The sequence below is a fragment of the Miscanthus floridulus genome, chromosome 14 (genome assembly GCF_019320115.1).
Source record: "Miscanthus floridulus cultivar M001 chromosome 14, ASM1932011v1, whole genome shotgun sequence".
NCBI lineage: Eukaryota > Viridiplantae > Streptophyta > Magnoliopsida > Poales > Poaceae > Miscanthus > Miscanthus floridulus.
Window position 1 is genome coordinate 52,211,869 of NC_089593.1, and position 128,493 is coordinate 52,340,361.

Sequence of the window (128,493 nt, forward strand, 5' to 3'; positions counted from 1 at the left end):
TCAATATTGACATGTTGGCACCCTCACTTGATGAAGATTGAAAGACACGGCATCAATTTAAAGAAGATCAACTCAAAAGGTTTAATTTCGTTTTTCTTTTGATCTTGAGTTAATAGGTATGCCGTACTATTAAGAGGGATGCAAGTTTAGGTGGTCTGAGGAAGATAGAGTGCTCAAGCATAATAATTAAATCAAAAGAGAGACACTCTAGCACTTCACGAGCACAAAGAATAATTTTCTATGACTGTCGGTGTCGGAAGTCCCGACGTAAGCCGGAACTCCCGACAGTCGGAAGTCATGACTCTTGCTGGAAGTGCTGACTCCTAGTCACTGCCTATGCGATGACTGTGGACGTCGGAAGTCCCGACGTGAGTCGGAACTCCTGACAGTCGGAAGTCCCGACCCAAGCTGGGAGTCCCGGCATCGATGGTTCTACTGACCTGCTGACTGTGCACGTCGGAAGTCCCGACGTTCGTCGGAAGTTCCGACCATCGAAAGTCCCGACGTTCGTCGGAAGTTCTGACGTTGGCTGTCTTGAGTGGACTTTGACCTCGCATGAACAGTGTTTTCTTCATACGTCGGAAGTCCCAAGATCTGCGTCGGAACTCCCGACGTAGATCTGAACGGTTAGATTTTGCCTTGGAGTATATATACCCCTCTCCTCCTTTCTAACCGTTGCCCACTCATTTCATTGCAACAAACACTCGGCCAAAACAGCCCCAAGCATTCTAGGCTCCCCTCTCTTCACTCCTTTGCTTCCAACTTTGATTCCCAAAGGGTTTGAGTGATTGGAGAGTGGATTGAGTGAGAAAAACACTTTGAGCAAGCTTGAGCACTTGATTTCTTCGTCAAGCCGGTTTGATTTGCATTTATTACTCTTGGGGATTTTCCCCTAGCCGGCTAGACGTCGCCTAAGAGCTTCCATCTTGTGGAAGAGCCTTGGGAAGTTTGTATTACCCTTGATTTCTAGTGAAGAAACTCAAGTGACCTTTGTGGTATCCTTGAGTGAGGCAAGGAGGTGGAAGAGACTCCGACCAAAGTGGTCACCTCAACAACGAGGACGTAGGAGCTCCTTTGTGGGGTTGCCGAACCTCGGGATAAATTCTTGTCTCCCGCGTGCTTGTTGTTGTTGTGATTTGCTCGAAATTACTTGTATTTGGTTGTCTCCCTCTCTCTAGCTATTTCTTAGGGTTTGGGCCTCAATCTACGGAGTGGTGGCTTATCAACGTCAAGAGAGTGACCCAACACCTTACCTTACCACTAGGAAGTGGGTTTGTAAGTTATCGGCATCACAAAGTTCATTTTAGCACTTGTAGTTCATTTCCCGTAGGGATCGGAAGTGCTGACAGTTTGCGTTGGAAGTTCTGACCCAAACTGTCAGGACTTCTGACACGTCGGAAGTTCTGACCCAAATGTCGGGACTTCTGACACGTCGGAAGTTCTGACCCAAACTGTCGGGACTTCCGACATTAACTAACTAGTGCATTTTGATTCAACTCTTTGGTTGCTGTTGTTTGGCTCCCTAGGTTTATCTAGTATCTTTTATATACTTTGTGGCTAACTTATGAGGGGTTGTATTACTTTGATTTAGAGTTTCCATTTTGAAAACTCCTATTACTAATCGTTTCCGCTTTTAAAGGTGTTGATTTTTCAGAAATGCCTATTCACCCCCCTCTAGGCGACATCCTAGATCCTTTTAATTGGTATCAGAGCGAGGTTCTCATCTAAAGCTTCACCGCCGTGAGAAAAGGATGTCGACGCCTATCGAGTTAGAGCCGATGCTTCTCCAAAATGATGGTTCAAACTTTCTACCTTGGTCAATTCATGTACTCAATGCTTTTAGAAAGATTAGCCCTCTTGTTGAGCATATTGTGTTTGCAAGCATACCTCTTCCTATAGTTGATTGGAGCAACTATAAGAATTTATCAAAAGAGGAAGAAATATGCGTGCAACTCAATGCTCAAGCTATTAATATCATTTTGAGTACATTGAGTGCAGAGGTTCAAGATGAGGCAATATTCAATGGACAACCACCTCCGGAGAGTGCTCATCTCATTTGGACCAAACTCATTGAGTTAAATGGAAAATCCAAATGCGATGATGCACTTGAGGTCGAGTCAATGGAAAATATGTCCATTATGTCTTCATGCAGCGAAGAAGCCTCACAAGATCTCAAGAGCGCCGAGCCAGAGCAAGAGGTGCAAGCCGAGGTGACTACGATGTCTGCAAGCGCATGCCGGACGTGTCCGGTATCCCTACCAGACACGTTCGGTATGGCCGAGGCAGTCAGACAGCAGACAGTCTGTGATGATGAGGCTTAAGCCCGGTGGCGGCCAAGTGATGAGTCAACCTCAGTATCTCATGATACTCATCACTTGTGTCTCATGGCCAAGAAAAGCAAGAAGAAGGCTAGCAAGAAAGATCAAGCCAAGGAGATAGCACGAGTAGATGATCAAGAAGAGAGTGATATTGAAATTGAAGATAGCTACACTCTTGATCATCTAAGCAACAAAGACAAGCTCATTCTCATGAAGCTAGTTGAGAAGAATGATGAGCTAGAGGAAGAGAATGAGAAACAAGAGCAATCTCTTCAAAATCAAGAAAAGTTTCTCATCTCCAAATTGCAAGAGCTAAAGGGCATAAATGAGAGGTATGAAAAATTATCAATTGAGCATGCTTTAGTTACTAACTCCTCTTCTAGTGTTTCACAACTAGAGAAGGAAAACTTTGAGCTCAAGGCAAAATTAGATGAACTCTCAAGCAAATATAATGTGCTACAAGCAAACTATGTTCATCTCAAGTGCTCTCATGAAGAATTAGTAGAATCAAGCATCATGCTTGAGGTGGCTCATGAGGTCATGATTACAACGGTAAAATCATCTCAACCTCCTACTCACACACTCACTTGTACACAATCTCAATTGAATATTTCTTGTGCTAATGAGTGTGCTTCTCAAGCAAGCCAATCTTCGATTGAGCAAAAATTTATAGAAAACATAAAGCTCAAAGAAGAGGTGAAAAGATTAAAGAAAGATGTGATTCGATTGAAGGGTAAGGAGAAAGCACAACCTTCTCAAGATAACCGTGATAACATTGTGAAGAAGCTTGAGAAGGGTTCAAACCTTGCTTCCTTCAAAACCCAATAAAGGAATCACATTTCAAGCAAGGCCAACACAACCAAGAGCAAGAAACATAGAAAAAATATGTGCTATGGTTGTGGATTGTATGGACATGAGTGGGCTATGTGTCCACATAAGAATTGGGCCGACAAGGTTGAAGCCGCCACTCAAAAGGCTTCAATCAAGGAGGTCAAGCAAGTGAAGAGTGATGGACAAAGCGCTTATCTCATGAGCAAGAAATTGGGGGCATCCTACCAAGAAGTGCCCAATATATCAAGAGTCAAGAAAGGAAGCCCAAGTTGCAACAAGAAGATGCTATGGATGCAATGAGATGGGCCACAAGGTTGATGGATGTCCATACAAACAAAACAAGTATAGAGCAAACAAAGGTCGCATATGCTATGCTTGTGGAAGAAAGGGGCATCTAAGCTATGATTGCCCAAATGGTAACATCCCTAAGCCGAACACATTTGTTTATGATAATATGCTTAGGAAGACCACAAATAGAATTAGCACTAGCAAGGTGATGTGTTCACCACAAACTAGTACTAAGGCCATTTGGGTGCCTAAGCACTTGTTGACTAACCCAAAAGGACCCAACAAGAGTTGGATACCAAAATGTGCTTAGGTTGATAATGTAGGTACTTGGTGGTGAGATGAAAGCTTCGGGGTGGTTGAGCAAGCAAATTGAAAATATTCACTCAATCTATCAATCAATTATTATCATAATCTCATATATGGTTGACCCGAAGATAAATCAATGACCATATTGTTTACTTCATCTCTACCATTGGTAACAAGTACCTAAAAACCTTATAGGATAGGCACTTTGTGTTTAGTGCTCAATGGCTCACAAATAAGCATATTTGTGAAATAATCGGAAGTGACTAATTAGTTTCATTTAATAATTATCATGTTTGCCATGTGATGCTTTTAATGGCTCTCTAGTAGAGCAATGCATTTGTTCAGATGCAGGCATACAAGAAGTACTAGAGCTAAAATGAAGAATTACAAGCAGCGCTTCAATTGTTTCTGTCCTGCACCTACCGGACATGTCCGGTATGGCCAGGGCAGAAAGGAAAAGTGTTTATGTTCTTCACATGCCGGACGTGTCCGGTATGTCTACCGGACGTGTCTGGTATGGCAGGAACTAGAGCACTAATTGGGATGCAATTGAGGTTTGATCCATATGATTTCATATATCCTTAATTTGCTCAGAAGCTTGTGATCTATCAAACCTAAGTGGGTTGTGAGTATGTCTCAATGAAATTTAAATATGGCAAATTACTTTGTGTGGGTCAAAATAGAAAATTGACTCCCAAATTCTTAAAAGAATAAAGTACTTGTTGAAAGTCATTCAAATTACTTGTGGTACTTATTTAGGGGGAGCTCAGTTTCTATTTTGCACCATTGTGGACTAACAAATTTATCTAGCATTACTTGTAGTCCTTTAGATGAAAATTGATTTCATATATGGTATGATTATTTGACAAGTAAGGTCAACATGATGTTGTAATACCATGTATTATCTCAGTGGTGATACTGTGGACTAACAAATTTATCTAGTATTATTTGTAGTCCTTTGGATGAAAATTGATTTCATATATGGTATGATTATTTGACAAGTGAGGTCAACATGATGTTGTCATGCCATGTATTATCTCAGTGGTGATATTGTGGGCTCAAGGCAAAGGTATGTATTTACATATATGCATTGTAAGTGCATCTAAGGCCCTTTATATGCTAGTGTGTGCATTAGTGTGATATATGATAGATGTTTTTCAAAATCCCTAACTAGCATGTGTAGGTGGTGTGTTTTTTGAAAATCATGTGGTTTTTGGGTCTTTGTGACCTAGTTATGTCATATTGTGATTATTGCTACCCTTGGTTGATTATTTGCCTAATCACATGTGACATGGTTCTCTCAAATCCATAAAAATCCCTATGTTCGTCTAAAATCTCTCTCAAGTTTTTGAAAATCATAAATTTGCCAAATATTCGAAAAAGAGAAAATCAATTCTTGGCTAATTCATGTCCCCTAAGTGAGAATCCTAAGCCTATTTCAATTGATGCAAATATTATGCCTAGGAAGGTTTGTTATTGTACCTTATTGGTTAGTATTGCAAAAATTCCGCTATTCATACTAAGGTTATGTCTAAGTATGTTGCATCTAACATGAGAGGACCCAAACTAGTTTGGGGTACCATCGAAAAGTAGATGATTGTTTGTAGGTACCATGGCATTGGAGACTTGATTTAATGGAATTATTATTGTTCATCTTATGTTGAGTCAAGTATTGAAGCCTAGTGCAATTCTATCCCAATGCCAAGTCAAAATTGAGTGAAGTCCATATGCTATCAACATACAAATGTCATATTCAAGTTGTGGAAATTTATTGATATATTTGAAGGCCTGCAAATAAGTGGAGTTGAAGCTTGCAAAGATGATCATAAGCTATCAAGGTATATCTCTTGTTGATCAAAGTTTATTTGGGTGCATATGAGTTAATTGAATTGGATATATATGCATATGTTGCTTGCTATGAGATGTTTGAATGGATTAAATGCTTAAGTAATCAAGTTTGAAGTTGGTTTGATTGGATATGTTCATAAGATTTCTTCTAGTAAGTGGTTTGAATGGACATATGTCTTGTGAGAGTATTCAAACAAGTTAATTTCAAGTTTGGTTCAATTTAAAGAAAAATAGCTCAATTATTGAAATCTGTCAAATATTGAAAATCTGAGCTAGCAGTGATCATAGACATGTTTGAGTAATCAAATCTATTTGTATTGGCTTGAAATTTGGACTGCATGCTCTACACTTATGGTATTAGTTGCTGTGCAAATTTTATGAGATTTGGATAAGTGATACTTCAGATTTGGAGTAGATCTTGTCAGCTATAGTGCAACAGTTTTCAGCATGTAGCGGTGTGGAAAGATGTAAAATCTGGTAGCAATATATAAGTCAAAAGAAGCTCAAATTTTTACAGCTACTATAAGACTTAGTGTGTCACATCTTCACCAAATTTCATGGTTTTTGGATATGTACTTTGGGAGATATGATTTATTCTTTGAAGAGTACAGAATCTGCCAGGAAAGTGACAATTATTGGATTGATCAAAAGTCACTTAGATTCAAAGGTCCTCAAATTAGAATCATATCTATAAGTGATTGAGGTACCTATGTTTTGGTTTTGGTTTGAGATAGAAGCATTACAAATGATGAGTACAAGACAATTTGTTTGAAGAGTGTATCTAGTACACATTTGGTACTCAAGCTAGAGATCAAGACCAAGATCAAGATTAAGATGGAGTTTAAGTTCTAGTGATAATTGGAGATCTTTTGATAGAAAGAAAAGGACTTAAACAAGTAGAAAGAAAAGGACTTAAAGAAGAATTCAAAGTTATTCATCAAATTAAGTCCAGCAATATGGATCAATCAAACAAAATCTTTCAAGTGGATCAAGTGATTTTCTTTTAAGTTATTTCAAGTAAGTATCAAGGATGGTTCTTTGGAGAGAAGTCACTTCGCCCTAGGCTTGGATGGCTAAAATGAAAGTGGTAATCTAAAGGGACATTTGAGGTACCTGGTTGAAGAAAATCAAGAGATTGGTCTAGAAAGCAAGCAACACCCAAAAGAGAACAAGTCATAAAATTTCAAGTGATATCATGAAATTTCAAGTGGTATTACAAGTGGTGCATCTTTTAGTACTCTCAAGCAAGCAATGATCAAAGAAGAAGCAAGCCAACCACAACAAGAAGAGTGCACTTGATCATTAGTGATTCTCAATTCATATGGGTGAAGAATAGGAATTCAAAGAATTGGTATCTATTGGTCTTCACCAAGCTTATAATTGGACTTCATGGTGCTATTGGAGAAATGAATTGAAATCTATATGACTATCTTCCTCTCCAATATAGCAAAGGTATCATTGTATTATGCATGATCATTTTTCATCCCTTACTAATATGCAGTTAGTGCATATAGTACATGCTTATAGGATCATGCATTACAAATGAAAATTTTTAGACTCATAGAATACCACTATTGCTTGAATGATTATATAATCTAGTGGTTAGTGTATGAGTTTGTTCATGAGCTAGTAAACCAATGTACTTGATCTATTTTGAATTGCAAACAAGTGACAAGTACAACCTCTTTAAGATGGCAAAGGGGGAGAGTTTAATACAAAGGGAGAGATTAGTACAAAGTTTGAACCTTAAGCACCCTTTGTGCTTTGTGTGATAGCTTGTAGCCCCTTTGTCCTTAGTATATCGTTGTTGGACCTTTGTGGTGATAGATGACAAAGGGGGAGAGAGACTGATTAAAGCTTCAGGATAGTTTCATTCGCTTATCTTTGTACCTGAAGATATGTACTGCAGGCTGTCGTTTCTTGTTGTTGAGCTTCATTGATGTATCTTGGATTTGAGATAGATTGTATCATGTGAGAGATGAGACTTACTTATGCTTTATCTATGTATCTCTTGAAGACATGATCTTTATTTATATTTTAGTGGCTTGTGGGCTTGAGAAAATGCATAATGAGTGCTATGTGTGAATTATATGTGTTATATTTATTTTCATAAGGACTATGCATGCTAGAATGAAAATATTTGATGTGATGCCTTTATATTTATTCTTTTGTGATATATCTTGTCATATGCATCATGGTTTCACTTTGTCACACACACATGCACCCCACGGATGCAATGATTTAGGGGGAGTCTCCTATATGTTTTAGTATGTGCAATTCATATTTAAGGTCATTTTGTGAATTCTAATCATAAGCACATATTAAGGGAGAGCCTCTCATAAATCATTGAACCCAAAAGTTTAAATGTTTATATCATTTTGTAAGCTTTATCAAGTTGTCATCAATCACCAAAAAGGGGGAAATTGAAAGTGCATCTAGCCCTTTAGTGGGTTTTGGATGATTGAATGACAACGTGATTAAAGAACTAACCCATTTGCTAAGTGTGGACAGGTAATAGGTTATCTCACAGGTACTTAATTAAAGCCAAAATGATGTGTTGTTGTATAAACAATCTAGTTCAAGCACAAGACAACAATGCAAATGGAATTCATGCAAATGCTTATTTATTGTGGGATTTCCATGTACTATGTGAAAGCAAGCTCGTGAGTATTAGTTAATGAGACATAAGGGATTGCATATGGAATAGTCTCATATTTGAAGCTTGCTAAATTGAAATGAAAAAGATAACAATACATATGAATGAATGATTCAACACAAGATGTGACTTAATGGCTTGAGATGGTGAAGATAGCAAGGAAAGGCTTCGAGGTACTAAGCAAGGGTGAAGGGCAAGCGACGGCTTGGCGGCCGAAGAACCTAGCTAGGGTGAAGAAGAAAGTACTTGCATTTAGTTGAGGTACTAATCAAGCTAAGATGGTCATATTGATGTGAAGGATCAAATCTATATTGGACAAGTTGATTAAAGTGACTTGATGCATTTGGAGTTATTCATATTTGATGAATGGAATCAAGTCACGTGCTCAAGATGGCTATGCTCAAGTGACAAGATCAATATTGACATGTTGGCACCCTCACTTGATGAAGATTGACAGACACGGCATCAATTTAAAGAAGATCAACTCAAAAGGTTTAATTTCGTTTTTCTTTTGATCTTGAGTTAATAGGTATGCCGTACTATTAAGAGGGATGCAAGTTTAGGTGGTCTGAGGAAGATAGAGTGCTCAAGCATAATAATTAAATCAAAAGAGAGACACTCTAGCACTTCACGAGCACAAAGAATAATTTTCTATAACTGTCGGTGTCGGAAGTCCCGACGTAAGCCGGAACTCCCGACAGTCGGAAGTCATGACTCTTGCCGGAAGTGCTGACTCCTAGTCACTGCCTGTGCGATGACTGTGGACGTCGGAAGTCCCGACGTGAGTCGGAACTCCTGACAGTCGGAAGTCCCGACCCAAGCCGGGAGTCCCAGCATCGATGGTTCTACTGACCTGCTGACTGTGCACGTCGGAAGTCCCGACATTCGTCGGAAGTTCTGACCGTCGGAAGTCCCGACGTTTGTCGGAAGTTCCGACGTTGGCTGTCTCGAGTGGACTTTGACCTCACATGAATAGTGTTTTCTTCATATGTCGGAAGTCCTGAGATCTATGTCGGAACTCCCGACGTAGATCTGAACGGTTAGATTTTGCCTTGGAGTATATATACCCCTCTCCTCCTTTCTAACCGTTGCCCACTCATTTCATTGCAACAAACACTCGGCCAAAATAGCCCCAAGCATTCTAGGCTCCCCTCTCTTCACTCCTTTGCTTCCAACTTTGATTCCCAAAGGGTTTGAGTGATTGTAGAGTGGATTGAGTAAGAAAAACACTTTGAGCAAGCTTGAGCACTTAATTTCTTCGTCAAGCCGGTTTGATTTGCATTTGTTACTCTTGGGGATTTTCCCCTAGCCGGCTAGACGTCGCCTAAGAGCTTCCATCTTGTGGAAGAGCCTTGGTAAGTTTGTATTACCCTTGATTTCTAGTGAAGAAACTCAAGTGACCTTTGTGGTATCCTTGAGTGAGGCAAGGAGGTGGAAGAGACTCCGACCAAAGTGGTCACCTCAACAACAAGGACGTAGGAGCTCCTTTGTGGGGCTGCCGAACCTTGGGATAAATTCTTGTCTCCCGCGTGCTTGTTGTTGTTGTGATTTGCTCGAAATTACTTGTATTTGGTTGTCTCCCTCTCTCTAGCTATTTCTTAGGATTTGGGCCTCGATCTACGGAGTGGTGGCTTATCAACGTCAAGAGAGTGACCCAACACCTTACCTTACCACTAGGAAGTGGGTTTGTAAGTTATCGGCATCACAAAGTTCATTTTAGCACTTGTAGTTCATTTCCCGTAGGGATCGGAAGTGCTGACAGTTTGCGTTGGAAGTTCTGACCCAAACTGTCAGGACTTCTGACACGTCAGAAGTTCTGACCCAAACGTCGGGACTTCTGACACGTCGGAAGTTCTGACCCAAACTGTCAGGACTTCCGACATTAACTAACTAGTGCATTTTAATTCAACTCTTTGGTTGCTATTGTTTGGCTCCCTAGGTTTATCTAGTATCTTTTATATACTTTGTGGCTAACTTGTGAGGGGTTGTATTACTTTGATTTGGAGTTTCCATTTTGGAAACTCCTATTACTAATCGTTTCCGCTTTTAAAGGTGTTGATTTTTTAGAAACGCCTATTCACCCCCCTCTAGGCGACATCCTAGATCCTTTCAGTACCACCATTTGCTCATGGGATATATGAGTATCTTCATTTTCTACTCTCCCATCTTTCTCACCATCTTGTGGCACACTTGATGAAGAAAGTTGATCAATGACTTGTACATCATCTTCATTATCTTTTGGCTTGATGTCTCCCACCGGAATATTTTTCATAGCCTCCCTCAATGGTTCATCACCTATATCATCAAGATTCTCATGTGCTCCTTAGGAGCCATTAGATTCATCAAATTCCACATCATATGTTTCTTCAACCAAGCCGATGGCATGATTAAATACTCTATATGCTTTAGACTTTGATGAGTAACCAACAAGAAAACCAATATCACAACATCTTTGGAACTTCCCTAGGTGTTGCCACTTCTTATAGATGTAACATTTTCAACCAAACATCCTAAAGAAGGAGACATCCGGCTTCTTTCCATTGAGCAACTCATAAGGTGTCTTACCAAGGAACTTTTGAAGGAATAGGCGGTTGGATGCATAGCATATGATGTTGATTGCTTCCGCCCATAGAGCTTTGAGGGTGTTGTACTCATCTAGCATTGTCCTTGCAATAGTGATCAAGGTCCGGTTCTTCCTCTCAACTACACCATTTTGTTGATGAGTATAAGTTGCGTAGACTTCATGCTTGATCCTAACTTTATCACAATAGGCTTCAATGTTTGTGTTGTCAAATTCTTTGCCATTGTCACTTCTTATCTTCTTGAGCTTCACTTCAAATTCATTTTGAGCTCTCTTAGCAAACTTCTTGAAGCAAGATGCAACTTTGAATTTGTCATGAATGAAGAATACTCATGTATACCTTGAATAGTCATTAATAATCACAAGACAATAGAGATTCCCTCCCAAACTCTTGTATGTTGTTGGTCCAAATAAATCCATGTATAGGAGTTCTAGCACTCTTGTGGTTGATATGAAAGCTTTGGTTGGATGAGTATTTGCAACTTGCTTGCCGGCTTGACATGCACTACAAAGCTTGTTCTTCTCAAACTTCATATCTTCAACTCTCTCACTAAATCATTCTTCATAAGTTTATTGAGTGAGCCCATCCCAACATGAGCAAGTCTTCTATGCCATAGCTACCCAAGTGTTGTTTTGGTGAATAGGCAAGTCTTCAAATTTACATCTTCGAAGGTGAAGTCCACTAGATATAAGTTGTTGTATCTAAATCCATTGAATATCACTTGATTGTCATCTACCTTGGATACAACAACCTCCTTCTCGATGAACAAGCATTGGAAGCCAAGATCACACAATTGTCCAACGGATAGCAAGTTGAAGCTCAATAAAGCAACATAGAGCACATTGGAGATGGAATGATCATTTGATATTGCCACTTTGCCCAATCCTTTAACCTTGTCCTTTGAGTTATCTCCAAATGTTATTTTCTCTTGTCCATCTACCTCTTCATCTAGTGAGGTGAACATACAAGGATCACCGATCATATGTTGAGTGCAACCACTATCAATAACCCAATGACTTCCACCGGTCTTGTTGTTCACCTACACACATGAGATTCAAACTTTAGGAATCCAAACTTGTTGAGGGTCTTTCACCTTCTCAACAAGTGACTTAGCCACCTAAATCTTCTTAGGCCTATTCTTATTAAGAGGACCTAAGAACATGACTTTCATCTTTCCACTAGAGTCCTTTCTAAGCATGTAGTGAACATTGAAGGCAAAGGGTCTAGCATGCTTGGGCAAGGGTTGTGGCGGTGGAGTTTGACATTCATGAGCAAAGTGGCCTTCTTGTCCACACTCAAAACATCTCTTTGGCTTTGGCTTTGGCTTTGGCTTTGATTGTTGTTGTTGAACTTGAGCCTTCTTCTTCTCTATACTTGCCACATATCCAATGCCACTTCTATCCATCTTCATGACGGTGTTCATGAGTAGCTCACTTTGGAGGTGCTTGCCTCTAGCAAACTTGCTCAATCCAATCTTGAGATGCTCTTTCTCCAACTTGAGCTTCTTATTTTCTTCCTTTAGAGCATCATCTTTCTTCTCTTCCTTGACCTTCTTGTTTTCTTCTTTGAGCTTCTCATTCTCAAGGATCGACTCTTTGTCATGATCAAGAGTTTCTAGCACAATGGTGTTGTGGCTTTTCATTTCTTCAAGATCTTTCATAAGCTTTTCATTTGTGTTCTTGAGCTTGACATATTCATCATAGTCATTGCACTCAACCACTTGCTTGCCTTTGCCACTAGATCCTTGCTCAATGCTCTCATCAATCAAATCATCACATGATGTAGCTATATCAATCTTAACAACATGGTTAGTAGCATCATGTGGCTCATTTGGTAAGAATTCTTGAGCAATAACAAGAGTATCATGATTGATCTTAAGAGTTGTATACTCATCTTTTAGCTTGTTGTGACTAGTGATGAGCTCATTGTGCACCCACTCAAGTTTATCATGTTTATCTTTAAGCTCTTTCTTAGAAGATTTGAGCTCCTTGAGTTTAGATGATATAGTATCATTAGTTTCTCTAAGCTCATCATTAGCCTTTTCCAATGTATCGCACTTAGCTAAGAGTGAATTATTTTTAGCATCAAGCTTTTCATTTGTAGCTCTACTCTTTCTAATGATCTTAGTGTATTTTCTTAATATTTTGACAAGATCATTATATGTAGGTGAATCATCATCATCGCTATCGCTATCATCATCACTAGCTTGCTCATCATCACTACTATCATCATTCTTAGTTACCTTGCGTTCATCCTTGGCCATAAGGCATAGGTGTGTAGAGGATGATGGCAATGGTGGCGGTGAGGATGCAAGATCAATAGCAATGGCGGCCACCTTCTCATTGTCACTATCATCATCGGATGATCCATTTGATGAATCAATGTCCGTGAGCCAATCACCGATAATGTAGGCCTTTCCACTCTTCTTCTTCTTCTTATAGAAGTCCCTCTTCTTGCCATCTCTCTTCTTGTATGGCTTGTTCTTTTTCTTCTCATCTTCATCTTTATTGCTTGAGTCATCTTTCTTACCCTTGTTCTTGTTCTTGAACTTGTCTTTTTTGGGCTTTGTGCATTGATGAGCTAGATGGCCAAGTTCACCACAATTGTAGCAATCCATCTCAGAGATTGGCTTTCTTCTTGAGCTAGTGAAGAATTTCTTCTTCTTACCGTCAAACTTGATACCACTCTTGTTTAGCTTCTTTAGCATCTTGGCGGTCTTCTTCACCATGAGAGCAAGACTTTCTTCATCATCTTCTTTATCACTTGAGCTCTCATACTCAAGTCTTGCTTTGTCCTTATCTTGGCTAGCTTTGAATGCTAAGTCCTTCTCTTTCTTCTTTGTAGAGGATGAGCCATCTTGTGGCGTGATGTGTATGTACATCTCATGAGCATTGATCTTTTCTAAGATTTATGTTGGTGTAGCGGCGGAAAGATCACCTTGATGTAGCACGGTCACAATGTGCCCATATTTGTCAATGGAGAGAACACTCAAGATCTTTCTCACAACGTCGGATGGTGACATTTAAGTAAGTCCAAGCCCATTGACTTTCTCTATAAGAACATTTAAACGAGAATACATCTCATTAGCACTTTCTTTGGAAAGCATCTCAAATGAATTTAGCTTTTTAATTACAAGATGATAGCGTTCCTCACGCTCACTCTTGGTTCTCTCATGTAGCGCACAAACATCCGACCATAGTGCATGGGTGTCTTTGTGGTTCCTTACACGGTTGAACACATCTTTGCAAAGACCTCTAAAGATGATGTTGCGAGCCTTTGCATTCTATTTTTCATAATTAACCTCATCGCCTTGTAGGTTAGTAGCATCCCGAGGTTTTGGGAAGCCTTGTGAGGCGACTCTAAGAATACCAACATCTAGAGCTTCTAAGTATGCCTCCATGCGAATTTTCCAATATAGAAAGTCATCTCCCTCAAAGATAGGAGGAGGTCCATCCCTGTGAGACATCTTGCTCTAAGCGGTTAAGCTTAAAAATGTGAGCACGAGGCTCTGATACCAATTGAAAGGATCAAGATGCCCAAGAGGGGGGTGAATTGGGCTAATTCTAAATTTTCTTGCAATAAACAAATTCTATGGTTAGCCCAATTAATTCCTTGTGCCTAGAAAAATATTTCTATTGATCTAACGCACAACAGACTTGCAACATATGTTCCAAACTTACTCTAGCATAGCAATTCTATGAATGTAAAGACAAGTATTGAATTGCTCAAAGTAAATGCTCAAAGTAAATAGAGAGAGAGGAACGCGGCGATGTTTTGCCGAGGTATCGAAGAGTCGCCACTCCCCACTAGTCCTTGTTGGAGCACCCGCGCAAGGGTGTAGCTCCCCCTTGATCTGCGTAAGGATCAAGTGCTCTCTATGGGTTGATTCTTCGATACTCCGTCGCGGTGAATCACCCAAAGCCGCTCACAACTTGAGTTGGGTCACCCACAAGCTCCGCCGGGTGATCACTAAGCTCCCAATCACCACTAAGCCGTCTAGGTGATGGCGATCACCAAGAGTAACAAGTACGAACTCTCACTTAACCACGCGAAGCCTAATGAGAAGATGGATGCACACTTGGCTACTCTTGATTCACTAATGAGGCTACTCTCTTGGATTCTCAAATCTCAATTGCCTCACTAGGACCTTGCTCTTTTTGGCACTCACAAACGTGTTTCTCAGCTGTTGGAATAAGCAAAAGTAACACCACACACGAGTGGAGCTTCTATTTATAAGACAGACTAAAAAACGAACCGTTATGAGCTTCTGTAGGGTGACCGGACGCTCCGGTCAGTTCAACCCGCGAACCAGTGAAAATGTGTTGACCGGACGCTGACAGGGTCCGGTCACCACTGACCGGATGCATCCGGTCGCATTAAACCCTTACTGGAACCTTAATGGACTCGACCGGACGCTGAACCCCCAGGGTCCGGTTAGTACTGACCGGACACGTCCGGTCGTAGATTCCCTTCTCTGGAACCTTACTGGAGTCGACTAGACGCTGCCTTTTAGCGTTTGGTCACTTAACCTCTCCAACGTCCGGTCGCACCGAACGCAGTCTGTTGATCAAATGAACTGACCGGACCCTACGGCCAGCGTCCGGTCGCACCGGGGCCAGTGTCCGGTCAGTATTTGACCCTCCATTCACTTCCAACTCTCAATCATATGTGAATGAAGTTTGCTCCAAAAGATCTTAGGCATTCATAGGAGCTATGTAGAGCTAGTTTTAACAAGTGTGCACCACACCTAACTCACTAGACTCACCTAGATCAAGCTACTCGTCCATACCCCCTTAATAGTACGGCCAAAGGGAAAACAAAGTTCTAAACTACTCTAAGTGTCACTCCAACTTCAATCGACACTTAGAACTAGTCATCCTTAACCTTGTCGTCCATCATTTGAAAACCGAAACGATTACCATCGTAGGGCCATGACAACCTTGATTGCCTAATTGATCTCCATTACCATAATCTAACTTAATTGCATCTGCAAAACACACGTTAGTCATAGTAATCTTATATTATCATTAATCACCGAAACCCAACTAGGGGCCTAGATGCTTTCACAAGCAACATGGGTGGGACGAGTCATTCAAGCGGCGCAGAATCCGATTGGGTGAGGCGTGCGGAACGGAGCAGGCAAAGGGCGTGGGGAGCGGCGTCCGACGCGAGACCCGGGCCTCGCGCTAGACGTTCTGGCGCTATTCATTCCGTTAAAAAAAAACTAAGGGATGGAAATATACCTTTAAAGTAAATGTACAAGTTGCCAACATTGCACTGCATATTGAGGTTTTTATTTATGTGCCATTATAAAAGTTGATAATTACATACAAGCCACTAAAAAAGTTGAGTTCTCATAGGTGTCACTGCTCTGAACTCTTTTGTCCTTTATACCACTTCCGTCATATTTAACCCTAACGATGTCAAATCGTGGGTGCAAAAAGTCAAAAATACCCTCAGATCTGAATACGCAATTAATTTTTTTGAGCATGTTAATGACCTCCAATGAAAAAACTCAAAACTAGAAAGTTGTAGATCTCGACAATATCTACAATTTTTATAAAAAAAATTATCTTTCATTTAATTCCATACAAAAAAAATTGATTTGATATGATTAATATGTCTTAGAAAAATCATAATTTTTATACTGAATTAAATAAAAATAATTTTTATATAAATATTGTAGATCTCGATGAGATTTATAACTTTCTAGTTTTGAGTTTTTTCATTTAAGATCGTTAAGATGCTAAAAAAATTAATTACGTATTCAAACTTAAGGGTATTTTTGACTTTTTATGTCCGCAGTTTGACACCGTTAGTGCTAAATCTGACGGAAGTGGCGTGTAGGATAAAAGAGTTCAGAGCAGTGGCAACTGTGAGAACTTAAATTTTTTAATGACTTATAAGTAATTATTAACTTTTATAATGGCATATGGGTAAACCTCCTGCCTATTGCAACACCAAATCCTTAAGCCCAAACTTCCATTTCTCCTATTCGTCCAAATTTGACGACGCTTGAGCGTCAGAAGTCACAAGCTTTGCTGTTCACTGTTAAGAGTCACAAGCCTAGCGAACCGACGACTCTCGAACCCGAACTCCAATTCGCTCCCTATCTTTGCATACCCGCATTGTGTCTACCCTGTTCCTCTCCTCACCGCGCGAGTACGCCGCCGCCGCTCACCTCACCGAACCCTAAACCCCAGCCACCGTGCCCCCCGAGGTCCGCCGCTCCGGGAGAGACCCTAGGCGTCGCCGGAGGCCCCCGCTTCCGGGGCGCGCGGCGGAGGAACCCGGAAAGCGACTCCCCCTCCCCTCCCCTCACCGGGGGAGGGAGAAACTAGCAGAGGAGTCGAATCAGGTCAGAGGGGGGCAAGATGAGGATCATGATCAAGGGAGGCGTGTGGAAGAACACGGAGGATGAGATCCTCAAGGCGGCCGTGATGAAGTACGGCAAGAACCAGTGGGCGCGCATCTCGTCGCTGCTCGTCCGCAAGTCCGCCAAGCAGTGCAAGGCCCGCTGGTACGAGTGGCTCGACCCCTCCATCAAGAAGGTAACTGATTACTCGCCTGTCTCACGGATCTGTCTCTCCTCTCTCGGTAGACTAGCCTCTCCGGCCGGTCGCCGTTCTATTACTGATTTTTGCCGGTGTTTGGAGTGTCATTCTGCAAAGGATCTAGTGGTACAATTTCCGCTGTGAGATGTGAACTGCTCATTTGTGTGAAGTGAGATGCCAATCTAACGATTTTGTGCTATCTGAAACCTTATCTTCTCTACTATATGCACTTATGCAGTGTTCTAAAAATCATTAGCTGGGATTTGTTGGGATTGGCTGGGTTACCCTTCTGACAGCAATTATGTGCGGTAATTAGGTAGCACACTTTCCTTTAAAATGGGTCTAGCAGCCACATTTAGAACACTGTCTTTATGTTTTTCTGAATCCTGCTGCATTGGCAAGGCCACAATTCACAATGAGAGGGCAACTGTCACTGGATGGTGCCTGGTTCACCCAAATCAGTAGAGATGCGATTATTAAGTATACTGGAGTGGTGTTGTGATGACACAGTTTAGTTGTTTTAAATTAAACTTTTCAGCAGCCCAGCATGTTGTCTGCCGAGAAAGTAGAAAGCACCGAAGTGAATAAGTGATTTCCTTTCCTCTGAAATCTTGCATGCTTAATACCTGACTTAGTTCTTCGCAATTTAGTGTCATGATGATCCAAAGTAGCCAGTGGACTCTTCCTTTTATCTTGCTTTTCCCATATGGCTGACCAGGTCCCTCCCAGCCATTGTAACAATGATTCCTGCATGCTAAAAGAAAAAAGAGATGATTTTTGTATGCATTTATGCAATGGAACAACAACATGATTTATGTTCTATGAACCTTGATTAGTATGCTGGTTATGGATTGTGACAATCTCTATGATTGGATGACTAAGTGTTATCCTTTTGCAAGCATCTGAACTGGCGAACTTTAGAATAAGATAAAAGAACATCTGCTTTCATCTTGAACATCTTGAGCTTCAAGTTGGCGGTAATACAAAACATTGGCACCCTTACTTTAGTAGGTTATTGATTCTAATGCCTTTTGGAGCCAGATAGCAAATTGTGATCTTTTGGTTTTGTCTTGGTAAGCATCCATGTTTACATGCTGTGGATTCAGCATCAGCTTATAACATCTATTATTTCTACCAGCTAGACAACATACATTTCAACATAGATATTAACTAAATGAAAAGTTTTAGTCAATTAGTCTAGTGGCCACTATATGTAACTGGACTAAGCACCTGGATCATTTTTTTTCTTGCCAAAAGAGAAATTTTGCACTGTTTTATGTAAAATTTGATATTTTGGTTGTGAGAAATGTCTATAGCAGATGTAAACTACTAAAAGAAGGTTTGGTCCATTGGGTAGATACTTTATTTTATCTGAAATTATGCTGAAGGACTGCTTCTTTGAATTGGATTTGGTTATTCAAAGTGGTCCACTGTGTTGCGATCAGTGGCATACCACTTCTACAGTTAGGTTCTCAGTGACCAAATAGCTTTATCAGCAGAAGTGGTTCCGTGCTGACTACCTATTGTAATCTGTCTAAAATTTTGTCATACTGTGAAAATGCACCTATATAGTTTATTAAGTTTGAATTAATAAGCTAAATGGGCTGATTCAATGCTTAATTGGTAAAGTGAGTTCTAATTTACTTTCTCTAATCTTAATGTATTTAATTGCAAGAACAGGGTGAAATATGAATATTAATTAATGGACCATTGACATACTGTAGTTAATAAAGAGTCTACTTATCTTGTTTTGGAACTGGTTAGCTTCTGGAAATTTTTAGTGTTCATATATTTCTAGTTGTTGCTGTGCAAATGATTGGTTATTACTGGCTGCTGGCTTGCAGCTATTTTGCAAATGTCAGTTTTTAATTGACAAGTGTTCCTTGGTAACATAGAGCTATTAAACCTTTTCATGCTTTAATATTTATAAGATGAATGTCTGTAAGTTTATCAGTCAATATTTTTTTCTGGTATATGAAATCAATACAACCTATGTTAGCATTTTCATAATCATTAGCGGAGCCATAAGCTTTTAGGAGCCCGGGCAATTCTTATTATGCAAAAATATTTAGCTAGAAAATTATAGGGTTGAAGGGCGGGCCTAGTGCAAGCGGTAGAGTCTTACCGCCTGTGATCGGAAGGTCCCGGGTTCGAGTTGCGGTCTCCTCGCATTGCACAGGCGAGGGTAAGGCTTGCCACTGACACCCTTCCCCAGACCCTGCACAGAGCGGGAGCTCTCTGCACTGGGTACGCCCTTTTTAGAAAATTACAGGGTTCTACTTTGATATAATTTGTTTTCTTTTGAACGTCGGCGACGAGCCCAGCTGGCTGCCTGGGGTGGCCGGGCGGTGGCTCTGCCACTGTTCATCATTGTATTGATAATTTGATATAACTTGGAATGCTACTAGCAACTATGCTTCATATTTATAAGTAGTGCATTAATGACGTTTATAAGAAGTACTGTCCCTATATTTTTATCTCTTCCTATGACTATTCATGTTTTGCTACTAAAAATAGAAGACAAAGCCTTTCAGTTTTCTCTTACGATATTCTGTTATGTGTCCAGAAGATTGCTATATTTGATGCAGCTTTTGTTTTCTTGCTGTGTTGAGTGTTAATACTTAATACCTTTTCCATGTAACATGCTTTTACACTGTTTAGTATCTTTTTTAATAAAGAAAACACATATTTGGGTCCACATGTGAAAGAACTTCATGAATGTTGAAGACTGCTATAGAGTTGAAACCATTCCAATATTTGAATTCTGCAGACCAGGACCTATATCATTACCAAGATAAACGCCTTGTCTTCATTTATTGAAATGTGGACCCATGTTGCTAAAAGTATAACACACCCATTAATGTCTTTTTCTTAATAATAGGCTCTAAATCTAAATGAATGCGTGGTACACTAGTATTTGTAATTTGTAAATACGGTGTTGGATTACAGTAATCTAATTTTTAACTTTACTGAAGTTCTTGGAGTTCACATTGTCTGCATCGTATTGAAGTGAATGATTTCAATAACCCATAACCTTCAGAATAGTTCTTTCATTGGTCATGTGCTGTATTATGGCATAGGTCTGTCTTGTTTACTGATGTCTGTCATGAAGATGATTCTTTTATCATTCGCTCACTGTGCTAACTCATCTATGTTAATTTCAGACTGAGTGGACAAGGGAAGAGGATGAGAAGCTACTTCATCTTGCTAAACTCATGCCTACTCAGTGGAGGACAATTGCACCTATTGTAGGTCGAACACCATCTCAGTGTCTTGAACGTTATGAAAAATTGCTTGATGCTGCATGTGCAAAGGATGAAAACTATGAGGCCAATGATGACCCTAGGAAGCTGCGGCCTGGTGAGATTGACCCAAACCCTGAGTCAAAGCCTGCACGTCCTGATCCTGTTGAAATGGATGAAGATGAAAAAGAAATGCTTTCTGAGGCTAGGGCTCGTTTAGCTAACACTAGGGGTAAAAAGGCAAAACGGAAGGCAAGAGAGAAACAACTTGAAGAGGCAAGACGGCTTGCATCACTACAGAAAAGGAGAGAATTGAAGGCGGCTGGTATTGATACACGCCACAGAAAAAGAAAGAGAAAGGGAATTGACTACAATGCTGAGATCCCATTTGAAAAGAGACCACCTCCAGGTTTTTATGACACTGTTGGTGAAGACAGGCCACTTGAACATGTACAGTTTCCAACAACCATTGAGGAGCTTGAAGGGAAGAGAAGAGCAGATATAGAGGCACAGTTAAGAAAACAAGATATCGCCAGGAACAAGATCCTGCAGCGACAGGATGCCCCTGCTGCTATAATGCAAGCGAATAAACTAAATGACCCAGAAGCTGTCACAAAGAGGTCAAAGCTAATGCTGCCGCCTCCCCAAATTTCTGACCATGAGTTAGAGGAGATAGCAAAGATGGGCAATGCTGGTGATCCTGCTTTAGCTGATGAGCTTGGTGAAGGAAGTACTGCCACAAGAACTTTGCTTGCCAGCTATTCTCAGACTCCAAGGCTTGGTATGACACCATTGCGAACTCCGCAACGAACTCCAGCTGGGAAGGGTGATGCAATTATGATGGAGGCAGAAAATCTTGCACGTCTTAGAGAATCACAAACACCTCTATTAGGAGGTGACAACCCAGAGCTTCATCCATCAGATTTCTCTGGTGTTACACCACGTAAGAAGGAGATACAGACACCGAATCCAATGGCAACACCTTTGGCAAGCCCTGGACCTGGTATTACTCCAAGGATTGGTATGACACCATCTAGAGAGGGGCACAGCTTTGGTTTAACACCAAGAGGAACTCCTTTTCGTGATGAACTGCGCATAAATGAAGAGGTGGAAATGCAGGACAGCACTAAACTTGAGCTTCGTAGGCAAGCTGAACTGAAAAAAAGCCTGCGATCTGGTTTTGCTTCTATTCCACAGCCAAGGAATGAGTACCAGATAGTCATGCCACCTATTACAGAGGATGAGACAGAAGAAGCTGAAGAGAAAATTGAAGAGGACATGTCAGACAGACTGGCACGAGAAAGGGCTGAGGAACAGGCTAGGCAGGACGCATTGCTCAGAAAGAGATCCAAAGTGTTGCAGAGGAGTCTGCCTAGGCCACCTGCTGCTTCAGTAGAAATTATCCGGCAGTCTCTTATTAGAATTGGAGAAAGCAGAAGCAGAAGCACCTTTGTGCCTCCTACATCACTTGAACAAGCTGATGAACTAATAAATGAGGAGCTCCTTAGGCTTCTTGAGCATGATAATGCAAAATATCCTCTTGATGAAAAAACTCAAAAAGAGAAAAAGAAAGGGAGCAAGCGTCAGCAAAATGGGGGAGCTCTTGTCCCTGAAATTGATGATTTTGATGAAGATGAACTAAAAGAGGTGCTATTCTTTTTCTCTGCCCTCCTATATTGGCATTTGACTATTCATGATGAACTCTTATCTCCTCTTTCCTTATAATTTTGCCATTATTTTTTAGACCCACAACATGTACAGTTTCACGGTGCTATCATATTAGGTGGACAAACAGTAACTTGAGAACCTATGTACATGTATCTCATTGACACCATAATGTTCGTTATTTGCATTACTTAATTACCAATCACATTGAGTTACTTGAACCGAGGTCAAGTAGCATGCACAATGAATTATGAAAACATGCTTTTTAAGTTCTCATTTTGATTTAATAGCAAATGCATAGATTTATGTGAGTAATATCCTGTAAGGCAGAGGACGTACTTAACATAAATTATAAGAAATTTCAGGTACACAAAATTTTAGCATATTCTTTAAGAGTTAAGATAAATTATAAGAAATTTCAGGTACACAATATTTGAGCATATTCTTTAAGAGTTACGACATTTATTTTACAATTAGAATCTTCTCTTCGAGTGCAGATGATTAGAATTGTCATATGCAAGTGATGTGTGAATTAGAACTGTCATTTTTATGGCATTCAACTTTGGACACTAGAATACTCTATATGCGCTGCAATATTGTCAGCTATAGCTTGAGCTTTGCATTCTAGTTTTCATGAAATTGATACAACATACATACTTGTATTTGTGTTGAAATTCATGCCAATAACACTAAATTGGACATTTCAATGGATAAAAGAATACAGAGATCACAATACTTAATCTACAAGCATGGTAGTTATCAAACCATTTATAGTGCATAAGTTTGTATGCTCCTTCATTTTGATTGTTCTCTTATTCTATGGGATGATGGAATAAGTTGTTTAAATGGGCTTAGTTTTATTTTTTAAATTGACAGGCTAGTTCTATGGTTGAAGAGGAGATTCAATATCTTCGAGTGGCCATGGGTCATGAAAATGAATCTTTTGAGGACTTTGTGAAAGCACATGATGCATGCCAAGAGGACCTTATGTTTTTTCCTACCAACAATAGCTATGGTTTAGCTAGTGTTGCTGGAAATGCTGATAAGATTTCTGCTTTGCAAAATGAGTTTGAAACTGTGAAGAAGCGAATGGATGATGAAGCTAAGAAGGCTTCTCGGCTTGAGCAGAAGATTAAGCTTCTGACACAAGGATATCAGGTAAACTTGGCATGTACATCTGCAATCAAGATCATCTATATTTAAGTAATATGTCATATAGCATGGCTTCTTTTGAGTTCTCTTTATTTGGTTTACTGGAAATTTTTAAGTGCTTTGCGTGCCGTACCATCCCAGACTGTGGAGCATATTTTAAGCAAGTGGTGCCACAAAATATTCAAATGATAACGAGTCTCAGACCATCAATATCTGCAGCTTATAGAAAGCTCAATACGACAGTACACAATACACTGAAATTTGCCATTTTTAGCAACTGTGTTGGATCCCTAATATTCGCTATTGCTTCCATAGACCCTAGGACATCACTTAAAACAATGAAATGACTGGATGCGGTAGTGCTTTGTTGCCCACTGGATTGGCGCCGTAGATAAGTGATACATGGCAGCTGTTGTGGGGGAGGACATGTGATAGGCCGGTATTCTAGTAGTACATAAATACACAAACTTCTACAGAGATAGGCTCCAATAGGCAACAGTAGGTTTGTGCCACCATGATGCCTTCCAAACAGTGCGAAAATAATCTTTTGCCTTAGACGTACCATAGCTAGAACATCGCAAATGATGTATGCAAGTTAGAATCAAGAGATATTAAATTTTAACCCCTGTTCACATCATAAGCATTTATCTCTTTAAAAAACCACTCAATCAGTCAAATCCACTATTGTTGGACATTAGCCATTTACCAAGGCAACATCAGGTGGCATTGCTGAAAGCACACTTTGTCCTTATACTGAAACAAAGAACAATGTTTACCTTCAAATACTGAACTAAGAACTTAATGCTTAGAAGCCTTAGATTTCTAGGATCAACAGATATAACTGCAGGTACATAGTCGTCGAACCCAACATAACATTTGGTGACTGTTTCTTACGAGTACGAACAGTGCATAATTCATAACACATATCAGCAGCTGCAGTAAATGAATAATCAAAATTTTTATGGTCGATGTATTTTTTTAGCTAGGTAGAGAAGGTGAGATGCAACCAGTTAATGCTTCCACCACCAGTAAACACGAATCATTTAAAATGCATATACCAGAATCAACCATCACAATGGATTTCTTTGGCACTTCCTCACATCAGCTTCCCCATACATGCTTCGGCGGATGTTTTCCACCTTCAACGGCCTCTTGAGCACAAGAATCTTCATATGGCTTTCCTTGAGCCTTCTCAGGCGACAAACGGACCTCTGCCACGCTCCTGTCTGAATCGGCCAAGTCAACTCCTGATGTGGAGAAAGGGAAGGGAAATTGGGAAGGAGTGTGAGAGAGATGGACAAGGTAAAAGGAAGCAAGATCAGTGGGCTCACCAAATCTTGCTTCTACCGCTGTGCTCGAGAAACCCAGCCCCGCTCGCCACCACCTGCGGAGAGCACGTATGGAGGCCAGATGCCCAGATCCAACAGCACAGACACCAGACTTGCCAGTGGCAGTCTCTCGGTGAACCAAGATCTCGGTGGCATGATGAAGAGCGCTGCCCCACTTCAAGTTGCTCGTGCTGCTGGTCATCATCACTTGCATAGTTGTGGTGCTCAAAGGGCTTGCGTCTTCAGCAAGCGGTGACATAGCTGCAGCGTACTGCACTGGTGATGGTATCAGGGCTGCAGCGGCACGGCTGTGTGAGCGGATGGCTGAGCCTCCCCTGAGCTTCGCGCGACCTGCGAACCGTAGATCTGGAATGACGCCCGCGCTCGAGCGAAGGCAGCACCGGGAGACGCGTGAAGCAAGGGGCGGCGGCGGGGAGAACCGGAGAAGAGAAGGATTGCTGGATTGGAGAGATGAACAGCGAATGTGGGGAGCGAGGGTTGCCTAGGGGGTCCTCTACAAAATGGCCAGCAGGGATTTTATGCAAAATTAATGGAGATCATGAATTTTCTCTTCTTCATGTAGAAATAAAATTTAGTTCAAGGGGTTAACTGAAAAACATATGAACATGTACACTATGGGTTGGCTGGATAGGACCGCGGGTTGAATTAATAAAATATGGAGGGCTTTTGTGCAAAACAGCTGAAGCCATGCGTCTGTACGCGAAGCCCGTGAAACGCTCTCGTGGAGGCAAACCAGAGTAGGTTTTAAGGAACCTGATGTATTCTTCTCTTTCATCTGCCCCATTTTTTTGAATTGTAATCAAATACTGGACCCTGTTGAAGCCAGCCTGAATAATTGAATATGATAGATACTGGACTGCTACAAACTAGTATTATTAGGTCTTGCTTTTTGCCTGACTAAATTTACTCCCTTATTCATTGAAACAAAATTGTTGACCATACAGATTACATCTTGTCTCACTGCATATCCTATTCAAGTGCATGTTTTGCTAACATGCTGTTTGCTTTTTATTAGGTACGGGCTGGAAAACTGTGGTCACAGGTCCAAGATACATTCAAGCAGATGGACACTGCTGCAACAGAACTCGAATGCTTCCAAGAGCTGCAGAAACAGGAACATCTTGCTGCTTCGTATCGAATCCTAAATCTGACTGAAGAAGTGAATAAACAGAAAGCACTAGAAAGGACCCTCCAGAACCGCTATGGTGAGCTGGTTTCTGGTTTCCAGAGGATCCAAGAACAGCTCGAGGAGCACAAGAAGCAACTCAAGGTACAGGAGGCAATAGAAGCCGAAAATCGTGCTCAGGAAGAGGAAGTTGCGGCACCGAATCATGCTGCTGAGGAAGAGGATGAAAGTAAGCCTCTCAGCTCTGAAGAGAAGTCACAGCAGACAAATAGAGCTACTGATGACGAGGCTGCAGGAAACAAGGGAACCACCGAGAATCAGATGGATGTGGACAGCGGGAATGTCGACGGTGGATTCGTAGGGCCTCCTATCCCACCAGCACCAGACACTGAAGGGGATAATGATGAAGTATCAGTTCAAGAGAACACTTCTAACACCCAGAGTAGTGAGTGTGCCTCCACGAATGATGGGGCTGACAAGATCGATCAAGCCAAGTTTGGTCAGGATAAAGCAGATGACATTATGGCTGCTGATGCTGGCCCTCAGGAAGAGGGCAAGGATGAACTTGCACCTGTTGGCGCCAGCATAAGTGAAGAAAACACCACTGTATCTTTGGATCAAGCTGTCTCAAAGGAGGATGAAGGCAGGGCTCCTGAATGAAATATTGTTTGATGACTAATTGACTATACCTCCAGCAGCAGCAGCAGCAGCAGTCTACTTAACAGTGTCAAATTCATATAGTATGCCTCTCGAAAAGGGGACACCAAATTTGTTTTCTTTAGCCGCTTGATGCACCCCCCTTATTCTCCAACGTGTTTTCAGTCCTAGCTCAAGCTGTGTTTCCTTTGGAGATTCGAATTTTATCTTGATGTTGATTTTCAATTCTGGCTGTTACAAACCTGCTATGTTAAATTTTCTGTCAACATTTCCACCTCGACGAGAGAAGAAAAACATGCAAATATCTAAAGTAACATTGCACGTGTCATGAGGCCATCCTTACAAGATCTGATTTCAACTGATAACTTGATGTGATGCTCACGACCACACTGCCTAGTGTACACAACTTGTGTACGAAAAAGTGCAGGAGCCCTGGTCCATGCCCAAGCATGAGGTTCAGGCATACTAGCGTCCGGATAACCTCAGGTTCTTGGTCGCGTCGCGTCCAAATGCCTGCCCATCCTTTGGACCCAACCTGCATCCCAATCACAACAACAAATATCTCCTCTCCTTCCTGAAACTGAGTAGGCAGGCACCCGGCCAAGAAATATCCTATCCAAGAGATATTTTTAGCTACTGCAAAAGGTGCAGACATGTGTCGCTGACAGCAGGGCCAAAAGCGCACCGGGTGGATCCAAGTCATGTCTTCTTCTCAAAGTATCAGCAGGGCACATTTGGGCAACACTGGACCACAGGAATGGTCAGTGTGAAGGAGTGGGCCACATCGTTGTGCAACCGTTACCCTCAAAATAGATTGCTCTGAATGGGTAAACTGGCAGATAGATATTCAGTGTCTTAGGTCTTTACAATATGTGTATGTATGTATAAAAGGAGTGGCCTCCTTGACAGGTTTAATTTTTGAGAGTGAACATATATCAGGGCACACTAGCTTCGGTTACAAATCCCCTGTTTTGCTTGAGACTGATTTTGTTCAGTTCAAACGCATGGTAGTCCTATCTTCATCTGAATATCTCAAAGAAGATGGACAGATATATCATGGAAAGGACTTGAGAACTATAAAAGGGATCCGATTATAAACACGACACACACTGACATTTTTTTCAAGTATATTTCACACATATTTTTCTTTCACGGAAAGCTCAACCGGAACATGGTTGGGCAGAGCAATGGCCAAATAAAGAAAATGAGACTCGGTAAGAAGACCCTGAACAGTAGGCACTCTCCTCACCTCAGTCACTACTTTCCCGCGCTATCCATATATAAACCCCTCCTTCCTCCTCTGCATGCCTCAACAACCCGTCTCCAAGAAACCACCTCCCCTCTCTCCAATCCCAATCCAAATCCAACCAATAGAACCCAATCCGATCAGTCCCCACGCAATTTCATTCCCATCTGAGTTTTATCTCTTTTTTTTTTCCGATAATAAAGATCCGACCGGAGTCTGGCAGCTAATTCACCCGGCGGGATTGGAGATGAAGGTCGACAGGGAAATGGAGATTCTGCTCAACGAGATCCCCCTCCTCCACCACGGTGGCCTCCTCGGTGGCAGCGAGGCCGCCGGCGCGGACGCCGACGCCGACTTCTCTTTCCTCATCCACGAACTCGCCGCGATGGGCGTCGTCGACGGCGATGACGAGCCGCCGGCGCCGGGCGCTGCCAACGGCGGCTTCGGCTTTGGCTTCTCCGGCATGATTTACTCCAAGAAAGGCGGCGAGAATCTGGTCACCCTGCACCCGTTCTCCATGGCCAGCCACTGCGCGCACATGCCCTCTCTGTTTGATCCCGTCACCTTCGACGCCGCCGCTGCCGCTGCCATCGACGGCTGGGACATCCGGTGCTCCCCGCCGCCTTCTGTTTCTGTGCCGCCGCCACCCGCCACGCCGAGGGCCCGGTGCAAGAACGTGAGGAGGACGAACGGCGGCTACGGCGCGGTGACGACGACGAGCCCCAAGAAGTGCGGAGCCGCGGCGGCGGCGGCCAACAACAAGTCGCACGGCGAGAGCCTGGCCGGCCTGCGCGGGGTCATGTCCCACATCGCGCGCGACCAGCACGGGTGCCGGCTGCTGCAGCAGAGGCTCGACGACGGCAAGCGCGAGGTCGACCATATCTTCGCCGGCGTGTCGCGTCACGCCGCGCAGCTGATGGTGGACCCGTTCGGGAACTACCTGATGCAGAAGCTGCTCGCCGTCTGCGACGCCGGGCAGAGGATGGCGCTCGTGCTCACCCTCACCGCTGACGCCTTCGTACTCGTCAGGATATCCCTCAACGTCCATGGGTATAACTTTCAATTCACTCCCTGATTTTTTTCTTGTTAATAATGTACCTTTTTTTTTGTTGCTCTTGTTGATCTGTGGTTTTGGTTGAATCCGGTGATGGGCGTTTCAGGACACGGGCAGTGCAGAAGCTGATTGAGAGCCTCAGGACAAGGGAAGAGATTAGTCTTGTCATCGATGCTCTGCGTCCCGGGTTCTTGGAGCTCATCAAGGATCCCAATGGCAATCATGTCGTGCAAAAGTGTTTGCAGTCGTTTGAAGCCGACGATAACAAGGTATGTATGTGTGTGCATCTGGAATTTCTTATGCCGCCATTTGCTCTGAAGTTTAGAGATACTTTCTGTTCCAGTGGTTACATCTTCTGTAGATGAGTTCTTTGTTACAAGATTTAGACGAAACATTTCGATTCAGAAAAGCGAGGATGGGTAATGAAGGCAGATATAAGTAATTCTGCAACTGTATTATGCCATTGACAGACATTCTTTTGATACTGATTGATGACAGATTTGTCTTGGACCGCTTTCACATGTCTGAATTTTGTGGCTTCACTTTTTGTTTATTAAGATCAGATATTAACTGACAAATTACAATCTTCAGGCGATCTTTGATGCTGCTGCACTCCACTGTCTCGATATTGGGATGCAGTGCCACGGTTGCTGTGTCCTACAGCGGTGCATTGCACGATCGCGTGGTGAGCACAGGGACAAGCTGGTTGCTGCCATTGCTTGCAATGGATTTAAACTTGCCCAAGATGCATATGGGTAATAGTCTGTCCAAAAGTCTTCAAGATCCGTCATTGCATTTTCATACTTGCATCTCTGGACCCAACTTGCAACATTTCTATGTACTTTTATCAGTTTTATTTAAGCCTTGTGCGCTATGGTTTCAGGAACTATGTTGTCCAGTATGTAATAGACTTGAAGATTCCAAATGCAAATTCAAGTCTTGCACAACAGTTTGAAGGCAAGTATATCCATCTGTCCATGCAGAAGTTCAGTAGCAATGTGGTTGAGAGATGCCTGAAAGTCTTCAAGGAGGTTGACAAGGCCAAGATCATACTAGAAATCCTCGCCACGCCACACTTGGAGCAATTGCTTCAGCACCCCTATGCAAACTATGTCATCTACTCTGCTCTCCAGAATTCCAAGGTAAACCTGATGAAAAGGATCTCATCCTTAGAATTTTTATAGTAACTAGTAATTTGTTGAAATTTATTACTGTGATTCCTTCGAGGAAATTTATTACTGTGATGGGAATTTCAGGGTTCACTTCATTCTGCACTGACAAATGCAATCCGACCTCATGTGGAACTACTTAGGACCAGTCCATACTGCAAGAGGATATACTCTCGAGCTTTGCTGAAGAAATGATGAATTGATGACAGGTTTTCAGCTTGTAACAAGAACGATTGCTCTCTTGTGCTATTTTTTTTTCAGTTTCAAAAGGCATAAAGATGATCACCAAATAGATCTTTATAAATTAGTATTCTTTGGTTATGTACTTCTACCTGTACCTGTAATTGATGCACGGCGCCTGGTGCTGCATAATCATCTGGGACGGAATAAGTTCAATCGAAAGTATTCTACAAACTATTTCATATATATGTAATGTTTTACGTTGTTGATGCATGCAAAGATATTGCTGTTGTTACCTATTGATGCAGTTCATCATTAATTCCATTGCAACTGGGGATGGAAATGAGAAAATGACACCCAACAAGACAGAAATTGTGTTGCAACTTGGTGTCATCCCATTTTGGGCAAGAACAAAAAGAACTACACGAAGGGCATGCCAATAACTTCGTTGTCTGAAATAACAACAGAAGCACTTAACTTTTCTTAAGATTCATAACATCCAATTATTTATAGCAGTAAAGCAACCTACAGGAAATCACTCAGATTTTATCGATGCCTCAATCATTTAAAATTGTTGCAAAGGAACTGTTGCTAGAACAATAGCAAACGGAGTAGGAACAAGAATGAAAAAAAGGACGTACCCAGTGCAGAGAGCTCCCTCTCTGTGCGGGGTCTGGGGAAGGGTGTCAGTGACAAGCCTTACCCTCGCCTGCGCAATACGAGGAGACCGCGACTTAAACCCGGGACCTTCCGGTCACCGGCGGTAAGATTCTATCGTTTACACCAGGCCTGCCCTTCTAATAGGAACGCCCTTCTAATAGGAACAGGAATGAAACGAAGTGAATTTCCTGAAGACCAGATTTAACAAGTCACAAAAAGGAGACTAGCACATAGGAAATAAAATATTCATTTTTTAGGAAACAGGAAATAAAATATTCATATTAACCCAATAACGAAAAATAAGGGGAGAAGTATACGTCCGGCACTGGAGAAGGAAGTATTTTTTTATGTACTGCTCATCCTGCATTGATTTGTTCTAGTATGTCATTGAATTATAGTAAAATACTACGATTTGTTCCAGTGCGGAGCTCGAGCAGAAGCTAGCGCAACCAAGTGGTTTCAGAGACGCCACTGGCCACAGTGCGATACTCGACTTCAAAACTGGAGTGGGACACTGTCGCCTGGCGCTTGGAGCACAGATGAGGTTGTCGCCAAGGAACATTGCATAGCTTGATGTGGACTTGCCTGTATTTGGATAACCTATAACCTGCCCAATCAGCATCAGAGTAGACCACCACCTTGGACAGAGAGGAGGGACGAAGAACCAGTCCCAAGTTGAGGGTGCCCGTGATGTACTGAAGGATGTGCTTTAGAGCAGCTAGATGAGGTTCCCACGGATCGTGCATGTGGAGGCAAACCTGCTAAATAACATAGGAGATATCTAGCCGAGTGAAGGTCAGGTACTGTAAGCCACTGGTCAGGTTGCGGAAGTCACTGGGATCCTGAGTAGGAGTGCCGGCATCAGCGGACACCTTCAGCTTAGTGTCCACCAGACTGCTACAAGGCTTGCAGACAGCAACAGTCCACCCTCACTGTTGTCAGAAATGTTGAACCTGTCCATAGCATGCGCTTGATCAAGGCGAGAAGCTCGACATTACCAATGGTTTTTTTGATAATCATGATTCAAACAACTCTTTTTATTTGGGAGTTGGGACACTAACAATTTTTTGGATACAACTAAAGTAATTCTTTAGCAACTGATGATAAAAATACCTAACACAAGTCATGTTGTTGAAGCATATATTTTCTTCTTGTGTTTCCTTTGTGGGAAAAAAATTGTGGTTGAAATAGGCCATTATTGCGAATGTGGTGTTAAATCCAAAGGCAAAGTAAAAGAAGAAAGAAAGGTTAATTTACAAAGCACCTCCGGTCAAGTGCGAATGTGGTGTTAAATCCAACTACGGTCTAGTCCCTTCGGAACTTGAAATAGGCCATTATTGCGACCATATGGTTGACTATAATGAGGTTGGTTATTTTGTGGTAACCATGAAATCGTATTTTGTTTCTTTTGCTAAGACATATATGATATAATTTTTTGTTTGAACAGAGCACTAGGAAATGTAGGTGAGAATGTTATGATGGTCAAGCTAAGTTCTTGGATGAACTGAAGGGGAAGCAAATAATTGCACAGAAGAGGGGATATGGACCTGACTACGTAAACCTATTCGTTAAATATCATAAAGACAAGATGCGTGAGTTTGCTAGACAGCGCGGTATTTGTAACCCGATCAATGTTGGGCTTGACAAATGAGGATTAGAGAGACGGATGACGTTAGAGGAGGAGAGGGCAAGGAAGGAGGCAAGGGAGGAGACAAGAGTACAGATGCAGGTCTTGAACGAGCATGTTGTTGCATTATGTGTCAGTGAGTGTTTGAAAGCCTTTTTTCGTTGCCTGATTTTAAATGTAATATAATCGCGTTGCTAACTGATTGCATTTTATACATGAAGGGATTGGATGCAGCGAGAAACATGCTGTAGAGGTGGCTCGTGCAAGCTACGAGGAAAAGAAGTTAGATGAGCACAGAAAGCGAGCTGATCGCATCGTTGAATCACCGATTGTATTATCTAATGAGGGGGACGAGAATGAGGACAACACTGCCAGACTCAGCGAGCTCATCGCTCTAGCAGAGGCGGGCTTGCATGCGGAGGAGACTGAGGACGACACTGGTAGACTGAGTGAAAGGTCCTTGTGTGGTTTTAGTAATTGAGTGACAACCTAGGTGGACTAATTGTGTTTATATGAGATACACAGGTGATTAGTCCACAGGTACATGTATGTGAGCAACATATGCCATGAAGGTGAAAATGGCTTGGAGATGTTGCAAAGCTCACACATGTGATGATAAAGGAGCTTACTGCACATGAGATATGCCATTGAGTCATGTGATCAAGGTGGAGAAGATCAAGACGTGACTTGGCTTGATGGACCGGTTGCAAGCGTAAAGAGCAAGTCGGAGGCTTTGGAGCGATGGACCGCGTGGCAGTGAAGCTTGAGCAAGACTTGGTATCGATGGACGATGGCAACGGTGAAGAGCAAGTGAAGTCAAGATCAATGAACCAATATGATCACGTGATGATATGAAGTGGATCATATCATTGTTGATCGTGTTGGTGCATGTGTTGCATCAACATAGGAGGAGATGGAATGGAATGCGCAAGACAAAGGTATAATCTAGGACATTTCATTTCACCGGTCATAGGTGTGTAGAGAAGTTCATGACCGGGTTTAGGATAGATGGCCATACTATCAAGAGGGGCAAACTTGTTTGCATATCGGTCATCTAGTGCCACTAGAGTGATCTAACTTTGCATCGTCGCTAGGATCGAGTGGCGTGGCAAGTTAAGTGGCTAACACCCTTGAAGATGTTTATGAAAATATGCTAACACATGTGCACATGGTGATACACTTGGTGGTTGGCACATTTGAGCAAGGGTGAAGAAGATAGAGTTGAAAACGAGTTAGTCGCGCTGGTTACAGAGTGACCGGACGTGTCCGGTGTGAATCAGAAAACACGGTGTTCGGCTGTACAGTTGATCGGACGCTGGCTGTGTCCGGTCTGGTGTGACCGGACGCGTCCGGTCGTCGGTGGGTGCTTACTGTACTCGACCGAACGCTGAGCCTCAGCGTCCGGTCAGTTCCTAACAGACGCGTCCGGTCGGCCCTGGAGGCTTACTAGACTCGATCGGACGCAACGGGTGCTTTCTTGATAAATCAAACAAGTGGTTCCATACTAGAAGATTCTTTCAAGTGATATCACATCTACACATGGTATCAATCAATCAAGTCATTTCAAGTGAGTATCAAGAATGATTCTTAGAAAGAAGTCACTTCTCCTTAGTGTAGGGGCTTGCCACCTATGTGTAGGTGAACCAAGTGTGGTACTTGGAAGACTAACATGGAAGTGGTAATCCGAGGAACATTTGAGATGCTTAGTTGAAGCAATCAAAAGGGTTGATCAAGAAAAGCAAGCAACACCCAATAGAGAGCTAGTCATAATATTTCAAGTGGTATTCTCAAATTGATGCTCTCATGCAAGCAAAGATCAAAAGATAAAGCAAGCCAACCACAATAAGAAAGTGCACTTGATCATAAGTGGTATTCATTTCATATGGGTGAAGAATGGAATTCAACATGGTATCTATTGGTCTTTATCAAACTTATAATTGGACTTCACATTGCTATTGGAGTAATGAATTGGAATCTATGTGACTATCCTCTACTCCAACATAGCAAAGGTATCATTATAATGTGCATGATCATTTCATCCCTTACTAGTATGCGATTAGTGCATATAGTACATACTTCATAGGATCATGCATAACAAATGAAATGCTTAAATTCATAGCTTACCACTATTGTTTGAATGATTACTTGATCTAGTGGTTAGTACATGAATTTGTTCATGAGCTAGTGAACCCAAGTACTTGATTTAATTTGGATTGCCAATAAGTGACAAGTACAACATTACCAAGATAACCCTTGCAAGAGGTGTGAAGAAGCTTATCATTGGTTCAAACCGGACTTGGAAGCTTAGGTAAATCAAATTTAGTTCAAGTCAATCATAGAAGCTCATGATAGTGATAAGAGTATAAGCACAAGACAACAATACAAATGGATATTTAGTTTGTATGTTTCAAATGGTATCTAGACTCAAGTATTTCATCAAGATTTCATAAGTGATGTCTAGATCAACTCACAAGTAATATCCTATAAGTGGTACTCATGAAGATAGCAAATGTTTAAGAAATAGTTCTTTATTGATAAATCAAACAAGTGGTTCCATACTAGAAGATTCTTTCAAGTGATATCACATCTACACATGGTATTAATCATGCAAAATGATGGTTCCACAAGTGATCCTCAACTTTAAGTGATCATCAAATGAAGGATGCATCCCTCACCTACAAGAGCTCAAGTGTATCAAATGGATGACCCATGCTATCACATAGGGGGAGATATACCATAAATTGGTATCAAGAAAAGATTCTATGTATGGTATCTCAAGAAGCTCTATACAAGATTCAAGTGATACGACTTTCAATTGGTATCAAATTGGTATCTATAAGTGGGGTCATTCCAACAATCAACTGATGTCCATAAAAAATACAAGACTCAAGCCTCCACCATCTACCCCAAAATATATACCCTTGCATCAATGAGAAACACACCTTTTATGGAAATTGATGACAAAGGAGGAGAGAGTGTACAAAGATATGAAAGCTTATATAAGGGGGAGAGATAAATTGTGTAAGGGGAGAGATAAGATATGAAAGCTTAAGAGGTTGGACATGAATATGGACAAAGAGGGAGCAACATTGAAGAAAATAGATGGATCAAAATTTCTTGGACAAGAGAAGCACACAAGTAGGGGGAGCAAGCTCATGAACTTTGATTGATTGCATTTGATATGTGCATATTCATGTGCTTGCTTGCATTGCATAAGTTTTTAAATTCAATATGCATGCGTGTGTGGTGTATGCTAGTTGTAGAACTTGAATGATGATTTGATAACTAGCATGCATAGGATGATAGCTAGACACTTGGTATGCTTTTCAAGTAATGCTAGTACCTTGCTTTTAATGTTGATCTCACAAGGTATCTAGTGCTTTTATTTCCAAGTGATATCTAGCTAACCATGGTGCTAAGGATGAACTTATAGGTGCAACTCCGATTGGTATACGCTTCAAAGGTTTATTCTATACACCTTAGCATCATTTTATAGTAATTACTCTCCCACAATTTTAATCTATGCATATGTGTGACCTTCAAATCAAACACTCTAGCACATATGTAGGGGGAGCTAATACTACCATTTTGGGTTTGTGGTACTTATCCAAAATCATTTTCACATGGTAAAATTGCTTGGGCAAGCAACATGAATCCAAAAGAGCTTAATTTCTATATCTTTGTAGAGTTGCCATCAATTACCAAAAAGGGGGAGATTGAAAGGTCCTTGTATGGTTTTGGTAATTGAGTGACAACCTAGGTGGACTAATTGTGTTTATGTGAGATACATAGGTGATTAGTCCACAGGTACATGTGTGTGAGCAACATATGCCATGAAGGTAAAAATGGCTTGGAGATGTTGCAAAGCTCACACATGTGATGATAAAAGAGCTTATTGCACATGAGACATGACATTGAGTCATGTGATCAAGGTGGAGAAGATCAAGACATGACTTGGCTTGATGGACCGGTTGCAAGCGTGAAGGGTAAGTCAGAGGCTTTGGAGCGATGGACCGCGTGGCGGTGAAGCTTGAGCAAGACTTGGCGCCGATGGATGATGGCAACGGTGAAGAGGAAGTGAAGTCAAGATCGATGAACCAATATGATCACATGATGATATGAAGTGGATCATATCATTGTTGATCGTATTGGTGCATGTGTTGCATCGACATAGGAGGAGATGGAATAGAATGCGCAAGGCAAAGGTATAACCTAGGGCATTTCATTTCACCGGTCATAGGTGTGTAGAGAAGTTCATGACCGGGTTTAGGATAGATAGCCGTACTATCAAGAGGGGCAAACTTGTTTGCATATCGGTCATCTAGTGCCACTCGAGTGATCTAACTTTGCATCATCGCTAGGATCGAGTGGCGTGGCAAGTTGAGTGGCTAACACCCTTGAAGATGTTTATGAAAATATGCTAACACATGTACACATGGTGATACACTTGGTGGTTGGCACATTTGAGCAAGGGTGAAGAAGATAGAGTTGAAATTGAGTTAGTCACGCTGGTTACAGAGTGACCGGACACGTCCGGTATGGTGACTGGACACATCCAGTATTTGGCGACGTACTCAGCGACTGGACGCGTCTGGTCGCCACACCGGACGCGTCCGGTGTGAATCAAAAAATGATTTGTTTGGCTGTACAGTTGATCAGACGCTGGCTGTGTCCAGTCTGGTGTGACCAGACGCGTCCGATCGTCGGTGGGTGCTTACTGTACTCGACTGGACACTGAGGCTCAGCGTCCGGTCAGTTTCTAATAGACGCGTCTGGTCGGCCCCGGAGGCTTACTGGACTCGATCGGACACAGCGGGTGAGCGTCTGGTCATTTCAGACTGTGCATCTGGTTGTCTTGTCAGAGAGCCGTTGGAGGCAATGGTCGGACACGTGGTAGTCAGACAGCTATCGGACATGTCCAGTATAGCAACTGAACACGTCCGGTATTCACATCCGGTGCGTCCGGTGTAGCGTCCGGTGCTGCGTCCGGTCGACCCGAAAAACACCTAGTGAAGGGGTAACAGCTAGTTTAGCCCTCGGGGCTATAAATAGAAGTGGCCTTCGGCCATGGCTGGTGCTAAGCACCTCAGGGGACTTTGTGTCCATGCTTGAGAGTGCTTAGGTGCCCTCCATCTCATATATACTTAATAGTGATCATTCGATTGTGTGAGTGAGCGATTCTAGTGCGATTGCATCGTGAGGTTGCATCGAGTGGCACTAGGTGATCGAGGTGCAAGCCAGTGGTGCTTGTTACTCTTGGAGGTTGCCACCTCCTAGACGGCTTGGTGGTGGTCTTCGTCAAAGCCCGCAAGAAGCTTGTGCGGCGCTTTGGAGAAGAGCTTGTAAGGGGCATTGTGCTCGCCCGCGGGAGCCACGAAGAGCAACTTTAGTAAAGCGTGTCATTGAGCTACCCTCACTTCTGGGGTAGGTTCTTGCGGCGCCTGACGTGCGGGCTTGGCGGGTGATGCCAATTAGCCGCCGAACCACCAAGTGAGCGATCGACACAACGGGGACTAGCGTGTTGGCAAACACGTGAACCTTGGGAGAAAAATCACCGTGTCAACCTTGTTCTTCCTGTTGGTTTGCATCCCTGTTACACAAGCTTGTGATTACTTTTATATACATTGAGCTTGTGTTGTTGCTTTTGTAATTAGTTAGCTTGTGTAGCTTGCTAGTTACCTTCTTGCTTGTGTAGCATAGAAGTAGCTCCCTTGCGTGGCTAATTTGGTTTGTGTAACCTTGTTAGTCACATTGCTTAGTTTGTGTAGATAAGTAATTGCGCTCTCTAATTTGGCATTGGTTGCCTTGTTATTGAGCATTGCTAGTGAGCTTAGTTGGCTTTGTGCTTTTGCTTACTAGCATGTGTAGGAGCTCCCTTGTTGCTTAAAGTACTAGTGGCATAGGTTTGTGTGACCTTGCTTCTAGAATTGGTTAGGAGAGCTCTAGCTAGCCTGGTACCTTTGTTGCTTGATTAGTATCTTTGCAAGGTGCTAGTGAACATAGATAGAGAGGTATAGTCTTGGTTAGTACGATAGTTTTAATTCCGCACTTGTTTCAGTTAGCCAACGTGATTAAGTTTTAAAAAGGACTATTCACCCCCTCTCTAGTCACCATCTCGACCCTTTCACTGAGCGAGCTCATCGCTCTAGCAGAGGCGGGCTTACAGGTGAAGGAGGCTGAGGATGACACTGGTAGACTGAGCGAGCTCATCGCTCTAGCAAAGACGGGCTTGTAGGCGTAGGAGGCTGAGGACAACACTGGCAAACTGAGCGAGCTCATCGCCCTAGCAGAGGCGAGCTTGCAGGCGGAGGAGGATGACGATGCGTTCTTCACTTAGACCACAAATGAAGCGAAGGCCGCTTATGATAGGCGACATGGAGGTCAGAGCAATGCAGGTGAGCCTAGCCACATGAACAAGGAGGAAGAGAACACGTTCTTGTCTCAGGCCGTAGATGAAGCGGAGGCCGCTTACTATAGGCAAAAGGCAGATCAGGGCAATGCAGGTGAGCCTAGCCACAACAACAAGGTTGTGGTTGAGGATTGGTACTCGAACGACAAGTTGCTTACTTAGTATGTTTCTGACTAAGGGTTTTTTATTGCGTCGTCTGTTAGTTCCATGCTTTATTAATGATCAATGTAGCTATGTAGTAGAAATTCCATTATGTTGTCTTATATTCCATTTGAACTATTGATGTATTGTACCCATGTATCATGTACTCGGATTACCCATGATCGATCTTAAGTGATCCCATCCATTTGTATCATGCGTTGAGAATTTCTAAAACGAACATAATCGAGTGAAATTATCTCGAATACGGTGCCATAGCCCACTGGTTTTGCCACGCCATAGCCTAGGTTCTGCTATGCCATAGTCCACGGCGCGGCAGTGATGCGCCATAGCCCACGACGCGGTAGTGACGCGGACAGAAACCGACCAGCCTCAATTGAGTTGCTGTCGGTGCTGTAAACAATTACAAGTGCTGCCGCGACCGTGCGTAAGTTGAAATGAATATGAACCAAATAAATGGACGATAAGTTGCCACATAACATTTTTATTGGTACACGAGTCTGTAAGTTTCGGACGATAATATTCGTTCGACATAAGTTCGACGTAACGAACTAAGTCCTAGGAATGTAAGGATCCCTCAAATGCCTCTTAGAAACCTCATCGTCCGGTGGAAGAAGGGGGTCGTCGTACTCCACCTCAAGAAAGAGGGTACATCTAGTGCAGCGTGGGAGGGGCCATCCTGTTACAAATTGATAAACAAAGGGTTAGGGTATTCAAAGTAACAATATTCAAATTAACATTATGTAGCATTGCAAAAATTGAACTACTTGTTATGCAATACAAACACAATATGAAAGCATCTGTTGCCCTCATCTTCTATGCCTGCTAGCCTTGTGACCAGATTCTTTACAAATGGAGCAAAGATTCCTGCCATGGGTCTCGTTGAAGTCTCCCCTGCTGTACATGTCTTCGTCGTACCCTCTCATAGCATCCATGCCCCCTTGAGTCGCTTCTTCTTCCTCCTACCCTTCCCTACTGAAAGGTCCTAATGGCAAGAGGGGGGGTGAATAGCCTATTAAAAATTTCTACAACAACACTTAACAAAATGGTTAGACAATTATAAGGCGAAGCAAGTGTTGCGCTAGCCTACTCAAAAGGCGAGCCACCTATCACAATTCTAGTTTAGATAGTGTCTATTCACACAATAGCTATGACACTATTCTATGTTAGTGTGCTCTCAAAGGCTAACTAAAGAGCCACACCAACCAAGCATGCAAGCTCTCACAACTAGCTACACTAAAGAGCTTGACAACTAGTTTGTGGTAATGTAAAGAGAGTGATCAAGAAGATTATACCGCCGTGTAGATGAAGGAACCAATCAATCACAAGAGTGAATAATAATGAAGACCAATCACCTCGGAATCAATGATGAACACAATGATTTTTACCGAGGTTCACTTGCTTGTCGGCAAGCTAGTCCTCGTTGTGGCGATTCACTCACTTGGAGGTTCACGCGCCAATTGGCTTCACACGCCAAACCCTCAATAGGGTGCCACACAACCAACACAAGATGAGGATCACACAAGCCACGAGCAATCCACTAGAGTACCTTTTGGTGCTCCACCGGGGAAAGGTCAAGAACCCCTCACAATCACCACGATCGAAGCCGGAGACAATCACCACCCTCCGTTCAACGATCCTCGCTGCTCCAAGCCGTCTAGGTGGCGGCAACCACCAAGAGTAACAAGCGAAATCCGCAGCAAAACACGAACACCAAGTGCCTCTAGATGCAAACACTCAAGCAATGCACTTGGATTCACTCCCAATCTCACTATGATGATGAATTAATGATGGAGATGAGTGGGAGAGCTTTGACTAAGCTCACAAGGTTGCTATGTTAATGAAAACGGCCAAAGATCATGAGCTTGAGCCGGTCATGGGGCTTAAATAGAAGCCCCCATGAAATAGAGCCATTGTACCCCTTCATGGGGTACTGATCGGGGTGACCGGACGCTGCTCCTCAGCATCCGGTCGCCCGATGGCGGCCACGTGTCTCCTATGTTCAACGGTGATCGTTTGATCTCAACGGTCAAAATGTTGACCAGACGCTCCGACAGAGTTGACTGGACACTGGACCCTCAGCGTCCGGTCGTTTACAATAAGGGTCCAAAACATGTTTTTGCCAATCGGACACGTCCGGTCAAGCTTGATCGGACCCTGCTAGTGTCCGGTCAAATGATGCCTCCTCTGTGCGCCTTACGTCAGCGTACATCAGCACTGACCGGATGCACCCTACCAGCGTCTGGTCATTTGACCGATGCCAGCGTCTTCACTGTTACACCTAACCGGACGTGCTGGTCCAACCGTGGCCAGCGTCCGGTCACTCCTAGTGACCTCCATCTTTTTTGTCTAGGGCGCCAGTGGCACCGTTGGACTATCCGCACTCTACGGGCAGACACTCCGTCGATGGAGTTTCTTACCCTTGCTCCCAAACTTCACCACCCTTGATCAAATATGCTAACCACCAAGTGTATGACCTTGTGCACATGTGTTAGCATATTTTCACAAACAATTTCAAGGGTGTTAGCATTCCACTAGATCCTAAATGCATATGCAATGAGTTAGAGCATCTAGTGGCACTTTGATAAACGTATTCCGATACGAGTTTCACCCCTCTTAATAGTACAGCTATCAATCCTAAATGTGATCACACTCTCTAAGTGTCTTGATCACCAAAACAAAATAGCTCGTATGGTTTATACCTTTGCCTTGAGCTTTTTGTTTTTCTCTTTCTTCTTTCCAAGTCCAAGCACTTGATCATCATCATGAAATCATCATCATCATGCTATGATCTTCATTTGCTTCATCACTTGGAGTGTGCTACCTATCTCATGATCACTTGATAAACTAGGTTAGCACTTAGGGTTTCATCAATTTACCAAAACCAAACTAGAGCTTTCACCTACCTTCATTAGATCTGGATGTGGCCCGTAGTCATAACCATTATAAGGTGGCCACTATGTTGGGTCAAGGTATGGCTCGAAGCTCATCTCCCAAATACTAACAGTGTTCGAACGGAGATACAAGGATGACATATATAGCAGATCCTCATAGTTGTACCCATAAACCCTATAGGCCATGATCATATGAGAGCAAGGGGCATGCATGATCTGAGGGACGTTGCAACTGCACTCTACCTTTTCAAGATCAACTCGGTAGTTTTGTCCACCATAACGTTCACCGCCCAAGCTTGTGCCACCCTTGTCCTGTACACTAAAGATATGGCGGCGGGGTCCATACGGCTCGGCGGTGTGCTACTTGGCCAATTCCTCAGCCTCCTTTAAATGTTCAGCTCTGGCCTTTCCAAAACGCCCCTGCTCAGCTATATTCCTCTGCGTAAGTTTCCACCTCTTGACAAAATATTCGTTGCACTTATGAAAGGAGAACTCAACAATTCTAGACACAGGCAACAATTGAACTCTGGTGAATACATGGTTGAAGGACTCCGAGGAGTTAGTGGTCATGATGCCATACCTAAAACCCCCCTTGTCATATGCTAACACCCACTGAGCCTTCTGTTCCATCTGCGCCTCTAACCAGGCCTTTCCCGCTTCATTTACCATCTGTCTAGTTCTCTCTTTGTCTCCTTGAACTGGTGCTCTATACGTATACAACATAGAGCCTTTACCTTGTCACATACCTCCTGCTTCCGCTGACGCCGCTAGAAATTAGCGGCAAAATGTCTCATGCACCATCTATGCACTAGAGGTGGGAACCCATCTATATGCTCAGCTGCAGCATTAAGAAGCCCTAGGTGATGGTCCGAGATCAAACATATAGTGTGAGATGGGCCAAGCACTTGTACACTAGAAGCCGCATGAACCATGACCACGATTCATTATTCTCTCTCTTTGCCAAAGCAAAAGCCATGGGTACTATCTGGTCCTTAGGATCAACAATAGCAACCATCATCAAGGTGCCCCTAGACTTTCCTATCAGGAAAGTGCTGTCAATAAGTACGACTGTCCGATAAAACTAGAATTCATGTTCCGTTTGCGCGAACTACCAGAACACACGACAGAGGACATGACTCAACGGGTCCCGAAAACATATCCCTCCGGTGTCCACAAACCATTTCAAGCTAGAGTTGTAGTAATGCATTGCACATAAGAGCGGGGCACCCTGTTGTACGCTTCCTCCCAACTACCCCATCGAATCACTAGGGCAATTTGCTTAGCACACCAAGCCTTTCCATACTTCACATCGTACTTAACGAATCCAGATATGGACTGTTGTAAAGAAGACACAAAAATGTCGTTATTGTCATCAATGATCCCTAATATACGATGGGCAAGGTAACGTGTAGTGAGCTGATGATGATTTTCCTTTCCCCTATTTGATAGACAAGTGTGGGGTTCAATAACTTTACTTATCCTCCACTTGCCATCACTCTGTCTCTTTTGTACATTTAACCTCCACATACAACCGTTTTTGCATATCACATGGTACCTCAACTCCTGGTTCGAATAAGTGATGGTGTACAGCCTATGGTGGTACATGGCATAGTCCTGAAGGAAGAGCTTCATCTCTAACATTGTATTGAATATCATCCCATTCCTAAGGGTTTCTTTCTCATGATCATACAATGATTTCCTACACATCTGGAGATCGGTGTCACAAACTGTCATATCCGTCATGCTGACATCCCTATAGTTCGAAACGCCCCTGAAAGGTACGTTCATCGACCTTAGTTGCTCAAGCTCAGTCGTTGTGTAAGATGGTGGTGGAACATACTACTGCGCTTCACTAATTCTGGCCCATGAATCATAGGGGGTATCATCTGCTGCCAAATATGTGACTAGTTTACCCTGAGCCTGGATACTATGCAAAACCTCAGTTGGTACTGGTAATGGCATAGTATGAACCGGTACTGGCATGGCATCAACCAATGTTGGCATAGTATCTGTACCTCCTTGGTCATCATCAGAATCATCTAAATTACTGCTAACTATATCACCGATCCTGTCTTCCTCCTCCTCCTGCTCCTCTTCCCATTCAAACTCATTCACATCGAAGTCATTGCTTATACAACCTACTGCAGTTGAATGAAACTGCTCTTGCGTCAACTGACCGTTCAAATCCATGTTATCCTAAGTTGCTTCCCCTTTGACCCCCTAATTCTTGTTCATTTCCTCCAACACCATCAATGGACGGGCCATCCTGAACACCTTGCATCCTGTGTACCCATTCTCCACCACCACCTCAGCCATGGGCACATTGGAACCTTGAAGCACCCTAGTGTAGCAGGACCAGTGAGTAGGATCGTGCAAGGGCATGAGGACATAGTGTGCCCTAATCTTCCTAGTATCAAACCTCCCCTTCAGTGTGAAATTACCGCCAAACTTTGCATTCAAACGGACACAAAGGTCGTTGAAGCTAGGAGGTTCATCAAACCATTCTAATTCTTCTTCCATATCCTCAAATATACCATCTTCTCTCCTAACACTTCCTCCATATAAAACTCTAACACAACAATCCATCTGCAAAAACATTTCAAGAAACTTCATCAAGTTGTCGAAATCATCGTACCTAATGTCCATAGTAATATTAGTACCTATTCTAACTATAACTATACTAACTAATCTAATATTAACATCTATAGAAGGCTAACTACAACAATTAATTAGACTAAATCCAATATATAACTAGACTCACTAACTATACTAACTAAACTACCTAACTTTACTATCTATACTAACTTACTATATTACATATACTAACTAAACTAACTTTACTAACTATACTTTACTAATTATACTAACTTTATTTATTTTACTAACTTACTATACTAACAATGTCGATTCAATCAACAAATACACTAGGGGAGTACCTCGCGGCAGCGGCGCTCATCCTCGCGGCGGTGGCACGCTAGACCGGGCCAGGAGGCGCGGGCACTAGCCTCGGTGGGCAACCGCCGTGCGTGGTCGGAGGGGGTGGCGTGCCAACGTGCGGGCGCGGCGGCCGCAGTGGGCGGCCATGGCGTGCTGGCGTTCGTGGCGCGGTGGCCGGCATGCTCGGCGGCGGGCAGGCCCTATCGGCGTCGGCGGCTAGCGCGGGCGGGCGCGGGCAGACAGGCTTGCTGCTCGGGCAGGCGGGACTGGCCGCGAGGCTTTTATTCTGCTCTACCGTGCCACGGATCAGGGCGCGGCACTGCCGTGCCAAGATTGGTGGCGCGGCAGGCCCTGCCACGTCACCGATCAGCATTTTCGGTCGTCGCCATGTCAGCCACCCATCGCGCCACCATGCATGGCGCAGCACATGCTTTTCGCCGTGCCATGACAATAGACGCGACCAAAAGTGTTAGTTAAAAAAAAATAGTGTTGGATTTAAAATTAGTTTACAAAAAATGTTAAAATTAAAAAAAATTAGTTCACACCCTTGCACAGTGGCACTTCATGCTTCAGCACGGTACTTCAGATCTGATCATGATATGTTCTAAGTCCTCTAGAACTTGGCAGAACAACACGTAAACTTCCTTGCTGCACATAATAAAAAATTGTTCATGTGCAGCACAGTGACAATCAAGTCAGAATGGTTGCTTTATCCTCAAACCCAAATGACTCTGCAATACTGCATCTGTACCATCAGTACCCAAGTATCTCGCAATGCATGCTCAGATATTCGTCTTCATATTCTGAAGCAGCCATATCCTCAAGTAACTGACCTAAAACCCATAGCATCTGTCTCCACAAATATCGTGGTATGAACCCTTGGTAGAAGGCATGGGCTCTTCCCTTCACATGAACCCAACTGCAACCAGGTGTCTTCACCATGCCAAGTGTAAGGAAAATGGACCCTTAGTCCATTTACTTTGGATTTTGGTGTTTGATGACCAACACAACCAAATTGGACTAATGAATTTCCAAGTGTTTGTTTTGTAGCTCAATAGGGTGCAAGACGTAACTTGGACAAAGGCGATGTGATGATCTGATGATCAACACCTCAATCAAGACCTTAGGAGCACAAGAGAAGACCCAAGAGATCAAGCAAAGTCCAAGCATGAAGATTGGAACCAAGCCGTATGCAAGATCGCGAAGAAATGAACTCACTGTGGTGACCAGATGCAGGACCGGACGCTGGACAAGCAACTGGACGCTGCGACCGGACGCTAGGTGAGTGGCTCGGCAGACAGGCGACCGGACGCGTCCGATCAATTACAGTAAGGTTCCAGAGCGGCAAATCTACGACCAGACACGTCCGGTGGCAGGCGACTGGACGCTAGCCAGCGTCCGATCAGTATATTGCCGACTCAACGGTCGGGATGATCGGACACGTCCGGTCAGGACGATTCAACGTCCGGTCAGTAGCAGTTCTGCGGGAATTCGACCCCAACGGCTACTTTCTCGGTGGGGCTTATAAATACAACCCCCAACCGACCATTTGAGCAGTGTGGAGTTGAGGAAACATACCAAGGGCGTTGGTACACTATTTTAGTGATCTCTACATGCATAGTGCTTAGTGTTTTATTAGGTGATTAGCATAAGTGCTTTGCGAAGTGCTTAGGTTGATTAGACCACCGCTTATGCGCTTGCTCTAGGTGAATGCCTAGTGTTTAGTGAGGTTTACATACCTCTTGCCACCCCGTGCTTGTGAGCACAAGTGTTGTACATCGGAGGGGCTTGAAGTCTTGCGAGATCACACCAACCACGTTTGTAGTGTGGCCACCACCATGTACCGGAGGGAACAAGGCCCGCAGCGTTTCGGCCGGAAGCTTGATAGTGAAGACGGCGGGGAACATCCAGGAGAGCCTTACCGGAAGGCATGTCGGAGACCCACTTGCGCATGGGGAAGGCCCGAGGCTATCCATGGAGTTACCCGACCGGGAGCTTGACCCTTGTGAGGGATTCCTTGCGAGGGGCTCCAATGAGGACTAGGGGGAAGCTTGCGCGCTTCTCGATACCTCGATAAAAATACTGGAGTCGTCGACGGGAGTTTACATATCTCTATCTTGCTCTTTAGCTTCCGCATTTACATTGATTACTTTACTACGTTTGAGGTAGAGATAGCAACACACTAGCAAAACCATAGTTGCACATCTAGATAGTTTATCTATTGCATAGGTTTTGCTAGGGTTTGAAAAAGAGGCCATAGTTTAGAGTTAAGTTTTTTTAGTTGCCTAATTCACCCTCCCTCTTAGGCGTCACGGTCTCTTCAATTGGTATCAGAGCCGGTTGGCTCATATTTGGACCTTTGGCTTAACTGTCGTTGAGCCGACGCTATTGTAGAGTGGTTGGGATGGATACCGCTAGGCCTCCACAATTTGATGGCACTAACTTCCTCTACTATAAATCTAGAATGGCTTGCCACCTTGAGGCGGTTGATTTAGGTGTATGGAGAGTCACTCATGACGGGATAAAACCCATTAAGAATACCGAAAAGCCCACAAAGAGTGACGAAAAAGAAATGCATTTTAATGCTAGAACTAAGAATTGCTTGTTTGAATCATTTAGCATGGATGTGTTTAACCAAGTGTTCACCTTAAAAACAGCACATGAAATTTGGTTAAAACTCCAAGAGCTCCATGACGGCACAAGTAATGTCCGTGAGCAAAAACATTATCTAGCTAAGCAAAATTATGATTCCTTTGCTATGAATGATGATGAGCTTGTTCGTGATATGTATTCTCGATTGAATCTAATTATCAATGAGCTCCATTCAATAGGATTATTAAAGCTAGATGATGCGGACATCATGAGGAAGATCATCTCCATTCTACCACAAAAGAAATATGCAAGCATCATCACCATCCTTCACAACATAGAGAACTTGAGCACCATGACCCCGGGGATTGTCCTTGGCAAGCTAGTGGCATTTGAAATGTCACGCAAGATGGGTCAAGGAGAAGCATCTTCATCAAGCAAAGGCAAAGCTCTCGCTTGTAGCGAGAAGAAAAAGATGAAGGGCAAGAAAGTTGAGTCAAGCTCAAGCTCAAGTTCCTTAAGTGAAGATGAAGAAGAAGATGAGGATGATGATGATGATGATGATGAAGATTCAAGTGATGATCAATCTTCCTCCTCCACCTCCGATCTTGATGAAGAATCAATCAAAGTGATCAACAAGGTGGAGAAGATGATCCGAAGGCTCAATGTCAAGGGTGTGCGCATCCAAATTCAAGATTTCATTTTCACAAATCAAAGAAAAGAGCAAAGAAAGAGAGGATGCTATGGATGCGGCGAGTTGGGACACTTTGTGGAAGTTTGTCCAAACAAGCCCACACCCAAGACAAAGAAGAAGGCATGCAAGAATAAGCCCTCACATCAATAAGATCATGGGATGATTCTTCAAGTGAAGAAGAACCCCATCACAAGAGGCGAGGCCACAAGCAATTATCATCAAGCTCTTCTCATGTGTGCCTTATGGCACGAGGTAACGAAAGCTCTTCCTCTAGTGAGAGTGATAGTGATAATGATATGCCTTCTTATCATGAACTTGTGCAAGAAAATCTTAAATTTGCTAAAGCTTGCACTAGTCAACAAAAGAAGCTCAAAAGCTTAAAAGAAAAGCTAGATAGTTCATAAAAAGCATACAAAACCTTGCTTGAACAATATGAGAACTTTGCTGATCTCAATGTTGAACTATCTACTAAAATTGAGAAACTTGAGTCTAGTGCAACAACAAATGCATGCACAATCAATGATGAGCAACTTGAAAAGAAAAATGAAAAATTAAAAGAAAAGTTAGTTAGCTCACAAGAAGCATATAATAGTTTGCTTGCTAAAATGGAAACCATGTGCAAACATTGTGATGAGCTAACTAATAAAGTTGCTAATCTTGAAGCCGTTAGCACAACCCCCACCAATGCATCTAAAAGGAAAAGTTCTATCTTTAACATGTCTAAAAAGGATGCCTCTACTTCTTGCAATGATTTATGTTTAGACTCACCTTTGTGCAACCAAGTTTGTGTTGAGAAAGTTGTTATAGATACATGCACACAAGAGGTTGCAAAGGAGAATGAGCAACTCAAGCAAGAAGTAGCTCGCCTCACCAAGGACTTGACTCAAGTGAAAGGCAAGGCGAAGCAAACCCAACTTCATCAAGATAACACCGTCAAGGGAGTGAAGAAGCTTGATGAAGGACAAACAGTGGTTTGTTACGTGTGCCACAAGGAAGGTCACAAGTCCTATGAGTGCAAGGTGAAGAATGGGGGAGGAGCAAAGAAGAAGGAGAAAAAGCAAACAAGCAAGCTCTCCAACACCTACACCAACAAGGTAGACAAGAAGGCCTCCACACCTTATCTCTTGAAGAAGAAGAAAAATGATAAGGTGGTGGCCATCAAGGTGAACAAGCAAGCCAACAATGGGGTCAAACGCTTTTGGGTGCCAAAGGAAATCATTTCAAACATGAAGAGAACCAAGAAGGTTTGGATCCTGAAAGGGAAGTGAGAAGTCTATCGGACCTCGGGGAATTTGGACACTTGGCAAAGTATGGGTGCATTTCATGAGGTGCATCATGATGGATAAAGTAATTGCCAAGTAGGTTAGTGAATACTATGGACCCAAATTCTCCTTCCCATATTAGGTAACTAGATGTCATTACTTTCAATTAGTTTTCATTTCAATTGTTTGTTTTTTTCAGTTGATATACTCTTAAAGCATCTAGTTATCTTTCATGCCTATGTTTGCATTTACATGCTTAAATCTTTTGTCATGCATTCAATAGGTATATCATATGGTAGGCTTGCTCGGTTTCATTATCAACCCTTGGAGCAAACCTACATGGTTTAAAACTGTTTAGGAGCACGACACATAGCTTGTTTTACAATTATTTATCTAATATGTGCCAAAGACCAAATTGTAGATAATCTCTCCCAAATATCTTCTTTCAAGTGGTATTTTGATACCTAAATCAATGTGCACAAATTTTACAAGTATTCAACACTTGTGTGCACAAATTTAGGGGGAGCTTAATCTACAAGATTGGATGCTTTGAGACTAACACTTTTTCAAATGGTATCATTTTTTTTCAAAACCTATCACATGTGTAGTAGTCTCATCATGTTGGAGTCCCCGGAGTTAAGCATCATTCTTCAATTGACATCATCATGTTAATTTCATTTCATATTTATATGCTTTCTCCATGCATTATATAGATTAAACTCTCTTGTACAGTAAATTGCTAATTATGCATATGCTTTGCTTTCTACCATATGCATGCATATATTTAGGGGGAGCTTAGTCTATATAATGTGAGAGTCAAATTTTGTGATCCATCTCACTCTATACACAAAGGATCACGAAATTTGACCCTCCCTTGTGCTACTAATGTCTTCCTTTTCGGTGTTTGATGCAAAAGGGGGAGAATTTAAAGGACCAAAGGCAAGCATCAAGTTGATGTCTACAAGTGGTAATGGTCCGAGAAAGGGAGGAAAGTGAATTATGGATTAGTCTAAGTAATGGGAGATTTTTTTTAGAAAGCTAGGATTTAATCCACAATATCACATGGGGACATTTGCAAGGGCAAGACAAGCTTTTAAGGAAAGTTTTAATTGGTATCTGTCAATTAGTATCATATAACCTTGCCCTTTGCATTGCATCCTAGCAAGTAGGTAGTTTTTAACTTCTAAATTCTTATTATTTGCTTGCTTTGGTCGTGTTGGCATCAATCACCAAAAAGGGGGAAATTATAAGGAAAATGGACCCTTGGGCCATTTACTTTGGATTTTGGTGTTTGATGACCAACACAACCTAATTGGACTAATGAATTTGTAAGTGTTTGTTTTGTAGCTCAATAGGGTGCAAGACGTAACTTGGACCAAGGCGATGTGATGATCCGATGATCAACACCTCAAGCAAGACCTTAGGAGCACAAGAGAAGACCCAAGAGATCAAGCAAAGTCCAAGCATGAAGATTGGAACCAAGCCGTATGCAAGATCGCGAAGAAATGAGCTCACTGTGGTGACCGGATGCAGGACCGGACGCTGGACAAGCAACTGGACGCTGCGACCGGACGCTAGGCGAGTGGCTTGGCAGACAGGCGACCGGACGCTGGCGGCAACTGACCAGACACAGGACAGCAACGTCCGATCGATTACAGTAAGGTTCCAGAGCGGCAAATCTTTGACCGGACACGTCCGGTGGCAGGCGACCAGACGCTGGCCAGCGTCCGATCAGTATATTGCCGACTCAACGGTCGGGACGACCGGACGCGTCCGGTCAGGACGATTCAGCGTCCGGTCAGTAGCAGTTCTGCGGGAATTCGACCCCAACGGCTACTTTCTCAGTGGGGCTTATAAATACAACCCCCAACCGGTCATTTGAGCAGTGTGGAGCTGAGGAAACATTCCAAGGGCGTTGGTATACCATTTTAGTGATCTCTACATGCATAGTGCTTAGTGTTTTATTAGGTGATTAGCATAAGTGCTTTGTGAAGTGCTTAAGTTGATTAGACCACCACTTATGCGCTTGCTCTAGGTGTATGCCTAGTGTTTAGTGAGGTTTACATACCTCTTGCCACTCCGTGCTTGCGAGCACAAGTGTTGTACATCGGAGGGGCTTGAAGTCTTGCGAGATCACACCAACCGCGTTTGTGGTGTGACCGCCACCATGTACCGGAGGGAACAAGGCCCGCAGCGTTTCGGCCGGAAGCTTGATAGTGAAGACGGCGGGAAACATCTGGGAGAGGCTTGCCGAAAGGCACGTCGAAGACCCACTTGCGCGTGGGAAAGGTCCGAGGCTATCCACGGAGTTACCCAACCGGGAGCTTGGCCCTTGTAAGGGATTCCTTGCGAGGGGCTCCAACGAGGACTAGGGGGAAGCTTGCGCGCTTCTCGATACCTCAGTAAAAATACCGGAGTCATCGACGGGAGTTTACATATCTCTACCTTACTCTTTAGCTTCCGCATTTACATTGATTACTTTACTACGTTTGCGGTAGAGATAGCAACACACTAGCAAAACCATAGTTGCACATCTAAATAGTTTATCTATTGCATAGGTTTTGCTAGGGTTTGAAAAAAAGACCATAGTTTAGAGTTAAGTTTTTTTAGTTGCCTAATTCACCCTCCTCTTAGGCGTCACGGTCCCCTCACCAAGTTCTCTCATCCTTGACCTTATGCCTGCAACACTATCAGACCGACCAATTGCATCATATATGCCACAGAGAGTAACATAGTTGCTAGCATTGCTTTCTTCTAACTCAAATAACTTATAAGCCGCAACCTCTCCAACATCGACATTATTATGGATAGCGCAAGCAGAGAGCAACGCTCCCCACAGACTGGCACCAGGCTCCATAGGCATCTTCCTTATGATTCCAACAGCTTCTTCAATGGTTCCAGCACGCCCCAAGAGGTCAACCATACATGCAAAGTGGTCAGCAGTGGGCTCTACAGCGTGAACCTTGCTCATCGACTCAGATCCTCCGGCCATCACTCACAAGCCCTGAGTGGCTGCAACTTGACAGGATTGAGATGAATGTGATGCAGTTTGGCTTCACCCCTCTGGACAGCATCTCCTCATAAATCCTCAATGCTTCTTTTCCCATGCCATGGACACCGTAGCAAGATATCAGCGTCGACCAACTCACCACGTTCCTCTCCTTCATGCTTGCAAACACAGCTTGCGCTCCGTCAACTTGACCACACTTAGCATACATGTCTACCAATGCGTTTCCCACAGCAACATCTGAATCAAAAGCAAAGCACCGCACCGTCCTACCATGGATCTCTATCCCTTTCATCAGCTGCCCTTCATTTGCACAGACATTCAACACATTTGGCACAGCCCGCAGATCCCTTGCCATATCCACGGACTCAATCTGTGCCTTCCTAAAAAGTTTCAGAGTTTCTTCTGAGATCCCAGCCCTCGCATACCCAGTAACCATGCAGTTCCATACAACGGCATCTCTCTCTGGCATCTCGTCGAACACTCTGGCCGCATCACCCAGCATCCCGGTCTTAGCGTACATGTTCAGCAGCGCGCCGGAAACGACAACATTAGCTAGCAACCCGAGCCGGAGAGCGAAGCCATGGAACACGGCGCCAAGGAGCGTGTCCCGCAGCTCAGCGCACGCGCGGACCACGCCGGGGATGGAGTACCTGTCGGGGCGCAGCCCCGAGGCCAGGAGGCGGGAGGGCGAGGAGGACGTTGTAAGCGTGCATGGACGGAAAGGGCATTCCGTCGAACACCTTGCGGGCGCGATGGAGCGCCCCGCAGCAGCTGTAGAGCAGGACGAAGTCGGTGTCCAGGGTGGCGTCCTGAAGGAGCCCGCCGACCAGGCCCTGCGTGCCCAGGGAAAGCGCTCCGCCCGCCGCGCACCGGCGGATAAGGACCGAGACACGGCCGGCGGCATTTCGACGACCGCCGTACAGGCGATACTGGGCTGCTGGCGTTTAATGAGCGGAGCGGCCTGCGGGCCGTGCCATTGATCGAGTGGGCCGAGCTCAAGAAAATAACCACTATTCAGTACTCACGAACCACACAGATCACTCAAATGCTTTGTCCTATTATATCGGACTAGTCCGTTACGCGTGCCATCGCGCGCGCCGGCAAATCACCTGGTTAAGGCGTAGGTAAAAGACATATTTAATCTTTGCATGAAAATAATATTAGGAGTTTAATGTAGATATGTCATGCATAAAAACCGAAAGATTGAAGTTTTTTTTATATGGTGCAGGAGATATCTACTATGCATAAATTGGCACAGATAGTTTATGAGAGCTAAATCCGAAACATTTTTTTACTCTATAAAGCGGGTATTCAGGAAACTCCAAGTAATATTGAAGCGTAATAAGGAGCACACTGTAGGCAAGCTAACAGCGGAGACTATGAACACAATAGAACTGCCTCTATGTTGGCTAACCTTGATAAGGCTCAAAGAAGAAGACATTGTCATATTGTTGTTTGGTGGGCCGGTTGTGCTCTTGCTGAGATGTGTCCAAAACCGCAATGGCACTATCTCTGCACGCAATCAAGAACCCATTTGTAAGATAGATGGCAGTTCGGCCATAGAAAATAAGAGCACAGGAAAAAAGCATCTGAACTACGAACACCTGCTTTGGGCGCCATATATTATTTTGCTAAGTATCTATTAACTGCAGAGATATGGCAAGAAAGGTAGGCTATCTTCCACATTCAGAAGCACGAAATTATTTGATTCTTCTAATATTTGCTTCATGTTGCATGTCGAGGCACCAAACATACATAAAACAGGGTATGGGCCCGATATTGCAGATCCTAAGACAGGTATGATTTCTATTTTCTTTTACCTACCTGTCTTCCTTGCTGTAGGTAGCTGCATTTTTCTTAGCAGCCTGGCAACAAAACCACCTGCAGCATGTTATGAACTACAAAAGAGGTGGTCAGTAATATGTCTACATCGACAAATGAAATTTCCCTCACACTCCATGATAACTCCAAAACTTTTTTTTACCGGCAACAACTGTCGTCATATATGAAAAGTACAGGGCACTGAGCCATTCCAAGGAAATACGGTGGAAAAAGTTCAGCAAAAGATAAATAAGACGAAAAAGGAAAATTGACACACCACACAATTAGGAGGAAATAAGCAGCATTAGTTGGCAACATGAGGAATATGTTGTGGCCAAACAATAATAAAAGAATAGGAACTACAAATCAAGGACCGAAATCTAGTTCAAATACCAAAAAGAAATATAGATGACTAAATCTCTCCAAAGTCAGTTGAGAAACCTCTCTCCCAATGTTGGTCAAAATCCTAAGAGGTAGGATTAGAACCCAAAAAGCGGCTATTTTAGTATACAACCTCTCCAAGCCATCATGTGGCCACTGGTGGTCGCTTTGTATTCTAGGTAAACCAAACACACATATAAGAGAAACCTACCGTTTTTTCATGACCACTAAATTTTTACTATCACTTCTTCAGTACCAAGATTTTTGCCGTCAATTAGTGTTATATGAGATTGTAGGCAACTGATAAAAGTCAAAGGCATGGAGAAGCCTACATGAACAAAGGAAATTTCCATCACCATCCATGCTCCAAGCCTTTTCACTGAAAATCAGTACAAGCTAGCATCATGTATCAAGTCTACAAATTTGTGAGGTACATAGACGAACTGTGTCAATAACAAAACTGAATCAAAGATAACGAAATAAACACCACCGCGGCTGCACTTCGGTCATTCTCTGCACCGCACTTGCACATATGGTAAGTAGTAATCGGTATAAACTCTGTAGTAGAAGTAATTTTAAAAGGAGATTGACTGTAGGCATGAGCAAAGCTCACCAAGACAATAATGATCTGGCAGGCAAGGAAGCTGGAGTTTCTAGATTAACCTTAATGAACTCTGAATTCTAAAATTATCACAAAGAGAAAACAAAGAGCATTTGTTTGTCTTGCTTAAGCAGAACACTTGATGTGATATTGGTAAACTGAAGGACATTTTAGTACTCAATCTTGATAATTTACATGATCCTAATTAGGCGAGATGGAGAGGAAATCGCAAGGAATGTGAGGGGTGGTACCTTGAGTAGGACAGGAAGCATCTGATGGCAATCCTGACACACACTGCTGCAATAGATAGGGAGAAGATCAATAGAACTGAAATCAACAGCCGGAATATACATGGAAGCAGATACTGCAAACCTAAAACTAATCAATGCACCACAGGATTGATCCCTTGGTGCAGTCACCCGCTCCCGGTGAGTCCGGCCACTCGTAAAGCAAAATCATGGAGCAAGAAACATTGACAAGGATTCTGAACCTCGATTGACATAAAAAATATAGGAACAACGTGTAGGGAACCGACAGGCTCCAAGAAGAACAGACAGAGCATTAAGGCTACAACCCGCAGCCCACATCAACGAATTCTATGGAACGCGCGATGTCAGATTTGCTACCGTAGGCCTCCTCAGAAAAAGAAGGCAGGCTGCTCTACATTAATAGGTGAGGGAGAGAAGAACCTGTAATAGGAAGACGGAGGAAGGGCTCGCCGGCGACAGAGGTGGGGAGACGCCGCAGGGAGATGCTCGGGCAATGGCACAAGTGAAAGCTCTAGTTTGGTTTTGGTGAATTGATGAAACCCTAAGTGCTAACCTAGTTTATCAAGTGATCATGAGATAGGTAGCACACTTCAAGTAGAGAAGCAAATGAAGATCATAACATGACAATGGTGATAGCATGGAGATGATCAAGGGCTTAAACTTGAAGAGAAGAAAGAGAAAAACAAAAAGCTCAAGGCAAAGGTATAACTTGTAGGAGCTATTTTGTTTTGGTGATCAAGACACTTAGAGAGTGTGATCACATTTAGGTTTGATAGCCATACTATTAAGAGGGGTGAAACTCATATCGGAATGCGGTTATCAAAGTGCCACTAGATGCTCTAACTCATTGCATATGCATTTAGGATCTAGTGGAGTGCTAACACCCTTGATAATATTTGTGAAAATATGCTAACACATGTGCACAAGGTGTTTGCAGGGTTGAGATGGGTTTGGGTCGGCGCTTTCGGGAAAATAGAATGCCTATTTTCTATTGTGCCGGATGCAAATTCTTGGTGGTTGACACATTGGAGCAAGGGTGGAAAAGATAGAAGTGAGAACAGAGCTGATGCCAGCGTCGGTCTAGTGACCGGACGCTGGATCTAGAAGCACCGGACACTGACTGCCTGTGTCCGGTCGCGTTGACTGTCGGTACAGTGGCTAGGGTTTACCACCGGACGCTGGGCTGTGTCCGGTCGAGGTGGACCGGACGCGTCTGGTCGAGGAAAACCAGGTTTCGACCCTTACTGTACTCGACCGGACGATGAGGTTCCAGCGTCCGGTCAGTTTCTATCGGAGCATCCGGTCAGCGTCATAACCGTTGAAATCTAACGAACAATGTTTGAAGCTGATGACGCGTGGCGTCCATCTGTGGACCGGACGCTAGGTCCTAGGTCCGGTCAAGTGGACCGGAGCATCCGATCAGAGCGCAGAGTACCCAGTGAAGGGGTACAATGGCTCTATTTCATGGGGGCTTCTATTTAAGCCCCATGACCGGCTGTGGCTCACATCTTTGGCCATTTTCATTGACATAGCAACCTTGTGAGCCTAGCCAAAGTCCTCCCACTGATCTACATCATTGATTCATCATTATAGTGAGATTGAGAGTGATCCAAGTGCATTGCTTGAGTGATTGCATCTAGAGGCACTTGGTGTTCGTGTTTCGCTGCGGATTTCGCTTGTTACTCTTGGTGGTTGCCGCCACCTAGATGGCTTGGAGCAGCGAGGATCGTCGAGCGGAGGTGGTGATTATCTCTGGCTCCAATCATGGTGATTGTGAGGGGTTCTTGACCTTTCCCTGGCGGAGCACCAAAAGGTACTCTAGTGGATTGCTCGTGGCTTGTGTGATCCTCATCTTGTGTTGGTTGTGCAGCACCCTATTGAGGGTTTGGCGTGTGAAGCTAATTAGCGTGTGAACCTCCAAGTGAGTGAATCGCCACAACGAGGACTAGCTTGCCGGCAAGCAAGTGAACCTCGGTAAAAATCATTGTGTTCATCATTGATTCCGAGGTGATTGGTCTTCATTGTTATTCATCTTTGTGATTGATTGGTACTTCATCTACACGGCGGTATAACTATCCTAATCACTCTCTTTACTTTACCGCAAACTAGTTGACAAGCTCTTTAGTGTAGCTAGTTGTGAGAGCTTGCTTGGTTGGTTGGTGTGGCTCTTTAGTTAGTCTTTGAGAGCACACTAACATAGGATAGTGTCTTTGCTATTATGTGAATAGACACTATCTAAACTAGAATTGTGGTAGGTGGCTTGCATTTTAAGTAGTCTAGCACAACACTCGCTTCGCCTCATAATTGTCTAACCACTTTGTTAAGTGTTGTTGTAGAAATTTTATTAGGCTATTCACCCCCCTCTAGACATTAGGACCTTTCAAGTGGTATCAGAGCCGAGGTCACCATTATTTGAGGCTTAACAACCTTCGGTGTTAAAATGGCTCAAATCAACAACACCAAGAAGCCACCCTAATTTGATGGCACAAATTATCCTTATTGGAAGTCAAAGATGACCACACATATCAAGTCAATCAATAGAAAGGTGTGGAAGGTGGTAGAAACCAAAATTGAGATTGGTGATCCGAAGAATCCCACCGGCGCCGAAGAAGTGCTTCTCCAAAACAATGACATTGCTCTAAGTGCCATTCATGATGCAATTGATGAGAGAACATTTGAGCAAATCAAGAATATTGAGATGGCACATGAAGCTTGGAGAAAGTTGGAAGAATCATTTGAGGGCACTCAAGCCGTGAAGGGTGCAAAGGCATACATTCTCAAAGAGAAGTTTGCAAGCTTTAAGATGAAGGAAGATGAAAGTGTGCCAGAAATGTTTCATAGGCTTCAAGTGCTTATCAATGATCTCAAAGCACTTGGAGAAGAGGTGAAGGACAAGGACTTCTCCCACAAGTTCTTGAGATGCTTACCTTCAAGATTTGGTACATTGGTCACCATTCTAGTAAGAAGCGGTTTAGACACTATGACACCAAACTAAGTATTGGGAGACATAATGACCAATGATACCTATAGAGATGATGATCAGAAGGAAAAAAAGAAGGAGAAGAAAGATGAGAAGAAGAAGAGCATGGCATTCAAAGCCACATCATCCAAGGGCAAAGCCAAGCAAGAAATATCTAGTGAAGAAGATGATTCATGGGATGACGTTGATGATGAGAAGATGGCTCTTTTTGTCAAGAGATTTGGCAAGTTCATGGTGAAGAAGGGCTATCATGCAAGAAGAAAGAAATCTTCATTCAAGAACAAAGAAGAGTCAAGAAGGTGCTTCAAGTGTGGAAGCAAAGATCATCTTATTGCTCAATGCCCATACAATAGTGACATTGATGATGACAACAAGAACAAGAAGAAGGACAAGAAGGATAAGAAAGAGAAGAAGGACAAGATGGCCTTCAAGAAGAAGAAGGGTGGTTCATATATAGTCACTTGGGATAGTGATGCTTCCTCAAGTGATGATGATGATGATGATAGTGATGATCACAAGACCACCAAGAAGAAGGTTCTTGCAAGCATTGCCATCAATGAAAAGCCTTCTCTCTTCGAATCTTCATCATGCTTCATGGCTAAGGCCACTAAGGTACAATCTTGTGATGATGAAAGTGATGAAGAACACATTGATAATAATGAACATGAAAGTGAAAATGATAGTGATAGTGATGATGATGAACCTACTAAAGATGAATTATTTGACATGCTAGAAGATGCTAAAGAACACTTTGACATTAAGAGAAGGGAATGCAAGAGCTTGAATAAGGAGGTAAAAGCCCTTAAGCAAGCCCTTGATGAGCTCAAAGCAACTCATGAGAAGCTAGAGGTAGCCCATGAGAAGCTTGGCAAGGCTCACAAAAAGCTTGAAAAAGCTCATTCCACTTTGCTTAATGAACAAGATAAAAAGAAGCATGTTGAAACTTGTGATGTAGGTGTAACTTGTGATTTAATCAATACATCACTATCTATGCCTATCATTGTTGCTACTACTAGCCCTTCTTGTAGCACTTCCACTTCTACCTCATCTAGTAGTGATGGTCTCACTTGTGAAACCTCACTAGTGGTTGAGAATGAGAACCTCAAGAAGGAGGTCACTAAGCTCACTCACAACCTAGCTAAGGCTTATGGTGGTGAGGACCGCTTGCGTATGGCCTTGGGTAGCCAAAGAGCTTCTCTCTACAAAGAGGGATTGGGCTATACCCCTAAGAAAGGCAAAGCGGCCTTTGCTCCTCACAAGACTAGTTTTGTGAAGAACAATGGTCGGTTTTGCACTAGTTGCAAGCAAGTTGGTCACAAAGAGCAAGAATGCAAAAATAAGAACAAAAATGCTAATGTATCCTTTATTAAGCTTGATTCATGCTATATGCTTACTAAGGGTACAAATGGTGTAAAGGCTAAGTTCATTGGCAAACCATGGATGGGCTCAAAGAAGAAAGCCATTTGGGTGCTAAAGAGCCTAGTAACTAACCTTCAAGGACCCAAGCAAGTTTTGGTACCTAAAAAGAATTGATCTTCTTTTGTAGGTCAATTACAAAGCTGGAGGAAGACATTGGGTTCTTGATAGTGGGTGCACTCAACACATGACCGGTGATGCAAGAATGTTCAACTCAATCAACACCAATGGCAATGATGGTTATGATAGTATCACATTTGGTGATAATGGCAAAGGCAAGGTCAAAGGGCTTGGTAAGATTGCTATATCCAATGACATGAGCATATCCAATGTGTTGCTAGTAGAGAGCTTGAACTTCAATTTGCTATCCGTAGCTCAATTGTGTGATCTTGGATTCAAATGCATATTTGGAATAGATGATGTAGAGATCATAAGTGTAGATGGCTCTAACTTGATCTTCAAAGGATTTAGATATGAGAATCTATACTTGGTTGATTTCAATGCTAGTGAAGCTAGATTATCCACATGCTTGTTCACTAAGTCTAGCATGGGTTGGTTATGGCATAAAAGGCTTGGTCATGTTGGAATGAAACAATTGAATAGATTGATTAAGCATGACTTAGTTAAAGGCTTGAAAGATGTTGTGTTTGAAAAGAATAAGCTTTGTAGCTCTTGTCAAGCCGGCAAACAAGTTGGAAATACCCATCCTAAGAAAAGCATGATGAGCACTAGCAAAGCATTTGAGTTATTGCACATGGATTTGTTTGGGCCAACACAATACACTAGTATCGGTGGAAATAAATATGGATTTGTGATAGTGGATGACTACACTAGATACACATGGGTATTCTTTCTAGTGGACAAAAGTGATGTGTTTGCAACATTCAAATCATTTGTCAAGGGCATTCACAATGAGTTTGAAACAACCATCAAGAGAGTTTGAAGTGACAATGGTAGTGAGTTCAAAAACACTAGAATTGATGAGTTGTGTGATGAATTTGAAATTAGACATCAATTCTTGGCCAAGTACACACCTCAATCAAATGGCCTTGTTGAGAGAAAGAATAGAACACTCATTGATATGGCAAGGTCTATGCTTAGTGAGTACAATGTGAGTCAATCTTTTTGGGCCAAAGCTATCAACACGGCTTGCTATTGTAGCAACCGCCTCTATTGTCACCGATTGAAAGAGAAGACACCATATGAGCTCTTGAATGGTAGAAAGCCCAACATTGCATATTTTTGGGTCTTTGGTTGCAAATGCTATATCTTGAAGAAAGGCACTAGATTGGGCAAGTTTGACAAGAAATGTGATGAAGGATTCCTACTTGGTTATTCCACTACAAGCAAAGCATATAGAGTATGGAATTTGGATAGTGGTACTCTTGAGGAAGTTCATGATGTTGAATTTGATGAAACCAAGGGTTCACAAGTAGAGAATGAGAACTTGGAAGATGTTAGAGGCATTCAACTTTCAAATGCCATGAAGAACATGGATATTGGTGAATTGAGGCCTAGGCAAGTGATTGATGATGAAGATGATCAAGTGCAAGTGCTCTCCAACTCAAATGTGCAAGATGATACAAATCAAGCTAGTGCAAGTAACTCTCATGACATTGATCAAGATCAAGTGGCTAGTACATCATCTCAACCCAATGATCTAGCAAGTGCAAGCAATCAAGTTCCATTGCTCCAACCAACAAGTATTGCAAGAGATCATCCTTTGGATACAATTATTGGTGATATTTCAAGAGGTGTACAAACAAGATCAAGATTAGCATCATTTTGTAAACACTTCTCTTTTGTGTCATCCATTGAACCAAAGAAGATAGATGAAGCTTTGAAGGATGTTGATTGGGTGAATGCTATGCATGAAGAATTGTTAACACTGGATTTTGGTCGACTTTGGAGGATGACAGGTGGACCCGCATGCGGGAAGAAGGATATTCGGCAAACAAAATGAGTGGTCAGCTAAATGCTTGTGCAATCGGTTACTTCAGAAGGTGGTGACTCCATTCGGGAAAGCAGAAGATGGTAGGCAAAGCCGATCGAAAAGATGAAAGTTGTAATAATAAAGGACTCTGAGAGTTTAGGGCAAGGAATCGTAGTTTCCAAGTTTGTTTAAGAGTTCCTTTGTAAATCGTAGTCTTTTAGGACTCGTGTTTTGTCTAGGGTATAAATATTGACCCTCGACCATTGTAATAGGGGTTCACAACCAAATCAATACAACCGGCCCCGTGCCAACTTTCGAGTCCTTTTGTCGTGTCGTCGAGTTCTTCGAGAGGAGTCATCGATCCGTCGACCTTCGTAAGTTCCGACAACCTTGTTATCATGTTTAGTATCATGCGGTGGATTTAGACGTGATGCAAGTAGTCTTGTTTGTTTTCAATGATCGTGCGGTGGATCTTTGCTTGACAATCAAGAAGTCTTTGCTTATGCTTTGTTTATGAGTAGATACCGTGCGGCAGACGTTTGCTCAATATGCTTAGTGAAAGCAAGACAGTTATCAGCTCTATTAGATACGGCAAAATCTAAATAGATTCATTAAGTTATCCTGTGTTGCATGTTTTAAATATTTTATATATTTGTAACACACTTCTGCCCAATCTAGATTGATATTGTTCGGCCCTCTCTTATGGTTGTATTTGTGCTTCAATGATCATTGCTTTTCATATTACCTTTGCAAATAGATAACATGCTCATAATGGCTGAATTATTTTAATCTAGATTATCATATGTCGTGGGTTCATGCATGTTAATTACGTTTAAGCTTTAACGAAACTAGGTGTCGTGCGGCAGATGCAGGTTTTAGATTAGTTTAATCATGTTTATTTGCATGTTCCTTCTTCATGTACCCCAACTCGGCTGGACTGCTGAGCTTGGTTATGCATTAACTCATAATTAATTTCACTTGTTCAAACATGTCTTCCCATGCACATGCATTCGACAATCGGATCTTTACGTGTGTTCATCTTACGATTAGCTGAATGGTTCATAAACTTGTTGGCAGACAGCTTCCTATAGTTGTATGTCGTTGTAAGTGGCTTCAGGGTCGTATATATGGAACTGTCTGGTCTCACCCGACATGTTCCGGTTTGGTATTTAACTGTTTTATCCCTTGTTAGTTTTTTTCAGGTCAAACTGACTGGCACGTTTCCGGATCACGAAGCACCCGGGGACCCGATTGAAGCCACGCTTTCCGGCTTGCTGTGTGTGAGGCACAGTGTGTCACATTTTGTGTCAACACACTTTTTGGCACGCTCGGTGGGACAATCTGTTAGTTCAAGATGGCGTCTGAGATCAACAATGATCATGTTCTGGATGTGAGCATGGCAGAATTGCTAGATAATTACAGGGATTTAGTGCTACAAGCATGTGAGCAATACCAACGGAAGTGTTTGATGTCTTTTTCCAAAAACAAGAGCAACAAAGTGTTTCAAAAGCAGTCAATGCCAAGGGTTCTTCTTCCACATCAAACTGATTACACTGAAGAGGAGGATGCTCAGAAGATGGTAGCCCTGGTTTATAAAGCTATGGGAGAAACCATGACAAACCATCACACAGCTTTTCTGAATACCTTTCGGGCAATCATGATCAGTACTTTTGGTCCAATGGTTGATAAATACTTTGAAGAAAATGTTGGCCCACTCAGTGGACCGACACTTTTCAATGTTCTAAAGCATCAAGAGAAGCCTGTTGGAAAAGAAGGAGCATCGACTTCAAATATAGGTGGATTGACTCACACTGAAAAGCAGTCACATCCCACCTATGGCCAGGTGACATTTGGTACCACAGGAGAAGTGCCACCTTCAGCTTATAGAGTTTCTCCAGCATCAAACAGATTGTAGAAGAATATGTATGGAGATGGGTATCAAGAATTTACTGATTACAATGCTATCAATGCTGTGCCAAATCCAGGGTATAGGAGTGTTTCAGGATTGCCTTCTGGAGTGCAAGTACAAGGAAATCAGGATTTAGGCATTGATGTTTTGATGCACAGGATGGCTGATATGATGCAGAATCAGTTCGGCTTGAAGCCAAAAAATCAATCCTATTCATACAAGTCTCTTTATCCAGAGTGGTACAACAGAATGGCATTACCTCCAAGGATGAAGCCTCCAACAGATTTGACCAAGTTTTCTGGTCAAGATGATACTAGTACCATAGAGCACGTCAGTCGGTACTTAATGCAGCTTGGAGAAGCTGCTTCAGATGAAGCTTGGAGGATTCGATATTTTCCTTTGTCTCTTACAGGACTAGCTTTCACGTGGTTCACGTCTTTACCAGCTCATTCCATTAGTACGTGGGCAGAGCTAGAGCAAAAGTTTCATTCATATTTCTACACGGGTACTAATGAGAAGAAGTTGGTCGACCTCATGAATCTGAGGATGAGAACAAATGAGACACTATTGGAATATCTTCGCAGGTTTAGGGAGACCAAGAATATGTGTTATTCTCTGAATTTACCAGATGATCAACTACCTGGAATAGCTATAGCAGGAATGCTGCCGAATATCAGGGAGAAGTTGTTCGGCATGGAGTTTGATGATCTTGGCCAACTTGCACAGCGTTTAGCAGCTATGAGTAATCAGGCCCAAGGATTCAGGAGAGATAACCGCTTTCAGAAGAACAATGCCACTAATGAGGTGTATCAAGGTTTTCTGGATGAAGCGACTGAGTATATTGATGAAGATGAGATAGCTGCAACTGAGTTGAATTGGGCAAAGGAGCCTACTCAAGTTAATCAACGTTGGTTGAAACAACAAAAGGGAACCTATGATTTTGATGTCACTAAGGCAGACATGCTTTTTGCATTATTGATGAAGGAAGGACGCATCAAGCTGCCAGAAGGACATCCCATGCTACGTCCTGAAGGAGTAAAAGACAAAAAGTATTGTGGCTTCCATAACACTAATTCTCACTCTATCAATGATTGCCGAGTGTTCAGAATACGAATCCAGAAAGCTATCCAAGAGGGACATTTGAAGTTTGATGGCAAGATGAGAATTGATGATCAGCCTTTTCCACAAAATATGATTTCTTTCTCTGTGAATATGGTCTCTACCAATGATCTCAAAGGTAAAGGCAAGATGAAGGTGTTGACTTCTGATAGGGCAAAGAAAAGTGGTGCTATTGACCCGGATCGGCAAGTCACCAGTAGAGAACTACAGCAACGAGTTCGGTTTCAGAATAGCCGAACCGAGAAAGGTCAAACTTCCAAACCCAGAGTTACATCACGTATTTTGCTAAACAAGTGGCAGAGAGAGCAAGAGAAGGAATACTATAAGAAGCAATGGTTTATGGAAGAATGCCGAAGGTATGAGGAAGAGGTATACTGAAGGGAGCAAGAAGAATACATGACAGAACAGGAGCAGTCTCATTGGGGTTGTTCATTCTTTAGGCATTGTTGGAATGAAGGCTTGAGGTTGCCTGCTAGAAATAATTGTCCGGAGTGTAGTGCTCAGTACTCCGAGTATAGGCAATCTCGAGTCAACCGCCGTCCCGTCTATGAAAGACTTGGAACGGAGGTTCCTGAAGATGATCGACGCTTAAAAATAGATGATTTTGAGAATTAGCAAAGGAAAAGATTTGCAGGTCAAGGTTGGATTCATGATAGGGTGCATGATGAAGAAGCTGATTCCTATAGATACGTATGGCAAAAAGGACAGTGGTGTCCTCTAGGCCTGAGGAAAAGTCAGAAAAGAAGAGTTCAACGGTTGAGGAATAGGGAGTTGAAACAGGAAGTTACCGAAACAAAGCAAATATGGCGTCCTAAGAAGAAGCCTGATGGATGTGGTCCTTCGGCTGATGCTTGCATGGCTTTCTTCCTCCCATCAGAGTTTATAGCTCCCGAAAGCCAAGATGTCCAAGAAGAGGTGTACTCTGATTTTGATGAAAGTGAATGTCAGGATTTGATGGCCCAGCTTGTATTAACACAGCAGGTTGTTTTTGACAAACCAATCAAGAATCGTCACATGAGACCACTCTATTTAAAGGGATATGTCAATGGCAAGCCTTTAACTAAAATGTTTGTTGATGGAGGGGCTGCTATCAATATCATGCCTTATACTACCTTTAGAAAGCTTGGGATGACTAATGAAGAATTGTTGAAAACTGACATGGTGCTTAGGGACTTTGCTGGCAACCCTTCCGATACCCGAGGTGCTATCCATGTCGAGCTGACTATTGGGTCGAAAACTCTGATTACTACCTTTTTTGTCATTGATGGCAAGGGGGCATATAGTCTACTCTTGGGCAGAGATTGGATCCATGCTAATTGCTGCATTCCTTCAACCATGCATCAAATTCTCATTCAATGGATTGGAGATGACGTTGAAGTTGTACATGCTGATGATTCGGTAAGCGTTGCTGCCACAGAATCTACCTACTGGGAATATGAAGGCGTCGATTGTTTCTCTGGAAAAGTGTGGAAAGAAGGTCCTATAAATGTTTTCAGTGAGGGCCAATGGCCGATCCAAGCAGTCGGCTCTCATAGTAATTTTTAATAGGAAATCCTATCGATGGCAACAAAGGAAAGTTGGGACGTGGTTTTATGTCGGCTGATAAGTTGGAAGAAATTGATGTTGGTGATGGTTCTAAGCCAAGGCCGATGTATATTAGTGCAAAGTTAGACCCAGAATATAAATCAAAGTTGATAGATCTATTGAAAGAGTTTAAAGATTGTTTTGCTTGGGATTACATGGAAATGCCTAGATTGGATCGTTCCATTGTTGAGCATCGATTACCCATTAAACCTAGATTTCGTCCTTACAAACAACCTCCATGGAAGATATACAAAGAGGAGGTATTGGCCGATGTGAAGAAGGAGGTTGAAAGATTAATAGAAGCAAACTTCATTCGGCCATGCAAGTATGCAGAGTGGATTTCAAATATAGTACCGGTATACAAGAAAAATGGAAAAATGAGGGTTTACATAGAATTCAGAAATCTTAATAAGGCCACTCCCATGGATGGTTACCCAATGCCAGTTGCCGATTTACTAGTAGATGCAACAGCAGGTTATGAAGTCATTAGTTTTATGGATGGTAATGCTGGCTATAATCAAATTTTTATGGCAATGGAAGATATTTCAAAAATAGCCTTCAGATGTCCTGGTCATATTGGTTTGTTTGAATGGATAGTCATGACATTTGGGTTAAAGAATGCCGGTGCAACTTATCAAAGAGCTATGAATTATATTTTTCACGAGCTGATCGGCAAGATTGTAGAGATCTACATCGATGATGTAGTGGTCAAGTCTAGAAATCACGAAGGACATTTAGCCGATTTAAGAAAGACTCTGGAGTGCACAAGAAAGCATGGCTTGAAGATGAATCCAAACAAACGTGCCTTTGGAGTTTCGGCTGGTGAGTTTTTGGGATTTTTAGTTCATAAAGGAGGAATTGAAGTTGGGAAAAAGAGCATGGAAGCAATAGACAAAGTTGTGCCACCAACCAATCTCATAGAATTACAATCATTGTTAGGCAAAATCAACTTTGTAAGAAGATTCATATCCAATCTATCAGAGAGAGTTTTACCCTTTTCTCCTTTATTAAAGCTCAAGAAGGATCAAAAATTTGTATGGGGTGACATACAACAAAAGGCTTTTGATGAGATCAAGCAATATATGAAGGCACCACCTGTGCTGGTACCTCCACAACTTGACAAGCCTTTTAAGTTGTATGTGGCAACCGATAGCCTAACGATAGGATCGGCCCTTATGCAAGAATTTGAAAGAAAAGAAAGAGTCATAGCTTATCTTAGCCGAAAGCTGCTAGACCCGAAAACAAGGTATTCGGCTACAGAAAAACTTTGCTTGTGTGTGTATTACTCATGTACCAAATTTCGGCACTATTTGTTGAATGCCGAATGCGTGGTAGTTTCTAGTTTTGATGTAATCAAACATATGCTATCAATGCCAATTTTGAATGGAAGAATTGGCAAATGGATTTTAGCATTGTCAGAATTTAATTTAAGGTACGAATCGGCAAAGGCGGTAAAAGGTCAAATTATTGCCGATTTTATTACCCAACATCGAGATCTTTCTGTTGAGACGATAAGCATTGTGCCTTGGGCCTTGTTCTTCGATGGATCATCTTGTAACAAAGGTGGTGGTGCTGGTATTCTCTTGATTTCCCCACAAGGAAAAACTTTTGAGTATGCGGTTCCTATTGAATTTCATGTTACTAATAATCTGGCAGAGTATGAAGCGTTGCTTAGAGGGCTTCAACTTCTTATAGAAGTAAAGGCCGTTGCTGTTGAAATCTTTGGGGATTCTGAGTTGGTGATTAATCAACTGAGTGGTCAGTATGAATGCAAGAACAATGTGTTAAGAGAATATTATGAGGAGTGTAGAGAACTTTTGAAGAATTTTCTGGTAGTAACCTTGCATCATATCCCTAGAGAGTACAATGAAGAAGCAAATAAGTTAGCTCAAGCTGCTTCTGGATATCGAGAGAGTCGGGAAGTTTTTGCTATAGAAGAAGGTGTTTTAAATACTGATCAAGTAGATGGTGATTGGAGATACGAAATTACCAATTATCTGAAAGGTCCATCTCAAAAAGTTTCCCGAAAACTCAGGTACAAAGCTCTCAAATTTGTGTTCCTTGATGATCAGTTATATTACAAGTCCATCGATGGAGTATTGCTCAAATGTTTAAGTCAAGAAGAGGCCAAGAAAGTGATGTATGAGGTTCATGAAGGATTGTGTGGTGCACACCAGTCAGCTTATCGGATGAAGTGGATAATTAGGAGAACTGGTTATTTTTGGCCAACTATGTTGGAGGATTGTTTTGAATATTACAAAGGGTGTCACAATTGTCAAAAATTCGGCAATATTCAAAAAGTTCCAGCGTCTGCTATGAATCCCATAAGTCTGACAAGCCTTAACCTTTGCTGTACTGCCTTCAACATAGTTAACTGAAGGAAAACTTAGATTGAAGAGGCTCACAGGGGTTATCTGATGCATGTATAGCTGGAGCCACATTTGAATTAGCCACCAGGGACCATTCACACAAGAGATTTCTTCACCTTGGCGCATCTGAAGAGTAATCTGATGCATCATATGATAAACAGACCCTAAGAGATATTTGCCTAGTGGGATCTGAGTGCCTGCAGCTAAGTCTTTAGCCATCACCATGTGATTCAGAGTTGGTTCATTGGATTTTCCACAGAAGATGAATCTGCATAGCCACATATTCATGAAGGCTTTCAACTCTTTGTCAGAAATGGTGCTAGATGCATTCATGTAGTTCTGGATGTATTTGACCCATCCACATCCAGAGCTGACGGCTCTTTGATTACTTTTGCTCTTGTACTTATGAGGGTATACTGGTAGTGACATGTTCAAGCCAGTCATCATGAACACGTCGGCTAGAGTGATGGTCATCATACCATGGCCGAAGATGAAGGCATTAATGGTGTCAGACCAAAAATGGGAAGCTGCTATCAAAAGGGAATCATTTCTGGGTGTTTCTGCTAAGGACAATTCTAGACAATGACTGATGTCTTGACTTTCCCAGTGGCTGCTACTTTTCTCCAGCATTCTCCTGTACCAATTCCGCCATCCAGCGATTGGGGGAAATGGCCAATTCTTGAACGTGTTTGGCCATCGGTTTGGCAAGGTGATCCCAGATTTGAAAGGGATTTTTTGGGTTTCCTTCTCGATAATTTCAAAAGGGTTAGGATTTCCCATTGGGCCGAGGAAATAGGAATCGAGGTTGGCAACATAAGGGATCAAAATCTAATTCTTGTATTCCTTTAAAGGGTGATTAAAATCAAAGAGGAATAAGCCAAAAGAAGAACGGGAAGATCAAGTGGAAATTGCCGAATATAAGTGAAGTTTACCTCTGGAATTTCATCCTGGGTCGCCATTGAAGATTCGAAGTGGGTCCGAGGTTGCGCTGAAAGCTTGAATTTTTTTTGGACAGCGGCTGCGGTGTTGAACGGTGCTGACCTAGGAGGAAGAAGGAGCTTGTGGTCAATTTCAGAATAAAACAACTTTTATCCCGAAATTGAGGGGGCATGTGTTAACACTGGATTTTGGTCGACTTTGGAGGATGACAGGTGGACCCGCATGCGGGAAGAAGGATGTTCGGCAAACAAAACGAGCGGTCGGCTAAATGCTTGTGCAGTCGGTTACTTCAGAAGGTGGTGACTCCATTTGGGAAAGCAGAAGATGGCAGGCAAAGCCGATCGAAAAGATGAAAGTTGTAATAATAAAGGACTCTGAGAGTTTAGGGCAAGGAATCGTAGTTTCCAAGTTTGTTTAAGAGTTCCTTTGTAAATCGTAGTCTTTTAGGACTCGTGTTTTGTCTAGGGTATAAATATTGATCCTCAACCATTGTAATAGGGGTTCACAACCAAATCAATACAACCGGCCCCGTGCCAACTTTCGAGTCCTTTTGTCGTGTCGTCGAGTTCTTCGAGAGGAGTCATTGATCCGTCGACCTCCGTAAGTTCCGACAACCTTGTTATCATGTTTAGTATCATGCGGTGGATTTAGACGTGATGCAAGTAGTCTTGTTTGTTTTCAATGATCGTGCGGCGGATCTTTGCTTGACAATCAAGAAGTCTTTGCTTATGCTTTGTTTATGAGTAGATACCGTGTGGCAGGCGTTTGCTCAATATGCTTAGTGAAAGCAAGACAATTATCGGCTCTATTAGATATGGCAAAATCTAAATAGATTCATTAAGTTATCCTATGTTGCATGTTTTAAATATTTTATATATTTGTAACACACTTCTGCCCAATCTAGATTGATATTGTTCGGCCCTCTCTTATGGTTTTATTCGTGCTTCAATGATCATTGCTTTTCATATTACCTTTGCAAATAGATAACATGCTCATAATGGCTGAATTATTTTAATCTAGATTGTCACATGTCGTGGGTTCATGCATGTTAATTACGTTTAAGCTTTAACAAAACTAGGTGTCGTGCGGCAGATGCAGGTTTTAGATTAGTTTAATCGTGTTTATTTGCATGTTCCTTCTTCATGGACCCCAACTCGGCTGGACTGCTGAGTTTGGTTATGCATTAACTCATAATTAATTTCACTTGTTCAAACATGTCTTCCCATGCACATGCATTCGGCAATCGGATCTTTACGTGTGTTCATCTTACGATTAGCTGAATGGTTCATAAACTTGTTGGCAGACAACTTCCTATAGCTGTATGTCGTTATAAGTGGCTTCAGGGCCGTATATATGGAACTGTCTGGTCTCACCCGACATGTTCCGGTTTGGTATTTAACTGTTTTATCCCTTGTTAGTTTTTTTTCAGGTCAAACTGACTGGCACGTTTCCGGATCACGAAGCACCCGAGGACCCGATTGAAGCCACGCTTTCTGGCTTGCTGTGTGTGAGGCACAGTGTGTTACATTTTGTGTCAACAAGAATTGAATAACTTCACAAGAAATCAAGTATGGGAATTGGTAGAAAGACTAAAGGGACACAATGTGATTGGAACCAAATGAGTCTTTAGAAACAAGAAAGATCAAGATGGGATAGTTGTAAGGAACAAAGCAAGATTGGTAGCACAAGGCTATACACAAGTTGAAGGTCTTGACTTTGGAGAAACATATGCCCCGGTTGCTAGATTGGAAGCAATTAGAATCTTGCTAGCCTATGCTCGTGCCCACAACATCAAGCTCTATCAAATGGATGTTAAGAGTGCATTTCTCAATGGTTATATCAATGAAGAAGTATATGTTGAGCAACCTCCTGGTTTTGAAGATGATAAGAAGCCCAACCATGTGTACAAGTTGAAGAAAGCATTGTATGGCTTGAAGCAAGCACCTAGAGCATGGTATGAGAGATTGAGGGACTTCCTCCTCTCTAAAGGGTTCACAATGGGCAAGGTTGACACCACTCTTTTCATCAAGAAGATTGGAAAAGATCTATTTGTATTGCAAATCTATGTAGATGACATCATATTTGGATCAACCAATCAAGAATTTTGTGATGAGTTTGGAAAGATGATGGCTAATGAGTTTGAGATATCCATGATTGGAGAGTTGAGTTACTTCCTTGGTCTTCAAATCAAGCAATTGAAGAATGGTACATTTGTGAGTCAAGGCAAGTACATCAAGGACATGATCAAGAAGTTTGGAATGATTAATAGCAAAGTCATTAGCACACCAATGGGAACCAATGGCAACTTGGATAGTAATGCAAGGTGGAAACATGGTGGATCAAAAGTTGTATCGGTCTATGATTGGAAGCCTACTCTATGTGACCGCATCAAGGCCGGATGTCATGTTTAGTGTATGCATGTGTGCAAGATTTCAAGCCTCACCAAGAGAAAGTCATTTGAAGGCTACAAAGAGGATATTGAGATACTTGAAGCATACACCAAATGTTGGTTTGTGGTATCCCAAAGGAGCAAAGTTTGAGGTAGTTGGTTACTCTGACTCAGATTATGCGGGATGCAAGGTTGAAAGGAAGAGCACATCAGGCACATGTCAATTGTTGGGAAGATCACTTGTTTCATGGTCATCAAAGAAGCAAAATAGTATTGCATTATCAACCGCCAAAGCCGAATACATATCCACTGGTAGTTGTTGTGCACAAATACTTTGGATGAAGGCCACTTTGAGTGATTTTGGAATTAAGTTCAAGAAAGTGCCATTGCTATGTGACAATGAGAGTGCAATCAAGTTGACAAACAATCCAGTGCAACATGCAAGAACAAAGCACATTGATGTCCGCCATCATTTTATAAGAGATCACCAACAAAAAGGGGACATTTGCATTGAGAGTGTAGGCACCAAAGATCAACTTGCCGATATATTCACCAAGCCATTGGATGAGAAAAGGTTTTGCAAGCTAAGGAATGAGTTGAACATATTGGATTTCTCAAATATGTGTTGATGCACCCCCACTCATATGACATGCCTCTCCTTCGAGCAATCCAAGGTAAAAGTTGATTGGCATGACATACATCCTTGCTAAGGACATGTTTAGTGCATCTAGTCATATTTTCAATCTTATTAGGACCTTGCAAGTGGTTCTATCTTATTAGGCTCATTCATGAAAATCAAATGAATTTTGATGTCAATATGGTATCACTATTGCTTCTATGCTTGACTTGATCTAGTGATGGCATATGACATGTTTATGGGCTTGTAAACCTAGTGTTTAATCTAGAAAATGAACTATAAGTGTTTAACTCAACATGGTACAAGATAACCCTTATTTGGAGGTGTGAAGAAGCTTGTACTTGGATCAAACCGAGTTAAATATCTTTGGGAAATAATCTAGAATTGAACCAAATTTGGGGAAATGACCCTCACCCCATTGATTGACATTGATAATCTCGACCCTACAAGTAATTCTATTTAGAACCTTTGTGGTCATTGATGACAAAGGGGGAGAGAAACAAAGATAAAGGGGATAAGGGGGAGAGAAACAAAGGAAAGGGATCAACTAAAATTTTGAGCACACAAGTAGGGAGAGCAAGCTCATGAACTTGTATGGTGCATTTGAACGTGCATTTCATATGTTTGCTTGCATGGCATAAGTTCCATATTTATAATATCCATGCTTGTGTGATGTATGCTAGTTGTAGATTTGAATGATGAAATGCAAACTAGCATGTATAGGATATCTAGTGATTTCACTTCCAAATATTTCTAAGTGGTATTGAGCTAACCATGATGCTAAGGATGGTATATTGGTGCACTCCGATTGGTATCACGCTTCAAAGGTCCATCTTTTATACCTTAGCATCATATGGTAGACATTGACTCCTACATTTCCTATCTAAGCATATGTGCAAGCTTCAATCCAAACTCTTAGCACATATATAGGGGGAGCAATTGCTACCACTTAGGGTTCATGAAACTTGTCCATATCCTTTTACACATGGTAAATATGTTTGGGCAAGCAACATGGATTCAATTGAATTTCAATTCCTATCTTTGTATAAGGGTTGTCATCAATTACCAAAAAGGGGGAGATTGAAAGCTCTAGTTTGGTTTTGGTGAATTGATGAAACCCTAAGTGCTAACCTAGTTCATCAAGTGATCATGAGATAGGTAGCACACTTCAAGTAGAGAAGCAAATGAAGATCATAACATGACAATGGTGATAGCATGGAGATGATCAAGGGCTTAAACTTGAAGAGAAGAAAGAGAAAAACAAAAAGCTCAAGGCAAAGGTATAACTTGTAGGAGCTATTTTGTTTTGGTGATCAAGACACTTAGAGAGTGTGATCACATTTAGGTTTGATAGCCGTACTATTAAGAGGGGTGAAACTCGTATCGGAATGTGGTTATCAAAGTGCCACTAGATGCTCTAACTCATTGCATATGCATTTAGGATCTAGTGGAGTGCTAACACCCTTGATAATATTTGTAAAAATATGCTAACACATGTGTACAAGGTGTTTGTAGGGTTGAGATGGGTTTGGGTCGGCGCTTTCGGGAAAATAGAATGCCTATTTTCTATTGCGCCGGATGCAAATTCTTGGTGGTTGGCACATTGGAGCAAGGGTGGAAAAGATAGAAGTGAGAACAGAGCTAATGCCAGCATCGGTCCAGTGACCGGATGCTGGATCCAGAAGCACCGGACGCTGACTGCCTGTGTCTGGTCACGTTGACTGTCGGTACAGTGGCTAGGGTTTACCACCGGACGCTGGGCTATGTCCAGTCGAGGAAAACTAGGTTTTGACCCTTACTGTACTCGACCGGATGCTGAGGTTCCAGCGTCCGGTCAGTTTCTACCAGAGCATCCGGTCAGCGTCATAACCGTTGGAATCTGACGAACAGCATTTGAAGCTGATGACGCGTGGCATCCATCTGTGGACCGGACGCTAGGTCCTGGGTCCGGTCAAGTGGACCAGAGCGTCTGGTCAGAGCGCAGAGTACCCAGTGAAGGGGTACAACGGCTCTATTGCGTGGGGGCTTCTATTTAAGCCCCATGACCGGCTGTGGCTCACATCTTTGGCCATTTTCATTGACATAGCAACCTTGTGAGCCTAGCCAAAGTCCTCCCACTCATCTACATCATTGATTCATCATTATAGTGAGATTGGGAGTGATCCAAGTGCATTGCTTGAGTGATTGCATCTAGAGGCACTTCGTGTTCGTGTTTCGCTGCGGATTTCACTTGTTACTCTTGGTGGTTGCCGCCACCTAGATGGCTTGGAGCAGCGAGGATCGTCGAGCGGAGGTGGTGATTGTCTCTGGCTCCGATCGTGGTGATTATGAGGGGTTCTTGACCTTTCCCCAGCGGAGCGCCAAAAAGGTACTCTAGTGGATTACTCGTGGCTTGTGTGATCCTCATCTTGTGTTGGTTGTATGGCACCCTATTGAGGGTTTGGCGTGTGAAGCCAATTAGCGCGTGAACCTCCAAGTGAGTGAATCGCCACAATGAGGACTAGCTTGCCGGCAAGCAAGTGAACCTCGGTAAAAATCATCGTGTTCATCATTTATTTCGAGGTGATTGGTCTTCATTGTTATTCATCTTTGTGATTGATTGGTACTTCATCTACACGGCGGTATAACTATCCTAATCACTCTCTTTACTTTACCGCAAACTAGTTGATAAGCTCTTTAGTGTAGCTAGTTGTGAGAGCTTGCTTGGTTGGTTGGTGTGGCTCATTAGTTAGTCTTTGAGAGCACACTAACATAGGATAGTGTCTTTGCTATTGTGTGAATAGACACTATCTAAACTAGAATTGTGGTAGGTGGCTTGCATTTTAAGTAGGCTAGCGCAACACTCGCTTCGCCTCATAATTGTCTAACCACTTTGTTAAGTGTTGTTGTAGAAATTTTATTAGGCTATTCACCCCCCTCTAGCCATTAGGACCTTTCAACAAGGAGACGCTCAATTCTGAACATTGACAATAACTTATAAGATGCTCGTCGATGGCACGAGATGTCCTGTCGGCGCAGGTGCGCCGCGCTCGCACCGCACCAGCACCCACTGGCAGCCACTGGGTCCCGCCTATGCTGGTGCGGTGCCACGTCGAGGGCACCCTCAGGTCGCACTGAAGGCAAAATGAAATGGCGTGGGCATGGAAATTACCAGGGATGGGAAAGAGGACCAGCAGGGAAGAACAAGGACAGGCCTTGGAACCTTCCGGAGAGGATGCAGCACCATAGTCGTGCAGCTGCCTAGAGGTTGCAGACGACGGAGCAGCGTTGAGTCCCAAGGAGGCAGTGGATGGGCCCCTTTGAGAGAGCGGACTCGCCGAGGCCAAGATTGGCATGGGCTCCTTCCCGTGCGAGGCCGCGGAGGAGCGTAGCCAACGAACAAAGGCTGGTGCAGGCGGAGGCGGACGGCGAAGCGGTAGGGTGAAAGTGCATCTAGCCCTTTAGTGGGTTTTGGATGATTGAATGATAATGTGATTAAAGGACTAACCCATTTGCTAAGTGTGGACAGGTAATAGATTATCTCACAGGTACTTAATGAAAGCCAAAATAATGTGTTGTTGTGTAAACAATCTAGTTCAAGCACAAGACAACAATGTAAAAAGAATTCATGTAAAGGCTTATTTATTGTGGGATTTCCATGTTCTATGTGAAAGCAAGCTTGTAAGAATTAATTAATGAGACATAAGGGATTGCATATGGATTGGTATCATATTTGAAGCTTGCTAAATTAAAATGAAAAGATAACAATACATGAATGGATGATTCAACACAAGATGTGACTTGATGGCTTGAGATGGTGAAGATAGCAAGGAAAGGCTTTGAGGTACTAAGCAAGGGTGAAGGGCAAGCGACGGCTTGGCGGCCGAAGAACCTAGCTAGGGTGAAGAAGGAAGTACTTGTATTTAGTTGAGGTACTAATCAAGCTATGATGGCCACGTTTATGTGGAGGATCAAATCACTATTGGAGTGTTTGATGGAAGTGACTTGATACATTTGGGATTATTCAAATTTGATGAATGAAATCAAGTCACGTGCTCAAGATGGCTATGCTAAAGTGTAAAGATCAATATCAACATGTTGGCACCCTTATTTGGTGAAGATTGAAAAAGGCGGCATTAATTCAAAAGAGGTCAACTCAAGTGGTATAAATTCATTTTTCCTTTTATATATTGAGTTTAATAGGTATGTTGTACTATTAAGAGGGATGCATCATGTTGATAGATAATGTTTCATAAGTGCTCAAGCCAACCCATGTGAGTTTTGAGTATTTGAGCGACAAAAGAGCTAACTTTATTTTTGCTGGTCTGGCAATACCGGACGTGTCCGGTATTTACCCAGCAGTGGTAAAATTGTTGTTCTCGGGTTGGTACGTCAGGAGTTCCGACGTAAGTCGGGAGTTCCGATGGTCGGGAGCTCCGGCAATGGTCGGGAGTTCCAACGTCTCGCACTTTAACTATTTTGGAGGGTTCACTGTCCTGGTCATACCGGACGTGTCCGGTAATCATACTGGACGTGTCCGGTATGCATGACCAGAGGCCAACGACTAGTTTTCAAATTTGCTAAGGGTCGGGAGTTCCAACATGAGTCGGGAGTTCCGACGGTTGGAAGTTCTGGCATGTGTCGGGAGTTCTGACACCTCACATACTTTAACTCAGTTACATGGTTTTCAAATTTGCCGAGGGTCGGGAGTTCTAGCATTCATCGGGAGTTCCGACGCCTCACAACTTCATTGTAACTTAGTTACCGTTGGCGCAGTGTAAATCATACTGGACGTGTCCAGTATGCATACCGGACGTGTCCGGTATTGCAACGGCTAGTTTTTCCAAGGGGGCTATAAATACCCCCAAGCCTCCACCTTTGGAGGCTGCTGATTCTGCTGATACACACACACCTTTTTGCGCCTTGCCAACTCTCTCAACCCTCTCTTAGTGAGTGATTGATCAAATTTGCCAAATCAAATTGTGGGTTGAGTGAAATTCAAAAAGAGAGCAATCCAACCACTTGAGCACTTGTGCATATTGTCAATCTCATGATTCGCATTTGTTACTCTTGGACTCTTTGGTCCTAGACGGTTAGGCGTCGCCGGAGAGCACCCGAGAGATTGTGGTGTGCCTCGTAAAGTTTGTAACGGTCGATTCCGCCGCCTCGGAATCATCTAGTGGAAGGAGGAAAAGGAGTTGGAAAAGACTCCGGCTAGAGTGACCTTCATGGTACCCTCTAGGGCTGACCTCCGCTGGGTCGCCCGTAGCCCCCTCAACAGAGAGTAGGACTCGAACTAGTCCGAACTTCGGTAAAACAAATATCGTGTCTCAATTTGTATTTCATTCAATATTTGTGTTGCTCTAGCTCTTGTGCAGGTTCTCTGTGTTTATTGATATCTATAGTAGGTACCTGCAGTTTGGTTTGAAGATAGAAATCGAAAGGAGCAAGTCCGGGGCTGTTCTGCAGAAACCGTGCATACCGGACACGTCCGGTATTAGAGCTCTGTGCTGAAAATATTTATTCGTAGTTCTAACTTTGTGTTGCAGGGTTGTAGCTTCCAGATATATTCTTCATACCTTGTATACTCTGTGGCTAACTTGTGAGGGGTGGTACTACTCTTTATTTGGAGTTTCCATTTTGGAAACTCCCTTTACTAATCATTTCCGCATTTAAAGGTGTTAATTTTCAGAAACGCCTATTCACCCCCCTCTAGGCGGCATCCTAGGTCCTTTCACAGGGCCACAAAAGCGACGGAGTTAGGGTTTGGCTGGCTGCAACAGCAGGGCCCACAGCGGCAAGGCAGGTCCCCCCGCCGCGGCAAGGTGGGCCGTACTGAGCCGGATCCGCCGTGCGGGAGACGCCGCCGGGCAGGCGTAGGCCGGTGGTGGCGGCGGCCGTGGCCGTCAGCGTGACTAGGACGGAGAGGGAGAGCGGGAGGGAGCGGACGAGGGCGAGAGGGAGCGACGAAGGGAGAGGAAGAAAGGGGGAGAAGCTGGGAACGGGGATCGGAAGCCGCTGTATATATTTGGTAGGCTGGCTCCGAAGTAGAAGCCGGACAATAGCAACGGGAAGCACGGAAAAGAGAAGAAGTAGACCCAGAATCCGCTCCCGGCAAAATCCGTTTCAAGCATCGGTGGCCATCGGATGGAAGATCCGACGGACGAGGGAATTGCGGGCGACGTTGCCACCCTGGTTGGCGGCCAAACTCTCCCGGTTTGATAATAAGAGATGGGTAATTCGAGATCATCACAGGGAAATATGGCAAGTACAGTTCAGCAGAACCAGCATCATAACACTGTTTTCTCCAACAAAACGAAAAGGTATCAAGATCCTGTTAAACAGACTTTAGACATCAATGCTTGCCGGTCCATTAACCCTCTTCCTTAGACATCACTGCTTGCAGGCCATTAACCCTTCCTCCTGGTCATTTTTAAACCCAAGCAAGCATTCCAGCTAAATGATCTGGAATAAAAACATCTAATTATGCTATCAGGTAAAAGTTATGTGAAAACCAGGTACAAAAGATCCAGAGCAAGCATAAATATAACATAAGGATCAACAAGAAGAAAAATAATAAGGGAAGAAACAATGTCGACACACTCAAAGCAACGTACCATATTATGTAAATCAGAAAAACATTTCATCATGTAGCTATATATTACTCCCTCCGTTCCAAATTATAAGTCGTTTTTGGTTTTTTACCTAGATATATGTTATGTCTACATATATAGTAAAAATTATGTATCTTAAAAAACCAGGATGACTTATGATTTGGAATGAAGAGAGTAAAAGGTTAGTAACAAGTATTCAAGAAGGACTAACACATGCTTAGGTCCTGTATGGATGTTGCGGTTTCCTAAAACCAAAGTATAAGATAGCATGGTTTTACTATACTAGTAGTTTCTTGCAGTTTTGTTAAAAAATATCTGGTTGGATGCTGTTATAATAGTAATGTTGCATTGGAAGATTATTGGGGGCATTATATTATAGTAATGTTTAAATCAGCCTTCAAATCCAAGAAGAAGATTACCAATATATTTTGTTATTTTGCTGACTTCAGCTCAGCAGCTTAAAATGAAATTCACACGTGCAAGAATCTAATTTCAGCTGGAGTCAAAATTTCAGAAATCAGACAAAACGTGAAGATTCAAATCTCAATAAAACAAGAGATAATACGAGTATCTCTATAAAATGAAGCGCACATGACGGGGGGGGGGGGGGGGGGGGGGGGGGGGGGGGGGGGGGGGGGGGGGGGGGGGGGGGGGGGGGGGGATGAAAACGGTACGGATATTTTTTGACCGTATTTGAAACCGAATCCATTTAGAGGGGCTGACATCTGTCCGTATCCGAGTCCGGATATCCAACATCCGATACCGTATTCGTATCTGAATACTCAAATCACATATTTATGATGTCGATATCTAATCGTTTCCTATCCGACATAGTTGACACTATCCGTATTCGAATCCGAATCCGAATCCGGACAGAAATATGAAAACAAATATAATATCGGTGATATCCGTCTGTATCCGATCCGTTTTCATCCCTACTCATCATACATTCCTACTAGACTCTTCTCAGAACAATTCTCGTCAGCAGATCCATTAAATGTAGATTCTTTAGCAATGCTCCTACCATCTGCGTTGTCTTCTTTTACTTCTAGCATCCAAGAACCGACCCACTCATCAGATACATAACGATTGAGTGCGTGTTAGTAATAAGTCCCAGAAGAGAAAAAAGTGGACAATTTCTTTGAAATCCATACCTTGGTACTTTGCTTGGTCTTATCCGTGTCCACAGGGCAAATTTCATTTTCTAGACCCTTCATAGGGCAGTTCTTGTAGTGGAGAATACACATTAGTAAGGAGTTCCCATAAGTGAAATAAAGACTACAGAAATATTGGGCTGTCAGACCAAATACATTTCTATTTTGATTGATATTGTCCCTTTCCTGCTTGTCGTCCGTTTGCACTAGGTTCTTCTGTTCAGCAGATCTATCAAATAGAGGTTCTTCACCATTTTTCCTTCCCACTGTGTCATCTTTTTTTTTCTCAAACTACGCAGGAGAGCTGTGCGTCGTTTTATTAAGGTAGAAGAAAAAACAGGTTTGGGTAGCCCCTACCCAGTTACAAAACACACACCAACACCTCAGTAGCCATTATACTCAGGCTGCGCCAGAATCGGGAAGAGGTGACCAAACAGAGAGCACTAGCTCTTGGAGCTTGGAAGCCCCAGCCATGAACCATAGGCAGCCCTCAGTGTTTATAGCCCCAAGAACCTCCTGAGTGTTCGGCCTGACCTTTTCAAACACACAATCATTCCTGTGTTTCCAAATCTCCCAAGGGACCAGGATTATCAGAGAATTAAGGCCCTTACGCATCTCTTTTGGTACATCCAAGAATGTTTTCCTCCACCATCCAAAGAAGTGGGTCTCGGGAGATTCAGGAGCTAGGTGTATCAGATCCAAGCATTGGAAGATTAGCACCCAAACCTGGCGAGAGAACACATAGCCAACCAGTAAGTGGTGGATTGTCTCCGGAGCTTGGCCACAAAGGGGGCAAGCCCCCGGATGAGGCAGACCTCGCTTAGCCAGGCGATCAGCGGTCCAACACTTGTTGTGAAACACTAACCAAATGAAGAATTTGCAACGCGGAGGAGCCCGGCTTTTCCAAATCCTCCTCCAAGGCCCAATTCTGACAGAACCCTCAAAGAAGGCAGCATATGCCGATTTACTGTTATAGGACCCCGATTGACTTAACTTCCATTTGTATTGATCTGGAGTATATGGTTGCAAGACAACATTCCCCACAATATCCCATATCTGAAGGTACTCATACATGACCTGAACTGTACGCGCTCCCTTGATGTCACCCACCCAGCGATTATTTTGAAGCGCTTGAGCAACCGTCCTTCTTTTGGTCAATCTTTTAGGGACCGTGTTGAACAGATTGGGAGCAATTTCATCCAAAGTATGACCATCCAGCCAGCGATCTGTCCAGAACAAGATTTTCTTCCCATTACTAACTATTGCATCCACAGCAACATTAAAAAGGCCCTGAGTGTTTCTAAAAATTTGTACTGGAAGACCAGCCCATGGCCTCGAAGGGTCTATCTTTTGTGCCCAAAGCCAGTAGGCCCTTAATGCGCAACCAAGCAGTTCCAGGTTAATAATTCCAAGTCCTCCATATTCCAGAGGCCTCTGCACCTTTTCCCATGCTACCAAGCAATTACCACCATTGGCCTATTCCTGTCCTTTCCACAAGAAGCCCCTTCTTTTTTTGTCTATAGCCTTGAAAACCCATTTTGGAAGATCCATGGCTGTCATATGATAATAAGAGCAGCGGTTAAAACCACTTTTACCAGTACCAATCGCCCGACTTTGTTTAACAGGGAAGCTTTCCATCCTGGAAGATAATCAGCCACCTTAACCACAAAAGGCAACAATACTTCTTTGGTCGGTTTGCCAATTGTGAGTGGAAGACCAAGGTAGGTACAGGGGAATGCCTTGATAGAACAGGAGAGAACCTTAGCCATGAGAACCAGCTCTTCATCAGTACAGTTGATAGGAGACACTGAGCTTTTTGATAAATTGGTTCTGAGTCTTGAGGCATGTCCAAACAGGTCAAGGAGGTGGCAGACTGTGTTAAGATCTAAACAGTTAGGTCTCAAGAAAATAATAGCGTCATCAGCATAGAAAGAGACTCGATGCCAGGCCTGCTGAATGGCTAGAGGTTGAAGCAGTGCCTCCCTGGATGCATACTCAACCATTGAATTCAGAACATTCATTACCAACAGGAACAACATGGGGGAGAGAGGATCCCCTTATCTAAGGCTTCGACGGTGAACTATGAATTCCCCTGGTTCTCCATTCACTAGAATCTGTGTGGATGATGTGGATAGGATCAGGCAAATCAGATTACACCATCGCTTTCCAAAACCCACATGGCGAAGGATTTCCAATAGAAACGACCAGGAGACAGAATCGAAAGCCTTAGATATGTCCAGTTTGAGCATGATACGAGCTTCCTTTTCCTATGCAGGGATTTCACCATCTGTTGTACAAGCAGAAAATTATCATGGATGTTCCTGCCTCTGATGAAAGCACTTTGATTTGTAGAAATCAGAGAGGGGAGAAATGGATCCAGTCGATTTGCCAAGATCTTGGTGACCAACTTAGCAAAGCTATGAATTAGGCTAATAGGCCAAAAATCCTTCACCTCTAGTGCATCTATCTTCTTAGGCAGCAGTGTAATGAAGCTGAGTTGAGCAGTCTGAACTTAATGACATGGCCACAGTGAATAGCATCCAAGGCCATCAACAAATCGCCTTTGATAACACTCCAGCATGTTCTGTAAAAGCACCCAGTAAACCCATCAAGCCCAGAGGCCTTGTCGAATGGCAAATCCTTTATGGTAGCCCATACTTCTTCAGAGAATTGCACATCCATACTTAACAAATCATGCTGCTAAATGCCAATTTCATCCAGATTTATTGTATATTCCCTCTCAACTGCACTTCCAAGAATGCCTTCATAGAAATCCAACACTGCATCCTGTTTATCCTTCTGTGATACAACCACCTGTTCCCCAACATGCAGCTTTGGGATGTAATTCTTCTTTTTCCTGAATCTAGCGTGTTGATGGAAAAAAGCAGTATTAGCATCCCCCTCCCAGAGGTACAATATTCTGGAACATAGTCTGGCAATGGTCCATTCTAGTGAGGCCAAACCAAGACAGTGAAGCTTTAGTTTCTTACGTAGCCATTCCTCCCCATCCGATAGGTCCCTAGAGTCCCTCTCAATTTCCAAACGGTGGAGGACCTCCTTAGCCATTCCAAGCTGGACTTTAATATTCCCTATCTTCCACTGTCCCCACTTTTGGAGACCCTTACTGAGGTGCTGCAGCTTCAGGAAAAGACGCTCAATGGCACAATTAGACTGTACAGGGGCCTCCTAGTTTTTGCTTGATATCATCCAAGAAACCCGGGACTTTGGTCCAGAAAGTTTCAAAGTGGAAGCACCGCTTTCCACTGGTGCTTACCTTCAAGCCAAGAATTAGTGGGCAATGATCAGAAACTCTGGCTGTTGAACTCTGCAGGACTAAATCTAGGAAGATACTTTCCCAGCCCAAACAACAGAAAGCATAGTCCAATCTAACCAGAGTAGGAGACCTTCTCTCATTCAATCAAGTGTATTTATGACCCATAAGCAGTATCTATTTTACCTCAACCTCATCCAAGAAGCGCCTGAATCTCCCCATCATAGTCGTATCCAAGTTTGTATTATTCTTGTTGGTAGCTTGGTAAATCAGGTTGAAATCCCCTGCCACAAGCCAAGGTCCATTGCAAAGTGCTCGGATATTCCTAAGTTCTTGTAGAAATAGCACCTTCTCATCATCACCCTATGGGCCATATACGCTAGTGAACCACCAATTGTGACCTTCCTGTTCTGAGAACAAAATAGAAGTTGAGTATGTGTCCACCCTAGAAGCCAATGCCTGACAAGCATTACTTTTCCATGCAATCAGAACCCCTCCTCTGGTGCCATCGGTCGGGAGAGCTATGAATTTGTCATAAGCTATGCCAAAGACTGAGAGGAACATATGTTGAGACATATTGGCGACCTTAGATTCTTGCAAACACACAATATCAGCATTACTGAAAAAATTGCCTCTCTCATAGAATTCCAGCGATCCTTCTGATTTAGGCCTCGTGCATTCCATATCATTATAGTAGTAGGATTCATTTCAACGGATTACAATCGACTTGAGATAGGACCAGAGTCTCACAGGACATCAATGGACTGCACCTGCTCCCCATCCCCAATAGTCTAGCCAAAGATGGCAGCAATGGTTGATACATGGGAATTAGATAGCAAAGGATTGTAAAGCTTGCAATATCTATCTTGCGCTTCTGGCTCAATGACTTCCCTTTCACTAAAGCCTAGTTGCCTCATCACCCTCTTCTGAGCCTCTGTTACCAAAGGCCCTGGTGAGCATGGTCCTGCACTAGCGACCCGTCGGCTGCGTCGAGGCAGAGATCCTGGCGGTGGTAACTTCCTCCGGCGCTTCTGAATCGCTGGCTGAGGAAGAAGCGAATTAATTGTCTTGCACACCTTTTTGAGCTTCTAGATTGGTGATTGCGTCCTGACTCCCTGAGAATTGGCATCTGTTGTATACGCTTCCCCTGATTTGGCTCTACGCCGCTGCCAAGAATAAACCCTTAAGGGGGCAGGTGAAGCTTCACAAACCTAGAGGCATGGTGTGGCCGGGGCATCATCTTGTGTCAGAGATGGAGCAGGAGGAGCCACTGGGCGCTCCAAGTCCCCCACTTCGGAGCCACCGACGGTGGGTATAGAAATGCTCCTCATCCTAAGATCTACCACCGATGGGAAGCGCATTGAGAGAGAACCATGCGCCATCGGGGTGGTCGGCCCATCATCTAGAGAGGCCGCGCCACAGGTGGGGGGAGCCATGGGCGTCGGTAAGCTTGTAGCCTATGTGACTTGACGTCTCTATCAGCGGGAGCAGGTTGCAGCGGTGGTGGAGCATCATCCTTGAAGCATTCTAACACTGGGTCGTTGATGGATCGAGAGTCTTCCTTGTGTGAGAGAGGCTTTAGCCCATTCTGTTCTGAAGTAGGCCCACCAGACCTCGGCCCACCAGACAGCAGTGGCCCAACTAGAATCCCACTCTACTCCAAGGTAGGCCCAGGTGGTGAGGCCCATCCATCAGAGAGTCAGCCACGTTCTCTTAGTTTTCCTGGGCACCTTCATCTTCATCAGCCCTTTCATCTTCATGGACCTTCACATTAATTCCACCTAGGACCATGCTTGGCAGCCACATGTGAGGCTGCATGCGCCAATAACTCCACATGCACAACTTCTAGGGTCCCCTTGGGTGCCATGCTGGTTGCATGCGCCATAAACTCCTCACTCACTTCTTCTAGAGCTTCTTTGGGTGCCATGTTGGCGGCCACCTGAGAGACTACACACGCCATTAATTCCACATGTGCATCCTCTAGGGTCCCCTTGGGTGCCATGTTGGCAGCCACCTAGGAGGTCGCACATGCCATAAACTCCACACACATGTCTCCCATGGCCCCCTCGGGTGCCTCAACCGTCCCTTCCTCCTGGGTGGCCTCTTCGGGTGGTGGACCCTCAATCCTGTCGTTTGGATTCATGCCGCATGAGGAGCGAGCAGGCCCCAACCTTGAATGCACAGGGGTTTGCGCCGTTGAGGGACTTCCGGATGTTGTCTACCCTAGATGCTCCACCAGCGAGCCTCGCCACCACTGCCAGCGCCTACGATGGTGACCACCTTGGTGGTCAGCCAGAGGCGGGGGTGGGGGGGCATCAGCCGATGGGTTCCAATCAGGGTCTGAGCATGAAACCTCCACCTGATAGATGAGGCTCCGCATCCTGTCCTGATCACTAGCTCCAACCACTATAGGTTCCAAGATTTCCAACTCTATGCCTGTGGGGACATGGCTCAACGAAGAACACCACGCCATTACCCGAAACACGTCCCACCGATCCACCGTATCTGGATGCATTCCATCTACCCAACAGAAATTGTTGAGTAACTATTTAGCCATCTCTAGATCCCATGCGTGAGCAGGGATACCACAGAGTTCAACTTCGACCAGAACAGGAAGCGCCGCCGTAGAGGAGTGGAGGAAGCGGGACCAATGCATGATGTGTAGGTGATGAGCTTGAGAGATGATCAACCTCCCTCCATTGTAAACTCGTGCGGCCATCTTAGCATTGGACGTAATCAACAAGAAGCTAGCTACGCTAAAACGATGAAAGATGAACTCCCCATCTTCAAACCCAAAATGCTGGACAATTATGGCCTTGATAGAATTCGGTGACTCATCCAGTGAATTTCCGAACACAGTCACCACCAGGGCACGTGAGAGATCCTCCTCCCGTTGCACCATAGAGACTGCGCGATCAATGATCCATCGAGCTCGTAACACCGAGGCATGCTCCTCATCACTAGTTACAGCATGGGAATTTTCTCCAGCAACCTCCTCGCTGGGGGAGTCATCTGACATGATGGATGGCTATTGTCCAGTCCCATTCTCCACAGGCCACCCATGGCTTCGGCGCGGTCATTGCCTTCTAGTTGCAACTGAAGCAGCTCTAGCCTCTTAGATGGTCACCATGGAACTCACAGGGACAATAGCTGCTGCCTCTAGGGAACTCACCGACCGCAAGACCTTCCTCTAAACCAGGGCTGGTTCAGGGCACAGAACTGAGGGTCGCTAGTGGAAGATGTAAGAACGGTGGCCTAGCGCCTGATAGTGGAAGCACCTTGGTGGCCATTGGCATCCATCTGCCTGGTGCTCCGATGAGAAGCAATTGAAGCACCTGCCTCAGAGGTCCGAAGGGACCATTTGATGAGGCCGATGAGTGGCTTGCGGACATTTGCGACAAGAACATCGACACTCCACCATGCACCACCCTTCTATGTTAGGTCCACGACAAGCGCCCCTAGATGGAACCTCCTACGACCAGGCCCTCACAACGCGAGGCGGGAGCGCCTCCAGCGACGGGGCCTGCACGACATGAGGAGAAGGCTTCTCTAGAGATGTGGCCGGTGATGTCACCTAAGAAACAGAGTCCCCAGAGCGACATTGGGCTATTGCTGGAGAAGGACCCTTGATTAGAGCTTCCTTGAAGGATATGTAGGAGACGCTGGAGTTCATTGAAGATGGCAAACGATCCAGCCACCGCTGGGCCTTGGACTTTCTAGGAGCCGCGCCAAACATGTATGCTGAATGACCAACAAGATGAGGGGAGGTTCCCGACACCAGGGAAGGAAGGGCTGGCCTAGGGGAGAGCCTAGCCAAAGGGGTGGCCGCCATGCCTGGAGTAGGCAATGATGTGGGGTTGGTGGTAGGGGAGGAGTCAGGAACTAGAGTAGCCTTTGCCAGAAAGTCTACTTTTGTGTCATTACCCCTTCCATCTCAGAACCGATCTTGTAATCAGATTCATCTCGATTGAATTAGTGTACATAACAAGTTCCACAAGAGAAACATAAAAGAGTGAAAACAATTTCTTTGAAGTCTATACCTTGGTACTTCTGGTGTCATTCACGTCCACAAGGCTGCCTTGTTCTGCTATACCCGCCATAGAGAAGTTGTCAACATTTGATTCATCCTAGTTCAATGCACATTAGTAAACAGTTCCACATGTGAAATATAAAAGTTTTAGAAATTGAGCTAATAGGCCATGTTTCTGTCAAGTCTCCACCATGGTATTTTACTTATACTGTTTCTTACCTCCATCTTATCAGAAAAGTTATTGCCATCAGATTCATTAGAAATACATTCTCCAGCAGTGCTGCCCCTGATAGTAGAATAACAATACATCAATATGATTTTCACCAAAGGAGACAGAATCTATATAGAATATTGTCATGCATATAATGATAATAATAAAATATCTACAAAATGTTAGCAACCACACTCGATTGGTTCACTGACAACTTGATTTAGAGGTAGCAGGATACAAGACCTTAGGGGGAGGGAGGTCTAGAATCAGCAAGCAGGGGAATCAGAACTAGAAGATGCTAGCAAGCAGGGGAATAAGATGCTAGAGGAAGGTACTAGAAGGATTTAGAAGGCCTGGAAGTAGGAAATCTGTGTACAAGAGAGATAGAGAGAGTTGGGGAAGAAGAACAGTAACTAGGGAGAGGTAATATGTTTTCTGATAATTGTTTGATGCCAATTCTTTCCTTGCCTCCTTCCCTTTGTACTCCTCCAGCGAAGTCTAGGCTAGGCTCAAGGCCAAGGGCCCATGCGTCGGCCCAACCAATGCTTGTCCCTAACATTCCCCTCTCCTTAAGATCCGTTCTACCCCCAAACTGATGGAGAAAGATGGAACCTCCGGGATCCCAAGGAAACTGGATGATGACGTGTTTCTTCAATTCCTTCTTGAAAAGTTGTCTTCCATTATCTTTGGGTAGTGTAGGTGGATGCAACGGATGCCTAGAAGTATGCTCAGCATGGAATGGGAGAGCCAACATTCTTGGATCGAAAGGAAGGCCTGCAACAGAAGGACTTAAACCATGCATCACATTGTTACCGATGAACTGTTGATGAGTGAAAGGTCCTAATGGCTAGAGGGGGATAAATAGTCTATTAAAAATTTCTACAAGAACACTAAGACAAGTGATTAGTAAATAAGATGGCGAAGCGAATTTTGCGCTAGCACTACACTTGTGTTGCAAGCCACCTACCCAATTCTATTCTCTATGATCTCTAGTATATCACACAAAGGCTAAGTCACTAATTTATACCTAGGAGAACAGGCTAGCAAGAGAACTACAACTACCACAAGCTCTACACAAGTAAATACACAAAGTAAAGTAAGAGAGTGGTATAAGTGATATATCACCATGGCAAGTGATCAATCAATGAATACCAAAGAATACCAAGGAGACAATTATGACGATCAATTTTTCCTTCGAGGTTTACTTGCTTGCCTACAAGCTAGTCCCCGTTGTGATGATTCACTCACTTGGAGGTTCACGCGCTAATAGGCATCACACGCCTAACACGCAACCGGGTGCCGCACAACCAATACAAGATGAGGATCCACAAGCCACGCACAATCCACTAGAGTTGCCTTTGGCGCTCCACTAGGGAAGGCATAATGATCGGAGCCGGAGACAATCACCTTCCTCCGCTCGATGATCCACTAATCACCAGGCTGTCTAGGTGTTGGCAAACACCAAGAGTAACAAGATCTCCACCAGCCCAAATCGTCCAACTAGTGCCACAAGATGCTAGAACACTAAGCAATGCACTAGAGGCTCTCCAATCTCACTCAAGATGATGAAATCAAGTGTGCAAGTGAGTGGAGTGGTGTGCTATGCTCTCAAAGGGTGTATGCAGCTATTAGAAGTGCCAAGAGAGTGGCCAAGGCCGGTGAAAGGTCCTAATGGCTAGAGGGGGTGAATAGCCTATTAGAAATTTCTACAACAACACTTAGCAATCCGGTTAGACAAATATGAGGCAAAGTGAGTGTTGCGCTGGCCTACAAAAAATGCAAGCCACCTACCACAATTCTAGTTTCTATAGTCTCTATCCACACAATGGCTATGCCACTACACTAAGTTAGTGTGCTCTCAAAGGCTAACTAAAGAGCCACACTAACCAAACTAACAAGCTCTCACGACTAGCTACGCTAAAGAGCTTGACAACTAGTTTGCGGTAATGTAAAGAGAGAGAGAGCAAGATGTTTATACCGCCGAGTTGAGGAATGAACCAATCAATCATAAGCATGAATACCAACGAAGACCAATCACCTTAGAATCAAATGATGACACAATGATTTTTTACCGAGGTTCACTTGCTTTCCGGCAAGCTAGTCCTCATTGTGGCGATTCACTCACTTGGAGGTTCACGTGCTAATTGGCATCACATGCCAAACCCTCAATTTGGTGCCGCACAACCAACACAAGATAAGGATCACACAAGCCATGAACAATCCACTAGAGTATCTTTTGGCTCTCCGCCGGGGAAAGGTCAAGAACCCCTCACAATCACCATGATCGGAGCCGGAGACAATCACCAACCTCCGCTCGATGATCCTCGTTGCTCCAAGCCATCTAGGTGGCAGCAACCACCAAGAGTAACGAGCGAATCCCATAGTGAAACACGAACACCAAGTGCCTCTAGATGCAAACACTCAAGCAATGCACCTGAATTCACTCCCAATCTCACAAAGATGATGAATCAATGATGGAGATGAGTGAGAGGGCTTTGGCTAAGCTCACAAGGTTGCTATGTCAATGCAAATGGCCAAGAGAGTGAGCTAGAGCAGGCCAAACAATATTTATAGACACCTCCCAAACAATAGAGCCATTGGATCAATTATTGGGCTGACTGCGGGATGACCAGATGCGTAGGTCGTGTGCACCGGATGCGTCTAGTCGCTGCGTCCGGTCGCAGCCTGACCGCCACGTGTCCTAGCCATTTGAAACTATCCGTTGGCATACAATGGCTCACTCGCATGTGCTCACTGACCATCAATCGGATGCTCCTATTCAATTGACCGGACGCACCACGCGTCATAGTCCGATCGTTTCCAGAGAGCTCCCAGAGAGGTAAAATTGCGACCGGACGCATCCGATCACAGGTGACCAGACATGGCACAGGGTTCGGTCCTCACTGGCTTGTTCTGATGTTTGCATCAGCGTACATCATAGCCTAACTGGACGCACCCCAGCATGTCTGGTCCTATTTCTTCTTAGTGTCCGGTCAAAGGACCGAGGGCGGCCTTCACTGCGCACCACTAATCGGACGTAGGGTCAGAGTCTGATCACTGCCTAAGGCAGAGTTTGGTCAATACGAAATAGCTCCTTTTGACCCCAAACTTCACCACCCTTGATCAAATGTGCCAACCACCAAGTGTAACACTTCGTGCATATGTGTTAGAATATTTTCACAAACATTTTCAAGGGTGTTAGCACTCCACTAGATCCTAAATGCATATACAATGAGTTAGAGCATCTAGTGGCACTTTTATAACCACATTTTGATCTAAGTTTCACCCCTCTTAATAGTACGGCTATTGATCCTAAATGTGATCACACTTGCTAAGTGTCTCAATCACTAAACCAAAAAGCTCCTATCAATTTTACCATTGCCTTGAGCTTTTTGTTTTTCTCTTTCTTCTTTTCCAAGTCCTAGCACTTGATCATTACCATGGCATCACCATCATCATGATCTTCATTGTTGCTTCATCACTTGGAATAGTGTTACCTATCTCATAATCACTTTGATAAACTAGGTTAGCACTTAGGGTTTCATCAATTCACTAAAACCAAACTAGAGCTTTCAGCCAACCACACCCTCTATTTATAAGCCAACAAGCAAATAGAGCCGTTACCCTTTGGAGCCAGCCTCTATGAGGTCACCGGACATGGTGGTGGTGGCACCACCCTAGGGTTGGTGGTGCCCCCCAACGATAGAATTCAACAGCTAGTTTGACTAGCCATGGTCACCGGCCAGGGTGGCGGTGGCAGTGACCACCCAACCAACCCCCCAAAACACAAGTCTCTAGAAAATAACGCCAGTGCCCGTGGCGGTGACCAGGCTGGTTTCCCCCACTCTTTGGATTATTATGGCTATGACTAGGAGGTGCACCGCCCTTACCATGGCAGTGTACACCAGGCGCACCAGTGCTCGCGCTCACTCTACTGCTGCTCGGCCGAGTCCAGGTGGGCACCACGCTAGGGGTGGCGGTGCCATCAGACAAGATGGCGGTGCCCTCACCAGCGCACCTCCCTCTTGGCCTTCTCAGCTGGTCACCGCCATAGGGGTGGTAGTGCACCGGATAGAGCATGGCGATGCCCCCGTGGCAGCACCCCAAGCCCGACAACGCCTCATTTAATTTTCTTCACCTTTTTCACCACCTTTGCAAATGTGCTAACACTTTAAGTGTTTCACCATCACGTGCAAGTGTGTTAGCATTTTCACAATCATTTTCAAAGGTTAATCACTTTCTCATTGATTGTGCACTAGGCCTAAAATGCATATGCAAGTTTTCCAAACACCTATTGGCACTAGATGATCAAGTTGTTCGATAAAAGCTCCCCTCTTAATAGTATGACCATCTATCCTAAATGTGATCACACTTTCTATAGTGTCTTGATCATCAAAAACAAAAGGGCCCTATTGAATATCACATTTGCCTTGAGCCCATTTTGTTTTTCTCTTTCTTCTTTTCCAAGTCCTGGAGCTTGATCATCACATGTGCTCACACCATCACCATGGTGTTCATTTTATGTGGCCATCTCCATCCATGAGTGCCACCTAGCTCCTTCATTTGGATTAGACCATCCTATCTAGTCACACACTTAGATGCAAGGATTAGTCCAACTAGGTTTCATCAATTAGCCAAAACCAAACTAGGGCTTTCAATGAGGTACTTGTATTTGAGGTGCTTGCCTACTATGCAAAGGATCCTGGTAGAAATGAGGTAGTTGCCCATGAATAGAAGAATGACCAGCTTGATAATCTAGAATATTTCCATTCGGCATGTCTACTGTTCTTGGAGGATTGACCACTGCATTACTATATCCCCACTGTGGCACTCCATAAGTTGTAGCCCATGGAACCCATGTATTGCACTAGCTTATGTGACAAGTGTCGGGGACCTAATACTAGGGTACCCAAAGAGGAGGAGTTAATAACCGTCAAACGTTGATGGTTCTAAATAGGGGAGAATACAACTACACTTCTTGCCCAAACGACTGAAGATTGGCTCCGCCTCGCCTGACGTCCAAGGGCAGACTCCGCCTCGCCTGACGACCGAGGGCTAGCTTCACCTCACCCGATATCTAAGGGCAGGCTCCGCCTCGCTCGACGACTGAGGGCTAGCTCTACCTCGCCCGATGTCTGAGGGTAGGCTTTGCCTTGCCCAATGTCCGAGGGCAGGCTCTGCCTTGCCCGACATCTAGGGGCTAGGCTCCGCCTCACTCGACGTCCGAGGGTAGGCTCTGCCTCACCCGACGATCGGGGGAAGGCTCTGCCTCGCCCAACGTCTAGGGGTAGGCTCCGCCTTGCCCGATGTCTAAGAGCAGGCTTCGCCTCACCCGACGTCTGTGCGCTGCTCCTTCATAACTACACGTGCAGATAAGGCAAGGCACTCAAGTCAACTGCAATACTGAGGACCATACCATGCATGCCTGTAGGAAGGTACCATCAAGATATGACTAGACATGCGCTTTAAGCCCTTCCAGGCATGTCAAAGCCCAAACAGTATTATGGGCGCTGACATTTGTCCTACAGTGTTATCGGCACCGACATTTGCCCTTGGACATGAATCCTGACAAAAACATATGACAACCGCTATGGTCCAAGAGGAAACTCATGTCATCTACAGTAACAACGTGGGGCCTCTACGCCGTCTGCTCCCCATAGGGTCACGGCTTGGCACCCTGGTGTGTCGCGTCGCCCACTGGAGTGGGATGGGACATGACCACTTGTCGAATGAAGCCAGAGCATGGCCCTATAAGGATCAGCGAGCGTGCCATCCCTAGCACTATCTTCCATGTTAGTAGGGTAGGATCAAAGGAGAAGGAAGACCCGACACCTTCGAAGGACTTTCTCTACCTCTGGTTTTCCTCTTTCTCCCATCTGTAATCCCTGCTCCCCCTTGATCTATACAAGGGAGGGCAGGGCATCCTCCAAAAGAGACGAATCGATTCAACACACCACGCACCACATAACACATAGCTAAGCAGCAACCAAGCTCTTAGCATCCTTTCAACCTTTCCATCAGGGAATTGGGACCTGTCCCTCTCTCAACCGTTTGTACCCCCTACTACGAACCTTTCAGTGCTAATAACACAAGCAACAGCAGCAAATTGGACATAGGGATATTCTACCTGAACTAGTATAAACATTGTGTCTTTTAGCATACCATATGGGCCCAACACGCAACAAATACAAATTTACTAGTTGGTGCTTATTCGAAACACCGACAGTTGGTGCGTCAGGTAGGGGACCTTTGTGCGTTCTAACGATTAATATTTGGCAATGGATGGCTAGCCATGGAATTAGCTAGGTCCTGGGCACACACATGTGCTTCGGTGACCTAGACTTCATCATCATGGTGGGAGGAGAGTTGGCATTGGCTCATGCCGCCATCCAACCTCTCTCCTCCATCGGCCTCAACTATGGGAGGCTTGAGCACCAGCGCGGTGTCTCCCTAGGACCCTAGCTGTCCAAGGAGTATCTATGCTACCTCACCCTCTCTCTAGAACATCCCGCATGGAGTGCCCCGATAGTGCTTCTGTTCGGTCTCCGCAACGCCACGACGACCGCTAGCCACCTTGTGGCACAGCACATGATCCCATTCTCCATGAACAATGAGTTCATGGGGGTGATCGAACAAGTCACAGAATCTCTCTGTAGCCTCCTCGCAGAGGAGCCAGGGTCGCCCCCTGACTCTGACTCTAGCAGGGGGAGCCATCACCCCTCCCGAGAATGCTTCATGGAAGGTACCCCCGAGGGACACATCGAAAGCATTCTTGAAGAGGAGTCTACCCTGGTGGACAACCTCGGTGACAAGGTCGAGGGGGAGACAATGACCCCACCATGCATGAGGGTGGAGCAGCTGAAATCCAAATAGCGAGAGATCGAGGATGCGTGACTCCAGCTCGAGTAGGAATGCACGAAGCTTGATCGGGAGATCGAGCACCACAGAGATGGTGGGCGCGCATGCGCCATGGCCCGCGACATGAATTGGAGGATCATTGCTGATGATGAAGCCCTTCCTTGCTTCGCTCGGGCAAGTCAGAACATCGCCGCTGCAGCGGCCCTGCTCCATGGCCTTCTAGAAGCCACGACGCCCGAGGACCGTTGGGCCCACCATGAGATTTGCACGCTACTCGAGCGTGCAGCGACGTAGTAGGCTGAGAGCTCGTAGTCTCGATGACGCGATCTCGACTCTAGCCAGTGCATGCCCTCGACATGCCCTGCCAGGGATGCATCAGTCCACCAGGCATCATAGGGCAATAGGCAACGCACCGCGGTCTTGGTACATCAGCGTCTTGTCCACAACCGTGATGCACGCTGCACCCTTGACGCCCGCAGACGTACCAACAACAACCAAGAGAAGGAGCCCGCTATGGCTATCATCCTCGTTGTGGCAGACGCTACGACTACGGTGAGGACCGAAGCCTAAGCCCCGGCCTATCGGGCCCTCAGGACTTTGGCCAGCACATCCTCAACACTACCTTCCCACCAAGGTACCGGCCACCAACCAATATCTCAAAGTACTCTGGGGAAACAAACCCCGGATTATGGCTCAAAGACTATCGGCTTGCCTGCCAAGCTAGTGATGCGAATAATGATGACTTCATTATCCGCAACCTTCCACTATTCTTAGCTGATTCGGCACGAGCGTGGTTGGAACACCTACCGTCCAACACGATCCAGAGTTGGGGGGATCTGATGGAGATCTTTATGGGGAACTTCTAGGGCACGTATAAGCGCCCTAGGAACCCATGGGACCACAAGAACTGCCGATAGAAGACCAGTGAGACCCTCCATGGGTACATTCGGCGCTTCTTCTGGTAGTGCAATGAGCTTTCTAACGTCGCCGACGCCGACGTTATAGGAGTTTTCCTATCCGAGACTACCTATGAGTCTTTAGTTCATAAGCTGGGACGCAAGGGCCCACGAACCACCAAGGAACTCCTGGACATCACCACCAGCCATGCCTCTGGAGAAGAAGCGGTCGGAGCCATCTTCGATGGCCTCAAGGGCAAGGCAAGGTGGGACGAGGGCGTTGACGCAGGCACCTCCAATCGTTCTGCCAAAAGGAAGAACAAGAAGCAACAACGCAAGGACTCGCTCGTAACCACTACTGACCACAAGGGTGGTTGGAAGCCCATGGAGGGCACTCCGAACCACTTCAAAAAACTACTCGAGGGGCCATGCCCATACCATGATTTCCCGGTAAAGCATCTATACAAGGACTGTAGTCTCATGCGGCGGTTCTTGTCTAGAGGTTCCAACAAAGGGGAGCACAGAAAGGACCCTACCCCCATCGCGGATGACGCTGAGGAGAAGGATGGTGGCTTTCTGACACCGAATGGTTGCCTCATGATCTTCGGAGGATCAGCAGCCTACGACTCCAAATGTCGTCAAAAGGTCACCCATCGCGAGGTCTATACAACTAAATCAAAAACGCCTACCTTCCTTCGGTGGTCAAAGTCTGCCATAACCTTCGATTGGACTGACCACCCAGAGAGCGTCCCACATCCGAGGAGATATCCACTCATGGTCGACCCGATCATCAGTCCAAAGTGGCTCACCAAAGTACTTATGGATGGAGGCAGCGGCCTCAAAATCATGTACTCCAAAACGCTCGACGAAATGGGCATCGACCAGGCATGCCTCTGCCCAAGCTAAGCACCTTTCCATAGCATCATGCCTAGAAAGCAGGCCATGCCACTTGGGCAGATCAATCTGCCCATTACCTTTGGGGATCCGTTCAATTATAGGACGAAAACCCTCACCTTCGAGGTGGTTGGGTTCCTTGGAACCTTCCATGCCATCCTAGGACATCCTTGCTACATGAAGTTCATGGTCGTCCCCAACTACACATACCTCAACCTAAAAATATCAGGCCCCGGTGGGGTCATCACCATCGGCACCTCCTTCCAGCGTGCCTATGAGTGCGAGGGCGAGTGATGCGATCATACCGCAGCAATCGTTGCCTCTAGAGAGCTCGCCGCCATCAAGAGGGAGGTCACCGAACAAGTGCCTGACACCAAGAAGTCAGCCAGGTCCTTTGAGCTAGCAGAAGGCTCTAAGAAAGTCGTCATAGATCCTAACAACTCTAAGGGCAAAACGGTGCGCATTGGTACCACGCTTTCCTCTGAATAGGAAAGCGCGCTCGTCGACTTCCTCTATGGCAACAAAGATGTCTTTGCGTGGAAACCCTCAGATATGCCAGGCATTCTGAGGGAAGTCATCGAGCATACCTTGAAGATCCACCTAGGCTCCAAGCCGGTGAAGCAACGCCTGCATCGCTTCAACAAGGGGAAGCATAGGACCATCGGTGAAGAGATAGCAAAACTTTCAGCAGCCGGGTTCATCTAGGAAGTATACCACCTAGAGTGGTTAGCCAATCCTATTCTGGTATGAAAGAAGAGTGGGAAATGGAGGATGTGTGTTGACTATATGGGTCTCAACAAAGCGTGTCCAAAGGATCCATTTCCTTTGTCGCACATAGACCAAATAGTCGACTCTACCTCAGGGTGTGAAATCCTCTGCTTCCTTGATGCATACTCTGGGTACCACCAAATCATGATGAAAGAGTCCGACCAGCTGGTGACATCTTTCATCACCCCCTTTAGGTTGTTCTGCTATGTCTCAATGCCGTTCGGTCTAAAGAATGCTGGGGCTACATACCAGCGTGTATGCTCAAGTGTTTCAGGGACCTCATCGAGCGGACCGTTGAGGCCTATGTTGATGACATCATAGTTAAGTCCAAATAGGCAGACCACCTCATTGTCGATCTTGAGCAGACCTTTGCAAAACTCCGAGCGAATGGCATCAAACTTAATCCTGAGAAGTGTGTTTTCAGGGTCCCAAGGGGTATGCTACTTGGTTTCATCGTCTCCGAGCGTGGCATCAAAGCCAACCCGAAGAAGATCTCAGCCATCACAAGGATGGGCCTGATTTAGAACATAAAGGGGGTTCAACGAGTTACAGGGTGCCTTGCCACACTCAATTGATTCATCTCGTGCCTCGACGAATGAGATCTCCCCCTTTACTGACTCTTGGAGAAAGCCAGCCGCTTTGAATGGACATCCAAGGCCCAGGAGGCACTTGACATGGTCAAACTGCTTCTGACAAAGGCCCCGATCTTGGTTCCTCCAACCGATGGAGAATCCCTTGTACTATACATAGAGGCCACCACGCAAGTGGTCAGCGCCACCCTAGTAGTGGAGCCAGAAGAAGAGGGGCATGCCCTCAAGGTGCAGCGCCCTATGTACTTCATCAGCGAGGTACTATCCAACTCTAAGACCCACTACTCCCAAATCCAGAAGCTCCTGTATGCTATCCTCATCACCAAAAGGAAGCTACGCCACTACTTCGAGTCACACTCGGTGATGGTCGTGACATCATTCCCCCTCGGCAAGGTCATCCAAAGCTAGGATGCCATAGGAAGAACCACAAAATGGGCACTCGAGTTGATTGATCAAGGCATTATGTATGCCTCCTGAGCAGCAATCAAGTCCTAGGTATTGGCAGACTTTGTCATGGAATGGACTGAGGTCCAAATGCCCCTAGCGGTTTTCAATCAAGAGTACTAGACCATGTACTTTGATGGATCACTGATGAAGAGGGGTGCCAGTGTGGGGCTGGTCTTCGTATCGCCCCTCGGGGTATGCATGAGGTACATGGTTCGTCTCCATTTCCCCTCATCCAATAATGTGGCTGAGTATGAAGTGCTCATCAATGGCCTACGCACCACCATCGAGTTGGGCATCCGATGCCTCGATGTTCGGGGTGACCAAGTCATGAAGGAGTCAAGCTGCCATGATGCCAAGATGGTGGCATACTACCGAGAAGTCCGATGGCTAGTGGATAAATTAGATGGCCTCGAACTCAATCACATTCTGAGGCACCTCAATGAGGCGACCGACGTGCTTGTGAAGGCGGCATCCGGCCAAGAGCCAGTGCCAACAGGTGTCTTTGCCAGTGACCAACACAAGCCCTTAGTCTACTATGAGGGGTTGGATCAGGCCGATGATGGTCCCACCAATTCAGCCTCGGGGGCTGACCAACTGTTGGCTCTTTCTAGCCTCGAAGTCATGGAGCTCAAAGAAGATCCAGTGATAGAGCTCGAACCTCTGGTTGATAGGAGGGTACTCTACCTCGACTATCTCCTCTGTGACACCCTACCAATGGACAAGATGGAAGCTCAATGGCTCGCATGTCACCCCAAGTCCTTTGTTCTTGTGGAGGGTGAACTCTACAAGCAGAGCTACACCGAGATCCTGCATCGCTGCATCCCCATCAAATAGGGGAAGCATTTGCTGAGCAATATCCATGATGGGGTCTACGGTCACCAAGTCGTGCCTAGAACCTTAGTTGGAAATGTATTCTGATAGGGCTTCTACTGGCCCACTACAGTAGCCGACACCGAGCAGATCGTGCACACCTATGAAGGGTGTCAGTAATACGCTCGACAAACTCACCTCCTAGCCTAGACACTCTAGATGATCCCTATCACATGGCCCTTCATGGTCTAAGGGCTTGATCTAGTTAGACCTCTCAAGAAGGCACCTGGAGGATACACCCACTTGCTTGTCACCATAGACAAGTTCACAAAATGGATAGAAGCTCAGTCGATCTCCGTGATCAAGTCCGAGCAAGCCATACTGTTCTTCCTCAACATCGTCCATCGCTTTGGAGTCTCGAACTCCATCATCACAGATAATGGTATGTAGTTCACTATCAAGAAATTCCTCCGATTCTACGATTAATACTACATCTAGGTCGATTGGGCCACCGTCGCGCACCCCCGAACAAATAGGCAGGTTGAGCGCGCAAACGACATGGTCCTACAGGGTCTCAAGCCCAGGATCTTCAACCGGTTGAACAAGTTTAGGGAACGGTGGGTCATCGAGCTCCCCACGGTACTCTAGAGCCTAAGGACAACTCCTAGTCGATCCACTGGCTACATGCCCCTCTTCATGGTCTATGGTTCTGAGGTTGTCCTCCCAACCAACCTTGACTATGGAGTGCCAAGAATCAAGTCATATGTTGAACAGGGAGTCAAGGCATCCCATGAAGACACCATGGACCAGCTGGATGAAGCTTGTGACATCGCCCTCCTTCGCTTGGCCAAGTACTAGTAGGCGTTGTGATAGTACCATAGCCGACAGGTGTGGGACCGAGCCTTCAACGTTGGGGACCTAGTTCTCTGCCTCATGCAGAGCAATAAGGACTAACACAAGCTCTCCCCACCCTAGGAGAGGCCGTACATTGTTGCAGAAGTACTCTGGCTAGGCGCCTACAAGCTAAAAACCATCGACAATGAGGTCTTCACCAATGCCTAGAACATTGAGCAGCTACATCGTTTTTACCCCTAAAAACATACTTTCTCTTATCAGTTTTATCATTAAAATCCCTGATCTTTTGTGACATCCAACCCCTACAAGTGCGAGGGGTCAGGCCTCACTCGGGCTGGTATGAGTACACTTATCCTGCAAACATTCTCTGTGCCTACCCCCCTTTCTCACGGTAAATCCTAAGAGCTAGAAGTTCAGGAACAAGCTCTGAGTAAAACTAGGCGGACTGCGAGGCACCTACGCCCCAGTGGCTATGGTCTCTTTGCTCTCCAGCATGATCAGAATTGGCTTGCCCGCACTCCGAGCTTTTGTGACCTTAACGACGGAAAGGGTCGGGATGCGCTAAACCCTTTTTAAACAAAAAGGGGAGAAGAAATAAGAAACTATTTGCTATAATGAAATTTGAAAGCTTGTCCATTTGTTACAAGTTTCGCCGCATAGCTTCCCTGCTTAACTAAATTCTTACGCGAGATGTCCACATCCTTTATATCCGCAGGGAATTTTTGTTTCAGCATGTAGCCCGAATTGACCAAATGGCACGACCATTGCCAGGAAATGGATGGGACAAACTTCCCCTTACAAAGTGATTTCATCACGAAAAGGGACTGATGTATTCATGAATACATAAAATTGTTCACATGGGGGCTCTCCCATGACTTAAATGGTTACATTTGCTGACCACTTCTACTCTAAATACTACTATAGCAGCTACACCACTCTCTCCATTGGCAACATCCTACCGCTCCGTGGGATCCCTAAGGGTGCCGTCATCTGCAATGTCGAGCACCACATCGGTGACCGTGGTGTCTTCCTGGGGCGTCCAGGGACTACGCCATCATGATCAACTGCAACCCTGACAATGGCACCTTGGGACGAGGTAGCCCTTGGATGGGGATGCTTCCCGCTAAAGTATGGCCACCACGGCTGGTGGATGTCTTCGACATCTCAACAAACTCTATGAACTGGCTGACCTGAGCGGCTACAAGGGAGAAACCCCCCATCGGCGTAGTCCCAGACGTCTTCTGTATCAACAAGGCTCACCTAGAGAAGATTTGCTAGGAGAGGCCTTCGTATGATTCCATCCCGATGAAGGTCTCACAGATGGTGATGGGGCTAGCGATGCGCGACACCCTCCAGTGCGCCTCCTCCTTCAATGGAAGTGGCCCCTTCTTGGCGAAGGTGGCCAGCACCATCTCATCTATGTCGAATGACCTCTAGCTCGACATCATGCTCTAGATTCATGAAGGGATCTATGAGTTCTCCTCTCCCCCGCATTACCCTCTGTCACTTAGGAACCGCCACGACGCATGAACACACTTAGCGAGAAGGAAGGAGGAGAGGCAGTAGCTCAAGAATAGGTGGAGGAATGGGACGAGAACCCTCTCCCTTCTCCTATTTAAGAAGGAGATGCAGTAGTTGGAGAAAGGCGAAGGGTTGGGGTGAAAAACCCTATCCCTTCCCCTATTCAATGCGGATGGGAATTCAATGGGACGCGTCTTGACCGACAGGATGTGCCCTGCTTAATGAGATGGCTCCTGGTCAAATGGGACATGGCCTAGGCATGACCCACCACTACTGCACGCTAGGCGCGAGAAACAAGGTGCAGCCGCATGCAGGTGGCTCTCCACCTTCCTAGGTAGGACCTGAAAGGGCCCAACGACGGAGCCTCCATTAAGGGGAGATCAACGGGCCTCCTAAGTCAATCGGACGGCCTAGGCAAACACTGAGCGATGGATGGCCACCGAAAGATAAGCACCCTTATTTATTTACTTTACGTATCAATTTCACTACCGAGCCTCCGACCCCAGCAGACATCGCTCAGGGGCTGTCGAGAGTGTCTACTCATTTAGACATTCACTTCGCCTGACCCCTCATTACATTTAAGAACCAGAGGCACGGTGTGTGGGTGTAAACTTTGAGTAAAACTGGTCGAACCACTAGACCCTATGCCCCAGTGGCTTTGGCATTTTTTGTTCACCAGCATGATCGAATTCTTTGTCCCTACACCCCAAGATTTAGCATCCACCTTCTCGAGAAAGATTTGGAGGGGTCTGCCTATGGAATCTCCTCTAGGGAGAAGCTGCCAGGTTGTCCAAGTCAATCAAACGGCTCGGATCACTGCCGAGACACAGAAATGAAAAATTGTGATGCTCGTGTAGGTTACGCTGGCCCCATCGCAAACGTTAGACCCGAACCCCACACAAACATGTCTGGTAAGAGCTCCCCATCACTCCTACTACCAAGGTAACATCACCAACCCTCGTATTTGTTTCCATTATATCGTGCATTCATCCCATATATCTAAGCATTGCATATGCAATCGCTGCATCTCAATGCTTCGCATCACGTCACGAAGCGGTAGTCGCCTCATTTGATATGAGCGGCAACTGACCAAGGTTCGAAGGCCATCCCACAAAGGGCTCGAGGCCGTCTCATGTCAAACAGAGCCAAGGAGAAAAACCGAGATGAGCCCCAATGTCCTTGCCTGACCCCACTTAGAAGCGGACAGGGACATCCTGACCTTTCTTGTTTGATTCTAACCTCGAGCCAAACCCATAGAATCTCCATTAAGGAGAGGCCAATAGGCCACCCGAGCCTATCGAATGGCTTAGGCATCTGCCAGGAGGTGGGTTAAGTAGTGGAATGCCACATGAGGGCTCTGCCAACCCCGTCAGCGGATGACGGACCCGAATTCCACTCGAACGTGCCTATTAGCGAGCTCATTGAGCGCAACACTCGAGCCATCGAGGCAAATGTCGTTAGCTCAGCCCCTCTGGTTGCGGAAACTAAGGATGGGGTGACGTGTGAAACATGGCCAACCCCTATCAGACCCTAAGGGGCTCGGGGGCTCGAGCCGCTTGATCCTAGATTGAGAGACCGAGGTTCGAAGGCTGGCCCAAGAAGGGCCTGAGGCCGCCTCACGTCGAACAAGAGCTAGGGGAGAAAACATAGATGAGCCTCAGTGGCCTTCGCCCAACCCGCATAGAGGTGGATAGGGTCATCTCAACCTTCTTGTTTGATCCAGCCTCTAGCCGAGCCCATAGAATCCCCATTGAGGGGAATCTGTTGGAAGGCGGGTTAAGGAGAAACGAAATGCCACCCGAGGGCTTTGCCGACCTTGTCACGAGCAATGGGACGGGATTTCGTTCGAACATCCCCATTAGCGAGCTCATCAAGCATGTCACTCGAGCCATCGAGGCAAGTGACATTGCCTCAACCCCTCTAGTTGCGAAAACCACAGATGGGGTGACAGTCACAAAAACGAGCCGACCTTTGACCGAATCCCCGCCACACGTAGGGGTCTCGGGGAAGGCCGGACTTGCAAGGAGACCGAACGCATGGTTGCAAAATGATAGCTAAAATCCTAAGGAAGGGGTACGTGCAAATACAAGAGTAGTTTCACTATCCTCTCTTTGGTCTCCAGTGACATTCGACCCCAGCAACCACAAGGGGTCGGATCTCACGTGGGGGCTAATAAAGGTATAAATACCTCCTTTTTTTGAAACAGTCGCTGCGTCAGACCTCTTCCTCATGTTAAAAGTTAGTGGCAAGGTTTGTGGAAATGAATAGCTAAGCATGCCAGGTCAGACTACAAAAAACTCATGCCCTGATGGCTATGGTAACTTTGCTCACCGGCATAATTGAAGTTTCCCTCTTACACACCTTGGGCCCTATGGTCTTAACAAACAGAAGGGTCAGATTGCATGAGCCCCTTTTTTCAGATACAAAAAGGGAGGAAAGCAAGTTCAAACGAAACAAAATTACAAATTTGTTTAACAAAACAAAATTACGAATCTCTTTTCAAGACACAAAAGTGCCGACACTTGTCCGCAGATTACAAATAATGTCTATCAGACCCATTCGACTAACTATCCCCTTTGGGGGAGCACTATGTCTTTGATTCTATTCGCACAATAGGAGTCATAGCCATCTCGATCTCATCCAGCTCGGAGGCTTCGTAGCCAGGCACAAAGCCGAGGCTCATTGTCTCCAAGTCAATGCTCTCCGCATAATGGGAGTGGGCAACATTGAAGGCTTGGGTGATCCTGATGTGAACAATGTCCTCCTCAAGCTGGCGCACCCATGCCGTGATGTCTATGGCAGTAGAGGCCGTAAGCGAGCTAGTTCCCTCCGGCCGTGCCACCCCTAGGTCATCGAAGACCACCTCGATGGTAGCACACAGGAGATCATGCACATCGCTCTCCGCCTGAAGGATCCCCCGTGTCTCGGTTAGCTCTGTGACCAGCCCAGCTAAAACACTCTCGGCCTCTAGCCTTTGGGCTACTATGGTTCCAAGATCAGCCTAGAGGGAGCTGACCTCCTAAGGCTCCTCGTCACGCTCTCGGACGATTTGGTCGTGCTCCAAGCGGGCTGCGTCGTGCTCTGAGCGGAGTCTCTCCACAGTCTAGTGTAGCTCATCTCGCTCCTTGCACAGCTAGTCTATAGCCTTGGCGTCCAAGCTTGCCCTCTGCTGTAGGGCCATGGACCACTCCTCTGCTCCTAGCTTGAGCTCCTGCTCCTTCTCCACCTTGGCTAGGAGGTCAAGGGCCCGTTGGTAGGCCACAGCATCTTGCTGGAGCAGCTCATCCTGCTCCTTTCGCAATCTAGCAGCCTCCTCCTCATCCCACCATGCCCTCTCCGATAGTTCATCAAAGGATTTCTCGGTGTCCTCCGCGTCCTGATGTGCCTCGGCCTCCCGCTGCCGGAGACTGGCTGCCTCCTCAGCCAAGGGAGTCAGTTCGGCCACCCGCTGTTGGGCGACAGCAAGCTAGGCACTCACATCTCCACACAGCCAGGCCTCCTTAGTGAGGGGGTCCCATTCCACCTTCTGCTCATGGAGGAATCAGTATTTCTCCTAGCTATGAGTGATAAGGGACTGAAAAGAATATCAATGTCAAAAACACAAAAATACATGAAGAAAGAAGAAAGCGAGAGGGGAGATTAAGCAGATACCCGGCCAGTAGAGATGATGATGTCACATAGGACGCCCCTGGCCTAGTTCAGGACATCCATCATAGCTAAGATCCCTTTGTTGAGACTCTCCCGCTCTATGCTCTCGGTAGCATTATTGAGCGAGAAGAGAATCGACATTGTGTCTTGAGGATCCATCCACTAGAGCAATGACTCACCCCGCGTGGGTGAGCAGCTACCCCTCGATGTTAGGGCCAAGGGCAACCCCCCACTGGTCCTCTCCACCACTGCCACAATGCCCGGGGACCCTTCAGCCATGTCCCCTTCTGTCCGACCTACCTCGGGTGCTGTCGCCTAGGCCACCGGTGGCACGGATCACGCCGCTTCCTCAAGAACCACCATGTCTGTGTCCGGTTGCGCTTAGCATGTCATGGTCGCACCCCACCTCTACTTGCCATGCTGGGGCCTCGACTTGTGGTGCCACGCCCACCACAGACGACACCACAAACATGAGAGGTAGCTCCATCCGCTCCGACGTAGGCAGCGGAATCACCTCCGCTGCTGTTTGCTCGATGACCTCCGAGGGCGCTCCTTCAGTCCTAGCATATGCTTGACCTGCTAAGGGCACGGGCAACACCATGGGCGGCGCTTGACCGGCCAACGAGGCCGCAACATCAGCTTCGCTCCTGCCCGAAATAGGAGTGACATTGGGCGATGACCCCCATCTCGCCTGAATGGCGATGCTCTTCTTGGGCGCCACCACCAAAAAACCGTGCCACCTCAAGATGCTACAAGAACACAAAAAGCATGAGTCATGACAAAAACAGAGAAAAATAGATAAAAATCAGAGGAACTGATGGCTTACATCGATGCTATTGGGTGGGGCTATTTGGGGGACGAACCCCTAGGTCTCTGCTCTGCCTCGTCAAGGCAGGACCATTTTGAGCTTGCCCCCTGCTCCCAAGCAGAGGGGCTCACCTCCTATGCCTCTGGGGGCACAGCGGCAGGGCCACCTCCCTCCACCGACACCTCGGGCACGTTGGCAGATCTGCCCGCACCTGATAGCTCTTGAGGTGCGGCAATAAGGCCACCCCACTGTGTCGGCACCATGGGCGCAGTGGCAGACTCGCCTGCTCCTACTGTCTCTTAGGGCAAGCCAATGGTTAGGTCTATCTCCGTTGGGCTCATGGATGCGCTTTCCCCTACGTAGAACGAGAAAGGCCCATGCGTGAATGAGTGCACACCTGTCAGCGTATCCTTGCTTGCCAGGTCATCCCACTTAGTGTTGGTGACTACCTCATCATCCTCATCATCGCCATCACTATCTGTCTCCTCTCCTCACTCTCGTGTTCGCAACTTTCATTGCTTCTTCCTCCTCTCGTCCTCCTTGGCCTTCTTTTGCCACTCAGTCATGGTGCGATTCACCGCCACCACGAGCGGGTCCTTCGACAGCAGGGCCGAGTGATCCATAAAGACAAGTCTCTTTGGCTAGTCCCGCTATCTCAATATTAGCATCAAGGAGTCGGGAGTTCAATTAAAAAGGAGGCATGGGGAAAGAGGACTTACGAAGTCAATGTACCTCAGTTCTGAACACATTGGGGGATGCCCTAGCACCAGATACACAAAATCAAGAGCGACGCCGGTGTCGTCCCACGAAGGCTCCATCACCTCCTTGATGCGCTACAACACTTCAGAGGAGGAGAGCACTCCCTTGGCGAGCGCCGTCCCATCGAGCGATACCCCAAGCACCATCATGTGCAGGGGAAGCGTGCGCTTCATCAGTGGTGCCACCCTCTATGTGTGATAGGCGCCGATGATCCCTGACCCCTTCATGCCCCTCTCCTTCAGGATTCGTTCAGTGGTGAGATGGTCCTAGATTTTCTTCTTGTCTTTCTCTAGAACCCCCCACTTCCTCCATGATTTTGGGACCTCTTCGATGAGGCGCCCGGTGAACTCTGGCAAGGGGGCGGACGCGTCATTCTTGATGTAGAACCAATGCAAGTGCCACCCCTTGTTGGAGGTCGACATACGCATCGGTGGGTACTCGTTGACCTTATTGTTACGGAGCTGAATGTCGACGCATCCCATCGGCATGCTCAGCTCTTGCCTCTTCTCTTGCTTTTTAGGAGGGTGACGGCAAAGAAATGCCACCATAGGTCGAAGTGGGGACTAATCCCCAAGAACCCCTCACATAGGGCAATGAACGCCGCAATGTGCTAGATCCCATTGGGAGTAAGGTGTTGTAGCTCCACATTGTAGTAATTCAGCAACCCTCGAAGGAACTTGTGGGTGGGGGTGGCGAATCCCCGCTCGTGGAAGTGAGCGAAGGACACAACGTAGCCTTCGGGTGGTGACAGCGTGTCCTCATTGCCGGGCAGCCACCACTCCTCGGTGGTGGTCCACGCGCAAAGAAGGCCACGGCGAACAAGGCCCTCCAGGCACTGGAGGGTGACATCAGATCTACACCATGGCTCCATTAAATGATTGGGGTGGATGGATGTGAACTTGATGGTGGCTGAGATGCAGATGCGGGAGGCTTAGGCGATTAGCAACAACGGTTGTAGATGCAAAGGCAAGGATGCAATGTATGAAACCCTGGGGGTGAACCCTTTGGTTTTATAGGGGCGACGAATGCGAGGAATGCAACTATCCGCCTAGATCTCCGCGCCTACCATGATTTTCCACCACGTCACCACGCAGGGTATGCGCCTCCAATCCCTATCCTTTCCCACCAAAGTCACGCTGGACGTTTCACCTTCCTAGGTAGACTAGGACTCTTTTTTGGTAGAAGGATATGAGTCAAAAAAGCGTTCCTCTGGCCCACCTAGGCCCAGGAGTTTGAGGGCTGGCCCATCAATGGTCTCGACAACCGTCCCAAGGCAGCGTTACAATGAAGGATGGGCCCCCGAGTGGCCAAAACGTAGGCGCACGAGTGCCACAAGCATATCAACCCACGATTGAGTCTCAGCCAGCCTGACTCTTGCTAGATCCCTACGAGCGGGATACCGGGACTCCAATCGAACTATCTAGTTACCAAAACACCAAATCTCATAGCCATACCCATGAAGGGTCCAAATTACCCCTGGTGATTCTATCCAAATCACCTAGGGGCTCAAGGGCTACACTAACGGGTGCGCGGGTAGAATCACCTAGGGGCTCGGGGGCTACACCGGATGGGTGCACTCGTGCGCACCCTCTAGCGAATCAATATACCCCTCGGGCAATTCTATCTGAATAATCCAGGGGCTCTACCTCTGGCAAATTGAAATACCCCCTAGTGATTCTATCCAAATCACCCGGGGGCTTGGGGGCTACACCCGTCGGGTGTGCTCACATGCACCCTCTAGCGAATCGAAATACCCCCGGGCGATTCTATCCGAATCACCCAGGGGCTCAAGGGCTACTGTTGGGGACCTAATACCAGGGTATCCAAAGAGGAGGAGTTAATAACCATCAAACATTGATGGTTCTGAACTGACAAGAACACAACTGCACTTCTTGCCTAAACGACTGAAGATTGGCTCTGCCTCGCCCGATGTCCAAGGGCAAACTCCACCTCGCTCGACGACCGAGGGCTGGCTTCGCCTCACCCGATGACTAAGGGCTAGCTTTGCCTCGCTCGACGTCTGAGGATAGGCTCTGCCTCACCTAATGTTTGAGGGTAGGCTCCACCTCACTCGACGACTAGGGGTAGGCTCCGCCTCACCCGACGTCTATGCGCTGCTTCTTCATAACTACACGTGCAGATAAGGCAGGGCACTCAAGTCAACTGCAACACCGAGGACCATACCCTGCACGCCTGTAGGAAGGCATCATCAGGATATAACAAAATGGGCGCTTTATGCCCTTCTAGGCATGTCAGAGCCCAAACAGTGTTGTGGGCGTCGACATTTGTCCTATAGTGTTATGGGCGTCTGCATTTGCCCTCAGACATGAATCCTGACGGAAACATACGACAACCGCTATGGTCCAGGAGGAAACTCAAGTCATCTACAATAACGAATATGGGGCCTCTATGTCGTCTGCTCCCCATAGGGTCGTGGCTCGGCACCCTGGTGTGCCGCGCCGCCCGTTGGAGTGGGATGGGACATGACCACTTGCCGAACGAAGCCAGAGCATGGTCCTATCAAGGTCAGTGAGCATGCCATCCCTGGCACCGTCTATCATGTCAGCAGGGCAGGCTCAAAGGAGAAGGATTCTTCTAACCGCTCGAGATCTTCATAGCAAAAGGATAGACTATGGAGGGTCCAGCGAAGTCAGAAGCACTCGAGGGGGAGATAGAAGAGAAACATAGCTGGATTGTCGAGTTGCCCTCGCTAGGGTTAGATGGACATTTTATAGCCAGCCTAGAAAGATGAATCCAAATGCCCGTGAAGCAATGATACTCTCATGAAAACTTTTGGAGCATGGGCTCATGAGCTGACATAGACGATGACAAACAGTAGACCCTAGATCAAGATTCTCTACCCATGACTACGGACCTATCGGAGATACATATGTGATAATTTTGGAATAAAATTACTTTTATCCCAAAATTGGGGGACTTATGTTTATACCAAAATTTGGAAGGAGAGTCACAGGGACTCAAAAGCTCCCAAGATCATGTCATCAAGGAATCAATCGCGTGCAGATCAGAATCAACTGATTCAAATGCAACACCAGAATCAACTTTCTTCAGATAGCACCGGTAGATGATGACAAAGGCTATGATCGGTGTCAGGACAAGGCATGTTGGACTCTACAAGAAGGGAAAGATTAGAGTCCAAGTTATCTTAATTAGGAATATTTTCTCATAGGGCCAAAGATTATGATGAGTCATGCTTAGATAGGAGTCATGCATAGGTCCCGGGTATAAATATCAAAACCTGGCTATTGTAAAGGACACACATCAATCAAATATTAGTTATTTACTTCTTTTCGGCTTCGGCCACCCCTTAGGAGTAGAAGTAGAGTAGATCTTGGCGAGTTCTTCAGCAAGTACGGTTGCATCGATCCGATCGACCTCCACTGCTTGTTTGTAAGTACCGTCATGGCTTATACCTCTGTTCGTACGGCTGCATCGATCCGGTCGACCTCCACTTCGACTCTGGTATGAGTTAGTTATCGACTCTTGTCTAGTTCAAGTACAGCTACATCGATCTGGTCAACCTCTGATGCTCGAACTAGATTAAGGTCAAGTTATCAGCTCTATCTAAGGGTGGCATTCCTTTGGATAGATTCATTAAGTTACCAATATTGCTTATTGCTTCCATTATTTATTTAATTATAGCAATATCACTTCGCCCGATTGGGATTGATCTAGATCGGCCTTATATCCTTTTTAACCCATCGTTTGTTAATCTAAAACTGATCTAATCTGTACTTTAAACTATGAGTTATGTTTTATCTGTTGTTTTACATCAATCTTGATCATGCATAGCGTGCGGTTAAGGCGTGTTTGATCTTGAGTAGATCTATTGGCTAGTGAAAACTGTTACATGGCCCGTTATCACGGCCTGTGTGATTCTGCCTCACACCCCACTATTAGCACTATGGAGTGGGGATCGTTATTTGGTAGATTTGTTCCTAAGAGGGTATGACCTTAACTGTGCGCTATGTCTGAATCGGCTGTTTTAGCCGATATCGAGCGCTTTCACGAACAGTTGGGGAATTGATTTAATTGGCTAGATTTTTCTGCCTTCAAGCAAAGGACATAAGTTCATATTGGTAGCAACGGATTACTTCACTAAATGGGTTGAGATAATTCCTTTGAAGATGGTAACCTCAAAGAACATGATTGATTTTGTTAGGGAACATATTGTGTATCGTTTTGGGATTCCTCAAACTAGAACTATAGATCAAAGAACAATATTCACATCAGAAGAGTTCAGGGATTTTGCTACCAGTATGGGAATCAAGCTACTGAATTCCTCTCCTTACTATGCTGAGGCTAATGTCTAGGCAGAGGCGTCCAACCAGATTATGATTAAGCTGATCAAGAAAAAAATCGAGGAACAACCAAGGAAGTGGCATTTTACGCTAAATGAGGCGCTGTGGGCATATATGATGGCCTGTCATGGATCAATTAAAATGTCGCCTTACAAACTTGTGTATGGCCATAATGCAGTTCTTCCTTGGGAAGTCTGGACTGGATCGAGGCGTGTTACATTGCAGAATGATTTGTTAGCCAAAGTCTACAAGAATCTTATGATAGACAATTTGGAGGACTTGAGTTGCCTTCGGCTGCGTACTCTTGAAAACATCGAAGCCAATAAACTGAGGGTTGTGAAATATTACAATAAAAAGGTCAAGATTAAGCAAATCTCTGAAGGGGACTTGGTCTGGAAAGTGAAATTGCCGATCGGGTCAAAGGACAGTAAATTCGGCAAATGGTCACCTAACTAGGAAGGACCTTATCGGATCAAACGTTGTGCGCCTGGTAATGCTTATATTTTGGAAACACTAAAAGGAGAGGAAGAATTCGGCCAAGCAATCAATGGGAAATATTTAAAGAAATATTATCCTAGCGTTTGGATCAATATTTAATAAATGATTTGTTTGGCCGATAGCTTTAATAGCTGATATTGGGAAGGTATCGCCTCTAGTGCAAAAATGAACCCGAAGGGGTAAAAGCCGGTACGATGTGTATCGCCTATAGAAGCAAAGCAAACACAGACAAAGTGATGTGTATGAAGTACAAAACAAAGGAAAATCACTCAAGACGAGGAAGTTGTTTGCTAAATGTCACCTATTACAAGCTACGGGCCGGAAAACACTTTGCCTACTATGTCATCGGCCAGGTTGTTGAAGGCTATAGAGTTGGCGGCGCTAAGGAAGTCCTCAACCAAGCGTTCATGCTCCCTAAGGTATGCTACATCTAGAAAACCATGGAGAAGAAGTCAAAGATTATGGCTAGAATGGGCTTGAGTAGCAGCCAGCGCCATGGCAGCAGCATGACGAATGCCATGAAGGGCAACCTCCCTAACATGGTTTGGGATGTCATGCAAGCGAACCACCGGGATGGCGCCCCTGGCATTGACAAACCCCACCACGTGATCCATAGCTGATCGAAGACTCTCCAACTGAGCAGTTAGATCTAAAAGATTTAAGGAAAGGATGATCAGAAAACTTGAAGGCAAAATTAAGAAGAAGACAGAGAAATTATGGCAGACATCTCACCTATGATTCCGGCTTCAGCCCTGGCCAACCTTTCACCTACTAGGCTGACCTCAGGGGGCGATAGGCCTTCAATCATGGCCAAAGCCGATTCTGCAAGAGAGAGGCAGTTGGCCAGATGCTGGTCAGTCCGATCGATGGAGGCTAGCAGATCGTCATTGTCGATCTGCCTCCTCGAGTGATGAGAGAGCTGGCGGCGAATTGGTGCCAAAGATGACTCTGAAGGCTGGGCAGAGTCAGCCCTCTGCTCTAGAACAGTGGGAGCAACCTAGGTTGCACCCTCTTGGCGATGAAGGTGTTGGCGCGATGATGCAGATCCATTAAGGGCCTCCTCGGCAGACCTCTTGCTATTCTCCATGATCTCAAACCTACGGAAAAAGTAGGAACTATACTAAGGATGTAGAAGGTTTGAGACGAAGTGGGTTATTGTTAGATCCATGGCCGTGGCCCGTATATATAGCCCAGGAAGGTGAGAAGATAGACTTCACCAGGGGTGTGAAATTGGAATCAGAGACGGAAGCGAATCGACACTCTAGGAATTCAGGGGACGGATAACAAAGAGATAATAGATTTGAACTTATTGCTTCCCCAAATTACGAAATATTATGGGACAAATACGAATAATTTACATTGATCAGAGATTAACCCATCAAGGCTTCTTTAGATTGAAGGGAGTCCAGATCCCCACAAGGCCAAAGGACATCGTGAACCGAATCAACATCGACCCGTTGATAAAATTGTGCCAGGGAAGAGGAAAGGTCGCCCGCCTAACATACACTCAGCCGATTTCTCGGTAAATTGAGAAACTATGGGAAAGAAGCATGTGGCTTTCCCGGTGGGCGTTTGAAGGAGCAAACAAGGGGAAGGTGTCCATACATTTTAGCCCTCGTAAACACTAGAATAACTTTGCGAACATGGAGAGAAGACTCAGGTGATATCACAAGAATTCTTCTAACCGCAATAGCTGGTCTTCTTGCTCAGCGAGGCGCTAGAATGAACGACACAATCACCCTATGCACAAGAATTCTTCTAACCGCTTGAGATCTTCATAGCAAAAGGATAGACTATGGAGGGTCTGATAGAGTCGGAAGCACTTGAGCGGGGAGATAGAAGAGAAACATAGCTGGATTGTCGAGTTGCTCTCGCCAGGGTCGGATGGACATTTTATAGCCGACTTGGAAAGATGAATCCAAATGCCCGTGAAGCAATGATACTCTCATGAAAACTTTTGGAGCATGAGCTCATGAGCTGACATAGACGATGACAAATAGTAGACCCCAGATCATGATTCTCTACCCGTGACTACGGACCTATCGGGGATATAGATGTGATAATTTTGGAATAAAAATACTTTTATCCCAAAATTGGGGGGGCTTATGTTTACACCAAAATTTGGAAGGAGAGTCGCAGGGACTCGAAAGCTCCCAAGATCATGTCATCAAGGAATCAATCGTGTGCAGATCGGAATCAACTGATTCAAATGCAACACCAGAATCAACTCAGATAGCGCCGACAGATGATGACAAAGGCTACGATCGGCGTCAGGACAAGGCATGTTGGACTCTACAAGAAGGGAAAGATTAGAGTCCAAGTTATCTTAAATTAGGAATGTTTTCTCATAGGGCCAAAGATTGTGATGAGTCGTGTTTAGATAGGAGTCATGCATAGGTCCCGGGTATAAATATTAAAACCTGGCTATTGTAAATGACACACATTAATCAAATACTAGTTATTTACTTCTTTTTGGCTTCGGTCACCCCTTAGGAGTAGAAGTAGAGTAGATCTCGGCGAGTTCTTCAGCAAGTATGGTTGCATCGATCCGGTCGACCTCCACTGCTTGTTTGTAAGTACCGTCATGGCTTATACCTCTGTTCGTACGGCTGCATCGATCCGGTCGACCTCCACTGCGACTCTGGTATGAGTTAGTTATCGACTCTTGTCTAGTTCAAGTACGGCTGCATCGATCTGGTCGACCTCCGATGCTCGAACTAGATTAAGGTCAAGTTATCAGCTCTATCTAAGGGTAGCGTTCCTTCGAATAGATTCATTAAGTTACCAATATTGCTTATTGCTTCCATTATTTATTTAATTATAGCAATATCACTTCGCCCAATTGGGATTGATCTAGATCGGCCTTATATCCTTTTTAACCCATCGTTTGTTAATCTAAAACTGATCTAATCTGTACTTTAAACGATAAGTTATGTTTTATCGGTTGTTTTACATCAATCTTGATCATGCATAGCGTGCGGTTAAGGCGTGTTTGATCTTGAGTAGATCTATTGGCTAGCAAAAACTGTTACATGGCCCGTTATCACGGCCTGTGTGATTCTGCCTCACACCCCACTGTTAGTACCATGGAGTGGGGATCGTTATTTAGTAGATCTGTTCCTGAGAGGGCATGACCTTAACTGTGCGCTATGTCTAAATCGGTTGTTTTAGCCGATATCGAGCGCTTTCACGAACAGTTAGTATTACGAGATCGTTGAAGTAGCGATAGGTTGAAAGATGTGTTAGGCCCATGATCTTATTATTGTATTACGGTCTGCATGATTCTGCCTCATGCCCCACTGATATTAGTAATAAGTTAGGGTCGTCGAGTCTATTGTTGTTTCTACGGCCTGTATGATTCTGCCTCATGCCTCACTGGTCATAGCGATAGATGAAATCTAATATGTTCATTAGATTTATTTCTATTAAATGGTTGAATGATGATGAACTGTTTCTTTTATAAAGGAGTTCGTTTACTTACGGTCATTGGCTTAGCATGAGCTAATTATTGTTAATATCTTATTGTCATTGACCAATATTTGTTTAAAGAATGATATTCATCCTGAACGATAATTGATTCTTCTTACACAACCCCATAAACTTTAACCGATTTATTCTTATGAATATGCTAGAATCGACTATTTAGTTGATCTCCTTTCATATCGGCTCTCACATTCGGGACTGTCTGGCAACACCGGTGTGTTCCGTCCTTAATTACTGATAAACTTTCTCTCCTTATCAATTGTAGGGTCAAATTGACTGGCACATCTCGGGAGGAGTGCACAGGATCGACCACCCCTGCGCTAAAGCCAGGCGGATCTCCAGCTCTATCAAGCGGACCCTTCCGTCTTGCTCAGTCTTGCTCATGTGTCCTCGACACGGGACAAAATTCTGGATCGACAGGCATGCATAGGTCTGAAATATTGATGAGCTGGGGGTGGCCATGGAGGCTTCCTGGGTAAAGTGTAACACTTCCAAATAGCAAGCTCAGGAATGACTGTGGTGAAAGATGGCCACGGAAATGGACGTATATCATCACTGCCACACTCAAACTCAAGTAGCATGTGTAGCGGTGGCCACGGGGGCTTTGACCATATGACATCCGACTCAGTGTCAAGAAGATTACCAACCACTAATCTGTGCATACCTTGCTTACTGAACACTTGAGCTTGAGATGGTGGTGGCCACGGTCGCTTGTCAAAGCTGTTGAAGACCTCGGTGGACACCCAGGTTGGAGTAGAACTGCTCAGTGCTGTGGTCAGCATGGAAGTGAAGCCACTGCAGCAATACATCAAACACTTGGTGGGCACGAAGTCAGCAGTATTACTGGGGCAATATCGATGCAGAAATTGGCGGAGGCAGACAGAAGCTTCTCGATGGGCGCGGTGGCGGGCGCGGTGTAGACGGTGAGCGCCCTGGGCCATGTCGTGTCGGATGCCGTGATGCCGAGGCGCGTGGCCGATGGGGCCATCTCAAGGTACTCCAGCGGCACGAGCACCTTGGCGACTTGCTGAAGGCCGAGGTCGATGCCCATGCTCGAGGGTTCCACCCCCGCAGCCGCTTCGTGGTACGGCTCATCGACGAAGGGAGGAGGAGGGCGTGCTACTTTGTGGTATGACTCCTCGACGACGGAAGGAGGAGCCGCGGCCTCTAACTCGGACGCTCCCGCCTTGTCAGCCTGCGGTTGCAGTGGCACGAGGGAGGATGTGTCATGCCATGCGGGGTCCGCGGCATTCGCTATTGCGCTCATCGCTACGACAGTCTCCTCGTTCGAGGGAGCTTGAGCGAGGAGAAGCGCGGAGAGGTCCACCGTGGGGCCAAGGCTAGGCTCGACCGGCATGGCGTGGAGGGCGAAGAGGTTGTTGGGGACCGCGGAGTGCGTCACAGGGGCCTTGAGCGCGTCGATGAACCACTAGTCAGTGGAGGCAGCATCGCCGTCGATGCTGGGAAACTCGGAGTCGAAGGCGGCGTCAGGCGCAAGCGCAAAGGGAAGGGCATCGGAGTTGGTGGAGGTGAGGCCGCTGTCGAGGTGGATCTGATAGGTGGAGAGAGAGAGAGAGAGTTGAAGGAGTCACCACAAAAGAGGTACTTGTGCTCGGTGGAGTCTCGGCGACGGATCTGGTCGGTGGACTCGAGGTCATGCTCCTCCAGGACGTGGGCAGACTGCTCGAACAGCCCACCCAGTTGTCAGCGACGATGGGCACATCGTAGTGCTGCTCGTCAGAGTCATTGCCTCCGTCGAAGAGGCCACCCCAGTTGTCGGCGGCTATGTCAGCTCCGATGGTAGCGGACTAGGTTGGAATGGGGACGCCCCGGGAGGCCTCCCGCATGACGTCCTACTTGGCCCACCTCGCGTCGAACTTGTCGAATAGCTTGCGGATTTCGTCGTGAAGAGTTGGGTAGAAGAAGAGATCTCGACAGGGGGATTCATGGTGATAGGAACCGAGAATCGACGGCTCTGGTACGAATTGTTAGCAACCGGCAACTAAATCACACACCAAAGTGGCGAATCAATACAACCGAGATGAACTGGAGCAGGGGAAGGGGCAACACAGAGTATAGATCAGAGGAGCAAGCAACACGAGACAAGTCTAGAAGGAGTTGGGTGGAAGGAGATCTCGGTAGGGGGATTCATGGTGCTTGGACCAAGAATCGATAGCTCTGATACCAATTGTTAGTAACCACACTCGATTGGTTCACCGACAACTTGATTTAGAGGTAGCAGAACCTCAGGGGGGGAGGTCTGGAATCAGCAAGCGGGGGAATCAGAACTAGAAGATGCTAGCAAGCAGGGGAATAAGATGCTAGAGGAAGGTACTAGAAGGATCTAGAAGGCCTGGAAGTAGAAAATCTAGGTACAAGAGAGATAGAGAGAGTTGAGGAAGAAGAACAGTAACTAGGGAGAGGTAATATGTTTTCTGATAATTGTTCGATGTCGATTCTTTCCTTGCCTCCTTCCCTTTGCACCCCTCCAGCGAGGTCTAGGCTGGGCTCAAGGCCAAGGGCCCATGCGTCGGCCCAACCAATGCTTGTCCCTAACACAAAACAAGAGACATGCGTAGTTATGCAAATTGTAGATCATACCCTATAGACTCCTCTATGGCAGAACATTGATCAGATATGTCAAACATAACTCCCAAGGTATGATCCCGGATCTTCATGCTCATTTCCACAGAGCCATTCTTGACCTCAAGATTCCATAAAAAACGGTACACAACCTTGGCCTCTTTAATGATGCCCTATAAGTTATTTTGCAATAAACACCAATATCTCCATAAGCATCAAAGAGTCAATACTAAAGATTAAGTCAAAGCTTATTCAGTAGAGAAAAGGCATGTACCATCATAGTGGTCATGGCAAAAACATATTTAGGTTTAGGCCTTTTGTAGAACATAAAGCTTAATGCACACTCGTGGATTTCATTGCTATCACGGACATAGGAGATGGGTGAAGCGTCCTCCAATAGTAGCCAGCCACACATCAGCTCAGCCTCCTCAGTGACACACTAGAAATCAAACAATGATGGATATAAGAGTGCCATCACTGAACATATCTATCTCCAAACAGAGGACTTGACCTGGTTTTCTAGAGGGGAGGGACGGAGACATACCTTTAAAGCGACAGTAGCGTCAGGAAAGTCAGCTTTCAGTGCATTAACCATTTCCTGCGCATGATTGGTGACCTTGTCACTCACTTGCCTGATCTCGTGGTCATCATTTGGGAATAATGTAGCATATTTATTCCACAGAAACAAAAGATGTCTCTCCATCTCGATACACTATTAGAACACAGTTTCGCAAATTGTTATGCATCTATAAACCAAGTGGAAGATCAAGCATGAGATATATATTATTGGAACTAAACAGGACAAGAAAGTCGGAGGCAGGAAGCTACCGAGCGCATTGGCGGATTTGGGCCCCGGGCTGCCCGGGCTGCAGCCCGGGGCGAGGCTCATGAGCAGTGGGGAATTGCTTTATAAAAACGGCATAAAAAGGCCTTTCAGCCCATTAGCCCACCCCGAGGAGGTGAGGAGGAGAAAGGCCAGCAGGCCGTCGCAGCAGGCCAGCAGCGGCTCACGTCTCGCGTTTTGGCCTTCCAGCTCCTTGGCCGCTGCCGTCCTCGCCTGGTAGGGCACTAGGGCAGCCTCCAGCCTCGGAGCCTCGGCCTCCCCTCCCGTTTCCGCTGCCTCCACGCCAGCCGCCAGCCGCCACTCAGCCAGGACTGCTCCCCGCGACGACCGACGGCGCTAGCGCGACCTCTGTCCGCGTCCCGGCTCCCGGCTGCACCTCCGCTGGCCGCACACCCGCGCGCCGCGCCTCCCGGCCTCCCCCCTCCCGTGTCCGCCTCCCTGCGCCGCGGCGACGCCGGCCGTGCGCCGCGCCCGCACCGGCTGGCCCCCTGGCGGCCTAGCCCCCTAGCCCCTGCTGGCCAGGACTGCTGTTGGCTGCTGAGTGCTGAGCCGGCCTGCCGGCCGGCCTCCTGGCGGCCTACCGGCCTGGCCCCGTGGCCCCTGCTGGCTGCTGCCCACCGGCCACCCCCACCCGGCCACCCCCCTGCTGGCTGGCGGCTAGTGTCTGCTGTCTGCTGGATCCATGAAAATATGAAATAGGTTGATTTCTACTCTTTAGTTTCAGTTCTTTTTGAAAATTGCTCCTTGATTGCTACCTTTTACATTGCAAAGTCATGAATATTTCATTTCATTGAGCAATTGAATATTTGAGTCTTACTTTTTAATTGCAACATTTCATACCTTATAATGGAGAAATACTATGCCAAAAAAGATGCGTCAAAGAGTACTGTCGAAACCATAGAGAGCCGGGTTGAGCAAAAAAGACCACGGATTAAACTTGATATGAGAGATATAGTTGCCGATCCAGGAGAAAGGAAGCCAATTGATGATTTTCATCATGACATTAGGGATGAGGCAAGGAGAGCATATCTACAAATAGGTCCATATAGGTCATAAGTTTCCAAAAACTAAAAAAGATGGTAAAGGCCAATCAAGAGGATTTGTTGGATCATGGTTTGATCAATTTGATTGGTTAGAGTACAGTGTAGCCAAGGATGCAGCTTATTGCTTTTATTGCTATCTCTTTAAGCCACAACAAGCTGGGTTTCATAGTAATGATACATTCACCAAAATTAGTCTTGCTAGGCCTGGTGATACACGGTGGGGTACACATCATAAAACATTGGCACGTCTTATGATCATGTGGTCCTCTGTACTGGAGGTGTTGGAGAATATTAGTGAAGATGGAACTGATAGGGAAAAGAAAACTACAGCCTCTGGATTGATTCAAAGAATGGAGTCATTTGAATTTGTGTTCATATTACATCTTATGATCAGAGTATTGGGGATGACTCAAGACCTGTCACAATGTTTGCAAAAAAAATCAAAACATTGTTCGTGCAATAGGATTAATTGGCTCTGTGATGAGAAATATGAATGAAATGAGGGAAAATGGTTGGGAAGCTCTTTTTGAAGAGGTAAATGAGTTTTGCCTCCTCAACAACATAGAAATTCTTAATATGGAAGATATGATACCGGTTAGAGGTCGTTCGAGACGTCGTGGTGCTAAATTAGTGAGTTACTACCATCATTTTTATCATGGAATTTTCAATGTTGTGATTGATCAAGTTTATTGTGAGTTAAACGATCGATTTCCAGAAAGATCAACTCAACTCTTGAGATGTGTTGCTTGTCTTGATCCGAGGGATTCTTTTGCCAACTTTGAGGTACAGAAGTTAGTTGAGCTTGCTAAGATTTATAAAGATGACTTCTGTGATTATGACTGCATAAAGCTTGCGGGTGACCTCTGTATATTCATTGATGAAGTTAGAAATGATGATAATTTTGACAATTGTACTGATCTTGGTAACCTTGCTGAGAAGATAGTTCAGATTGAAAGAGATACAACTTTTCCTTTGGTGTATCGTCTCATTAAACTTGCATTGATTTTGCTGGTGGCAACAGCAACAGTTGAAAGAGCCTTCTCTGCTATGAATATTATCAAGACCGAGCGAAGAAATAAAATGAATGATGATTGGCTGAATAGTAGCATGATTTGCTTTATTGAGCGGGATTTGTTTGCATCGATTGAAGATGAAAAAATTCTAAAGCGCTTTCAAGGCTTAAGAAACCGTAAGATGAATTTGCCAAACGAGGGCTCAACGTGCGTGTTGTTTACTTGTATTAATCTATTTCAATACATAATGTTATCTTGCTTTATAAATGGCTGAGATGTTGAAATTTTTTATGTAGAATTGAGGATGTCGGTGCAAGTGGAAGTGGTGTTAATTCATGAAGACATGTATGGTTCTTTTTTGTCATGGAAGACTCGTAATTTGGTATTTTTCTATCTTCAATGTTCTACGTATTGTTTGAGTCTATTGGTTGAACACTTGGGTGGGGTAAAATTTTAAGTCTTATATTAGTTAGCCCGGGGCGGAGCCCGTTTCTGGATCCGCCACTGACCGAGCGGGCTAGAGATGCTAGGTCATTCCCATCATCATCAGCATTGGTTTCCTTTATATTCATCCTGTTCGTTTGTTGGTTTCAACCAGCCCAAACCAGCCAACCAACAGTGTTTTCCTCTCACATAAAACCAGCATTAGCCAGTCCAAATCAGCCCAGAAACCAACCAGCGAACAGGCCGATTGTGGTTGTAATATGTCGATAGGTATTCCTTGTATCGGGACCATGGATCGGTAGCACGGATCGGCAGTGACGTATCCCAGCCCCATGCTCTTTCAAAGAGATCTCCACAAGACAAACTCTTCTCCTTGGTAAGGACTTTAGAGAAGAAAATGGAATTGCATCGTCACTAGCAAGAACTACCTGGGTAGCCCAACATCTTCAGCGGCGGTGGCCGTGGCGAATTAAGCTTCCTGGCATATTCACAGTCGTCGGCGAGCATGTTCATCATCTCTGGCATGGCATCATTATGGGTGGCTTTTAGCACGGCCCGAATCTTCTCCCGCTCGGCGGGATCCATCTCCACCTCCTCGTCCTCCATCTCCTCCTCCTCCTCCTCCCTGGGGTGCGGTTGGTAAGGATATATGGTTTCGGGGTAAGCAGGCAATTTTAGGGTAGGGTTGGGTTGGAGTTTCGTAGATTGGGGATCAACAAGACCGGCGGCAGTGGAGCGAATCGCCATCTTTTTGAATTTTCGATGCGGGAAGCGCAACTGCGCAAGGGAGCCACCGCCCTGGGGCAGGTGCCAGCTGCCAAGTATACTGGAAACGGAGCAGGAACGAGACTCCGTGGTTTGACCTGATCATACGAAACTCGTGTCTGTTTTGACAACAACAGTCAGCAACATGTTTTTTTTTTTACAACAACAGTCAGCAACAATTAATATGTCTGCCGGCATCGCAGTGGCGAAGGAGGAGAGGAAGAATCACGTCGGTGGTGTGCGGCGCTCGCCGGTGTACAAGCCGCCGTGCACGCTCCCGCAGCGATCAAATCCTTCTAGTACCTCCTCCACTACCTCGCCATCGCAGCCGGGCTGCTGTTGTACCTGGCGGTCGTCGGTATCGCCGGCTCCCCGTGCTCCCGAGCGCCACGCTCCAGCTCCACGCGTGGCCGATCTACTGGGCCGCGCAGGGCAGCGTGCTCACGCCTCACGGGCATCTGGTTCGTCTTCGGGCACGAGTGCGACCACCACGCCTTCTCGGACTACGTAGCTCCTCCTCGACAAGACGACAACACCGTCGGCTTCGTGCTCCACAAAATTGTCGCAGCATAGATTTAACAAGTATAAATCTAAATAAATCTATAACTAAATTATGAATTTTTTACTATTGTTCAAGCATACAATAATTAACTCATTTTAAAAATTTCACCACAATTGTACCATAGAAGCTGTAGCTATGAATTATTCCAATTAATTATAGAAAAGCATCATAGAAGCTGCAGCTATGAATTATTCCAATTAATTACAGAAAAGCCTAGATCTAAAGATACAACAAAAACTTTGTATTAAAACATACCATATTATATGTTCATTGCGTAGATCTACTCATGTGGAGTTCAACAAAATTGTATTTTCTATTTTATGATTTTTCTGTGATTTACTATTATTTTTCAAAGGTTCGGTGGAAATAAATAAAAAAGAAAAAGACAAAACCACTGTCACTATAGTAAAACCACCGTCCAAAACCGATTAGGAGGATTATTTGACCGGTTTAGAAAAGTTTAGGAGGTAGAAAATTTGGTTTTATAGTTTAAGGTGAAGTAGTCCACCCTAAATAGTTAGAGAAGTTATGTAGATTTTTTCCTATAAATGTGAGACCATAAATTCGTTAAGTTATCAGTACTACATGTGCCATGACAACCAAAGAAAGAGTTGGAGCTGCCCAATCTAATGTTGTTGCGCGTGCAGATGTAGATGCAGCGGTCAATCGTCCTTGTTTCGTAGCAATGGCCATGTGTTCTCGCCAATCAACACCGCAACAACTACAGTATGTGTATGGGAGATTTATCTATTTGGCACCGAAACAAATCATTCTTTCGTATTTGGCATTCGAAATTTTGAACTTTCTTATCTAGCACCAAGTTGAAATTTTCTTCTGTAAATGGCACTTCCGTCTGTTTTCACCATCCATCTGTCATCTGTTAGTTGACTGGTTCAACCTCGTCCCGTATGTCGAATATACCCCTCTGTTATTCACACGTGCAATTTGGCCAGGCCAGGAGTTATTGTAGAGAGAGAGGGTATAGAAAAAAGAAATTGTTTCCTTACGAAGGAACGACGTCCTCATGCGGTTCAATGCAGGAAGAAACGAGAGAAATTGCGTTGGGGGAGAAACGACTGGTTCCCTTCGGATCCGGTGCGCTGCAGCTCGAGCGAGCACGGTGGGGGCACGGGCGACCGGGCCAGCGAGCGAGCAAGGCGGCGGCATGGGCGACCGCGGCCAACGAGCGAGCACGGCGGCGCGACGAGCGCAACCACGCTGGCCAGCACGGCGACGCGGGTGAGCGCGGCTAGCGAGCAAGCATGGCGGCGTGGGCAGCACAAGCGAGCGTGGGTGAGCATGGCGTTCGCCCGGCTCCCACGCGCCCGCCCCGGAGTTTTCGGGTGCCTGGGTGCTCACGGAAAGCCGCTGGCGCGGACCTCGCACGGCTGCACGGAAAGCCATGGGCCACACATGGCGTCGGATGTGCTAGTGGCGCCGGCGGCCACGGACGGCGACGGGCTCCTTGACGCCGCCGAGTTCGCGCGGCTCGTGACGCGCCTGCATGCGGAGGCCGGCGGGCTCTACTACTAGAGCGCCAAGCTCGCCGGCAAGGACAGGACCTTGCCTAGCGGCCGTTCCTCGGATCCGGCGCCGCCAGCTGCGGCTTCTCCGCACGCCCCGGGCTCGCCGCGCGGTAGCCAATATGGCTCGGCTCCCACTCCTTCACCGAGGCCGTGGCGCGCGCCTACGACGCTGCGCTGCTCTGCCTTAAGGAATCGGCGGCCGCGGTGGATCTCAACTTCCCGTTCCGCCTCCCGTTCGACCTGCCCCTCGCAGCTATGTCGCTCAAGGCCATCCAGCGCGTGGCTGCCGTGGCCGCGCTTGGCCAGCACCTGCTGCGGCACCAGCGACCTGCGCTCAGAATAATGGCAGTGCCTGCAGCGACGATGACGGCGACACCACCCCGACGTGGAGTAGCAACTCGCCCACTAGCGACGTCTCCTCCCCGAAGTCGTCAGTCAGCAGCGAGAGTGAGCTGGCCTACTACTTCGACGGCGACGACGTGCTCAGCTTCGACGAGTCCAAGGTCACGATGAACGCAGCAAGCAGCCTTGTGCAGCAGCAGCATTGCGTGCTAGCTACAAACACCTACTACAAACAAGGGCACTTACGTCATTTTGCAAGTCACTTAATATCGTTACCGGTGAAACTAGACGGTAGTGCTATTTACGGAAGAAAATTTCAACTTGATGCCAGATAAGAAAGTTCAAAATTTTCAATGTCAAATATGAAAGACTGATTTGTTTCAGTGCCAAATAGATAATTCTCTCTATGTGTATTCATGGCATCTCCTATCTCCTTAGATCCCATTAACATATTTTCATGCATTCTCAGGAAGCCACGTCACCCTTGGCCCACGTCAACGGAATACAATCGGTCAGCCATATCTCCTTCCTCGCAAAGGCCCCGATCGGCTTACTCCATATTCGACTTGTTTTTTTAGCCAAAACATTGTTTTTCTCTCATAATAATTTAGTCGGAACAATATTTTTCAAATTCAAGGAACACCCAAGAGACTCTCCTGGTGCCCCCGCACGAACGCGCACGAACGCAAACTCTGGCGGTCCCCCCCGCATGCACGCCAGAACTCCTCTGCCTCTTCCTCTTCAGCTCTCTGCTTCCATCTAATCTCCCTCCACCCTATCCCTTTCACTTCCCTTACTCACGATCCCTCCTCCACTAATGCTTCTGCAACATATTGTGGATCCAATATAATCATGCCGGTGTTTATCCAATCCAATCGCTGCATGATGAAGAAGCTGAAGAAACTGCTCCATCGCATTTTTTCATCCAATCGCTTGATGCTCAAGAAACTGCTTCATCTGTCGCCACTGCCTTCGCGTTAAAATCATCGCGCTCTCATCTCAGCCATCGCCCTCCGCCCAGTCAAGTGGTCGTCTCCTACTTTCTCCCAAAGGTCAATATCCCAGTTAATGTCTACAATTTTTCAGGTTTCATGATTTCGTGATTCCAAAGATGCTCGACGAGTTGCCGTGATTTCGAGATTGCGCTATTGCTCTATTGTTCCAAAGGTGCTCAACGATTTTCTAACAAGGGAATATCCGCCTTGCACAGGTACACAGACTCTAATTTCAATTATGTTGGAGGAGTGTATGTATTTTTTCTGTTACTTCTGCTGCTCAATTCCCCATCCGATGCCTCAATTTTTTTTTACATCCATGTCTGAATTTTTTTTTTTACATTGGATGACCATCAGCACCTTCTATTTCTATTTGTTTTCATGCGTGCTAGCTATAGATTAACCAAAAGAATAGTACGTATATATTTACCAAATTCCTTTTCTATAAATTTGCAAAGAATGGATGATGATGAAAAATTTCCAAGCCATCTTGGTGCCCATTCAGTCTCACTCACAACCTATTGTCACCCCGGAACCAAACCAATCCGATTCTTCCTATAACCGGCAATACTCCATGAGACACCAACAATACTACGCCTTCCTTTCACCAACCTGCCAATATTGAGACTGAGAAAAAAATTAAGTAATGATTTCAAAATTATTCTTATGTATTCATTTGTTCACAATAAACTTCAAATCCAATTAACTGTTTTCCTCCACAGCAACTTTCAAGCCAAAAGAAGGATTCAATTTTCAGAGGATGATACATCCGACAAAGAGTACGAAAAACACCGATCCTTCCAGTTCAACATCTCACAAGTACAAAAAATTTCCATGCAACAGCCAAGAAGAGCAAAATCTTCCGGATCCACAGTCATCTTCATGCTGCCAAACGACACAAGGAGTACGTCCTCTCAATCATGTAACAAATATGAGATGTTACCATTCTGACCTTTTACCTTCACACAGCATTGCAGACAATAATAGTACACCAAGCATCTGAGAAGGACAAGAGAACATAAAAGGGGCGTACCCAGTGCAGAGAGCTCCCGCGCTGTGCGGGGTCTGGGAAAGGGTGTGAGTGGCAAGCCTTACCCTCACCTGTGCAAGCGAGGAGACCGCGACTCGAACCCGGAAGAAGGACAAGAGAACATATATAATAAAATAAGATAGATCTATCAATCCTCATATTTTCTTTCCACAGCTACCTTGAATACACATTTAACCATTGAAATAATACAATTTTTTTTCTCAGCATATGCAGGACATCATCATGCAACCTTCTGACAGACTACAGCGCCTACTACTGATACAATATTGTTGGTTATTATTATAATAAGATGTCTTATTAGTACTTCTATCATGATGACCCACTATGCATCTTCATGAATAATAACTTATCTCTTTTCAGATGCATTCTACTGAGTTTCATACTATACAAAATATTTATTATATTTTAATTCCTACAGCTACTTCAAAATTTCTTATACAAATTACAGATGCTTTAGCTCTAATCGAGAAAAACTATTCACAAATCCTTCTACAAAATCACCGATGCAACGTGCGAGGTATCATCTAGTTAACACATAGTGATGAACACCATGTGCCGATGAGCTAATCAATATGGTGCGCCCAGCTAGGATTTCATGGAGAGGAGATGAGGGGGCCGCCAAGATTTGTGAATGGTCGAACCAATGTCTTGTCCTTAGGCTCGCATCCGCATCTATAGATTATGCTAAAAACCTCCTACTATACAGACCCATTATATAGAACTCTTATCCCCTGTGGCTTAATATTCCATTCAAGCCTATGGATGCTTGTTTTTTAAGCATATCACTAATAAATTGCATATGGACCCAATACATATGAATCGTGGATATGCTTGCCTCTTAACATATCACCAACAACCAAGCAGCAACTTAGTTTTTTCCATACCGCTCATGCAATCTCACCAAACAGTTTTTTTGTTTCTAAATTACGGTCCACTCAGACTGTGTCTACTCATCTAGAATATACAATGCAACCTCCATCCGATAAACAAGCACGCCCTTAGCTTTCAAATCTTATAAGTAGCCATGTTTGATAGAGCAAATCTTCCTCGACCAATCCTATGGTATTGGCATATTTCTGAAATCGCCATGTGGTGTATGTGAGTTGTGCACTGCATACTAATAATGTAAGTTTTCATCTTGAAATTCTTAAATTAAGAGCATGTTTAAAATATGGGGAAAAAATTTTGTTCCTAAGTTTTTCCTGTGAAGTTCCAAGATAATTTATATGAAATTAGTAGATAATTTCTGTAAATTTACTATGTTGCAGATGGACCCTAATAGTCTAAATCTAACGAGACCTGTTACAGAGACAGATCTAAAGTCAAAAAAAAATCTCTCATGCGGAGTAACCGATACTCAAAAGATGGCCAAATTTAGATGACGAGAAATGCTATACATTAGCCGGTTGTTTCATTTGCTCAAAATAGCCGGTTTTGTGGCCGTTCGTTTTGTTTGTGTGTCTTCATTTCGATCGTCCGATCCATCTTAGCGCACGGCACCCAGCTCCGTCGTCGTCTTCAGTTTCTGACTGTGGGCCAGCGTGGTTTTTTTACTTTTCTTGGTAGTGGCGCCCGAATTTTCTCGGCCGTTTCCCACTTTCCCGATTCCCCCATTTTCGATTCGGCTCCCCCCGCAACCGAGTTGAGGCGACTCGCGGCGGCTCCGGTGCGGCGGCTGGCGCTGTCAAGGGTTTCGGCGAGCTAAGTTCCTTTGTTCCCCTTCCCATGTTTCCTTTTGGCGTCACCGCTGTTTGTATCTGTCGTCTCTCGAGGATTTCGCTGGTACCGAAGAAATCCCCGCCACTGCCGCACCCGTTGTGCGCCGGTGGATCTAGTCTGACGCGGGGAGGGTTGCGGCCGCCGTCGATTGGAGGGAGTAGTCGTCATCGGCCTCTGTTGATTTGAGAGAGTCCGCGCTGTTGCGTGTAAGATCCCTTAGCCACCCGGCTGCTGCCTCCGTCGCTGCTCACCGCGACGGGCGCGGGCGTCCCCGGCGGACCACAGCCTGCTTCGTCCGTCGCCGCTTACCACCAGGACGGGGCGCGTTGTGTCCCCGGCGCGGGCTCCAGGCGCCCAAGCATTGTCTGGAAGCAGTCCG

At 45.0% G+C, this 128,493-nt stretch overlaps 2 protein-coding genes and 1 pseudogene across 2 annotated transcripts; 2 read left to right on the forward strand and 1 right to left on the reverse strand.

Moving 5' to 3' along the window:
* Positions 1 to 16,930: 16,930 nt before the first annotated feature.
* On the forward strand, positions 16,931 to 27,753 carry LOC136504395 (cell division cycle 5-like protein). The gene is made up of 4 exons (XM_066499313.1): positions 16,931 to 17,380; positions 20,548 to 22,272; positions 23,167 to 23,448; positions 25,807 to 27,753. Exons 1-4 carry the CDS (start codon positions 17,204 to 17,206, stop codon positions 26,575 to 26,577), a joined length of 2,955 nt encoding a protein of 984 aa, XP_066355410.1. The 5' UTR covers positions 16,931 to 17,203; the 3' UTR covers positions 26,578 to 27,753.
* A 56-nt stretch (positions 27,754 to 27,809) lies between these two features.
* On the forward strand, positions 27,810 to 30,612 carry LOC136504396 (putative pumilio homolog 8, chloroplastic). Its single transcript, XM_066499314.1, has 5 exons — positions 27,810 to 28,870; positions 28,981 to 29,143; positions 29,466 to 29,629; positions 29,758 to 30,016; positions 30,131 to 30,612. The coding sequence occupies exons 1-5, from the start codon at positions 27,879 to 27,881 to the stop codon at positions 30,236 to 30,238; spliced, it is 1,686 nt and encodes a 561-aa protein (XP_066355411.1). The 5' UTR covers positions 27,810 to 27,878; the 3' UTR covers positions 30,239 to 30,612.
* A 15,050-nt stretch (positions 30,613 to 45,662) lies between these two features.
* Positions 45,663 to 95,141, reverse strand: LOC136503437 (pentatricopeptide repeat-containing protein At5g56310-like; annotated as a pseudogene).
* Between the last annotated feature and the right edge of the window lie 33,352 nt (positions 95,142 to 128,493).

Bases quoted from the DNA above. Each gene is read 5' to 3' on its own strand.
- LOC136504395 (XM_066499313.1), top strand. From the start codon at position 17,204: ATGAGGATCATGATCAAGGGAGGCGTGTGGAAGAACACGGAGGATGAG. The intron at 22,273-23,166 runs GTGCTATTCTTT...TTAAATTGACAG, and splicing joins ATGAAGATGAACTAAAAGAG to GCTAGTTCTATGGTTGAAGA. The intron at 23,449-25,806 runs GTAAACTTGGCA...GCTTTTTATTAG, and splicing joins TTCTGACACAAGGATATCAG to GTACGGGCTGGAAAACTGTG.
- LOC136504396 (XM_066499314.1), top strand. From the start codon at position 27,879: ATGCCTCAACAACCCGTCTCCAAGAAACCACCTCCCCTCTCTCCAATC. The intron at 28,871-28,980 runs GTATAACTTTCA...TGGGCGTTTCAG, and splicing joins ATATCCCTCAACGTCCATGG to GACACGGGCAGTGCAGAAGC. The intron at 30,017-30,130 runs GTAAACCTGATG...TGGGAATTTCAG, and splicing joins CTGCTCTCCAGAATTCCAAG to GGTTCACTTCATTCTGCACT.